The sequence below is a fragment of the Paralichthys olivaceus genome, chromosome 18 (assembly GCF_024713975.1).
Source record: "Paralichthys olivaceus isolate ysfri-2021 chromosome 18, ASM2471397v2, whole genome shotgun sequence".
Taxonomy (NCBI): Eukaryota; Metazoa; Chordata; class Actinopteri; order Pleuronectiformes; family Paralichthyidae; genus Paralichthys; species Paralichthys olivaceus.
In genome coordinates, this window is record NC_091110.1 from 15,237,350 (window position 1) to 15,352,565 (window position 115,216).

Genomic DNA, 115,216 nt, shown 5'->3' on the forward strand with positions numbered 1-115,216 from the left:
AAAATTTCATTATTATTAAGTATTATATGTTATCTCGGTGCTATATAAATACAAATATTAACAATAAACCTTATTCTAAACATTCACAAAGTGCTTCACAAAGGGAACGATAGAATAACATCTAAGTATTATTAGGTATGTTATCTATGTGCTCAACAAAGATATTAATAATCATCCTCATAAAACTTTTACAAGTTTTTGTTTTAAACTAAATGTAAAGTTTCACCAAAGTGTAACAACGTCAATAACATGATCCTGGTTACTAATTGAACTGAACTGGAGATAAATAATTTTCAATAAAAACATCAATCACAACAGATCACAGGAACACGTTTTTAAATATCAGTCTTTTCTCTGTGATCTTTGGACGAATGCTTTTATGAATGAACAGTTGTGAAAAGCTCCAATGAAGAGTTCATACATGAAGAGTTCAAACATGCAGAGTTCATACATGAAGAGTTCATACATGAAGAGTTCAGACATGAAGAGTTCATACATGAAGAGTTCAGACATGAAGAGTTCAAACATGAAGAGTTCATACATGAAGAGTTCAGACATGAAGAGTTCAAACATGAAGAGTTCATACATGAAGAGTTCAAACATGCAGAGTTCATACATGTGTCATGTACTCAGATGATTGACAGGAACAGCATGAAAGGGACGTGGGTGACGTCAGATATCAGCAGCTGATCGCTGCTCGTTCACACAACAAACTGGACACTTGACTTCCAAAGAAAAGAAGAAAGAGCTGAGGGGGAACTTCAGAGCTTGGATCCCTGTGTGAAGAACGTGATGTGTGAACAGAGTAACACGACATGAAGAGGATGAGCCATTAGTATTAAAATCATTCTGCTCTTTGAAACGTCTTTGTGTTCACATCATCAAACAAACTTTAGTTTCTAACTAGAACCTGCAGCTTCTGGGTGATGGGAACGAAAGGAACAAATGGAATCTTAAAAACATTAGGCTGTAATGTAAATGTAATGGGACTTTATAGTGAATCATTTTAAGTGTGATTCAGAATGTTTAAGTGCAATAGAAACAAAAGTCAAAGCCACATTTCAGAAAATTATTTAAAACAATTAGAATTAGGAGAAGGCACACTTATAAAATATGTCTCTTGAAATCATACAACTTCAAATGACAGAACGAAATAAAATAAAATATTGTTCACCAGATACTCTGGGAATGAGTTTACAAACCATGAACTGTACAGAGTCTGCTTTTGAATATATGATTCATTAAGTAAACAGGGAATCGAACAACGTCGCTTTGCGCGTAAAAGTGCAAAAGCTATCCAATTACGCACAACTGAACTAAACATATAATGTGCCAACACCTCACTGATACACTGAAGGTTGAATTAATGGCATCAATAACATCAATCAAATATCAATACAATCAAAAGAACGTGTTCATACACACACAAGTCAATGAAATAATAAAATAACACAGTGAAGAAGGATTCAAAATGTATTTTATGAATGAATGTTGCTGTTTTGTTGACATGTGCGTGGTGTCACGCGCACCTGCGGGGCTGATTTAAACGTGTCCTCTCAGGTGTCACTGTTTGTCCCGACGAGCCTCGGGCAGACATGGACCCTCAGCTCCTCCTCGGCCTGATGTTTCTGGCCCCTCTGAGACTCTCAGCAGGTAACAAACCTCCTAAACAGCGTTTTAACTCGTTTGTGTCACTTCTCATCCAAAGTCTGCGCGTGTGTTCGTGCGCTAAAGTGTTAATTTCCACAAATAAAAACGCAGCAACGAGGTAAACATGGAGCAGGCAACATGGCGTCGCTCCTGATCCCACCGGGTTCAGTGTTCTGGTCCAGTTGAGCTTCGTTGGAGCTAAAACTCGAGTCAGGCAGTTTACTTTGAAGTGAATGAAACGTAAAGTTACATAAAGGTGACGTGAGACACTTTGAGGACATTTAACCTGAAGGACCACCTGAGAACGTGTCCATGTGTTTGTGCCAGATTTAAATAAAGGTCGTTTGAAGTGGATAAGAGAATGGAGCTGGGTCTGAATGAGGTGGAACAATGAGGAGTTCACGTCCAGGTCAATTTATTCATACGTTTAAAGCTGGATTTCAATCTGCCTGTTAATTATTTCTTACCTTTGATACTTGGATTTACAGTTATCTCACACTGACACGTTGAATCTGGTTGGTTTATCAGTGCTGCAGTAATATAAATCACAATAATAAAGTCAATATACCTTTCAAAGACATTTACAAACTGCCTGACAGGAGGATAACAGCAGTAAAATCAGATTTTGTAGTGGTCTCCTGTTAATCCAGATGGAATTATGCTCATTTTAGAAGTTTTCTTTTTAAAACTTAGTTCAACAGAATTTGTCTTAGCTTAGTCTTGTTGTCAAGAAACAAATGAATCACAGGCACAGAGGTGAAGCAGCACTCTTTTACCTCTTTTAATCTTCTTACCTCTTCTCTTTATGTGCTTGACAGTTTTTGAAACTCTGCTTCTGATTTTAAATTCATTTCTTTTAATTCTTAAATCTGTTGTTGTTTCATCTCCCTGTACAGCAACTTGAATCTACCTCTGTGTAATAAAACTCCTTAATTTAATGTTTCAGTCAGTAACTTGCATCAGTGACATATTTTCTAATCTTCTATTTCATTATTTGTACTTTGTGTCTGTGTAGGCCAGTTATTGGGATGCCAGCGGGGCCAGTGGCTGTGTGATGATGGAACCTGCGTCCCTGATGTGTGGAGATGTGATGGAGAAGGAGACTGTCTGGATGGATCTGATGAAATGGATTGTGCTGGTGGGTAAACTTGTTTTTAAAGAGTCTTAATATTAACTTGATGAAAGCAGCAGCAGTAGTTATAGCAGAAGAAATGGGTTGAAACTATTGTCTTCCCTCCAGCGCCCCCAGGCTCCCCTCAGTGTCCCCCAGGTCAGTTTCCTTGCTTGGACTCTGTCGACTGCGTGGATGCTTCGGCCCGCTGCGACGGACAAAGCCAGTGTCCCACCGGCTCTGACGAGGAGAGCTGTACAGCCCCTGACGGTTGTTTGGACTCAGATTGGACCTGTCGGAACCGCTTGTGTGTCCCCAAAGAGCAGCGCTGCAACAGGCTGAACGACTGCATGGACGACTCTGACGAAAAGGACTGCGGTGAGGACGACGAGCAGGTCGAACGCAGGAGGCAGAATCTGTGTGAATGCATCAGACTTCAGAGTGAAGTTTGATTTTATTTTTTTAAGGATCTCTCGTGGAATCTACTGCAGCAAAGCAGATATCTTATTAATGATATTCTTCCTCTGGATATAAACATTGGGAAGTTTAACAATCAACAACAAGGAATGGTTTTATTTTAAATGTTCAGTGTGGAATTTAGAGGGATCGAGAGTTAAATATCATCATAATTCTGTTTTCATTCATGTAAAATCACCTGAAACTAAGAGTTGTTAGTTAATATTTACAGCAGCAGTGGATCCTCCTCCACAGATCCCACCATGTTGCACTGCCATTTTACTACAGAAGGCCAGAGTGGACAATTGGTCCTCGAGAAAAGATTTCGCTCCAAGCTGCTTTCAGACTTTCACTGCACTCTGGAGAACTTCCTGACATGTCCCACAGGGGCTGTATGTGAGAATGCAAATGTATAAGAACCTGGAGAACCTCCGGATGTGAAGAGTCCTCACGAGCAGGACGTAGAATCCAACAAAACTTGTGGTTGCGTTTGAAGCCAAAGTCTCAGGATGTGTAAGACACAACCAGCTGACGCACTAAAACACGTTTGTCCTTTTTCCCAGGTGTGTGTGTTGAGGGCAGCGTGCGGTGTCCTGACGGGACGTGTCTATCTCCTGAGGAGAGGTGTGACGGACATGTTCACTGCTCAGATGGAAGCGATGAGCCCATAACCTGCGGTAACAGACACAGATTTACATGAGTTACAATAATGAGGAGGAAGAAAAAACCTGGTTCTTTGCTGCTGATTCTGTTTATTGATCTGAAGTAATGTGATGTAATGAAACAGATTTCCGTGAAGCTGAACTGTGTCATGATTCTCCACAGGTCGTATTTGCTCGATGAACAATGGCGGCTGTAGCCATGTGTGTGTCGACGAGCCCTGGGGCGCTCTGTGTGCCTGTCGAGTTGGATATAAGCTCTCAGCTAACGGAGCGGTCTGTGAAGGTGTGTGGAATGACTGTGTCCTTTGCGTCCTGGAGCCCGTCGCCATCAGTTACAAGAGCAAAATGAAAAAAATGAAACAGCCGGTTTGGGTTTTCAGGAGATGTTTTCCTCCAGTGTCTCTTCTAAAGCTGAATCTTTTTGAAGTCTCCTTCTTTTGAGGCTTTAACCCTCTCTCCCTCCCCAGATTTGGATGAATGTGCGTCACCTTTTTCTCCCTGCATGCATCACTGCACGAACACCATCGGATCCTACTACTGCCACTGCAGAGACGGCTTCAGCCTGAATGGAAACTCCATATGTGTAGCAAAAGGTAATGAGGCTTGAGTTTCCCCAAACGACTCCCCCCCAAAACTGAATCCAGCTGCAAATATCTCACGCACATTTTGACCGTTTTGTTTTTAACAACTAATGTCGTCATTGAACCAGAGAAGAAACACTGAATCCAACAAGTCTGGATGTTTAACACTGAACAACATGTCAGGACAAATCAAACTCTGGTCAGTCATGAGCTTAATGTGAATCTTCTCAGGATCTAGTTTCGCTCTGCGGAAAAGATCAAACCTGAGACACTTGGAAACAAGATCAGTGAAATGTTAATAAGCTGTAGATGTGACTGAGCTCGTGACAAAAGCAAGAAAAACTGAGATCAAACATGGAACTTCTTTTTAAGGAGGTGATGTATTTCAATGGCAGCACTCGTATAGAGGCGAGATAAGGAAATGTCACGTTGAGATATTGGACATGGGTCGAGGAAAATAAAGTTCCAGTAGGACAAGCGGCAACAGAAATGGAAAATGTTTTGTATATCTTGCAAATGTTAAATGTTGAAGAAGGAAAACAATAGTCATCCAGTTTATTTTGAGTCTGAATCTGTTTTTAAGATATAAACATCTTCATAACTTATCTTACAGTGATGTGTTTCCTCGTGTTCTGACTGTGTCCAGGTAACGCCACCCGACTGCTGACCGTGCAGGGGAGATCCATCGGACTGTTGAACGTGAAGTCTCAACAGTTTGAGGTCGTCATGACTGCGGTGATCGACCCAGTGGCCGTGACGTTTGACGTGGCCAGAGGATGGTACTTCTGGGCCAACGGGCGCGGCAGCATCTTTAAAAGTGATGGACGTCGCAGCTGGACCACCTACACTGGTCAGTCATGTTGTGAGATCTTTAATATCGTTGATTAACTTGTGTTTACCGTGTGTTATTGAAATGTTATGGATATATATTATATATAAATCACAATGTGAAGGTTTAAAAATGCTCTAATTGTCGGAGGAATATGAATTAAAATGTCTATATCCAATATTTCTGGTAATAATTTATAATATAAAAACGTTTTTTAGTTGTTGCTCACAGTTGAATAATTTCAAATCTTAACTGTGGGAGAAAAAGCAAAACTCTCCCTAATTTTCAAACAGGAGAGCCTGGAATTAAGAGCCTGGCTTGTGATTGGCTGAATGGAAACCTTTACTGGACCAATCAGAAGATGAAGGCGCTCTACATGCAGGCAGCTGATGGAGACAGTTACACGACTCTGCTGAGAAAAAACATCAGTCCGTCAGATCTGGTGCTTTTACCTGTGGAAAGGTAACATTTCAATTTAAAGTTATCCAAGTTATATAACAACAATAATAACTTATTTCAATGGAAAATGAGTAACTTTCACAATTGTCTGGAAATGTTTGATTTTACAGACTCAGATTTAATTTCTCTCTCTCTCTCCCAGCTCGATGTTCTGGATCAATGGCGGTCCAGGTGAGCGGGTGACGATAGAGAAGACGTGGATGGACGGATCAGAAAGAAACACTCTGACGGTCCTCACTGCTCAGTCTGCTCACGGCCTCACTGCCGACGTGGAGGCCAGGAGACTGTACTGGATCAGCGACTTCAAGAAGGCGAGTTACTGAAAGAAGCAGTTTCCTTCCTGTCCTCAAATATTCCACCAACAAGATCAAGATTCATCGTCTACCTATGAACTTGTGTCATTCAGTCCATAGAGACGGTGAAGGTGGACGGGACGGGTCGTTACTCCTTCACCGGACTGTTCTCCAGGCGTGCTCCTCTCAGCCTGGCGGTTTTTGAGGGTTTGTTCTACTGGGTCGACAACAAAGGCCTGTGGCAGGTTCCACAGAACCAACGGAACCAGAAGAAGTTTCTCTGGAAAGCTGATCTGCCTCTGTTCACTGTTTTCCAGGAGCTCCAGCAGCCTCAAGGTATTTTTTTTTTTTTACAACAGTATTTGACTTTTTGTATTATATAATGTTTATCACATTTTAAAATATATCATGTTATCATCCATCAGGTTCCACTGCCTGTGTGAAGACTCCGTGTCACCTCTGCCAGTTAACTAAAGCCAACCCTGCCGGATTCAGCTGCACCTGTCCCGACTTCAAAATGCTGCTTGTTGATGGATCCTGTGAATGTAGGTTCATTAATATAATTTTATGAGGTGATGATGAAACTGATTGTTATAATCTGCAGTCCCATGATAAGTTGGAAAGGATGTGGGAGTCATTAAAGTCTCTTTTTGTTCCGCAGATCCACGATTTATTTACGCCACCAGTTCCAACATCAACCTGCTGGAGTTTAGAGAAAAAGCGTCCTCTGATAAGCTGCTGTTCCGCACCGATGACGGGATCCTGTCGTTTGATGTGGACTGGTACAGAGACTGGTTGTACTGGGCCAACAACACCGGCCACATCCAACGCACCAGTCTGACGCAGGTCCAGACCGAGGTGCTGCCAGCTCCTCTGCCCGGTGTGTGATTTGATTTTCCCTCGACTGGAACAGACATGAATGTTAAAAAGGATATTGAGGGGAAATAATGCTTTACATGCTTTAAACAGTTTATTGATCAACATTCCCGTTTTATTCTTTTCAGTTTGTCATATAAAAGTAGACCAGAGGAAGGGGAGCCTCTACTGGGTGTCCTGTGACCAGAAAAGCATTGGCACCACCACGGCGGGCGGAGGTCTCCCGCAGCAGCTGTACCGCACAGCGAGGAACATCCAGGAGTTTTTTCTGGACTGGCTGAGAGGTGGCATCATCTGGCTGGAGGACGACCGCATCTTCAGCATGAGCGAGATGGGAGGCAAAGCCAAAGAGCTGCTGCAGTTAGCGGGAGGAGTCACAGGGAACATGGCCTTCGACCTCAGGGCCAGTAGTCTGCTCTGGAACTCAGGAAGCTCAGGTCACTGAAATGACACTGAACAATAGTCACATAGTTTACTACATTGAATTAAACAAGCAAGAGGCACAGATATAAAATGCATGAACAGCATCTAAAAACAACCAGATCTTCATCTTCTATGGTTCTCTACTGATGAGTTTTATTTCTCGCACCTTTTTTTTTCCAGGCCTCACGGTCATGAGTTTACTGCAGGTGAGAAGCCACCAAGCTGGAAGAAGATGGAACATCTCCGGCTCAGTTGTTGGCGCCTTCGAACCCTTCCTGTTGTCGCTCTCCGACGACGTCATGACTCTGTGGAATCGGCGTGAAGGGACGCCCGTCCAAAACATAGCAGTGAGGGGTCACGTGGTCCAAGTCGTCTCTGCGCTCAGGGACATTCGAACAGGTCAGACCCGGTTAATCTGTCACAGAAGAAGAAATGAGATTTAAAAACATTTGGTTTTATCCTGAATCATCTTGAATTAGATTTGTGGAACTTTTTTATTACTTTCGATTTTCTGTCAAAGTTTAGAATATAGAAGGGTTCAGTTAAATGTGGATCCTCGTTGGTTTGGAGGGTTAGGAACAGATAGTTTTCTTTAAACTTTGTTACACTTCTTAATTTGAATCTTTATTATTTTCATTATAATAATTTCCCACAGTGCCCAGTTCCTCAGTCTGCAGTGACCCGTCCGTGCTGTGCAGACACTCATCCGTCTGCCTCTCACGAGCTCGGCTGTGTGACGGTAAACAGGACTGTCCTGAAGGAGACGACGAGGAATTCTGTGTCACCACATGTCCATCTAAAGGTAAATGTACAAATCTAAAACTTACACTTATTCATACTATCCCTGTGTAATTTTCTTTCTACTGTTTTTTTAAGAGGATTTCAAGTGCAAGGACAACAGCAATTGCATCGCCAGGAAACTCGTTTGCGATGGTCACTCAAATTGTCGCGACGGCTCAGACGAAGTCGACTGTCCGACCGTGGCACCTCCTGCCGCTCAGCCAAGAGTCCTGAAGTGTCGTATGGGCTGGAAGCTGTGCAAAGACGGCACAGAGTGTGTTTCATACGGCCACGTGTGTGACGGAGAGGACGACTGTAAGGACGGATCAGATGAGATGGAATGTGGTAGGTGTCCCTGAGACAAAATGTCTCTGGGCATTTGCAGTCAAGGCTTTCAACAATTTTTTTTAGTTGATAAAAACTTAACTGTGTGATTCTTTATCTCCAAGATGCATCTCCAACAAGACCTGCTATCACCTCATCCTCCACATCTCCTGCTCCGACTGTGCCCTCCTGCAGCAGCCCGTCCGTGCTCTGTCCTTCTGTTCAACTCTGCGTTTCTCCCAGCCAGTTCTGCGACGGCCGTAAAGACTGTCCCGACGGTTTTGATGAAAATACCTGTGTAAAAAGATGCCCTTCGAAAAGTACGCTGGAGTCTGTTACAACTTAATGTTTTGTGTTTTCATGGTTTCAAAAGTCCTGAAACTTTATTTACTTTATTTATTCCTGACTGTTTTCTTGCAGATGATTTTCGCTGCAAAGACCGTCGGAGCTGCGTCTCAAAGAGTCAGGTCTGTGACGGTCGCTCTCATTGTCACGACGGCTCGGACGAGGTCGACTGTCCGGCCGTAGCTGCTCCTGCACCTCGTGCTGACATCCTGAAGTGTCGCAAGGGCTCCAGCCTTTGTAGAGACGGGACAGAATGTGTTGTCTATACTCACGTTTGTGATGGAGAGAGAGACTGCAGAGATGGATCAGATGAAGAAGAATGTGGTGAGTGTATTTATGAAAAGGTTGCAGCTAACTCAATTTGCTGATGTTTGCATTAAACTTACAAGTGACTCTTACACTTGTTTATAATATTTCTAGATGCTACACACAATAACGCTGTTGCAGAAAATCCTGCAACCGTTGAACCATCTACTGAGCCTCCAACCAAACCACCCTGCACCAGTCCCTCAGTTCTGTGTCCAGGTTCTTCTTTGTGCATCAAACCAATGCAGATGTGTGATGGAAAGAGGGACTGTCCTGATGCATCTGATGAGAACTGTGTGAAACGATGTCCCTACATGAGTAAGTGCACAGGTTGAAGATGATGGAGAGAGCACCGTTCATCCTAAACCTCAACCACACTGGAGAATTGGACATCCTCATTTTGATTTTGTCAAAGTTAATTTTGTGAAGTAGTGGTGTGAAAAAACACAACATCTGATATGTTTCCATCATCTTTTTTTGAAAATTATTTTTCCCTTCACAGCCGACTTCCGCTGCAAGGACCGTCGGAGCTGCGTCTCAAAGAGTCAGGTCTGTGACGGTCGCTCTCATTGTCACGACGGCTCGGACGAGGTCGACTGTCCGGCCGTGGCTGCTCCTGCACCTCGTGCTGACATCCTGAAGTGTCGCAAGGGCTCCAGACTTTGCAGAGACGGGACGGAATGTGTTGTCTATATTCATGTTTGTGATGGAGAGAGAGACTGCAGAGACGGATCAGACGAAGAAGAATGTGGTGAGTTATTGGGGAAAATGCTGCTTTTGAAAAGTGGAGTAAAGTTTGTTTTGTTTCTGCTTCCAATGAAGCAGGCAAGTCTCCTGTCAGATTTTTCTGCTTTACTTACTTTATTCATTTGTACAAAAATGTCATAGCGATTGTTATTTTGTTGTCATCCACATGCATAATTTAAGTTTCATAGAATTCCATTTAGTAGTTTTATTTAGTCCTGCAGACAAACGGGCAGGGTTGAAACATGACAACCGTGGTGGAGGGAATGATATATTGTCATTTGATTGACTGGTGTTTTAAATGCCGCAGAGATCGCAACTAATCCAGAAAATCCACATTTAAATGAATCCCCTGCAATCGCCCAACCCTCAACTCAACCTCCCCACAAGCCGACCTGCACCAGTCCTTCAGTTCTGTGTCCCGGTTCCTATTTATGCATTGAACCAACACAGCTCTGTGATGGAAAGAGAGACTGTGCTGATGGATCTGATGAGAACTGTTTGACAAGATGTCCTTACACGAGTGAGTTGACACAAATCCTACTGGAAAACTGGACAGGTTTTTTTTTGTTAGACTGATTCTTCTCCATAATGTTTGTGTTAAATTCTTACATTCGCAGCTCAGATTCTCTGCACGGACCGCAGGAGCTGCATCTTAAAAAATCTGGTTTGTGACGGTCGAGCTCACTGTCACGACGGCTCAGATGAGCTCAACTGTCAGAGCGAGTCTCCTCCTGCGTCTCAGGCTGATGTCCTGAAGTGTCGTAAAGGCTCGAGGCCTTGCAACGACGGCACAGAGTGTGTTTTATACAGCCATGTGTGTGACGGAGAGAAGGACTGTGTGGACGGATCTGACGAATGGGGATGTCCGGAAACCTGTAAACAAGGTGGTTTCACTAAAACACTCAATATTGACCCATGGGAATCAAACGTCAAGGTCAATACACATGTTCTAAAGAATGTCTAAAGAGAATCCTTTAGGTTAACATGAAGCCCAGCTGTTCTAAACACACTGTGCTTTCAAATGAGGATTAGCTGTAATGCTGTTTCATTCAATTCGTACTCCGTCCCAGATGAGTTCCAGTGCTCCCACGGGAGGATGTGCATCCCTACGGCTCAGGTGTGTGATGGGAAGTTTCAGTGTCTGGATAAGTCGGATGAGGTTGACTGCCGAGAACAAACCAGGAGCTGCGAGTATCGCTGTCCCGACGGCAGGCGCTGCATCCCGAAGAAGTTCCTGTGCGATGGCGAGAGAGACTGTGTGGATGGCACGGATGAGGAAGGCTGCAGTAAGAAATGGAAACTAACTTTGACATTTGCTAAAAGACAGTCCTACCTGTAAATGCTGAAACCTGTAAAATATTTTCATCAGTTTAACATTTTGTTCTCACCTCTCCAGACTCTGGTACCACCACTGCTGCTGCAACAACAGCTAAGTCCCCTCTCCACACTTCCAAGTCGGCTTGCATCACACCTTCAGTCCTCTGCCCCGGTTCATCGATGTGCATCTCTCAGAATCAGCTGTGCGATGCACGACGTGACTGCCCCGATGGGTTTGATGAGCAGGACTGTGTGTTCCGGTGTAAAAACAGAGGTAAGCCTGAGTCTGCAAAGCAAAAGTAGCTGCACTCTACTCCACCCAGCAAACCAATGATGGCATGTGGACTGATTGTTTTCACCGTGCTCATCAGATGACTTCCTGTGCAGCGACCGGAGAAAGTGCATCTCCAAAGTGGAAGTGTGCGACGGACGTTCCCACTGTCCCGACGGCTCTGATGAGATGAAGTGTCGGTCAGAAGGTCCCGTTGATCCCTGTGAGAAAACAAGAAAAATACACTTCAACAATAACGCGTACAAGCTGTTGACAAATTGCAAGAACATTTTATTTATCTGTAGTTTTCACTGGGCCATTCACACTATCTGCTTGCACCCTTTGACTTAGAGTCCCTGTTACAACCAAATTATACCCCATAGCTACATCCTAACGTCCTAGCAACAAAGGCCGAACTGAATGAGACTTGTCTGTTCAATGGAGAATTTCTGTAATTTTTATCACCAGCTTGTCTCGCCCTTTACCACTGTTGCTTAGCAACAGAGCTGCAGCAGGACAGGAGGACGTTTTAATGCCCCTCGTGACACACTCATTTAAACGTGTCAGCATCATACGTTTTGGACTCGTCTCCCTTGTACCCGGAACCCATGGGCAAAACGCCACCGGCCATTCAGCCACATTACATCTCAAGTCTAAATTTGCATCGTTTGATTATCACAGGATGATTATCTCACCTGTGTTTATAATCTAATATCATTGTCTTCATAATGTGTTAAATTCATAACTGTCTCTCTTCCAAGACTCCAATGTGCCCAAAGGCAAATCAGCACCTGTGAAGTGTCCCAATGGTTTCAGGCCATGTAAAGACGGCCTGGACTGTGTTATGTTCAACCACGTGTGTGACGGAGAGACTGACTGCAAGGACGGGTCCGACGAAGAAGGATGTGCTGTCAAATGCAAAGCAGGTTCGTTTTTGTCGGTGAGTGATGTTGACATTTTTAGATCGACATTTGAGATGTTTATTGGCTCGTCCTCCAGGTGAGTTCCAGTGTTCTCACGGGAGGAGATGCATTCCACCAGCGCAGGTGTGCGACGGGCAGTACAACTGTCAGGACCGGTCCGATGAAATTGACTGTTCCAAGATGAGTGAGGGCTGCCATCAGCGCTGTGACAACAACACTCGCTGTATACCCAAGACCTTCCTGTGTGACGGCGAGAGAGACTGTGTTGATGGGTCGGATGAGGAAAAGTGTGGTATGAGATTTTCAACATTAAACATCGGATCCAGACTCAAAGCAATCACGTCTGCCTTGATCAGATGATTTCTATATTTCTTTCCCTTTTTCTAGGTCTGGTGGCTTGTGCGATTAACCAGTATCGCTGCACCAGCGGTCAGTGTGTGTCTGAGGCCCTGAGGTGTGACGGATATGCCGACTGCAGCGATCACTCCGACGAGATGGAATGCACCAGACCCCCGCGCTGCCCGGCACAGCTCCGATGCCCGCACAGCCACGAGTGCCTGCAGAAAGAGTGGCTCTGTGACGGCGAGAACGACTGCTCAGACGGCTCAGACGAGAAGGTAAAGACGGACGGATAATGTCATATTACTTATTTAATCATTGCTTTTAACCTTGTCTCCTCATTTGTGTCAAGAACTGTGTGACACCACCAGCAAAGTGCAGGGAACACCAATGGCAGTGTGGAGACAGCAGTCAGTGCATCCCTCTGTCCTGGAAGTGTGATGGGAAAAATGACTGTCACAATGGAGCGGACGAAGACAAATGTGAGCGTGTTTATTTATCACGTTCTTTCCTTCTGTTTCCTTTTCTGTTGCAAACAGGAAGAAATACTCTCCAATACAGTTCGACATGTTTCATTCACTGTAGGTGACCTCTGCTTCCACAGGCCTTCAGAGAAAATGCCCGTCCCCCCTTTACCAGTGTGGCAGTGGAGAGTGTGTGGACCCTGGCCTGGTGTGTAACGGCTTCACTAACTGTGCCGACAGCTCAGACGAGGGCGCGGGATGTGCTCAACGCAACTGCTCCAGCCCGTCAGCTCCTCAGTGTGAACACGGCTGCGTCAGCACCCCTAATGGAGCGGTCGGTTTACAACAGTGTATCTGGTTGTTGCCATCACTTTGAAATGAATTTGACGTCAGTACAACAACCTTATTCCTGCTTGGCATGAAAAATGCATTTCCCTCACTTTTGCAGAGCTGTTACTGCGCTGCAGGTTTCACGCTACTGTCCGGCACCGTGTCCTGTGTGGACATCAATGAGTGCAGCGCAGAGCCCCACGCTGTATGCAAACACTACTGCCACAACACCCGTGGATCCTACGTCTGTCAGTGCCACCCTGGATTCTACCTGGAGCCTGACAACAAAAGCTGCAAGACGAAAGGTAAAGAAGGCTCCATGAACCAAGATCTCAATACTTGTGCTTTTGTATTCTTCAGTGTCCTAAACCTTATGCTATTTGCAGACTAAAAGCTTTGATATTGAAATATTTGAAATTGGATCCTATCATGCACCAACACTTTTAAATCTTCTAAAAAAAGAAAATGAACATATAGAAATATGATGGATTACTCAAGCAAAGTTCACGTCAATGTAGGCTGGTTTTTACGGCATAGAAAAATAATCTATGATTTGACTCAACAATGAAAGTTGCAGGATGTTTTTTAATCATCTCCACAACAGGATGTGATTTAAAATCAAATGTTCATTCAGTTTATTTAAGTGCAAAGTAGCAGTGGGATGATCCTGCTCTTGGTTTAGGTGCTGTCATCATTCTCTGGTCATATCTCAATCTCTAGACGAACCGTTGCTCCTGGCATCTGTGCAGTCAGAGCTGCTACTCCTGGGAGTCCACAGCAGCACCCTGCGTCTTCTCTCCTCCGCCAGTCGGCCGGTCTTCTCGCTGGATTACCACTGGGCGCAGCAGAGAGTTTACTGGCTGAGCCCCGACTATCAGAGCATCCGCTGGACTGACGTGAATGGCTCCAATAACAAAGGAACACTCATCAAAGGTACGACTGACACAGGGACACTACATTTGATATAAGTCAGTTCCATACAGAACGAAAATATCTGTAAACATCTGGAAAGAAAGCGTCCCACCATGTTGTTCTGTTGCAGGAGTGAAGTTGGACTTTATCGCTGTGGACTGGGTCGGTAAGAACCTGTACTGGGTGGACGGACTCGTCGGCCAGATTCTGGCTGTGAAGCTCAGCGACGTGACAGTGAGATCTCAGGACTACACTGTTGTTCTGGGAGAAGATCTGGAGCAGCCCAGCTCACTGCTCTTGCTGCCACACAAAGGGTAGATACAGTCAGGTTGTAGATGAAATCATAAAAGATCTGTATATTTTTAATAACCCTAGATCTTTCATAATTCCAGGCTGATGCTGTGGTCGGAGATCGGCAGAACCCCTCAGATCGAGCAGTCTGGTATGGATGGTTCACAGAGGAAGGTGGTGGTGAGTCAAGGGCTGAGCTGGCCCGTCAGTTTGGCCTATGACCTCCTGGACAACAGGGTGTACTGGGCCGATGAGAAGCTGCGCTGCATTGGCTCGGCCTCCCTGGATGGAGATCAGGTCAAGGTAAAGACCTACTTTAATGATAAACCCCAAATCCTTCAAGTGCGAACATTTAAAATGACAGATATTATATTTGCAGCTCATCCCCCAGTATCATTATTAAATGATTTTGCCCTTCTCTCACTAGATTCTTCAGTTAGCTGAAACTCCGAGCCCTTTCTCTGTGGCGGTCTTCAATGACAGATTGTTCTGGTCCGACACGAAGAGGAGAACGATCCGCTCGGCTGATAAGAACACTGGGAAAGATCAGAAGGTTCTCCTGAAGAGACCTGGACAACCATTTGGACTGAAAGTCAGTATTTAGCTTCTAATGATGTCGGCATAACTGTGAAATCCTGAGAGGTTCCTAGAAAGAAATCTGTATTGGTTTTTTTTTCATATATGTTTCCTTTCTTTCCAGCTGATGCATGCCCTCTCCCAGCCGGTCACACCCAGCCCCTGCAATCATCTCCGTTGTTCCCATCTCTGCCTGCTGGCTCCTGCGGAAAGAGGCCAGTCAGGAGCTCCGGTGGTGAGGGGGCTCACAGCGGTTTGTCGATGCCCAAAGGGGCTGCTGCTCTCCAAGGACAAGATCACCTGCTCTCTGCCGATGGATTCAACTTTCATGCTGCTTTTGTCTAGCACCACAGTCTATCAGGTGAATCATCTCAGAGATCTCTCCTTTCTGGTTGTCCACGTCTTTAACTTTGTTCGTTTACCCCTTTTTTTTCTTTCGTCTTACTACTCGACTAGATTTACCTCCACACGCTGCAAAAAGAAGGCGTTGCTCTTAAAAAAATGCCAACCAGTCGAGTTATGGCTCTTCCTGGAATAACCGATGCTGTGGGCCTGGACGTGTCCATCCACGGGCTTTCTATGTACGTGGCCGATGCAGGACAAGGAACACTGGATGTGCTGAAACTGAGCGGCTCCAGGTCCAGACAGGGGCTGACACCTGCTGGACGAATCCTGAAGCTGAAGGTAGCTTTTAAAGGATAGTTCGAGTTTTTAAATCCCTAAAAAACATAATTGAAGTGAATTGTTAGTTTTGATTAATGTAAAAATATGTCACCCACCTAGAGAAATTCAAATTCCTAAAACTAAACTTCTCTTCCAGAAGGAGGATTCAGTCATGGCTCTGGCAGTCGACTGGGTGACCTCTAACCTCTACTGGAGCAGCACCAACAGGCCCGACCTCCATGTTACCTCTCGGCACGGCGGCTACACCACCTCTCTGCTGCAGGGATCCCTGAGGGTGAGGCAGTCGTAGTTTGACTTTCTCAGGAGCCTATAAACAGTTTTCTCTGCTAAATATAATATAAATCATGTATTCCCTTCAGGGGACAACATCCATCGCTCTGCACCCCCCCTCGGGACGGCTTTGCTACACAGCGATAGTTGCGTCCGATGAGAAGAGCCAGACAGAGGTGAACTGCGCCTGGATGGACGGCCGTAACAAAGCGGTGCTGTGGAGGGAGTCGCTCATCCCCACCTCGCTGGTCTTCTCTCATCAAGGATCCGTGATCTACTGGGCTGACACGGGTAAGCAGATTAGAACAGACTATGGAGGGTTTCTGCAGGGTCTTAAAAAGTAATAAATACATTAACATATTATGTTAGCATTCGTTTGAGCATTTTTTTGGTGTGATGTGCAGTATAAGAGTACAAAAACCTTGTCCATACACTCAGTACTATCTACTGTCTCTGCCTGTAGTTTGAGATTTAACAAATTAAGGGTTATTCTCTACTTTGCTACTTCACCTAATTCTTGGACACTTCATTCATTTTGTCCTAAAAATGTTTTAACTTAACCCTGTAGTGAGAGTTAAGGTTTTTAACTTGCTTGTTTGAGTCTAATTTCTCTTTTGTCAGGTGAGGGGGTGATCAGCTCTGTCGGAGTGGACGGATCAGGTTATAAACAGTATAAGACGGGGCCAGGTCTGCTCATCTCCTTCACACATACCGAGAACTTCCTCCTCTGGGTCACTCTGGACAAAGGTCAGGCCACTTTTTGTTTATTTAATTTATTTTTCCACTTCCACTGTCAGATGTGCTGCCGCTGCTCGGCGTGTTCTCTCTCCTCTGCTGATCACTCTGTCTTGTGGAATAAAATTTCTCACCTTCACTTCATTTGTCTTTTTCTCCCTTCAGGCAGCAGATGTCTTCAGACTAATGTGGCACTGAATTATTCAGCCAAGTAATTATGAGCAATCTGCTCTGTTAGACGTCTTTAAATGCTTCCACTTTGAATCTCTGGTACTTTGTCTTCTCTCCATCGGACCTGTCCTGTCAAATCCTGATATTCAGTGACTAATGAACACACATTAAATATTTCCTCGCTGTCGCTCTGTGCAGTAGCTTCTGAATTCTTGCCTGATTAACAGCTCTAATTTTTTCAACCATTTACAGATGTGACCAAACTGTGGTTCAGTGACGGACTTCAGCCTAAACAGCTGTGGTTTGAGACCAAGACGAGTCTGGTGGAGGTGAAAGCCTACAGCAACAACACCCAGTCTGGTAGGTTTCTGCAAAGTGTGTCTCCTTTATCGAAATATAAGAAAATAAGATTTGATATAATTTGCAAGTTAAGCTACAATTAATCAGGTGAAACATTTAAAATTAGCAGCATGAGATGGGTAGAAAGGATAATTTAAGATAACATAAGGCATAATCTGAATGTGCAAAGGACAAAAACCTTCAGACAAAATGAAAAAAGTCTCCATCCGTAGATCCAGACACTGACAGAGATGAGTGGAACAGCTCTGGGCTGAATCCAGCTGAACTCTAACACTTGTTAATAAAAGTTCAGAGTTAATTTTAAAAGCTGAAGTTTAATCGGAACAGAGACCAAAGGAGCAGAGTGATAGGATCTCGTTTCTTTTGTTCTGCCAGTGAAACGCTCGCAGCTGCAGTTTGTGAGTGACATCAGAACATTCGCTGAAAAAAGGACGAGAAGCCGAAACGAGATGAGAAACATTTCATGGATATAAATTCATTTTCTGTGACTTCTGTATAAAGAAGCATGGCTGCACAAATATACATGCTTTTATGTCAAAGTCGAAATTGTAAGGATGACAATGTCATAATGTTGATGAGGAAAGATCTCAGGCAAGAATGAGTTATGAAATATTTAATTTTTAGATGTTAACAAAATCCATTTTTTATGTCTTGCATGTATCACATTGTGGTTACATTTGATTTTGTGTACAGTAACACAAAACAGAGTATGGTTCTTTCCTCACTGGCAGATGACAAACACTCATGTTTAAATCTTCCAGTGTTGGTGACTCATTATTCGCAACAGGAAGCATGAGTCACACCATGTATGTATCATGTGCAGCTTTAACACGGTCTGTTGTAATGTTGCGATCAGCCATAGAGTTGATTTAACAGGAGATGGTTGAATAGTTTCCTAACCACACACCAACATGCAATCATAGACGGTATATAAAGATGGATGACAACAGTTCCCTGAAAGTGCAGCCAAAGGTCATAAACTCTACCTCGTCCATGTTAGTGGATGGGACATGGACCAAATAGGTCAATTTTTCTTTTGCTCAGACTCTGACTCCAAATGATGTCAAAAGCATGAAGCTGGTGGCACCTGCATCCGAGATATTTTCATCTTTACATAACTGGATGAAGTGGAGATGCATTGTCCATCTGTATTTGCAGTTTATATATGCAGCCGTGATTTGCAGAATAAGAAAACAGACATTTTTAACGTGGCTTTTCAACACTGAATTCCTCTGTGCAGGTTTGTAATGCTCAGCTACAGCACTTTGATTTCTGAAGCACAAACCTGCCAAACCACTTTGTTAGTCATCATTATTAGGAAGCATTTCACCTCAGATTTGCTTTCTGGAGAAATCAGATAAAGTGTTATCGGACACCCCGGGGCAGAATGAAAAGACTCTCTAAGACTCAGCTTGAGTTGAATAGAAACCAGAGTGATGTGATATCTGTAGGGAGACAGGAGATCAGACGCCTGTTACAGTGCGCTGCAGTGGGAAAGACTGAGAATGAATAGAGCTTGAACATACACTCACTGTTCCCTCCTGATTCTTCTCTTGACCTGGGACAGACACTTAGAGTATAAATATATTCAAAGCAAAGCTGCTCTCTTACGTTAACTAACCTCCTGCTGCTGTAACTGGGGAGCAGTTTGTGTCTGTTTTAGTTTACGTGTCTTCCAAAACCCATCCTCCCTTCCCCTCCACACCTTCCCCAAACGAGGGTCAGGGGATCTGCATTTACATATGGTCTTTGTCATGTTTTCGTTTAGTTAAAGCCATTTCACCTCTTACCTCCAAACCTTTATTTTGAAATCCAATCTTTTACTTTGAAAATAATATAATATACACACACAGGCACATATGTGGTGTCTTGAGACATCTGCAATCAATTAAGAATACTAATAATTAACAGTATAATTTCCTTATTATACAGTATTATTTCTAATTAAAATGTATTAATAAAAAGCCTCATTACCATTGAAATCACAAATTAGAGTCTCTTAAATTATTTAACGGCCAAAAAAATTTCAGCTGAAACAGAAATGAAGAGCAGCTGAACAAATACTGGGAATCTGATTGTATACTAAAACTCAGACGTCTTCATTTTCTCACACGCTGAAGTCTGTTGCTCTTTCACAATCGATTACTATCCATTGTTAAGTTGACACACCTCTTTCCTCTTAATCTGGGCGCCGCCACAGTCTGAGAACTGGCGGTGTCGATCCAGTGCCAAAGCAGAGCATCTTTATACGCAGCCAGAAGGCCCGGATTTGTGTATATAGCAATAAAGGAATTAGACTTAGTGGATGACCTGGTGTGTAATGTTGTTTTAATCATATGTAGTTACTAAGGGAACCCATCAACCTGCTATAGAACGTTGTGTAAACTAAACAATGAATAAAAGTAGGTAACTGAAGGCTCTCCATGTCCTCCAGGAACAAATGGCTGCTCCAACAACAACGGTGGATGTGCCCATCTGTGTCTGGCCTTTCCTGGAGGTGGCACGTGTAAATGCGGCGAGGACTTCTACAGTGTCGGCGCCACTTCCTGTGCCCGCCTCCACGACTGCCCCGACGGAGAACGGTCCTGCTCTGATGGAACCAAGTGCATCAGCAGCGGCAGGTTCTGTGACGGACGCGTAGACTGTCGGGACCAGTCTGACGAACAGGACTGTGAGTGGTTTTTAGTCTAATGGAGAAGAAACTGTGGTGATTTCAAAATCCGAAAACCAGTCGGTGTTAATCCTCAACACTGACTTTCCCCTCAGGTCCACACAGAAACAATTTCGGGACCACAGCCAGTGATGGCCGTCCTCCTGAGTCTTCCTCTCCTCACCCACACAACAAATACGCTCTTAAAAAAGACTCCACGTCCTGCGATCACCAACACTGCCACGGTCAAGGTCACTGCGTCAAAGAGGGTGAAGTCACTCGCTGTCAGTGTACGGCCGGGTACAACGGAGAGTTTTGCCAGGAGACGGAAGGTGGACACAATCACGGGGTGATCGTCCTAGGCGTCTTCTGCCTCGTGGCCTTGTTGATGGCTGCTGCTTTTATCTTTGCAAAAAGGTAAAGATAACACAGGTGGTGGCCAGAAGACTCTACTCTTCTACTGCAGTCACTAACTCACTGATTTACACTGAAGTCATTTGCTGAGGTGTTGGAATTAAAACCCGAAGAGTCTCTTGGATTTATTTTGTGCTACAAAACTCGATGTTCTGTGTATAAACTAAATATTTGACCTGTGTACCTCGGACTCATCAGGAGAGCGTGGGCGTCCATCAGGAGCAGATCCACGGAGAAAGAAACTCTGATGGCCAACATGGGTCTGCCGTGTGAAAACTACGATTCTGACTCTGAGGTAAAAACTTTAACATACATGAGCAGAAATGTCCCTGAAGGTATTTAGGAATATAAACCATGAGTGTGGTTGATTTACTTTATCCACTAAAGCAGCTGGTCAATAGTCTAGAAACATTGTTCATCTGTCATGAGTTCGAACACAAATCACAGTAAATAGATTTTACAGGTGTAGATGAAACATTTACACTCTTGATTTGAGTGAAAAAGTTTCTTGCTCCTCGAAACAAATGACAAAATATTAACACTGACTTTCTCCTTCGTTGAGAAACTTTTAGTCCTTTTCTTTATAAAAGTAATTGTAACTCAGGTTTACAAGTTCATCTTTATTAGTGTGTAACATTTTATTATTTCCTCCCTTTTTATATTAAGTGGAAAAATGTCTGTTCTGTTCTTCCTCCTCAGGAGCTCGAGTCCCCAGTCGACGCCAAGAATCCAGCGTTTATGTTAAAGACACTCAAACCTAAATAATCATCTTTCACAATATTAGATTTCATATCAGATCCTGGATTTCAAGACTGTATTGTAATAAATCAAACGTATAATGAACCAGTAACTAGAGTCAGTTTTAACTTCTCATTCACACTCACACATCTCACTATTGAACTTGTTCACCTTTTGTCTCTCTCAGTTCTCTTGCATTGACTAATTGTTGTCACAGTTCTTCATGTGACTCTGTTGCCCTTTTTATAAACTGATAACAGTTTCAACCAAAAACTTCCTTTTGTTGTTTTGGTTCCTCTTTCCCTCAAATTAGTTGTATAGAAACATATCTAGCATTAAAGGCTTCTCTGTTCATTTACTTCCACCTGTTTTTCAGCCAGACCTGATCTGGTATCACATGACGAGCAGAACGAGGCCGACAAAGTGAAACTGAGTTAAAAATGACTTCATCTTAAATGAGATGATCAAGTGTTCTGGATACAGCGACGAGTTGTATCTAGTTTCACTGAACATGTGTGGCAGATTTTCGTGTTGAAGTAAAGATAAAAAAAATTAGACAAGGCATTTGACTCATTGGACAAACAAAATAAATGCAAATCAAACATTCACATGATCATCCTGCTGCTACAACAATCACAGAAGCCCTGTAAACAGACACGGGGGAGTTGGAACCATAGGTGAAGTGAGCAATTGCCTGGGGCCTCCGAGAACAGCTGATCCACACAATGGCAATTTTGTGAGAACCACCTTCTGCAATGACTACCGAGGCCCCACGCCTCTAACCTTCTGCTGAAGGATATCTAGTTGAAGACCAGACCATCTATCATGTGTTTTGTTTTCTGGACATGGGTTGCTTGGTTCAACGTAGGGCCCCATGGCTCTTTTACCCAGCCCCCAACTCAAGATTGTAACACAACTACCCACTGTTGGGACCTGCACGAATGAATCCATGAGCAAACATATGAGGATTATGTAACAGCTGTGTGACCTGCTGCACGTTGCACCGGCATGTACCTCCTGTGAGCGGCGTCCTGTTCCAACTTGCCTTCTCTTCTCTATCCCCCTGTTGTCTCGCCCACACACCCTTTGCTTTTCACCATTGTTGTCCTCAGGTCAGGGTGTGTGTGCATATGTGTGACAGAGAGAGATTAATGCACGTTACTTATCCTCCAGTTGCAGCTTAGAGAGAAGAGGTGTTTATTATGGTCAAACCAATGTCACATTAAAAGTTCTACACATTAAATGTTTTCTGTATTTTAGTTGAGGTCAATCCTGGTGTTACATGAGCCTGAGAGGAATCACACACAAAGTTTATTTTCCCATGCAGGGCTGCCAGAGTGTTCAACGTGAGTCAGAGATTAACCTGAAGCAGACGATTGGTCATGAGCGCTTGCCTTATGAAATGTGAGGTTGCTTCATGAAGGTGAGCAGCAGTGGTGTGTATTTGACTTAAGCCCAATGAAAGATGAAGCAGGAGGAGGATATTTGTGTGTTCCTGGGAGGAGCAGGCAGGTATTCAAAGGTCTCATCTTTCTTCCTCATCCCGCCTACCTTTTGTGACTTATACTCTTAGAGGAAGAGGAACTTTAAATTATTTTAGGACCCAGGAGAGGCAGAGACACACACCTGGACAACCCTGCAACAAAAACCTAAAACTACATTTCAGGACGTCCGTGCTGCATTCTTTGCTCTTGTGAGTAGAAGGTTTTCATTGTGTCACTATTTTCCCACCCTGTATCTGTGCTGGTGGGGAACCTGATGAACGAGATGCTTTGAGAGGCAACAGCACCACTTAAAAGCTACAGTATTTATCCTGCCTTGTTCAAGTGCTTCAGAAAGTTGTTCCTTACATTTTTATATTAACTTTTACACACTAGTGTATTTGGCTTCTGTGATGTAACTCTGTTTGAGACCAAGTCCTGAGGCTCACACTGACGTTGGAACATGTTTTACTGAGGGAAAGAAAAGCTTTGTCGATTTTTATTTTAATCTTTCCACATTAGTCAATGTGCTTCTCTGTTAAACACACAACTTGACTCAGTGTTTCAGGTACAGGTGAATCATCTGTGAACTTTCTCTATTTACTTTATCAGTCAACAAGTCGGATGTTTGTTTAGTAGGAGTAAAACTTTCTGAGTCAATCCGTGTGTTGCAGCTGTAAATGAAATGTGCACATCTGGAGACGATGGGACGAATAATGATCTGCGTTTCTCATGTGGGAAGAAAGACTGCAAATAAATACATGGATTAATCCTATTTTGTCTTGAGCATAATAGGGAATAGTTGATTAAGTACTGTGTGTCTGCAGGCAGGTTTTGTTATGGGTCATTTGTACATCATGATTTAAAAGTAAAATATGTCTGGAGGGCAAGTCACTACAGGACAAGCAGCTTACAGCTCTGTGAGAAGCGAAATATCTGTGTGATCTACTTCATCTTTGTCTGAGTTCCACATAGTATCTGTTTGCATTTTAACGAGAAAACTACGACGGTAAATGTGTCTTTTTTGAGCATTCACTTCTTTAGACTCTGTGGTGGGAAACATCAGTTCTCATCAGGCTTTGAATCATAAACTGTTCCAGTAACATTATGTTTACCACATTCCTAACTGCACACAGTACTGTAATTATGACTGAAGTTTTAAATGTTAGTTTAAAAGTAATCACATGCTGCAGCTTAGAGAAAGAGAGAGAGAGAGAGAGAAAGTATTATCAGCCAATGGGAAATTGGGAAAGTAGCAATAGAAACACAGCAGGTAAAGATACTGTCGGCCTATATTTACAGTATGTGAAGCTTTACATACAAAACAATTCGATAAAACAACAAGAATGAATGATAAAATGAAGATTTAGGATATTAAAAAATCTACTTTGTAATACACCAAATTAAAGTTTCAGAGTTCCACCATTAAAATCAGATTAAACAAGCTCAGTCGGAGCAGGCCTGAGAGTCGTCCATCAGTCCAGAGAGTAACACAGTCAGAGCTGAGAGGTGTCCTGTGTCCTGCGTCATGTTTACCTATTGTGTTTCAGGGTGTGTCTCGTCTCAACCATTCATCTTCTCTCTTGTTCTCATTCCATCCCCCCACATAGTTTCCCCTCTTTCCTGCCATGACCACCCCTGCATCCCTCTTCCCTGCCCCCCGTGGCATCGACCTCAGCCTGCCCACCTGCGGAGAGACGCAGTGCAACAGCCACGGTGCCTGTGTGCTACCTCCGGGTGGAGGGGCCAACCTCTTGTGTGACTGTGACCTGGGCTACCAGGGCGAGTTCTGCGAGGACACGGTGAACGGGGCGTTGAGTGTCCCTCTGACCCTGAGTGTGCTGGGCGTCATCATTGGCGTCGTGATCCTGGCTTTCATCATCGCCAAGTTCAGGCAATTTCAGAAGAAGAAACGCAGGTGACTTTACGAACAGGATATATTTATGCATTTACACAACTTTTATAATCTGATTTAGAGAAATATTTGTGCTTTAAGATTTCATCACTAAACTGAACATAACAAAAACCATGTGACGTGTCGGGAGACGCCTCTCAGAGTATTTCTAAACTGTATAGTGGGCAGTGCCTGTTTTTACAGTTCTGTTGGTTGCAATGTGTTCCCACATGAACAAGTATGTTTGTGGTTAACACAATACCATGTAAATGGTAACATCAGATCAGAAAATATTTCGAAATTAATTTTTGTTTTTATCAACAGGAGAAATGCTGCAAAGAAATTTGGGTTAGACGTTGTTGTGTAATGAGAAGAATCTCCTTCTATCTGAGGTAAGGCAATGATTTATTTATTGGTTAATTAATATTTTGTGACATCTGAAAATCAAATTTAGTCAAGTGTGCTAAATTGCCACAATTAGATTTCTTTTCCTGGAAAAAACACAACTTACTTTTTTACTGTGTGAATCTAGTTTCTCATAAAACAATATTTTTTTGTCATTTGCACAATTCTACCTTTGTGCTGTGTTTCCACCACCAACTATATTTGCTATGGCAGGATGTGAATTGGCTGCACGCACGTGTGAGGATTCATATTTAACGCTCACATGTACAGTGCACAATCTCAGACAGGAAACAGAGGATCCAGTGTTTGTGTCCCAGCATTGCTCAACAGCGCCACTAGTGGTCAAACATTCCACAGGCTCTGCCTTTAAGTCACAAATTACTTCTACCTTAAAATCTGAGCGTCTTTGAGTCTAAATGTGGATTTGATTTAAGTAACTTTATTGTCACAGATGAAAGTAATTATTCTCTTCGTCTCATGCAGGTCAACCATGTTGGATTGCAGTCCAGTTTGTTCAAGTATGAATCTTACAGAAATGGAATCAGGTACACACTTGTCTTGGCACAATGTCTGACTTCAACTGTTTGACTTGTGCTGCAGCATCAACTAAAACTCTAATACTGAACTGATCAACCGAACTTTTACTGCCTAGAAAGCCACTGACTTGTGATTCACTGATGTTTCACAGTTTTTTTGGTCATCGTTATAGTGTAAATGTGTTATTTGACTGAAAGTTGCAATGTGTCTAAAGTCTTTTTAAAAGAAGTTCCTGATTTTATTAACATATGCGGGTGTCTCAGAATCACAGCTGATCGTCTTGTCAGATTTCACTGATTCATCAAGGAGAGACTTGATTGTTATTTTTGTTATATTATTTTGTACACCACTGACTGAATTAATGTTTTTGTGACTTTTTGTCATTATTGTTAACCACAAGTTTCTTTCTCTGAAGTGATGAGTCAGACTGACAAAAGAGACAATAATGAGTTTTGATATGCGCCTCAGTTTATGTGCAACAACTTTGAGAATTACAATCACTGGTGATTTCTGTTTTTACTACTGCACACAACACCTGGCGTCTGATACTGTAGGTAGATACATAACTGTACCAGCAGATCACTGATCCTGGCAGAAACATATGTTTATGACGTGAAGTGACCAAGAGAAAAGATTGTGCTTTTTATTTCTACCACGGAAAACGTGTTATTGACCGACCGAAACCACAACGTGTGCACACACCTTCTCAGATCCTGTTCTGCTTCATTTTAAAATTCCTCTTCTGCCATAAATGTTCCACAGGTAAACATAGGGCTGGTTTTTTGTCTCATTTATTTGTTATAAATATGTTGTTTGATATTCTTAGTTGCATTGTATGCCTAGTGATGCTGTATATTTATCTTTGTATGACATTTTTGAATCCGTCTGTATAGAACTAACTTAAAGTGGAGCGAGCAACAATAAGTCTTTTATAAAACTTATTTCTTTGACCCTGCTGTTGTCAAGGATACCTTTTCTTTTGCTTTCCTTCATTGACATGTATACTTTATTATTTAGGCTGAAGACAATACTGGACTTTAAGTTAGTTTGGGCAGCTGTGTTTTATTTTCAATATACAACTAATACACATGTATGGTCTATGGTCATTTAAAACTCATTATTCAGTTGTTCCAGGGGAAGGGTTCACAGTTTGTGTGTGTTGTGTTTACACTGAAAACTGTTAAAACTTTCTCTGGAATCCAGTTACACAATCTTCAGTGTTTAATTAACTCAACAAAAACCAGGTGATGAAATTAAATTATGAAAGTTGACCACAGTGGTGTTTTTATACAAGACGGCATCGGCATCTGTTTCATCAAGGAAGAGAAGGGATCTGCCCCGAGGGTGAAACCATGTCGCCGCCTGTCTTATTATCAATGAGCCATCTTTGCATGTTTGTTTTGCAGGAGGACCGCAGTGAAATATGATGGAAAGTTAGTGGTATGTTGACGCTGTAAATGTCGACCAATCGCGAGTCATTCTCATCTTTCCTCACATTTTTATAGCATTGAATAACTCATTAAAGCCAAGAATTCAAATGAGGAATGACCTCAAACAATAAAATGATCTTTGAGAAAACTTTATTTGACGTGTTCTTTGATTTTGGTCTGCTAACATTGAGGAGGTGGGATTTATGATCGATACTGCAGCCAGCCACTAGAGGGCGATCAATGCGCTTTAAATGTATCATCAATATGCTGGTAGTTGCATAATAGGAAAATGTAGCATCCGGTATTTTGTGATCTTGATCAAAAACTATATCCAACACTCATATTTATGTTGGAAAACTCAAAGTAACTTTGCTGTTTTGTCCTTTCGTCCAGTGACAGTTTGGACACGATGAGTTGTACATGTCTGAGGGTGGAGGAATGTGAGAATGAATACACATAGTAAAAATGTGTTACAGAGTTGATGTGGGTAGGAAGAGACTTCAGATAATAAAAAGTTATTTATAGTTTGTCACACCCTAAACGCCACATCTTTTCTAACCCCACCTGTAGTATGAGCAGCCATCGTGTTATGAGACTGTGCGTTTTGTTGTGTGTCGCAGTTTGAGTTAAAGTGAGAGTTTTCAACTTATTGCATACTTTGCTTTTAGAACATTACATAGCCTGTAACATGTTTTGCCTGTGACAATATTCAATGATTGCATTGCTTTGTCAACAAATACACAGCAGCCTGTATCAGTATACTTTGCCCCAATCAGCAGGATGTTTCATTTGAATTTACTTTGAAACCTTAAATAAGGAAAATTAAAAAAGAAAATGTGTTTTGAAGCGTCATTAAAATAATTGTCACTGTGGTCAAAGTGGCTTATCTATATTGAAACAGCTATAGTAGGACGGCACATCGGCTCTGTGGCTGTGACCAACAGAAGTTAAACCACCATTACTCAGAGTATTTGTCAAAAGTACCGGTTTGGAAACTTTTAATCAAATTGTACCAACCCACACATCTTTCCTCTACTTGTTTAATATTCAAGGCAAATATCAGCATGTCTACCTTAGCTTACACTTGATTTCCATCTGTTTGTGCTGATACCTTCACATGACAGAATCTGTGTTTGCTCCAGAGTCTGAGCCTCAGAAAGAATGAAAAACCAACATTAGCTTTAAAAGAGCCTTAATCTTCATGCACATCAACTGTCATTGGTTGTAGCTTCTTCTGCATCGTGCAGGGAGAACTGCTTCGTGATTCCCTCGGGTCCACTTTAACTACAAAAGACTCACAGTCATGCGAGGATTGTTCACTACAGTGAGGCCTTGTTTTGAGATGTTAAGCCAGTTTAAACACTAGAAGCAATGCTGCCGGGCGAGTTGCTCTTAAACCGGTCGGGCTGCATTATCTGTATACTTATGAGGTTAAGACCGTGCCGACTGGATGGCAAAGAAAGAACAACATAGCTGAAGTGTCATCTGGCTGTACGTGCATTTGAAAATAACTCATGATGACTTTTCTTTCAAGCACGAATCTTTGCAGGTGTGGCGTCGTCACATTGTGACATTGTATAAATATGTTTTCCTGCATCTTTGCATCAGTCTGTATCATCATCAACACTTTATTCACATTAAAACGGACCTTCCCTGCAGTACAAGAGGCCTAAATCCATTTGTATTTCAATTAAAAGTTAGAGAACGTTTGGTGTATAATTTCTAAAAAATATCTATTTTTTCCAGGTATTTCTGCTGTGAAAACTTTCATAAGTTTGCTTTGCATCCGTCCCTCCACTCAAACATACAAATACAATTACGTTTAAAAAACAAAAGAGACCAAGTCGTGTATTATTCAAAGTGAACATTTAATAAACAGCACTTGTGTCACAGAGCCATGCATGGGGACAATATTGATCAGCTCAGGATGTTTCTCAACACGTGGCCCATCCTTCTATGAGCTCGGCCATAGTTGTAAAGTGCATTAAGAATACAGTATTTACATAAAAAAGAAGTTGCATTAGCCAGTGAACACGGGGGAATAAAATGCTCCTCAGAGAAATATTTACAAATGGAGTACAGCATCATTTGCAGAATGTAAAAAGACAGACGAGGCAAAATAGATCTTCTTTTCACGATTCACTAAAAGAAGTTAATCATAGAGAATCCTTCACTTTCCAGACTTAATCTGTTTCCGCTGTAATATCCTTAAATTCTTCACTACAACATTCTACTGCACAGCTAGAGGCACATGAGTGTAATGATGTAAAAGCTCATAATGACTCTAATCTGTAGCCTTGACCTCTTATTAAAGATTGAACACATTATTCTTATAATACCTTCAAACACTTCAATGCCTTCAAACACTTCAATACTCTGGTCTAGTTTAATTCATTCTTCTTCATTCATGTAAAAGTGAGTTTACATCTATTCGAACTATATCTAAGGTGTTTGATCTGTGGATAAAATATTCCTTTCACATCTGGTTTCACACCAGACACAACAATGGTGACTTAAAGGTCAAACTCCTGAACATGAATAGGCTTTTTTTTTAATAATATAGATGTTAAGTCATTTTGTTAGTACCATGACTTCTTCCTGGAATCATGTGCACTCTCCGTTCCTCTTTGTTGAGCCCATCTTCAAGTTGATTTTCCCCTTTTGTCCAGATGTGTGCGTCCAGATGTTCTCACAAGTCAGCATCGTAGGGTCTGCCGCTGTACGAGCTGTTGGCTGACGGGGCTGCGGGGCTCTTGGCTCGGGGGAAGGACACATCATCGTCCTGGGAGTAAGGCACGCTGCTGACGTTGCTCCTGGCCCGGTTCAGGCTCGGCACGATGACGGGTCTCGGCGGCGGCTTCTGGGTGAACTGCGGGCCCATGACGTCCTCGACCCGCCTCTCGCCTCGGTTCTTCCCGCCGCAGCAGCGACAGATGCCGATGAACATGACGAAGCCCCCCAGCACTTCGAAAATCCCGCCGATGTAACCCAGGATGATGCAGTAGCCGACGCGCACGTCGATCACCGGGGACACCGTGGCGACGTCGTCTATGATGTGGGTGTACCAGGCGATGGGGATGATGGTCATGACGCCCGCGAGGAAGAAGAGCAGTCCGCCCAGGCCGGCCACCGTCCAGTTGGGTTCGGATTTCCAGCAGCGGACCCCCGGGATGGCCACGGCCAGGCCGATCAGGGTCACGATCAGGGAGGCGACCATCAACCCCTGCGCCACCTCGATGATCTGGTTGTTGAAGTACGTGGTGTCCTGCAGGTTGCACTCCGGCCTCTGGGAGATCGTGGTGGTCCTGCAGATGTCCCAGATGCCCTGCTCGATGAACTCGACCGACGGGGTGTTGGGGATGTCGTGGAGGGTCCTCCAGTTGGGGGCCACGGTGGCGGTGAGGTTCAGCACCCAGCCGCAGGGAACCAAGACCATCCCGAAGATCAGGATGCCCGGTGTGCGCAGGGACAAGCGGATCCAGTCCTGCGCGGATCGACTCGGCATGATTGCCTCTTGTTGTTTGCTCCCAATTCAAATGAGAGAGTAGTAACTTTTAGAGAAGTGACGGAGTTGTGACAACTTCAACAGCTGCTCTTATAAACGAGTCCGACTGAAACCTGGCGGGGGGCGGGGCTCCGGCTTCACCTGTGGAGCTTTTTCATCCTCACGTGCAAAGATGAACAGAGAGAGAGGGGGGGGGGGGGGGGGGGGGGGGGGGGGGAGTTTCGACTCGACGTTTATTATGGAAATGTCCGATGCGTGATGAAGAACAAGAAAAACATCCGTCAGTTAAAGGCTGGTGGCCATCATCAGCCTGCTCAAGTTGCAAAATGTCAAATTCAATATTTATTTCCATTTATGTAACTCACACAAACTTTTCAGTCCTGTGAGTAGTCTGATTTCGTTTGAATAACTTAAATCACTGAAGTTTTCTGCATGCAGGCGAACGCATAAACTGAACTCGACACAACAAGGCCCAACACTCCCCCTGTGAAACCGCATTAAATCAAGGGTTTTATTTGGATCTGCCTCAAATTGCACACCCTCATAAGTCCCCTACACATGCTTCATGGATTCATCCAAATCCATGACTTAAACAAACAAACAAAGTTTTTGCAAAGTTGATAAACCAAATACATATTTTACAGCAGTTTCTCAGCTTTTTATTAACTTGGAGAGTGAATGAAAGTTTAGTTTTATAGCTCGCTAAGAAAACAGTATGTATCATCAAAGATGGTGAGGGTTGGGGTGGTTAATCTTTTACAACAGGTTTGTGATTAACACAATAAAACCAGAATGAGACCGAAGCACATACTGATGCGTCTTTATCTAAACCTCAACAGATTCTAACTGGTGCCTCAGCTCAGGAAAACTCTTGGATAAATATGTTGTTAGTTTGGAGAACTTCTGTTAGAATCAGGATTTAGTTTAGTAGAACAAGCCGGACTGAGAGATTTCAAACTGTGATTGTGTGGGAACTGTTTTCGTTAAGAATGTAGTTCTGCAGGAATCCATTGACAACCTGCCTCTTCCTCTCTCTCTGTTCTCTTCCTCTGTTTCATCTATCTGTTGCTATGTTTCTATTTGTTTTTGTTTCCCATATAAACTATTCACACACGTTTAATTCAGTTGAAAACCCTAAAAGTGAACAACTCTCATGACATCATCGAGACTTGCACATTACCATCGTCTTCATCAACCTCACGGGGCAAGTGGTTAACTTTTCTAAGTCTATGAGAGTCCAGAGAGGTTTTTATTTTTAAACTTGCCACCTCTCAGCTTCGAGTCGTCGCCTCACGACATCCTACCTGATTTAACACCACGTGGCATTTTGTGATTGATGGTTGGGAGTCACCGAACAAGGCACACCTGTCCTAGGTGTTCATTTGCTTCATTTAAAAAACTGACAAACAACAAACTGCTTTTTGTAATGGGAAAAGATGAGATGATTTATGTGATTTATGTTGTGTGACTCTTGCATCTATAGCCAGAGCCCTCAGTAGTTAAAGACATAGAATCATTTCTCATTTTTAAAATGTTTTGTTGTGATGACATGGTTTTAATTACAAGTTTAAACTCTGTAACGCAAAGAGCGGTTGGAAGAGGAATGTAAGGCATGTCGACCAACCGACCAGGCAGAACTCTGCTTATTCATCCTGACACCACAGTCTTTTTTAAATCACTTCCAAACATGTGATCAGCTGATCTGCTAGTGGCTGATTTAAACAGACGTATATACAACAGAGGGTCATGGTCGTATATTAATTGTATATTTTTACATTTAATTGCCATTTTGGCGCAGATGTCACAGCCACGGCACAACTAGTCCTATTGTTTTTAAGCTTTATGTTAATACTTTATTAATATTAATTTTGTATTCTTGTTTTTTAAAATGTCATATTAATCTTATTTGCCTCAGTCCTGAAAGGTTTTGAATCATGTTTCAAAAATGCACTTTGTTTTAAATAGTGCTGTATGATCATCTGGATGCATTTAAGGGTTAAATGAAAGACATTAGTGTCTCAAATCCTTGAATGAATATGTTGTCACTGTGGTAGATTGTGGGACATATGACGATTTCAATTGACCAATGACTTCGGCCTTCAAGCAGAGATTTTGACTTTAAAAGCACCAGTTGGAAATCGAAGCAAAACCTCCCAGACCCTGAGAAAAAACAGTTTTCCAAAGTCTTCCTCAATTTTTAAGTTGTTCTTCATCTTTAAACTTATATTCAACAAATAAATAGAAAAATGATACAATCGACAGTGTGTTTGCTTTTAAATGTATTGTTATTTACATTATTTCAGACCGTTTGGGAAGATCTATACTTGCTAATCTTAAGAAGGTATTGTCTGTTATCTTTAAATGCATCTTAATGAGATATAATGAGACAACTGAGATATTGTATGTGTTTTATTCTGCCTTCTTTCAAGAACAATGTTTCAGTAGATTTTTATTCATCTCTGTTCTGGGTTTTGTTTCTGAGCATCACAACATTGATGTATGTATACGTGACTAAATTTTTCTTGACATTTGTGTGACAGCTCGCGTCACAATTCAGTGAAGAATGCGTTTACAAGGTGCTGTAATTTGTGGTTACAGTTCATGGATAGAAACACTTTAAAAAACACTGATAGCAGTGACTGATCCCTCAAGCGATACTTGTTCTTTAGTTCTGATTGTCAACCAGTGTATGAGAATAGATTCTGTGCAGCATGTGATCAGCAAAGTATGAAATTGAACCTTTATAAAGAAACTGGGAATGTAATCAAACACATGCTTATGCATAGCAACAGAGGCTGTGAGTGTTGCAAGTGTAAAGTCACCAAGTGGAGTAAAGGCTGCAGGAAATAGCATCCAACACGCACGCACACACCCACACACACACCCACACCAAAAAGAGGCAGCTCAGACAAATTCTGTCACATGTATGTAGAGATGAAATCTACAGCCCTTTGATTTCTGAATCGATATTTGTAGCTTGGATTCCTACTGAGGGCAGGAAACGCAGGAAACAGGATGCAACTTCAGTGGAGCGAAGGAGGAACAATAAAGTGAGTCCAAACCTGTGTGGTAACTAACATACCTCCACTGAGTCATCTGTCAGTCACACAAACACACCTTTCTCATAAATCTTACCCAGTGATTTGATTGAATACATTTTAAATATATTTTTGGCTCATCACACTGTGTTCATATGATAACATGTGGATAAGAATAATTGAATTGTATTTTATTTTGAAAATATGATCACCTCATATACCAGTTCGGTGCCACATATTGTCTATACTATTGTATAGTGTGTATGTCTATAATGTTGGATAAAAACCTCTTTGAAAAAGCCCATTGTCATGTTACATTTGCCAAAAACACAATTATAGTGTAAAGTACAACCTGTTATTGTATATTTTTACAATGTAAACTATGTTATTTGTCATATGTGTTGGTTTTATCAGTTGAGGGACAGTCAGGCTTTTCGCGCTCAGTGTGAATAAGGCCTAGGTACTTTCTTCATTACCAATAATCTCCTCAAGATGGCGCTATCGTTTAAAGCCAGTCCAGTTGACACCAATCAGCTCACCAATTACATCATTATCGATTTTAATTTGATCGATCCATCATTTATTATCAGTCTCTGTCTTATACATTTATACACATTTTATTGTATTGTTCAACCACAGGTGACATAAAAGCTAAGGTTTAAGAAAATATAGATACAATTGAATTCCTAAATGCACAACATTTTCTTTATGTCTATCAAGTATTTGTTTAGCTTTTTACTTTATTATAGAGTTAAAAAAATAACATGAAATATATATACGACGAATACATTAATAAAAATGAGTAAAAATATAAAATTTTCATGAAGGTGAATCACAACCTAGTATTTTCATAAAGGTTTTACAGTCTAAAATAAAAAATCTCATTTGTATTTGTCCTAAATCCCAAATAATCTTCCTAAAATGTGAAAAATATATAAATTCATATAAAAAAAACCCACAAACTTTACACAGACAAAATCATCCATCCACATAATACATTAGAATAAATAACGAAAGAGCACATTTAAGAAGTGTATCATTAATCCTGTTTTTAATTAGTAAAGTTGTTGAATGATGAAGTTTGATAAACCGTGAACCTGTAAAGCCGGAAGTTGTGTTTCCTCCACAGGAAGTTGTCACCAGTGTTTTGTTGCTAGTGGGGACTGTTGTGTTGTGAAAATGGCGACGCCTCGTCGCTCCTCTCAGCAGCAGCAACAGCCGACCTCGCTGCTGTCCTCCCCGCCCCGCGGCTCCTCTGTCCCGGGCACCCCACCTGGCTCTCCGCCGGCACTCGTCGACGATGCCGCCCCGCTTCCTCCGCGGGACAGCTTGATGGAGAGCCCGCCTGACGGTGAGGCAGCCCCGGCCTCTCCCACCACCACCACCACCACCACCAACAACAACAGCGCCTCTCCATCTCTGGCCCTCGCCGCCAGCAGCAGCTCCGCCAGCGGCAGCAGCAGCAGCAGCGCTAGCTCCCCGACCTCCACCGAGGGTAGCGGGAGCAGCCCGGGCTCTACGCCCGAGTCGGGCAGCGGTAACCCGGGCAGCAGCAGCAGCAGCAGCAGCGGTAGCAGCGGTAGTGGTGGGGCTAACGGTGCCTTCAGGGAGCTGTTTGAAGCCTGTCGGAACGGGGATGTCTCCCGGGTGAAGAAACTCGTGGATGTGTTGAATGTGAACGCTAAAGACATGGCGGGACGGAAATCCACTCCTCTGCATTTCGCAGCAGGTAATGATGACACACACAAAAAAATCAAACTTTCAAATAAATAAAATGTCAATTTGCAGCTGGGTGATGCGTTCAGGGGCATGAGTGAACAGAAAGAAGCTAACAAACACCGCAGCCACTCACTAGTGTTATTAGTTATGATATGAGTTTGTCAGGATGACACTGAATCATTACATTAGTGAAGCAGGGCACAAATAAAATAACTTGTTCTGCCTGTCGTTAAGGGAACCTCTCAATAATAAAGTTCTGAAGAACACACACATGCACAACACAAGTTGAGTCACTGGTGCTCTGGACAATGTGATGGAAAGAAGATTTGCATTTCTTTTGTGTTTGGAAATTAGATTACAATTTGTGCAACTTAAAATGCCAACACATTTAAAACAGACAGGGGCAGTTTAAGTTTGTTTTCATCCTCACTATCTCTTGTGCAAACAGCATGGTAAAAGATGTGCGTTTCAAAATAAGATAGGGCCCAATGACTTTTCTAAATGCACCTTTATTCTGACAAGGTCTAAAATCAGACACATGTAATGAATTTATGAAATCTTGGATATCTTTGCAAAAAAGGTCGGTATTATGAGTTTGTATCAAGTCATGCCTGCAAAAAAACAACTCAGACGTATTTGTGAATGTGACGGATCAAATGTCATATTTAAACATTGGCTTTGGTGTAACACGAGCCGGCACACCTATTAAAATGGAGGGCATTTAATTTTTGCCGCATGCAAAATCCAAAGCAGATTTGAATCAAGGAAGGAAAACAGCCATGGATATGAAAAGAGCAGTTGACCTCATCTTTTCCAGACTGTTTTTTATTCTGTCAACAGCGAAGACAAAAAGATGAAAAACAGTCTCAGCTGCTTCGATCCTCAGCAGCTTGAACAGAACAGATTTTTCCATAACAATGCAGTAAATAAAAACTTATTTTGAATGTTATTTTATCTCCTGCTCTCTTCCTTGTGTGTCAGGTTTTGGGCGGAAGGACGTGGTGGACCACTTACTTCAAACAGGCGCTAACGTGCACACTCGGGATGACGGCGGTCTGATTCCGCTTCACAACGCCTGCTCCTTTGGTCACTCTGAGGTGAGACTAAACACGGGAACATTTCAGGCAGACTTTTTCTTTTTTGTGTTGTTTCTATCATTTGTATTAGTTTCCGGATGGATTATATTGTGCCACAGCTTTTCCACTGTGCGGTTGTGATTATGTCAAAGCCAGAGGGAAAGCAATATATTATACAGCCTGTGTAAACATACAAATGTGCTGGTGTCAACTCTCTGCCCACCCCAAACAACAAAGAGCACATTTATCCTCAGAGATCACAATGACAAAACCTGAAAATTCATTTTCTGGTCATCTCCTCGTTACTGATGATGTTCTGGATTATCCGTGACAGATGTGCTGAAGCTTTTTTTCGTTTTTCATCCTCCTGACCATTAACCACAGCGATCGGTTGAGTGTTTACCGTTTCAGTTGCGTTAAAGGCTTTTAGAGGCTTTGTGGGAGAGCACTTTGCAACGTCGTCACAGAAGTGCTGTGCTAATGCTGCTGTACGAGCACAGGGATGATTAGCATTGTGATGAGAGTAAAAGCACTGCGTCCTAATTGAAACTGTTCAAAGTAGTTGTTTGGGTGGCAGGCAGGGTAAAGTCAGGCTTCGAGCTTCGGCCTGTGGAAAGTTCCTGCTGACAAAGCAACGCTTAAGATCTAAAAAGTTAGGAATCATTTGTTGCCTGGAGTAAATCTTGTTCATGAGTTAGGGTGAGATGTTGTCAAGCGCTTTGGTTTGGTATCGGTTCAGTGCTCCTCTGTCGTGCTGCTTTGAATTGAATTTGAATTTATTTTAATCATTTATTTCCCCCATTTTCTTCTTGGCTAGTAAAATTGCTATACAGGTGAAAATAAAAATAATAGTTTGTGCAGAATAAAAAGTAAGTGTGACTGTTCTGTGTTTGTTCTTTTCAGGTGGTGTCCTTGTTGCTGTGTCAGGGCGCTGATCCCAACTCTCGAGACAACTGGAACTACACGCCGCTACATGAAGCCGCCATCAAAGGCAAGATAGACGTCTGTATAGGTAAGCATTCAAAAACACGCATGACAAATATTGTGGACCAAGTAAACGTGTGTATTGTATGTTTTAAATATCTTTTCCTTGCACATGGTTTGTTTGTAAATGTTTGTTAGTCTTTTGTCCTGGTAAGAATGAATCAAGAAGAGAGCACAAACAGAAGTCCTGTTGGTGCAATAATTGGTTATTGGTTCCTCCTTGAAATCGCTAAATATGTATTTATTTTCTGCAGCTTTAATACGCTGGCAGATTTTTAGATATTAAATTCGAGTTTGTATTTGTGCCTTTGTTTTAATTGCCTCTACCCCCACCACTCCTCCAAAGTCGCATCCCAGAGATCTGTATAATCACAAAGTAATTTTAGAAACAATAATAAACCACCAACTATGCTATTATTTACCATTAAGCATGATGCAGCAAATAACGTATACTTTGCAATCACTGTGTTAGTGCTTATTCTTCGGCTCACACAGGGGACAGAAGAGCATTGATTTGTTTGTCCCACAATATATGAGCAGCCACCAACGTAGTTTTAATTTAAAAAGTAAAACAAACACCACAGGCTCGGTTCAGAAAGAGCAGCAGCAGTTAATCTTAAAAACATGAACTGAGGAACGTGGGGAAACAGTGTCACTGATCCCTGAAGTAGACAAGATGCACCTCAGCATGAAAACCTGAAAGTCTGAGTGTTGTAATCTTTATGATCATAATGAAAAAGCTTTGCTCAGTATGAGTTACAATAAAAATAGTAACGATAGGCTGCGATGATAGTGTCACTGTGTTCTAAGAGCTCACAGCCAAAGAGGGAGGGAAAGTTACAACAGTGATTTTATCTCTGATAATCAATTTGCACAAATGTTATCTTGCTGTCAAAGCTGAGAGCAGTGATTGATTTGTCAATATATACAAATATATATATATATGAATTCAGTATAAATGATGATCCTTATTTATGTCACAGCTGCATTCATATTGTTTGATTGTTTCATGCCACCACAGACACTAAACTAATTTGATCATGTTTTCATGAAGCACCTCTTTTTTGAGGTTATTTTCATGAATGTTACTTGCACACAAATGTAATGAAGCCAACAGCCGTAAGACTCGTTCATTTAAGAGCCGTTCATCAGCCTGTGATAAGCTTTGGTGAATCTGACTTTGAACCCCCGTACGTACGAACCTCCCAGAAAAAGGTGACATAGGATAAGAAAGATTGGTCCAGAGCAGTGAGCACGACTGAGCGCTGTCATCCCACTTCCACTTTCACAAAAAATAATGTTTAATAACATTTTGTGATGCATGAAGATGATAAATACGTTTTATTCTTGCGGTTCAAAAGGTAAATATTTTCAGGTCACATTTCCAATTTGTGTGATAATTTGAAAAGCTGACACCTTCACTGCTCCCTTCTTTCGCTGCCCCCTGGCACAAAGAGAAACTGCAATACACATTTCCACTTATCATTCTCCACTTATCTTTTGTCTGCAGCAATAAGGGTACTGCAATTCTCTGCATTATTATAAGAATACTGAAGAATCATAATACAGATTATCAAGTTTTATGTGTGTGCAAGTTTAATTTTCATAGTATCCTGAGATGATCTGAAACCAGCAGCTGCTTGGGATGTAGGGAAAGTCTGAAAACATACGGTAAACTGTGGGGATTGATCCACGATTATGTTGCTTCAATATGTTCTGCATGCGTAATGAAATATGACTTAAAAATACTGTTCTTAGTTTAGGGTTCATGTTTTTTAATATCTATTTTGATCAATTCTGCATGAATCAAAAGCACAGTTCATTTAGATTTAACAAGGGAATTGACATAATGATTTCCTTTGAGTACTCAGCTGTGCAAACCCAGTTTTTAAAGAGCTGCCAGACGAGTCCAGTGCCTGAACAGTTTGTTTAAGGTGAAATCACTCAGACACCATCAAAGCAGACTATGATGCTTTTTCAGTTTCTCTTTCCTCCGTGTGTTAAGTAAGTTTTCTATATGTAAAAGTTCTGCAAAGTTAAAAAGCTCAAAATCTTTGGTTAAGGGAGAAAACTCTAAACGTAGCCAAGATGTCATGTGACATCACGATACCAAACAATTGGATAAAGCACACTTAGAGACTATCTGGCTCGCTAGGTAAAGCGCGAGCGGAGGGTGACCCTTCCTACAGACCCTGTGAGCGGTTGACCAATCAACAGACTCACATCAGAACCGACTGGGCTTTGTTTTTAGATTCAGACAGGCTGAAAAGAGGAGCTGCCTGCAGCAATGGACAGTATGAGGAAAGTTGTGATTCTTTCTGAACAGAGCCTTTAAAACTTTTCAATAAAAACCCAAGTTAAATTATGAATATTGCATAAAAACCTAAACGTTTAATCACAGGCTATGTTTGTTTTGTTTGGCATGAACCAGAACAGAAAAACTGACCTAAATTCCTGTAGTCTCAAGCAAACCAATGCGTGTCAACAAAAATCACATGACCCCCCCAATGGCTTGTTTATTGGATGGAGGTTTGGGGGGTTGTCGTCCTGCCAGGTTTTGAGATTTGTCGGCTAAATCAGCTCTGATTTGTCTGTAACTGCAGCTCAGTGTGATGGACGCTCTTGAGTGAAAATTACTTGACCTGCATCTCTCCAAGCTCAAGGTCCAAAGAAAAACTAATCAACAAAGTTGGGAAAAGAAGATCATGGAAATCTTGTGGCAGCCATTTCTATCGGCCCTGAGTTTGACATTTTAACTGTGTCCTCAGTTCTCCCCAGTTTAATTTTGCTGGTCATCATTAAGACGACAACCCACTAAGACTTGACACTTTTCAGACATTTTTTAGTCACAGACATCGGAACCATTGATTAGGAGGAGCCAGGTTTTGTTCATTAGTCAACTGCTCTATGACCCTCAACGGATAACCAATATAGCTAATGAATAGATGGATCTGTTCTATGAAATGTCAGGAAGAATCGGAATCAAAGATTTCTACCATGTTTCCTAGCTTCTTGTGTTGAGAAGCAGAAAGCAGGATCTGTCCTGCAGGAAATGGCTTTTTTATGTTAGCACCGGTCATGAATAAATTATAGTTTGAGCACCGTAGAGAATATAAAAAAACCTGCTTTACATTGTTAGTTGTGGGTGTTTCATGCAAACAGGTTTTCCCCTATTTAGCTCGAACACACACAGATGAGACGGCTGAAATAAACCTGGTCATTTACTGTGATGTCATGGACAATGAAGATAGTTTAAAATATAACTGTTGCAAATCTGACATTGTCCTGGAAACTAATCCTCTCAAAAAGGGGATTTAGTTTAATCAGATGAGACGGGTATAAGGCGGGACGATGTGGCCAAAAAAGGGATGGTTTTTACATCAGTCTATATCAATGATTATTACGATAAATGTCAAATTATTATTTCCTCCCACTTTAAAGGTTAAGAAACCAGAAAGTTAAATAATAATTCAGAGAAGAACCCGTTTTGGTGCTGATCTAGGATTTCTTCTCATCATATTTCTTTAACATTGCAGGAAGGATGTTTTTTAGACTTATTCACAGATGTCCCAGCAAATAATTAATGGATCTTGATGAAATTATTATTAAGGGGACTGCTGTGCTGTAATGAGCTCTAGTGCCATTATTGCTTTTTAGTGAGCTTTTGTTAAATGGATTTTGCTGAAAATTACAACTACAATGGCTGCACTAAATTGCAGACATAGATATGAGTTCCCAAAACACGTCTGATGTTTATTATCAAGATCCATGAATTATCTTGCAAAGTTAAAGAAAGTGGAAAAAAAAACCTCGGCCAGAACAGGGCCAAAATGTAATGGTTCCTTTCTTGGTCCATTTCCCATCCTTCTATCAGGTTTCATGAAAATGTGTAGAATAGTTTTTGCATAATCCTGCTGAAAAAACAAACAAACAAATAAATGGATTATTGGAATTGTTACTGTCGTATCAACAAAACAATATAGACGAGTCTTTTCCTGAAATCACAAAATTATAAGTTATTATGGCAAATTAATCAGAAACAGCTCAGACTGGGCTGAAAGATATGTGAACTTTTTTGAGTTTGCTGCAGATTTTCTCTCTGTAGGCTTATCTCATATTCTCTCACCTCTGGGTATCATAACACGTAGATGTGTGTTGCTCGATTTATGTGTAAGGGATTGGTGCAGCGCTCAATCATATTTTTGTTGAGTGGGTGATGAACGTGTGCGTCAGTGTTGGCACAGGTGCTCACACGTGCTTGTATGCACATGCACGCCTGGTTATCGCCCCTGCTGTGTCTCAGCAGGGTGGGTTTGAAGCAGACAGGAGTCAAAGGGCATGCGCACCGGGACCGGCTCGGCTGTCACTATAGCGTGAAGTGAGGCAGAGAGGAAGGCAGGCGGAGCAGTGACATTAGTGCCCTGGAAAGAGCTAATTTACAGAAAAAACTGAGCACAGGCAGAGTTTGTAATTCAGCTCATACCTGTTTGGTAGTCACATGAGGCTCCTTTCCTCTCCTCTCCTCTCCTCCCGGCTCTCTCTCTGCCTCTCTCTTGTTTTGCTCTCCCTCCCCTCTTTTAGCCCTCCGCTTCTCCCATCCTCTCTGACTCTCACTCACCCAATCCCAACCCTCTCCCATCCTCTTTGACTCTCACCCACCCCTTCCCAACCTTCTCCTCTCCTCTCCTCACTCATCTTGCTCTCCGCTGCATCGCTCAGTCAGTCGGAGAGGCGAGAGTCTCTCCGCTCGCACTGCCTACCCGTCTCGTTGCCGCTACCACCACAGCTGCTTCCGCTGCTCCCTGGATTAGCTGTAGCCCCTCGTCTCTCCTTTCCTCACTCCCTTTTATTTATTTCCTCGACTTAACCACAGCCGTCCTTCCATCATCCATGGAAGTGGGTTGTGTTTTTTAGCCTGTCGCGTAGCCCTTTTGTTAGGTCCTCTTGTTTCTCTGGCGCTGTGGTTTGGCGTAGCGTTTTTGCTTCTCTTGTTGTGACATGTCTGTTTACATCAGCAGCATGGCTCGCAGGGCAGGGGCAGCCAGGGGCAGCCAAGGGAGCAGCGCTAGCAACAGAGGAGGAGCAGCTGGAGGAGGAGAGAAATGTGAAGCAGGACTTGCAGAGGGGCAGCCAGGAGAGCCAGGGGATAGAACAAGAGGAGGAGGAACAGGGGGGATAGCAGGAGACGAGCGAGGGGGACAAAAGGTTCCAGGAAGAGCAGTTTATGGAGCAGGATGTGGTTCAGTGGCGGCAGCAGCAGGAGCAGCAGGAGCAGCAGGAGGAGGAGGAGGTGCTGGAGGTGGAGGAGGACTGGGAGGAGGTGTGTGTCGGGGAGTTTGTATGTCAGTTCAGGAGCTCAGCTACTGTCTGTGTCTGCCCTGTTGTTGTACAGTGTTACTGCAGCACGGAGCTGATCCCAACATCCGCAACACCGACGGCAAGTCCGCCCTGGACCTGTCTGAACCTTCTGCCAAGGCCGTGCTCACAGGTCAGTTTCCTGCCTCCGTATCTGTCCGTCTCAGGCTGCACGCACGCTTCACATGTCAGTGTGTCTTTGTGTTTTACTATCTGTGGACTGAATGCTTGTGTTTGTTTACGTCTCTGTTCTCAGTTTATAGTTTGCTCCTCTCTCCTTCTTCTTTTTACACTTCTGTCTGAAATGCTCACATTTCGTCCACAACTCTCAAGCCCCCATTGGTTCCTTCACTGTGTGAAAGGCTGCAGGCGCTATCACCTTGTTGCTGTCTGTCTATCACCCTGTTATGTTGCAGGGCAGCGCTGCTCACCACGCTCGTTATTCTCCTCCTGTCCTGAACACACTCTGGTCACTACATCACATTTTCTTTGTTCTGATTTCTTTTCTGCTTTTTCCCGTTGCCTCCTTTTCTGGCTGAGGCTGAACTCATTGATCAGCTACTCAATAAACAACCTCCCTCTGTTGGATTTTTCCTTCCTTCCTTCCTTCCTTCCTTCCCTTTTTACCTCCTTCCTTCACTCAAGTAATAACCCTAAACAATGAAACATAAGACATTTGCTGAGCAGTGTTTATTGTACTTCAGCACAATCTAATAATTCCAGAAGTCTGCTTGTCTGTGGCTTGCATACCTCCAGAACCGTGTATTGTTTTAAGGCTCAAAGAAATGCAGTATTGAATGTGGTGCAATATTAATAATATTTGAATAAACAGGCGACCAGCGCTCAGTAGCAGCTGGGATCCTCAGCGTAAGTGACGTTGTCAATCAGGACAACATCGTGTTCACGACAACTGCTTCTCCCGTTGGGGTAGAGCTTCATCGAGCTTAAAGCTGCACCCAGCATTACCACAGGACAAGCAAACCTTTTCAAACAGGCAGGTTTAGAGTAAGACTGTGGCCTCATCTATCATTGTCGACGTCGTCCCTCTTGGGTTATCGGATGTAGGATTTTAAAGGCCAGAACGTGTCCTTGTTGACTTTAGTCACTGAACTCTAAATTCATTAGAAGCTTCAATCAATTTATTTCTCAGTATTTTCACTGAAATACTCGGCTTCCATTTTCAAGAGTTTCCTCTCTAACAAACAGAAGGACACAAGCTGTGTCAGAGCTCTAGTGGTCAATATAGGATGCTCAAAGTGTGTAGTCAAACTTTCATTAATTTACTGATTCTTTTAATGTTACAGGCTGTTACAGGCAGCATGGATTCATTACACCTGCTCGTTGGCAGAGGAACAATTTGGTCTGCTTGTGTTTGCCTTTAAATGAGGAGCTAATTAAAAGGATTTCCTTTAACATTCTTTTTTTTTACTTAGAAACCCTTTTTTTCGGTGTGATTGTGATATATGTTGTACATATGTCAGCACTCTTGTAAACTTCACACCATTGATAAACGTCTCTCACTGTCTCTCTCCCTCAGTATCGATGTTGGCTCTAAATCAGATTTGCCAGCACCACTTCTGTGTTTACACTGCATTACATCATCACTTCTTTTTGTTTGGCCTCCGTAGTGAACGAGATGAACCTCGAGATACCACAGCGAGGAGCTGTGTCAAAACACCAGGGGGGAATTTTATTGCAGCCGCCCCATGAAAAATGATTGTCATCGGCAGCAGGAATTGAAATGAGGGCTGTTCGGGGCCAGGATTATGGAACACTGCCGCATGTGTTGCAGTTAGCCCCTTCACCTCCGTCCCTGTATCAGACACGTCGCATGTTTTACAGTGTAGTTGTCATGGTAGTGCGGCTTACGAGCAGTAAAAACTAAAAGATTTAGTAGAGGAGCACTTTAATTGCCCTCGGTTTATATGTGGTAGAAAATCAAACACGGCACACTTAATCAAACGTGTGTGTATAGTATGTAATGACTCAGTGCGGCTAATAGTTTAACTGATGAGATGACTCATTAAATCATATCAGTACCAGGACACCTAAATGAAATGTACAAAAAGCCCATTAGAAGGTTAAAAGAAAAAAGAAAAATACAAAGTGTGCATGTGAGGCAACACTTGGTTCCAGTGGGAGCAGATGAGTATGTTTTAACATTTTAATGAAAAGGACAACACTGATTAATTTCCAGCTAAATGTTCTCTCCCTGTTTTCAGCATCAGCTCTTTCACACATGCACCCACTGATGCATCCAGGTGAAAATCAGCGGTTATCGGGGAAACTAGTTCTACCATAACACCGACTCCCTGACTCCCCCTCCATCGCTGGTCTCTTTCTCCTGCAGTGGTCGTTCGGCGCTCTTTGGTTGAGAAATTCATCTAGCTAGACACATGAATTATGCCTTTAACTGCCAGCACTAATTACCTAAACTATCATCCTGTCACATTGTCACTCACCCAGTGCCTCTCTGGAGTGATTATACTGGTGTAAAGACAGTTGCAGGTGATGCAGTTCATGCAGTGATCACTTTTATTACTGCGTATATGAGGCTTTTGTATAGCAGTAACAGAATTTGAGCGATTTTCATTGCAGGATAAACCCCTCCAGATGTAATTACACGTGTGCGTTTCTGTACATGTGCCTTTATCTCACATGAGTTAATCCTTTTCCTCCCTGCTCAATATGTTCTGTGTCTACGATTTAGAGGTTCTGCTCTTTTCCTCATTTCTGCCGCATGCCAGCACAGCTTTCAGCTTCAGTCTGTGGTGATGGAAGTTTATATTGACCCATAAATTAGCTCTACTGCTCTGCCACATCCAGAAAACTGCTCCCAGAAACGACTCTGTTCCCCTGTTAGCCGGGGATGTGACAGGGAAAGGCAGAGGATTTCTTTCTTTCTTTTTTTTTTTTTTTAAAACCCTTTAAACTCCTGTCACACTGATTTAATGTATAATTATAGGTTTGTTTTAGCGTTTTGTTAAGCTATTCATCGTGTAGTTTGTTGTCCTGATTATAATGAACATAAACGTAAGAACACGGCAGAGTGGAGTTGATTGTCTTTAATGGTCTTTGTTCAGTTTCTCCCTAGATATGCCTCTTTACAAACACAACCATGAAATCCTGTAGATTGTTGCTGTACTCTGTTGCAAACGCAATACACAACTAATCAAACCACACCAGGGGGCAGACTCACATGCACAAATTCATTACCTGCATTGTGGATTGCAAGGAAAAAAGCCCTTGCAGAATGTTTTATCAAGTTAATTTGCAGAAGTGCAGTGAGTAAGGATAGATGCTGTACGTTTATAAATAGTGTCATTGGCTGGGTGTGTTATCAGACACATTATGCTTTTGCATTGGACGAGATAAATCTATTACAGCCCATCCAAATTAGCATAGCGCTATCAGTCACACAACAAATAAGCAATTAAGTGTGATAAAAATATAAATTCTTCAAAGCTAAAAGTACAAGAAGCCACTTTCTCTATTGGGCCTTGGAAGTTAATTGTATTGTTCCTTATCAAGTTACAGAGGAGGGCATGAGCAGATTAGCTGTGAGATTATCCTATCTCTACATGGTCAGTGGCTCCAGGGGCTGAATTTGAACGTCCTGCATTGCACAGCCGGTATGTTTTGACCTGATTTATATTCCTGCGTCAACTGTTGAGGAATGCTAAACAAATTTGCATTTGCGATCAAGCACTTTCAGCACAACCTCGAGGTACTGCTCTCCATCACCAACTGAATGAGAATATAAATTTAGCTTTGCCTATAAAATAAGTTATGCACTGTGCGCTCATTTACAGGTAGTGTTTTGACGGACACAGAAGTCACAGTGCACAGTGGCCTTAAAGTGCGACAATATAGTTCCTGCTGCAATAATGACATTAATTGCGGGAAATGACACTTTCCTTAGTTTGGACTTTTACATTTGAAAAAGGAAGTAGGAGCTTGTCAGGATCTGAAAATGTTCAGATTATTCAGAAGCTGATGCTATGATGTAGCATGTCGATAGAAAATGCTGTTTTAATTCTTGTGGGTTTGAAACTTTGTCATCGCTATGGATTTTGTGGACATTTTCCTGGGGCTGGCAGGAGTTTTGGAGGTTTGGTAAAATGTTTGGAGCAACTTACTTCGACATTTTTGTTGTCAGCTACAGACCCTCCTGAAAATATAGGAAACTTTCTGGACTTTTGTTCACAAATATCCAAGAAACAGATATTCTCACTGAACTTGTTTAAGGTCCAAATCCCCAGTCATGAATGCAGTTAGCCAAGTCAAGGTTTTTTTTCCAAAGCTCCTGTGCCAACGTGTGAAGGTTATCATAAACCTAAAGTATCCCTTTAGCGGACTGCATATAGGTAATTGAGAGAATCATGCAGTAAAGAGCTAACGTAAAAAAACGATTTTCTGTACATCTGTCTTTGCCGTCATCGCTGAGTGATCTCTCTCTGTCTGGAAACCAGTGATTAGGACTCTTTCATCAAGTTGTGTAAGTCCTTGACGACAATTTCTCTTTTTCCCTCATCTCTCCATTGCCCACCCCTTTTCACTCATCAATTACGCCGTTGTTTAATGAGCTTGCAAGTACATCACATACTCGATTCACTCCTCATCCTTACCTCAGCCTCGGTGTCACTTTCTTTTCCTTTGACTCGTCATCTGTACTCTTTTGTCCTCTTGCCCCCTGCTGTCTCTCATCCATTTCAAGCTCTAACAATCAGACTTGGCATCTTTCACCCTATGACATTTGTCATCTATTCTCTTTCTCCTCACTTGAAATGTCTCACTCTGCCTCAGCCTCTTTAAATCTCGGTCCGCAGCATAATTCTATTCGTACATTGGTCTCTGGTGCATCGCAGACCTCATATAATCCTGAAAAATTGTACTTAACCCCCTTTTAGTTTAATCGGGTGAAGGTTGGCAGTCATCGCTGATGAAATATATCAACTAATCATCATTTCTGTCCAATAAGCTTCATTTAAATAGACTTTCTAATAAGCTTTTTTTAACGTCTCTGTTGGAGGTAATTTATGTGGATCTATTTAATTGTCTTTGGTTTTAAGCTGTAATTGGTGATATTTATTTGCATATTTGGTCTTAAACTTAAACAGTTTTGTTTGTTTTATGTCAAGTAATCTTTATTAATACATTTTTATATAAACAATTGAAAAATACCTGTAGAAGAAGGAACTGTTTTATACTCTGCACATTGTTACTTCAACCTCTGGCTCGACGACAGAGTGACTGACAGGTGTGTGGGTTTGGACTCGGAGCCATTGAGGGGGAGGAGGGCGTGACTAGCTAACAGTGCACTTACCCCGCAAAGGCGGAAGGAAGCATATTGTGTTGAGACTGAAAGTGCTGTACAAAGTATTGAGAACTTTTATTATAAGGGAGCATGACAAATGGAGGCTAATGAGCAGTAATGTTACGTTGTTTTGCTACAAAAGTGGATGAAAGCCAGGAGGGTCACGACACCAGCGCATCTGAGAAATGGTGCATGGCAGTGTTTTATGTTCTTCACTCCAGACGGCAAAGTTACAGACATAGATAAGGCTGTTTGTCGAGGTACCATGCAACAGCCATACCCTTCAAAGAGTTTGAATATCTTTGAAGGAATTGGATGTCATGTCAAAGTCATTCGAACTTGATTCTTGGGAAAAGTATACAAGCCTTAGTTCGACCAACGGTTGAAAATCCAAAGTTACTCAATTTACACTGAGACTAACTGAGAAGCAGCAGTGAGCAAATGTTTGGTGTTTTTGCTTGATATCTTGTCACAGCAAATAAATTGTTAATCCTGTCACAACAGATTTGAACCCTGAATGCACTAATGAAGCAGTGACTTGTGAACAGTTTTCCTGCAAATTTCATCCTAATTTTTGAAAACAAGCCGGCTGAATTTTCTCTGCTGCTTTGTTTGAAGTGAGGTAGGTGACAAAGGTTTGGAAAACCACTTCAGCAGAGTGCGGGCGTTGCATTATGCAGGTGGTATTATGCAGAATATAAGATGATAATTAAAGCCTTATACCAGTGGTAGATTGTTCTGACCATTATCTTACCCTGGATTTTTGTTGTTTGTCTTCAGTGCACATTGCATAAATTTACTTGCAGTAAACCTACTTGAGTTACGGAAGTCTGAAATGTCTCTCTGAGTGCCAATAGCTTGGGGACAGTAGTAAAGAGGGAAGGAAAATAATTATTATTCATTCCTGTATGTATTATTGCTGCATAATAAAAAAGAGAGTAACACTGGGGGGAATATATAGAGACAGAAGAGAAGCAGGAGCACAGAGAGTAAGGAGAGAGTCTATTAGCTGCTATTAATTACCTCTGATTGGTATTCACAGACTAGCTGCTTCTGAGCTTCAGAGAGATCAATTCTCTACTCTGGACTGTAGTCAACACACACATTCACTAGCTTATTACTTTGGCCTCTTGTTTAAACTCGTACTCACACAAATTCTGCCTCACTGGCCTACGAAGACCTACTTTTTCTAGGGAGTGTTCACTTTTCTTCCAGCATACTTAGTCTGTGTCATATTTGATACCAACATGACCCCACTGCAGCACTGAAGTGCCACAAGCAGAGTTAGATTAGGACGACATGTCTTGTTGTTTGTGAAAACGAATTGTCAGCTTGCTGTTTGCTTTAGGCTAAGTGTCCTCCAGACGGAGGTTTAGCCAATTTGGCTTCGAGTATGGGATTTCTCTGCAAGTTGCCCGTATCATTGAAAAGCATTGTCGCCCCTTTGCTATGAAGCTGTTGGATCACCTTTTGATTGTACTTCCCCTTTCTTCATCTTGGATAACTCAGCATTATGAAACAGCATATATATTTATTGTAGGAGTTTTCTTTTGTACGTATGTATACGAGTTGACACTGACTTGTTGTCATTCATGCTACTGCTGCTCTTTCAAATAACTTATTGTCACTCCAGTGTAGTCCCTTGTGCAGTAGATATCTCAAGATCTTTGCTCTAGATTGTTATTGACAAAACCAGACTTCACTTTTCTGTGACCGTAGGCATTATGTGTTTGGATTGCCTGTCCATCAGTCCATCCTGTTTTTGTTAAAAAGTGATGTCTCAGGAAGCTTTCACTTCAGGATGAACTGATTAGATTTCAGTGGTCAAAGATCAGGTCACTGTCAACTCATTCTTCACATTCAGATGTGAATGTGATATATCAGGGATGCCTGGGGGGAATAGCAATAGATCTACAATGAACTGATTGGAATATGCTAGTCAAAGGTAAATGTCAAGGTCACTGTGACCTTTTTGCCATAACCTAAGAATCTTTGTTCTAATTATGACAAAATTTAACACAAATTTTAGTAAGATAAAGTAATGAGATGGCAACATTTTATGTGCAAAACGTCGAAGGTCAACTTCATTCTGACATAATGTTCAGCAATAACACTTTTCTGGCTGTTGTTCAATACCGTAACTCAGGGACAGAAGGGGAGATTGTGACCATATTTCCTGCACTTGGACTGTCGGTGACGGCGGTAACTCGGGTCGCTGTATAAATTGATCTGATCTGAGGGGATAGAAATAAAATAAGGCCACCTCCACTGCCACTGTTATGATGGCTTTTGATCCTTCTTTCTCATTTTATTCTTTTTGATGGAAAGGCATCCACAGACTGGGGGTCCGACAGTCCAAGGCAATATATGTGTAACCTTTTTACCAGACTCTTGCTGATAGACAGATGAGTAAAGGTCCAGGTTTCCGATGACCACCCAAACAATAGACCATCGGATTTATGATACAGATTAGTGGACTGATTCTGCAGACATTTATTGAGTGTGCTCAAATCCATAGAAATAACATAGAATAGATGAATAACATTTCAATGTGGCAAAGGTATATCATTTGATAAATGTGTTTATACAAACTCATGTTTCCATTAGGTTTTCATGATGAATCCTATTACTTTTACTAAAGCAACAGCCCAGTTGCCCCTCAAAAATCAATTCTCTCATCTTATGAATTCCTCAAAGTACATCTGAACATTTATCTCAGCATTGGATGCTAATCAATTTCCTGAGTAAAGAAAGCATTCGTCTTAACATAATGACCTGAGCGGACAACCTTTGGCCACAAAGATGGATTAATAAAGATTCTAAAGACTGGAGTTTATTGTCGTGGATCGATTTTCAGATGGCAGGCCCCTGGGCACAGACAGGTAAAAGCCTCCCCACCCTTTCTACATGGAAACCAAACAGCCTGACTGAAAGAGACACAAAACAAACCTTGCCAAGTTGTTTGCAGCTGTTCTATGTCACTCTATGGTCATTTTGTGTCAAGAGGTGATTATAATTTTTCTGTCATTGCACAAACTTTTGGCTTTGTTTTGTTGCTTTGTGTCTCTTTGTAGCCATCTCTTCTATATTTGTTGTTGCTTTGTGTCTTTGTGTTGTCCTATTGCATCCATTTCTAGTCTTTTACATCATTCTGTTGTCATCTTGTGCCCCCCCCCCATGATCATTTTGAATTTTATTTTGTGTCACTCTTTACGGATATTTGGCAGTTTTTTCATTTGACTTTTGAACAAGAAAGCCCCCCAACTGTTTGACTGCTACACCAATGACAATATATTTTCCCTGTGTGGTGCAAGTCTTCAGCTGCACGTCCAGTTGTATATTTGATCTCCATCATCTACAGTCAAAGAAAACTTTAGTTAGAAGTGAAGATGTCTTTGTGAGAGCTGTCCCTTGTCAGCTTGTCACATCAGCTTTTCATCCTCAGGACTGAGTTAGTGACGGCAGTAATAGGCTGTCATCACTAAAGAAACTGTGGCAGCAAGGATATGCTGAAATAAGAGGGACAAGGAAAAAATAATTCATTAAGAATAAAATGGCTTTCCGTCATTTTCACATGGTATCCCTGTCATCTTGTCATAGCTGGAACTGGTACTAATCAGAATTCTTTGCTGCCACACAGGTTTTCATCCTTCACAATCAACAAGGGCTTGTGTCCATCCTCCGCTAAATTTTAGCAGTTTTTAACAGAAGGTTTTGGAGGCATTTTTCCCTATCCTTGCTTTTGCTGTTTCACTAGTAAAATAAACTGTTTGTACTTGAGGTATACTTTTTTACAGAAATTGCATGTGCATGAGTGTTTCCATTAAAAGAAGTGTTCCTGTCATGCTGGGTGTTGAAGACCTGCTCTCAGCAAACACTTCCTCTCTACTGTAAATAAAGAGAAAAAATAAATTGCTGCTTTGAAGAGAGGTCTGTGGCAGACGAGCAGCTTTACCACAGCAGAAAATTAGCCAGCGTGCTCTCGTCTCACATGGGCTTGTGGAAAATGATGGGAGATTTAAGAAAGCAAGGGAGGGTTGAGGGAGAGAGAGCAAAGGAATTGGACTGAGGTAGAAGGAGAGAACATGTAAAGAGAGAGAAAGGGAGGGTGAAAAGAAAGGCACTCTGACTGGCTTTGCTGGCAAATGGACAGAGAGATGAACTGATGCAACATCGAGTGAATGCAAAGAAACTGGAGGAGAGGGCAGCTCTGATCAGTGTGTACATTGACATCGTAATCATGATGACAAAGAGCTGCTGTAGCTGCTCTGAAGCCTCCGTCCTCATGCTGCAGGAACATATAGGCAATCTTGCACCTGTGTGTGAATTCCTGCGGCTGCATGGACAATTGTGTAACTTTCTTTCCTTATCAGTGACATGCTCATTGATTACCTTGACTGCTGTTCGATTGGTCCCCAGTGATGAATGAGCCAAAACCAAATTTTCCTCCAGACACACACGACGATGATTCTGTTTTGCTTTCTTAATATCTGAAAAAACATGACTTAGCAAGAGAAGTAAAGCAATTCTGTGTGTATTTGTGTGTGTGTTTCTGTTCTAGGCTACCTATGGGGACTAAAAAAATGTTATTTTGGGACAATTCGTCCAATTGGGGACAAAAGCCCTGGCCCTAAATTGTGAAAAAGGTTAATACTTGGTATGGTCGTGGTTAGGTTAAGTCTCCAGGAAATGAATGCAAGTATATGCGATGTTAACAGTGACCCATGACAGTGTGTGTGAGAGAGAGAGAGAGAGAGATATGCACCAAGGTTGCCTCACCCCCATTTCAGTCGTTTTCCTGCAGCAGAAATTGCCTAGTTTTCCACATGGCTGCACAGCTCCACAACACAGAGTAAGTTGGTGAAGGCAGTTGAACACTCGGTGAGAGTAGACTGACAGAATTTGACACATGAATCTGTTCCTCCTGGGTTTGTGAATCTGGACCCATAAAAACCAAACAAGTGCTGGAAATGTGTCATACATACTCCAAAATGTTGCTTCCATAAGAAAATCTTTGTTAATCACTGGAGATCACAAAATGAGTAAATGAAGCTGCTTATCTTCTGGAAATGGGCAGTTTCACTCTCGAGGAATTTGAAAGTATGATTAATGATATTTATTAACAAACACACTTGGAGAATAAACCGCGTGAAAAGGATTCTGATTAAAGTTGGAGCATATCTGTTGATCGCTGCAGTGATATGTTTTCGTTATCCGTCATGACTCATTGTGTAGAGCAGCCTGGGCCGGCCTGTGTGTTTGGTGGACTGATGTAGAGGAATGAGCTGACTGTGGTCTGTTTTGTTTCTCCTCTACTGTTGCGTGACTCCTCTGTTTGTGTGCCTCACTCAGGACGAACACGTCATGATCTAATCTTATCCATATTAATTTTATGCCGACGTTAACTTTGTTATTTTTTTGCTCCTGAGAGGAGAAGCGTGCATCTTTTGTATCTCTTTAACAAAGAAGTTTGTTTATGTGTTGGGGCTTTTCAGGCATGCTAAGCAGCTTCCTGATACAATCACACATTAGCATTTAAAAATATATATATATTATCGCTATCTGGAGCTGTTTTCAGACATGACCTGCGGGTAAAATCCAGGGAATTGGCTACTACAGAGTTTACCCTCAGTCTGTTTTTCATTCATGCACAACACAGCGGGGGTTCTCTGCACAGATGCATCCTTATCCTCTGCATTATTCAAGATTTTCTTTACAACACAGACTGGTGTCAACTCTTATCACCACATCTGTATCTGTACTATACGTGTATGATGTACATGATTTGTACAGACATTATACTTGGATGCCAGCGTTTCACTCTGACATTTGCGTTCGCACATGAACATCCTTCGCATGTCTGAAACCTCACACACACACACGCAAATATCCAATATTCTACCACCTCCTCTGTGACTCTGTATAGCAGCGACATCAACACTGCGTCCTGTGGTTGGTGCCACCCAAGTCGATGCTCTAACCAAGAAAGAAGCTTGTGGAAGGACACACTCCAGCATTGAATGATGTTAAATCACAAACAATTCGTCCTCTGGTTTAAAGAAGTATACGCTTACAAACACATCCGGATTCTGCTATTTGTCAAACGTAGGATCGAGGGAGGGGAGGGTGAGTGGCTTAAAACACAATTAATCCTTAGCAGTTCTCTTTAGTGCACAGTGTGAGGCAATTAATCACACAGTGTAAGCGGTTGGTGTGTGTGAAGCTGAGCCAGCCAGAAAAACGACCCAAACACCCTCTTTTATAATTTCTGTTTACCTCCCATTTATTATTTCCCCCCCCTCTCATTTTGATTGGTCTCAGTGCACACAGATACACTTACAACCTCAGCAATTGCGACATTGCTGAGGTTAGAAGTGGATCGCTCAAACTCCTGACTCACAGCCAGTTGTTGTATAACACGCAGATAAACTGCTTCCAAAATAAAAGATATTTGAATCAAACACACACCAACACACACAAACATGTGGACAGCTGGGCACTGAGGCGACTCGTGGTCCGGTCAGCATCGGTCAGCGTCATGTTTGCTTGTGAAACCACTTAAACAGCAAACACTGTACTCGAAATACTCAGTTGTCATTGCTGTTTGGTCAAGTCACAGTTTTGCATCTGTTTGACATTGACTCGTCCACATCTGTTCATGACCCCTGGAATCACATTAATGTACACACACACAGACACACTAATGTACATGCACACACACACACACACACACACACACACACACACACACACACACACACACACACACACGCATGCAAAGGCATTCATATTCATTTCAATACATGCTTTCAATTATACAACAATTTGAATTCAAACAGTGATCGGCGGTGTCCAGTGCGTTCTGCCAAGTCAGTGACACACACACACACACACACACACACACACACACACACACACACACACACACACACAAACTTGCACGTAATATCATCATTCAGGAGGCAGCTAGCCTGTCCCGAGCTTTAACCTGCCCTTGTCTCTTCTGTTCGGAGTCAGCAGGATTGTCTATGACGCACACACACACACACACACACACACACACACACTCACACACACACAAAGTTAGGCCCAACATTCTTTGTGTAGTTTGTTTTATCCCTGTCTGTTATCATCCCCAACATTCATTCTCTTTAATGAGCCAGTCACAGCCAGGTAGGGGTTGTGTTAACACATTATTATATGCTGGCGGCAGCTTTAATGATATGGACTGACTGCATTCATAGGGAAAGAAGAAATTATTTTTTAGGCCTGGTATGTTTTCCATATATTAAAGAAACACTGTGACTGCAGGAGGTGTCATCAAAAACAGACACACACTGTCTCCCATGTTGAGATTAAATGAAGCAGTTTCATAAGCCGGTCATTTTTTTAGTTTCACTGTTTTCTGCATTTCATCGTCATTTCATAGAAAAGACTGAATGTCTGTGATACATGGAGTTTTTTAGTACACCAGTGATATGTGAATGTGCAGTTGTGGCTCTCCTCCAATTAATTTAGACACAAATCTGCTCTTGTTACGGACTTTGGTAATTTCTTTTGCCTATTTCTCAGATTGAATTTTTCTATTTCATTTATTCTTATATTAATAACAAAATACAACAATTGTGCTAACTTCAAACCTCAGTGGATCGTGTTTCTTTTGCTGGGTTTAATAGCATTTCTGACTTTACTGATGTCGTTACAAGGTTGTTCCGTTTGGTTCCGAGGTAATTTCCAGGTATTGTTAACTTCTGCGAGTCTGTTGGTTTTTGCTTTTTTTTTTTTGTTTAAAAAAGCCTTTTGAGACTTCAAGGAGGCAGAGGTGACATTCGGTTTTAAAAACCATCTTCTGCACAGAGAGTTAATACCACTGATGACAAACAAACAGCTGTCAAAGGTTTAAGATATCAAACTAGTAAAATTCAAAGTGTTATGACCTGTTTAAAGTATGTGTGAAGCTGCAAGAGTGACCGATTTGTAAGGCTCATTTATGCTCGTTAGATACTTACAAGGAAACCGACCGAGCCTTCTTTGCGTGTTCTGCGTTCTTTTTATAGTCGAAACAGACTTCGTACGATTGTTGTTGTTTTACCCGGGCACAGGGACAAACTGCTGCTTTTGCCTCTTTCTCAAGAGCGCTGCCCTCTAGTGGATGTATTGATTAATAGCTACGCCAATGTAAGGAAAACATATGGGCAGTGACATTGTTTGAAATGGGTTTATCTCTTCTCTACATAAAGGCAGCACAAATGAGCCTTAAGTAGAAGTAGGTTTGAGTTTTTCCTCCCAACTTTTTCCCATTTTCTCTGCCGGGGAAAACAATTTCACTTCAGAATTAATTGTGTAAAAATGAGATTGAGGATCAATCCCAAAAGTCACATCAGAACTGGTTGTATTTTATGCTGCTGTGGGAGATGTAGTCCAGTGAAAATTGCCGGCATGAAGACATATTAATTTTGAAAAATCTCATGATGCCTTGCAAGCAATTTAATGTTGATGATGATAATGATTTTAATCGTATTTATGATAATGTAATACAGCCAGCCTGTAATGACTCTGACTTTCAGGTGATTAATGGAAAAAGGATTCTGTCTCAGCACATCACTGGATTCAGAACTACAGCATCTAATTCTTTTTTTCTATTCCTGTATGATTTTCTCCTTCCCCATTGTATTCATATTTTTCCTTGTTTCACTCTACCCCTCTCCGTCACTGCCTTCCTTCTTCCTCTGACTGTTCCGCCTTAGCCTCCCTAACACCAATTATACTGTGTCAAATCCATGCATGTCAGTTTCCAGATCCCTAATCATCCCTCCTCTCTTTCATCTGCAAATCCTTTGTTCCTCCCTCCTCCCCCTTTTCCCTTCACTGTAACCTTTCTACTTCGCTCCTCACCCTACCCCACCCCTCCGTCTGCTACGTGCACACGCAGCCCATCCTCCTCGTCCTCTTTCCATTTATCTGTATCACATTTACCTTTTTCGCCTTCCTTTGATTTTTCTTTTTTCTTTTAATTTTCCTATTTCAATTTTATACCTGCCTTTCTCTCGTGCACCCTTTCAGAGACCAACTTCATTGCATAAATGCGCCGGCAATTTTTTCCACATTCTTTTTCATGTTTGAATTTGCCCTCAAGTCAATTGTCAGTAGAAGTCGTGAAAGGTAATCCTCCGAGGTCAGACCCTGTCATGGCTGTTTTTCTGCACGCTGCAGTAAGAGCCTTTCACCTGCAGCTCAACGTCTTAACATCTCGTGCCTATTCTCCCAAATATGACAGAATGCATCAGTATTATGCTGCCACATTTTTATTGAAGAATCACTTTGCCAACTAACTCAATATAGCAATTATAGCTGCTTCACAATAAAAGCCTTCACCCTGAAAGTTTTAGTGTGAAGCAGCAGCTTGTGCAAGGACTGTCGGGTGGCTTTAATCGCAGAGTAACACTGCAACATTAACCTCTATTTATAGTAAATGTTTTATAAAATAATATCAATATGCAATTTAAATTATATTTTACAACAAGATTTGACCATTTCCATTCTAAATGTCCCTCACAGCACAGAACACCCCACTAGGCCTGGAGAAGGAGTAGCCTCGGTCAGCTTGTTTTTGTTTGTGTAAGGCTCACACAAGACGTACTTCGAAGCTAAAATTAACTAGCTGTGTCCTGGTTCTATGTTAATGATATAAGGGAATCTCCAGTGATTTCACACATGAAGCTCATCACGAGGATTAATGCTTATAGCTCATGACGCGCCTCCTCTTTTGTCCTCCGTGTTTATAAAGGGAGAGTTTTAGAAAAGTCTTTTGATATTATAAAATCTAGTAAGTGAAATCTTCCTATTTGAGTTTTCGAAAAAGCAGAGAGTGGAACGCTATAGGCTGTTTTTTTTTTTCATCACAGATCCACAAATTTCCCCTGGGAAATTGATGAAAAAGTCAAAAAATAGTGTTGCAGTGTTAAAAATCATAGAAGAATCTGTTTCCACAGACAGGGGTGAAAGACGTAGATACTGAAAAATACAGGAACTTGAACATAACCTTCTTGATACAGGATCAAAATGACTATTTCAATCATAGATCAACCCACTGTGCTGCTTGAAAACAAAGGAGCGACCAACAAATCCAGCAAAGTTACAGATCTGATGTCTGAAAAGCGGCTTGTGTTTCCTCCACCCATGTCGGATTAGAAATGTGTAAAGGTGTTTGTGTGTTTGTGTGTTATGACCAGAGTAACAGGGGGGCAGGGCCAAGAGAGGGGGAGAGAGATGGAGAGGGACTGGGAGGTAGGGGGAGGGGTTTGTTTATTTCTGTTGTGGGCTCTTTTTTTTTTTTTTTTGTGGTAACTGCGCCTTCTGAGTCCACAGGGAAAAAAGGAAGGGGGGGAGAGAGAAAGGGAGAGAGAGAGGGACACAGATGATGATGGAGGATGAGGGAAGATGGTTAGCAATATGAGCGGCTGCCAGGAGACGGGAGGCGAGCGAGAGAAGAGAGGGATGCGTGGACACACCAACGGGTAGAGGCAGAGAGCGCGTGTCGGTCCGCCGCTCGTCGCCCCAAACAATGAACATGCTGTGGTCGCTGCCGGCAACACATCGTCACGGCAACCGGAGCCAGAGGGGTGCGCACTGAGTGAGAATGGCAGAGAGGGGGAGGAAAGAGAGGAAGGATCTGTCTATATTTGAGGGAGGTGGGGGGGGGGTGAAAACACAATCTCTCTTTCCGTGTTTGTGTACGTTTGTGTGATTGTTGTCTCCGCTCGATCATGTGTGTCTGTATTTGGTCGTTGTGCGTTAGCGGCCAGCTGTCTGACACTATGATCTTCTGTAACCATCTAGGTGAATACAAGAAGGATGAGCTGCTGGAGGCGGCGAGGTGAGTACCACACTCTTTGTTTTCCTTTTTTTTTGCCCGATGCTTTCTCTGCTTTGTGTCATCCTTTCATGTTTTGTTCCCTCTGTTCTTTCTCCTCTTCCATGTTCACCTGTTCTTCTCTCTCATCTCTCGCTTCCTTGCTTACTTGTTTTCCTTTCCTTTCCCCTCCCCTCTTTTCTCCGTGTCTCCTTTCCTCTCATGTTTCATCTCATTTCCTCTCTTTTCCCTTGTTTCCTCATATATCCCTGTTTCCCATCTGTACCCCTTCCCTCTTGTTTTCCTATCCTCCCCTTCCTCTCTTCGCTGATCCACTTATGTTTTCTGTTTCCGGTCCTTGTTTCCTAATCCTGCTCTCTTGTTTTTCTGCTTCCTCTCTTCCCTCTCAGCTCCTCTGATGTTCTTTGTTTCCTGTCTTTTCCTTCCTTATATTTTCACCCTCTTCTTGAGTCTTCCTCTCCTCTCTTGTTGTCTGTATTTTTTTCTTTAATTTCTCTCATTATCTCCTATCCTGCCTCCTCCATTCCTTCTCTACTTATTTGCATTATTTCCCTCTTTTTTCTTTCTCGCTTGAATTCCATCCTCCAACATTTCTCCCAACTTTTATTCACTCTGTCCTTTTTCCACTTTCTCCCACTGTGGAAGACTGTTTTTCACTTGTTCTTTCTTTCTCTCCATCACACAAATACACACTCACAAACACAGGTTCGCTCTCAGCTCCCACACTAGACAGGTGTTTCAGATCCAGAGAGCTCAGTACATGTGGGCCAGGGACGCACATTTTTGAGGGATTTAATGGTTGCAGGCAGTGCATGTAGGCACTGTGTGTGTGTGTGTGTGTGTTTGTTTTGCCTCTTGCATGTGGAAACACCTAGCTTTCATTTGGGATATGTGTGGGTGGCTGAGCGCTCAATGCCTTAACAGCCCCCTCTTCTCTCCCTCTCTTATATACAAGGAAGCAGCTGGCCTAGCATCGCAGTACCCCAGTGCATTATGGGGTTGGCCGGCTGTTTAAGTGTGAACTGTGAACCCAGTGTGCCGTTCTCACAGCTGAGCCACGCTCAGGATCATCACCAGTGTCATTCTTATCTTACTATAATTTTCATACTTTTATACTGTTGTGTTTGGTCAGATAACGCCAACACATGGCTTATGGGATTTTGTTGTTTCTCTGCCTTTTTTTATTTGTGGCCTAGATCACGTCCTTGCAATATGGTAAAATAGAAAAATAAGCTGTTGTTTTGGTTATCCCTAGTCTGAGAGTGGTGACTTTTTAATGTACACCCTCTACAGTTAATAGTTACTTACACATCTCACTGGCATGCAGCTATGATAGCATTACTGGCTGTTGAGCTGCTAAATGCACTATTTTATAGCTAGTCCCTTATTTAGTTTGTCTTGCCAGTTGGCGATGGGCAGGTAGTGTACAGTGGGTTTGTCAGAGCATTTGTAAGTGTGTTTTAATTGTAAGCAGCAGCCTCCTTTGTCTGGAAAAAAAAAGCATGATTTAGTGAGAGTGAATCAAAACAGTTGCAGTGGTTCATCAAACCAAAACAATGAGCTGAGAGATGCTAAAACACTTTGGTGATATTTAATATTCAAACAGAAGTCCCGTTGCTGTAAGAAAACTTCTAAAAAGCTTTTTAATGACCTCTAAGTCTTTTTAACTGATGGGTATTAGTGGTACTGCTGTTGAACTTAATTGCTGGGTTGGATTCAGGCAGTTTAAGCCGCTGACTATCATTCAGTCAGGCACCTCTCGTGGAAGATCGTACCCACTCGCCAAAGTTAAATAGTGCATGAACAGGGCGGGGGAGTGCGAACGAAAGATGCACAGCTCTCCTGATTACAAGTCAGTGTACCATCAAAAAGATTTTTGAAGGGTTAGGGTTGTTTCAAGGTAAAATAGTTGCATAATATTGATTTAACATGCAGCTTAAGTGATTTGGAAGGCTTTGGGATAAGATGTAAGAAGCAGGACTCACAGAGATGCTTTTTTGTTTCCTGTTCACGTATTTAAAATGATGTTTGTGCGAGTTGTCCTTTCCCAGCCACCGCAGATTCTTTATTTGAGATCCTACCTGCAGAGCATTTACAGTGAAAATAATGTTAAACTCTTCATGTCGTGTCTTTCAAATGCAAACAAGACATTATAAACATTCTCTCCCATTTGAAGCCACCATGCTTAGTGAAGCTCTTAATGTTTTCTATCCGTCTTTTGACCTGATTCTTTGTCAGTACGGCTGTGACAGTTTCAGTGGAGTTGAATTGTTTGCTAGCGTCCTTCATATTTCGTAGCAAAACAACTGAACAAGCCCCACTTTACTGGTAGAGAGCTGATGCTGGATCATGAGGCAAACTACTTCAGAGGGTCTGATGTTCTTCTAGTCTGTATATTCATAATAACAACAGGTCAAATAACTCCCACCCCTCAAATATAAATTGATATACACATTTTAAATACAAAAGTCACAACCTTAAAATACATACATCTTGAAACTGACATGAATTCCTTCTCCCCTGTTAAATCCTCAGAATGTTGTTCGCCTCAGAATGAAGGCTCTCGTGTTTCTGGTACAAGCAGTGGGAGTTGAATAGCAGAGCACAAGACAAGGAATAGAACAAGCGAACTGAAAGAAAGATGCTGAGCAGGGAATGTAAAGGTGGAGACAAGGGGAAAGATGGACAGTCTGGCGAACGATAGACAGCAAATAACGGTGGCTGGATAGAAAAACACAAGAGCATGAGAGAGAGGAAGAGGATGTGAATGCATGTTTCTACAGAAAGAGAGTGAAAGATTTAGATACAAACAGAAGGAAGGACACAGGAAAACACAAAAGTAAAAAAGGAGAGAGAGGAGGGGAACATGGAAGACGAGAAGAATAATCCCTTTCTCTCCATTCGAAAGCTTCTTCCTTTACGGCTGTCACAGGGATGATGGTTGGTTTGGCCACTGCCCTAGCAACACTTCCCACTGTTCATCCAATGCCAGGGCAGCAAGCCTGAGAAGCAGGAAACACAGATCAACACCATAAACAAAATCTAAACTCCTCTGTAGCTACACTTAACGCTCTCCTCCATCAGATCCTCTGTAGTTTGTTGCCGTCAGGTTTACAGGAAAAAACACATTCTTTCATTCGTTTGCCAAACATTTCTTTATGTCAGCCTGTTTGCGCAGATGAAATTTCTCAGCCTTTCCCCTTCAGTCTCAAGCTTCTTATCTCATTCTCCCTCATTTTCTCCCCCTCACTCTCTCCTGCTGAGCAACAGCGTTAATCCTCTTCGGCGGTGGACGTTTCCTGTGTGTGATGTGTGTGTTTTTCTCTGTGTGCGTGTGTACTTTTGCAGGAGTGGGAATGAAGAGAAGCTAATGGCTTTGCTCACGCCGCTGAACGTCAACTGCCATGCGAGCGACGGCCGCAAGGTAAGGGCAGACGCACATGCACACACACACACACACCTAGATTGTCTCTAGAGCCGAATTCATAGGTTATGTCCTTCGTTCTGCATGCTCTACCTAATAAAATAATACAATCTTAATAAAAATCCTGATAATTTCACCTCAAGAAAGTCATTGGAGTTACAAAACTAACCAAAAGGTGCTTTAAGATTGTATTTATTTACTTTTGAAGCTGAAACTAATTATTGGCAGCTGTCGCATTCATTGTCTCCAATAGCCTGAGCTCTCTCCGGCAGGCAGCAGCAGCCTGTCTTGGATTTTGCTCATTAAAACGAAGAGACAGAGACACACACTCTTCAGTAAATATATTAGCACTCAAGCTGAACAATAGCTGTGCATAGCATCACGCAAAACAATGTCAGACTCGGGGACGGCTGTTTCTACAGTCCCCGAGAACAAATAAAGAGGGATACAGCAAATAATGAGCCTGTTGTTATTATTTCTGCTTTTGTCAGTTCATAGAGGAATACAGAAAATGTGTAGATGCTCTTATTCAGCAGACTTCAGATGAATTTGTTAAGAGTAAGAAGCAGATGACAGTTATAAAAAAGCAGATGCGGTCAGTGATTGTTCACAAAATACACCGTTCTTCACACTTTACAAGCCAAAGAATCGATGATGATTTTCAAGAGCCTCAAACTGAGAAGTTCTGAGAAGTTGCTGGCCCCATTTTCATTGAAAAACTCTGGAGCTGTGTTGTAATATGGACGTGCAAAAACACAGATGTTTGGAAATGAAAAAGTTTATTGTCAGCTACACCTCATCTTGAACACCTCCAATGTAAACTCGAGTTGTGGTCTTGGTTGCACGCTTAGTTGTTATTTCAGTCAAAAACCTTTCAAATAAGTAAAAAGAACACAGACAAAAACAGAATAACTCTTTGTGTAAAAATATCCAAAACAAAACTGCTGTGTTCGTGCACTTAGGATATCACTTAATTTGGAAAAAACGTTTTCAGGCCCTGTGCAATGAAGTTCCACACAGAGAGAAATGTGTGGGTTTTTTTGGCAGTGGATTCTTTTTCACACAAGTGGAGTATTTTTGCCAAAGAGCTCATTGAAGTGATAACCAAAAACCGCACAACACATAATGAAGAAAACTAACATTCGATTCCGCACCCTACAGAAGCAGCACTGGGCTGTGAGGCCTGGTGGGCGTTGTGGCCTCATGATGAATTGCAGGTCACGTGATTCACGCTGGGGACAAAAACACTTCCCCCCCACCCCTCATGTATAATCATGACAAAATACGTCTTCATACATTTTTCCGGGCGTCGTTACTCACCGTTGCAGTTTGATGCAGTGAGTCAAATAAAGAACTCATTGGTGATTGGAATGAATGATTGGAACATGGTTGAGAGGAAGGAAAACCTGATTAATTAAGAGCCACTCAAGTGTGGGTTCATTTCCGGCGGTGTGATACACAAAGCTGAACATAATGAAAGAGGCTCAGTGAACTAGAATGAGCACAATTAACAGCTTTTTTTCCCTCCTGTGCTGGTCACGTCTGTATTATGTGAAGTGTGTAACCTGATGGTAATTACTTGTATGCCATAGTCGCTCAAATAATGTTGTCTCAGAGTGTATCGGCCAGATTATGTTGCATGTGCAAGTTAATCCTGGATTTATTAGATTGCAGAATGCAGAGGGAGACTTCAGAAATTGCTATGCGTGCTAAATGAAATATTAGGTAGAACCTAAAGTACATTGGCCAACAGAGAAAAGTGCTGCATTACATCCTATTCACTTAATTGAAATTATTTTGTGGCGGCAGCATCCTTTCATGCATCATGGGGGAGTCTTGAGCCTCAGGTTGAGTCGCAGCAGTATTTGTCTGGATTGTGACTGATTAGTGCTTTGGATGAAAAACACACTCTTCTCTAGTTTAATATATTCTATCGTCATTCTCCCTTAGGTATGGAAAAAGATACATCGGTAAAGGTGGAGGAGGCTGTGATAATGACTCTTGTAAGAAAGAGGCAAAAGCTGCAGCGTTGTAAACGACGGTGGTCCAATTGACCAACTTGCAAAAGTTCTGCCACTGCTAAACTTTCTCTCCGATGATTCTCTCCCTTGAACTATTGGCTAAATTTCCGGTGGTTACGTCCGTATTTGTAAGATTTCAGAGAACTTTAACAAATGAGGATGAAATGAGTGCAGGGTTCGGACTGAAGGCTCTGTTTGTTTTCCTTAACATATCTTAGCTTAAATGAGCCTTTGCCTGACCCTGTTTTTCCCCTGAGATCCAACTGAGAGCACCCCACTGTGCACGGACAATTTTCCAAATCGGTTTGGGGGGGTCTCTTTTGAGCCCTCGTCTGTGCCACTTGGGGGTTTATTCCAAACTCTCGTCAGAAAAGAAAAGCTTCTGCAGGAGCATTGAGCTTGTCACTTAAACTGTAGACTCTTTATTTAAAGTCCCATCTATCTAGAAGGGGAGGACATCTCTATAAGATATCATGAACAGCTATTTTAATTTAGGCAATTGTTAACTTATTGGTCATTCAAGCAGACCCTGCTATATTTTATTGGTTTCTATGACAACTGCTGGGAAAACCAAGGAGCCTTTAATTCCGTACTTTTGGTAACTGTCATACAAATGCAGTTAACAGTCTTGAAGAGGCTCCTTCCTATAATTATGGGCACTTCATGTTACTGACGATGCTTAGCTGCTGCTTGTATCCATCACCACCGTACCCGTAATTGTGAAGGAACATCCTCCGGCTATTATCCGCACAGGTGGCCTGCCGGGGATGTGGTACCCCGAGGGAAAACCTTGTAATTTGAAATTCTTTGGAGATGCAGGAGACAAATGCGGGCGATCATCGAGTACTGCTGGAATTTAATGGTTCATAATTAAATGAATGCAACCACGGCCAGAATATAAATATTGTGCTCAAGACATTTTCTGAGATGACCTCTCCTGCACACGTCTGTATTTATAATGCTCTACAGTCACTCAGACTGAGAGCAGTCATGCACAGTAGATGGAATATATTTTCACACCAGTGCAGTTTTATCCTCGTTATGCTCTTTGAATAATTTAATGGGGTGATGGGGATTTACTTTCCCACTGCTAACAGAAATTATCGAGCGACTTCTGCCTAATAAATACAGATGTATTTAGGGAAATTGAGGGACAGTGAAAACTTTCCCTCTTGACATCATTGTTTTCAAAGCTTCTAAACCGAATTAGTGCATTGGAAAGTTTAAGAATACATTCAGGGCAGACAATAGGTACGTGCTTATTACATATATTATCTTTAATAATTCAACAATAACAATTGTGTACTCACTCAAAACCTCAAATAAATGAGTGCAACACATTAAAGTTAGCCACAGACCTGATAGGGGATCATTCTTTAAACATTTTTATTAGATTAGCGATTAAATTACTTTTATTATTTGGCATATTTTTAATCCTTCAGTTACTGATATTATCATAAAAAAACAAGCTGCTGTGTGTTTTGGTTGATTAAAGGTGTTCGCCTCATGTTTTGTTAGTTAAAATGTTAGTCGACACATTGAGCATCTCTCAGCTGATTCTCAGAGAAATCGTTGTGAGACGCAGATAATAATTACAGACAAAACAGAGAGCAGCAGAATCTTAATGTTTGATGATAATGATGATGCTTCACTTAAACTTAAACAAGAGCCACTTCCTTCTCTCTCGCTGTCTCTCTCTCCACCCCTCCTCCTTTTTCTTGTCTCTTTGATTTTAATTAGAAGTGACACAAGCTCTCCGTCTCACTCTCTCTCTCTCTCTCTCTCTCTCTCTCTCTCTCTCTCTCTCTCACACACACACAACCACACACACGCACACTTGTACAAATGGATCTGGAGCATAAGCGCTGATTGCAGACGCCTCTTGGTGAATTAAAACGCTCAGCTTGTACACAGCTCACACTCAGGAGAACAGAGGGGGAGCAAACAAGATGGAGAGAGAGAGAGAGTGATCGACAAGTTGGTCAAAACTATGTGAACCCCCCCTGACCAGCATATAGATGTGGTGTCCACATACATTTGGCAATGTAGTGTATCGAGCAATTTTTTCAGTGTGTGTGTGTGTGTGTGTGTGTGTGTGTGTGTGTGTGTGTGTGTGTGTGTGTGTGTGTGTGTGTGTGTGTGTGTGTGTGTGTGTGTGTGTGTGGAGATCAAATGATTGAGGGCTTATCAGAGTGGGATATTGTTAGCACATCTGAGTGGAGAGTGTTTTCTAGCTGCCTCTATTGAAACCTACCGCATACTCCCACACACACACATTTAGACACATGCACAAACAAGCACACCACACACAGTAGTCGTGGGGATACTAATGGATACATATGCTGCATTTTGCAGCCTTAACTATAGCAATAAATTTAAACAAATTTTAACCATATCCTCAAAACAGCGGTAAACCCTTTGACACGTCCTCATTTAAACTGTCTAAAAAGCAAACTGGTCTTCAAACATCATGCACATCACGGACTGACTCGCACATACACACTCCTGCAGGCATTACATCCTCTCACATACACACACGCTTGAAGTGCATTCGTTTTTTCCCCTTTTTTAATTTCCACCATTCCCTTTTTTCAAAGCTTCAGCAGCACTAAGTGTCAGTAGCTGAGCTGGAAACTCGGTTTTGTGTTCGTTTTCATGTTTTGGACTTTGTTGAGCTCCATCTGTTGTGAATGTGTGTTTGTGTTTGTTTGTGTATGTGGGTATTTATGAATATTGTGAATTTTTAGATCTATATTTCACCAGTGAGAATCGTTGCACACACTCGTGTCCTAGCTGGCGCCAGCATCAAAGAAACAGTGGAGTGGAGAGCAAGAGCAAGATTCAGATTCACAGAGGGAGCGGAACGAGAAAGGGAAAGTCTTTCATTGAAGCCTTGTTTAAATGTTGATTATGCGATCTCATCGTGCTGAGAGCCCCACGCCAACTGGCAGTGTTCGTCGTTCTTATCTCCTGAAAAAAAAACCATGTATCTCTGAAAGGGAACTTTTCAGGAATAGACTATTGTAGATATTTGTCGTTGAGAAACTGGCTTGGGACTGGTTTGTTTTTCCTCTGACTCAGACAGAAAATAACGACCCAAACCGCACTTTACTGTGAAACCCAGAAACTGACAACGTAGTCAAAAAATATAAATAAACACTTAAAAAAAAATTGTTTTGCATGGTCAATAATTCATGTGTTAAAAGAAGAAATGTATGAAACTTACTCACATGAGGACAAAAGATAATCGCAGATGAAAGCAGAAATGGCTCCGGATGAAAAGACACATTGATGATGCTTTTTCTTGGGTTGTTTTTTTTTCTTCTTGAAATTCCTTTAAAGATTTGAAAGAGAGCCAACATTTATCCTCAAACACTTCCTCAAACATGCAAAGTCACATATATAAAGTTGAATATTTGTTAAATGGAAAGTTGGAAAATGGATTTGAAATGGAAAATAAAAACAGAAGACAATGGAAAAATAAGAAGCTTTATTTTTCCATGGTAAATTTCCAGCAATTTCTGCGAAAATTCAAGGACGGCTATTCCCTGAGCTTTGACTCTACTACTGAAAGAGATTTTTTTTTTTAATTCTAGTGCTGTTGTCTCGATCTGTATCGAAAATATGTCCGATTGCCTTGAAACTCTCCTCCCCTGTAGGTGTCCTCTGTGATCCGGGTGTGTTGGCGGATTAGAATTGAGGCCATTACGGCTCTTGTCTTGGCAAAAGTTTGCTAAAGTTTACAAATCCAGCCGAACGTACACGATGCATAAAGAGTGACTGAGGATTGTGCAGGATCGGGGTTTTTTTCCAGAGCAGAGTTTTTGTTGTTTTGTTTGTAAATATAACCCGACGCCCCGTCTGAGAGATAATACACTTCTGCTCCTGTGAAACACAGAGGAAAAATACCCAGAGGCTTTTGTTAACTGTTCAGATGGCAGATGACAAATAGGGTGTGGAAAAGTTCTAATAAAGTTTTGGCAGTGACAAACTTAATCTCTTACTTGCATGTAAGCCCATGGCGTGTTGTTGTCTGAGGAAGCTGTTTGCAGTCGCAGCTTGCGGGTTCATCGGTACTTCATCATTAAGAATCAGGTGTCACAATCTGAGGTTCCCAATTTCAACACTTAAAAAGTAAGTGCTGATTTTGCTATTAATTTAAATGAATATACCAAAGAAGAAAGAGTCTAGTTTAGTTATTAAATCAGTCTGGATTATCTTTTAATGAGCTCAGTATCATTATACAATCACCTACAGCTTTGTCAATAATGCACTATAGTACATTTCTACCCGATGGATTCTGTGTTTCTGTCGACCAGCTGATTGATTGTGCAGAATCTCCACAGCGTTTCTCAAAGGTGAAGATATTTATGACCTCAGAGGTGCGTTCATTTACTGATTGATGCTCAAACCCATGCTGCAGATCGCATCTACACCACAGTGTGTGAAAGGTTTATATATTTAGTTTCAGTGCAGGTACAGCCAGCTATTTATTACACTGGCTGTGCATTTGACCATGATTTTCCCTGGAAGAAAAAAAAAATAGTCATGTTTTTCTTGGTACAAGCGCAGAAATCTGTGATGTAATAAGAAATATAAATGTAACCTAATTAAGCGCTGGTCTTTGATTTGAGTTGAATCATATCACACAGCAAAGGAATGACACACACACACACACACACACACACAAACACACACAATACTACACGATACTACACAAAATGGTCCAAATGTTTCCATTCACCCTCCCAGATAGATCATGTCTCATTGCTATGGCAACTGCTGACAGCTAGCAGTCACCGTTGTCATGGGAACAACTTGACAGGGTCGTAAGGAGAATACAGGGAGAGAGAGAGACAGAGAGAGAGAGAAAGGATGCAAGAGAGGTTAAAGAAAAATGGAAACATAGACGGTGACATCACAGAGGCAGATTACACACCCCGTGTGTTTTCAAACGGTCTGTTCATTCAGAGATGTTTTTATATTGACGATTGTCTTTGTTGTTTGATTATCAAATAAGCAAAATCTAGTCAACTCTTTGAAATTGCTGCGACCATGAGATGGTAATTATTTCCACTGAGAGGGAAGGGATAAAAAAAAAAGATAAATGCTGCCAAGGGAAAACAAGATTAGTATTTTTTCCATCCAGGCTTGAACGTTTCCTCTGCATTGCTCCTCGCTTCCTGCTTCATTCGTTTTCCTCCCATATTCCCCTCTTTCATCTTCCTCCTCCCCTCTTCCCCTCCTCACTCTCCTCCAGTCCACAAAGAAAGCTTTTAGATGATTAAAACACAACAGAGTATTTTTTTTCTTTATTGCCATTGTTCAATCTCAGTCTGCCTGTGCAAGTGCCGATTTCAGCCGTTTGAAATATAGTCCACCAGGTTTCACTCCAGGGTGACGTATTTTATCAAGTCTTAGAGGACATTAGGGACAGAGGAAACAAATACAGGTGAGGGTCAGGTACCAAACATGAACTACATCAAGCTAAAAACTGGGTTTAATGAACAGGCACTCAAGAAAATACCTACAAGTGAGAGAAACAAACCAACAAATGGACATGTGTAGTTTAACTCGCATGCAAACAGTGTTATTTCGATTAGCCTGGCTTATCCTGAATATAGCAATATATAGGATAGATAAGTATAACATGCAGTGACAGTGTCATAAATGAAAAATAAAGAAACTCAGATTCAGAGAGTTTTTGTCATCCTCACATTTCTCTGTACAATAAATACAAACTTCATTTGTGTAAACTGGAATACACTGGGCGTTTGTCGTTTCAGGCACTTGTGTAAACGCACTCATGGTTTTGTCACCAGCAGAATTACTGTGCTTGTGTAAAGACGAGCACATGTGAAAACCTTCATCTCCCTTCCCCGTTCTGCTGCTGCTGCACGGTTGTTCTTATTTAAAGAGCATTAATTAAAAAGGAACTCATTATAAGGCCGAGGGTGTAGTAAAAACTAATGAGAAAACCTGCAGCTGTGCTTCATAAAATGGCAGTTCAGAGCTTCAGAGAAACAGACGGCTGCAGTGGTGAAGAGTAGGAGGATGCATGACGCGGGTCAGATAGTAGATGAATGGGTGATGCTTGTGATTATTACTGTGACTGGCCTGTGGCTGCTGAGGTCAGAGGATCCTAATATAAGTTGCGGTTGGATCTGTTTGTTTATGACTTTACTCCAAATAAGCTTCTTTGTGAAGAATTCAATACATGACCTATTGAAGCAGTGGTAACACACACACACACGTATGTACACACAAGCCTGCACGCACATCAGTATACATATTGACAGATTGAGGAGGTGGATCTTAAACTAGTCTGACCCTGGCAACAACGTGGTGATGCAGCAGCAGGTGTCAGTGTGTTTGCGTGCATTCATGTGTCTGTGTGTGAGAAGATGACTCACTGCCAGCAAACGCTAGGACCTGATTAACGCCTTTTTTAACCTGTTTATTTATATTTGCAACAATTTGCAGTAACAAGAACACAGAACGGCGCTGCATAATATAAATCGAGGGTTATGACGAACTTGTGAGCCGTGTTCTGCTCCCTGCAACACTATTGTCACATCCTGTACGAGTGAACCATCTGTGGAACCATCCGCCTCTCCGCTTGAGTTGAGCTGAGGGAGCAGATCACTTTATATTACATGTCATTCAGCTGAAGCTCTTATCCAAAGCGACTTACAAGTAGTTGCATTCAATGAGTGGCCATTTTTTTTGGGGTGGGGGGGGGTTCAGTATCTTACCCAACGATGCTTCGACATGGGCTGACCTTTTGGTTGGAGGACAACTGCTCTACCCCCGCAGCCACAGTGGCCCCCTCACAAAAGATGAAATATTTTTCAAAATCTCAGCTGAACACATAGATTCTCAGAAAACACATAGTTTCAGCCACTTTCGTTATTTTTCTGACATTGGTTAAACAATTGTATCAAATAGGTCCAATATTTGTGACATTTGTCAAACTTGCTGCATCATTTTCTAGATAGGTGTCGAACAGTGCTTATATTTTTGACGTTTCCAAGGTTTTGTATCGTAGGATACAAATTTATGTTATAGTCTGGCTTTCAAAGATATTTCTGGATGATTAAGCCTTTTCTGACAGCACAGAAAGAGGGAGACAGTGGGGAAGACATGCGTCAAAGGGCTGATTAACAAAGGAACTTGCGGCCAGTGCAGGTGACCTCTGTGGTCAAACCTCTGGTTGCTACTGTAACATGCTTCACGATTACTCATATTTATGTTTATGCTTACACTGACAGACGTTGACATCCCCAAAACATGCTAGTTAGCAGATATCTTGAGGCTGTTTCAGATTGGCACACTGTTTTGGGGGTTTTGACTTGGTTTGTTCAGTGGAAATCATTCTGAAGTCTTGCTTCATCAAAAGTGTGCCGCCCCGCAGCCGTCACACAACCTGATCATCTGAATCCTGCTGAAAGGAGTCACAAGACCTTGAGCCATGAATCTCTTTTTTATAGTCACACTGCAAAGTTGAACTAAATCGATGGCTACTGCATTAAAGTGCCAATTCTCAACTTTAATTTGTGTGGGTTTACATAGATATACAAAGAACTGTGTGGGAGATATGGTCTTTTTAACAGATGCCCAAATTGTAAATGTTCTGAAGTAAATTCCGCTCTTGGCTTGGACCAGTTGTCTCTTGCAATGTCAACTCTAAACCTTTGGGTTAACTATGTGTTAAAAGGACCACATCTCCCACACATTTGTGTCTATACCCGATCAAATTAAAGCTGAGACTTGGCATTTTTATGTACATGCATTTTTTTTTTTTCAAACTGAATGTGTTGAAGCTCAGAGCCTTGAGAACACAAGTGTGTAACTGCTCAAATAACTTTGTCTGGACTGTAGTGAACTGCAATAAATATAGCAAAATTGTTCTTTGCTCATTGTGTAAAGTTTCATATCTCTCTGCTTCATGTGCATGACTTAATCCACAGTCCTCATCATGCTTTTAATCTCTGTTGATCAATTTGAATGTGAATGAATGATGGGAACATTCTCGCCCACTCCTCCTGTCTGGGTGTCACTCCAGCTCGGAGGAAGTCTTTACTTGAGAGCGTATAGAGGAAACACTGCATCTCATCTCAGTCACATCATAAAACATCCACAACTGCAGCTTTTCATCACTTTTATAGAGGAAATATAGTCAGGCTTCATCACTGCAGCCTGATTCAGGAGTGGAACATCCCATTCCTCTGTGGAAAAGTCCAGCCTTAAGAAATGTGCTCAGTGAAAACCTGTGTTTTCTCAACACATTCTTGACTGATGATAACGAAATCATGGCGATGGCTTGTCACGCCGCAGAAAGAACATATGGGCCGATATTTAATTTATTTTTTCTCTTTCTGTTTCCCTCCTGTCTCTGCAGTCCACCCCACTCCACCTGGCAGCAGGATACAACAGGGTGAGGATAGTTCAGCTGTTACTACAGCACGGAGCAGATGTCCACGCCAAGGACAAGGGGTATGTACACAAAAGTAAAATATAGGAACGCAAGAATTTTGAGGAAAAGGAGTGCAATGTTTTACGTTATTATTATATATATCATTAAACTACATAGAAATGTATGATCTTAATTGCCTCTTTATTTAGACAACTTGCATTTATCACATTGTTTGATATTATATGTGATATTGTCTTTTTACAAACGTCTTTATCGGACCACAGAAGACATAAACATTTAGTGGAGGAGTAAAGAATGTGGTTTAAATGAATAATGGATGTGTAGATCATAAAAACCTTCTTTTGTGTTGGACTCTTCCAGTGGTTTGGTGCCTCTACATAATGCCTGCTCCTATGGACACTATGAAGTTACAGAACTTCTGCTAAAGGTACAAACAAACAACACAGCTGATCCGTAATTAATGCAATCATTTTTTTTCTAAGTAAACCCCACCTGTCCACATTTGCAACCTGTGCTTTGTTTCCTTCCTGTCACTTCCTTCTCCCTCCTCCACTGATCCTGTTTTTTTGCTTCCAGCACGGAGCGTGTGTAAATGCCATGGATCTGTGGCAGTTCACCCCGCTCCACGAGGCGGCATCTAAAAACCGAGTGGAAGTCTGCTCCCTGCTGCTGAGCCACGGGGCCGACCCGACCCTGCTCAACTGCCACAGCAAGAGCTCCGTGGACATGGCGCCCACTCCCGAGCTGAAGGAGAGACTCACATGTGAGTGTGACACTTACATAAACTGCAGCTGCACCGTGGAGCTCTGCTAAATGTAACTTGGCAGCAATTTAATGAATAGGTTGTTTTGGGAAGGGGGTATTTGCAGCAGTCATGTTTGGAGCAGTTGATTTCAGTTTATTTGAGCATTAAGACAGTTAAATATGGAAATCTCTGCTCTTTTGAAAAGAAAGTTGTTGTTTTCTGAAGCAGAAAACAAGGAATCATTGGTGTGAAGAGAGACAGATGTCAGCATCTGATAACCAGCAGGTTCAAAATGATCAATATATTGAGCAGATTGAAAGGAAATCTTGACTGATGCTGATACTCAGTTGTTTGTATTATATATTATGTAATATTTGGAAGCTGTAGTTGTTTGTACTTTTAAAGAAAGCCATCTTGGTTGTAAACAAAATGCTTCAGTGGTGCTCCTCCGACTGATTTCTCTTTTTAAGAGATTTTTTTTTAGATACAAAAGCTGTCCATCCCCATGCATGTAATATTTAAATTGAGCATTTGGAGCTTTGTGATGTATTCATTAAATATATTTCAGTTAAACAGAGCAGTGTACTTAAAACATTTTCACAGAACATCAGTATTTTTCTTCACGTCTGCAGCCAGAGTCAAAGCCAACATGATAAATCCTTGTTTCTGCCAGGACCCTTCTCCAGGTAGAAGCTGAGCTACAGACTGAAAAAAAACTCTTTCCTTGACATTAATCCTGTGATTCAAGTTTAATACTGAGGTGGAAAACATGTTTTTCCTTTTTTTGTCGATGGTAGGAATTTATTTAATTCAGACCACAAAATTGAAAGACGTTAACCGGTGTGACATTCGAGTGAGCCAAGTATAATGGTGGCTTTTTAAAGGGAAAGTGTGACATTTTAGGCAATGTGATGTTATATTTTCTTGCTGTGTGGTTGCCTGGCAACCAGATCCAAGGTTAAGATGTGCCTACTTAGAAATACTCATCCAGCATCTAACTCTTCACTTTGTTTTTTTTATGAACGATGGAACAAATGAGATGTGTGATAACGAAGCAGCTGTAGATGTGGTGGTATAAGCTGGTTCTCCAGTGTCATACTGGTTGTTTCCCGTGTTTATGCCAAACCAGCTGACAGATCATTTTGACTCTTGGCCTCAGAAATCCTTCAAATGAAACAATCCATTCAGGGAAGAATAAGTCTGTGCAATGTGCTGCACAAAATATCTGTTGATACCAAGGTTTTAACCTGTAAAATGGGATCACCAGTAGACACTGCAACATTTACAGGGGTCACAAACCCAAACGTTCTGGTGCCACTGTGTGCTTCACTAACCGGGATGAAAAATGACTTCAACTTTCTCATATGGAATAAACTGCAGAGGCTGCGTCAGTTTCCAATTTACCAGCTATTTTTTATGTTGTTGATTCTCTTCCTCTCTCGACCACATTTCCCAGATGATGTGACATCTGCGCTGCTCTTACCATTCGTCTAAATGTCTGATTAGAAATGCATGAATGCTGTTGCTCCGACTTGAACAGACTCCTCTTTTATGCTGCCTCAAAAGCTTCTGAAGCAAAGTAGTTTGTTGTTTGTAATTTTTCAGTCCTCCGGGCGATAATCACTTGTTTCCGCTCCAACTCCAGCGCACACAGTGTTGCATGTGTTGCTGGAAAAAAAAACCCAACCCTTTTAAGTAATCTAGGAAGGAAAACTCACTGAGTGTGTGTGTGTGTGTGTGTTCAGATGAGTTCAAGGGCCACTCGCTTCTTCAAGCTGCACGAGAAGCTGACATGGCCAAGGCCAAGAAGACGCTGGCGCTGGAGATCATCAACTTTAAACACCCTCACACACACGAGACCGCACTAGTAAGAAAACACACAAACACACAGATACACACACCTGCAGAGATGCAAACACTTAATGTTCTCTCTCTCTCCCTCTCTGTCTCTGTCTGTGTGTTAGCATTGTGCAGTGGCATCACCTCACCCCAAAAGGAAACAGGTGACGGAGCTGCTGCTGAGGAAAGGTGCCAACGTTAATGAGAAGAATAAAGAGTGAGTGCCGTTGTCGCACAACCTGAGATCATAATTATTTACACATGGATACAAAGAAAACACCGTCAATCAGAATATTATAACGTTCCGGCTGATCCCATTATTGTTAGACTGAAGCTGCCAGAACTCTGGAAATGTAAAGCTTCACCAGAAGTTTAAATTCTGTCTGTAACAAAGATGAAAACATTTATAATAATTGTTTGCTGCTTATAAATCTCCTTCCCGCTGCAGTTTCATGACTCCTCTCCATGTGGCTGCGGAGCGGGCTCATAATGATATCATGGAGGTGCTACAGAAACACGGCGCGAAGGTAAATTATAGTTATTTTCACCTGTGGCACTGACTCATCTGTGTATCCATCAGGCGTGTGGAACAAATGTGAAGAAATGTTCCGTCTCGCTCTCACCCTGTGTGAACCAAACACATTCTAACACGTCTGACCTAATACCAGAACCAAAGTTCACTATATCTGTTCCCAGGTCTGGTTTGAACTATCAGGCCGTGTTGTGGGTAATGTTGTAAATCCATGATCAGGACTTCTTTATGACAATAATGAATGTAAATAATGTTTTTGCATCAATATGTTGAAGCATGATTTATGAGGTAATTTGTTGGATTAGATGAAAACAAATATTCCATTTTCTGAATTGATTTTTCCTCAAGATTTAATGCATCATGATATACAGAACATCAATATCTCAATATTACTTTTCATATAATGCGAGTGAAGGTTAATTATAATCATGAAACTTAACCATGTGTGATTTAATTACTAAACACGACAGTTTCTACAATATTATCAGTAAACAACATCTATCAGGACAAATTTTGTTAAATATTCGATACTGAGGCTGTCACAAGGCATTCTGGGAAGTAAAAGTGTTGACCTGATAATATGCATCTTTGTTTTTAAATAAAGTTTGTACACATGTAGACATATTTATTTTTAAATGTATAAAGAATATGTTTTTTTGTTTGCTTGTTTGTTTGTTAGCAGGATTATTCAAAAACTGGAGGGGTGGGGCATGACCCAAGGAAGAAGGAATAACATTTTTGATAAACAGACAGATGAAGAGTTTTTATTTAAACTCTCTTTAACATGGTGGAATAGGACATTTTCATATATTTCTTAAGAAATGATTTTTTTTAAAAGATGAGAAAGAATCAGGCATATGTAGAGTTCTAATATCTATGTAAAGGTTATGTGCTTTCAGAGTGACCATCTAGATTTTTAACGTGAAAGTGTGGATTTGATTTTTGAAAGAAATCAAAGCTTAAAACATTGTGAATGGTTCCCTGGACAGACTGTGGTAGAATCTTACTGTAGATAAGGCTGGTGAGAAGTGAAGCAGTTCAGGGGACAAACGTAGGAACTGAAGATCCTTTCAAGAGTCATCACACAGAGGTATTTGTGTTTGCAGGTGAATGCCTTGGACACGCTGGGTCAGACGGCGTTGCACCGCGCAGCGCTGGCAGGCCATCTCCAGACCTGCAGGCTGTTGCTAGGATACGGGGCAGACGCCTCGCTGGTGTCGCTGCAGGGTTTCACTGCTGCTCAAATGGGAAATGAAGCCGTTCAGCAAATACTCAACGGTACACCAGCCTTTTGTGTGTGTGTGTTAGTGTGTGTGTTAGTGTGTGTGTGTGTGTGTGTGGGTGGGCGGCTGGTGTGCAGATGTGTAGGTGCTGGGTTTCGGTTGCTATGCACTTGCTGGCAACAGTGAGATTAACTGGGATTGTTCTGTAAAGGTCAATATTGATATTTTCTGACTTCAGATAAATGCTGATTGTTTTTTAAGACAGACAGAATTCCACAGAATATTGGGATATTCTTTTCATTTAGCGTTTGTCACCGAACCCTTTGTGTGTATCTTTGATTTTCTTCCAAATCTGTTGAATTTTCTCCTTCTTAAAACATTTGCTTAACACGTCTCTTGTGTTGTTTACATCATCTTTACAAATCTGCAGTTTTTGAAGATGATGATAACAATGGCAGATTAAGCATGTGACATTTACGTGTAGCAGCCGTGAAGGAAAATCCAACAAATCTGCAGGAATTCACTTGACTGGCTTAAGTGAATTAGGTTTAATGTCGTCTTTTCCTTTCGTCATTGTAGAGGACAAATTTACTTTCACAGTTATTTCTAGCTGTTACTAATGTTCGTGAAAAGTATTTCTAATCCACATTTCTCCTCGTTCTGCCGTGCAGAGAATGTCCCGGTGAGAAACTCAGATGTGGACTACAGACTTCTGGAAGCTGCTAAAGCCGGAGACCTGGACACTGTCAAGGTGATTAGCTTGTTTCACATTTAGTGATTGGGTGATGTTGGGGAGAAAAAGTTCATATATCAACTGATATATATTTTAAAAATGGCAATAAATCCAATAAAAATGGGAACATATGTTTTACAGGTTTAACAGAATCCTGTAAAGATAAAGATTAGATAAATGTTTAAATAAGTTTTCGTCAAACCTTTAAAAACAGTTAAGGAGGTTTGGGAAGTCGTTATACACACGTGTCTCTGGTAAAGTTACCTCACAAAAGTTGAACATCCGCCAACGTTCTGTATTTTGAAATTAAAATGGAACAAAATGAATGTCGTGACCTTCTGACTGCTCCTGCTGCTCTTGTGGACTCCTGGTCATATTGACGTTTATGAAATGCCAGTTAGATATTGTTCTCTGTAAAGCAAATATTTTCTGTCTTTGTATTTTTAGTCACATGGATTTTTGATAAAGGAAAATTGCAAATCGTTTTTTTTTTAAATTAAAGGCCACATTTCCCATCTCAACAGGTTTCCAACCATAACATTCTAATCACAGCCGTCTCGTCCCGGCTCGTTGCACCGCCACAGTTTAGTTTGATTGTAGTTTGATTTCCGGCCCACTCATGTTAAACGGGTAGGTGTTGGTGATGCACTGTAACATACTTAAGATAAAAAGCTCCCACTAATTGTCAGGACCTGGTAACATTCGGTGAAGTATTTGACAGAGCATTCTGTGTGAAGTGGAAGCTGTGTGTGTGTCTCCTGCCCGTGGAGACAGACAGGTATGGTTATCCACATGAAGAGGATCTGTCAGCTTATGAAGTGTGAGGCTTTGGCAGTTGGGTGAGGAATCTGAGCAGATCAGACAATCATGTCTGGTCGGGCTTTCTCTCTTTTTTAAATTTTTTTTTTATACCTGAGGCGCAGACATGTACGTGCACTGATTGACGTTTTTAAATAAACACAGCTTTTTGCACATTTTCTGGGAGGATTCCTGTCAACTGCTCAAACATTGAGCAGGTTCACACTGTGACTGTGGGAACAATGGTCTCTCCTGACGGGTCAAAGATAGAAACCAGTTCTGTCTTTCCGAAACATTTTCTGCATCATCCAGAGACGTATGTTTCATTATAGAGAAGACTGGCACGCAATACCTCTGATGGTCCCCAGACAAGTGGCACCAAATTACATACTCATAGATATCGGTCCTGTTTTTTTTCTCCCAATGAAATCCAAATTATTTTTCCTCATGAAAAACCTTTTGAATGAAGCTAATCATTAAATCAAACCTTTCTTCAGAGGAGATTACTCTTCTTACAGATAAATACAATAGAGAACATTTCTCGTATCTGTATGAAATGTTTCTCTGCTGTAAATTGTAGATTTATTTCTTTGTGCCTCTTTTATCAATCAGCAGTTAGAGTTATTCTCCTTCTTTATCTCGTACTCTCTCTCTTCAGTCACTGTGTACGGCTCAGAATGTGAACTGCAGAGATCTGGAGGGACGACACTCTACTCCCCTTCACTTTGCTGCTGGATACAACAGAGTGTCAGTGGTGGAGTACCTCCTGCACCATGGAGCCGACGTGCACGCCAAGGACAAAGGGTGCGATGCTTTAAGTTGTGGTTAAATTTGAGAAGACGTAACGATAAAGATTAGAAACACAAGTGTAATAACGATTGATGTGAGTCTGCGTGTGTTTAACTGTTCTTGTCTCTTTGCAGTGGCCTGGTTCCCCTCCATAACGCCTGTTCGTACGGCCACTACGAGGTGGCCGAGCTGCTGGTCAGACACGGAGCCTCGGTCAACGTGGCCGACCTTTGGAAGTTCACGCCGCTTCATGAAGCTGCCGCCAAGGGCAAATACGAGATCTGCAAACTGCTGCTCAAGGTCAGACCTGCACGTTTCTTTTTTAAAAGTAACTCATTCTCAAGTGTTGTTTAATCAACTTGGTCAGTTTTTCAGATAAATAGATTTTCAATATATTTTTTTATGCTCATGTGATTTGCTGCATTTCATGTGCTGATAAACTGAATATTCTTGAGTTAGTTGCACAAAGTTTGAAGATTTTTTAGGAGGAGTAAATAATTGGCGGATCAATGAATAATTAAATTTCAGCCCGTGTGGTTTAGAATGAATCTACTGATGCACAAATGCAGTTTATAAATTTTATTTTGCACAAGTTTAAAGGCATTCAGTGTCTGCAGCCACCTCTTTATGACGTCTTGATATGACTGGTGTCTGTGAGTTTTCATTGACAATAAGAGCGAAAGGATCTGTTGTGCAGTAAACCTGATCATCTCTTCTCTCTCGTCTAAATGAATGGTGTGAAATGTTTCAGTTTCACAGCTGAATGTATTTTTTTCTAAACACCTCCAGACAAGGTTACATCACCACTGTGTTGCTGACATATGGGGCTGAATAAATTAATGTTAGATTGGCACTGCTGAATTCACAAAGGACAAACACACACAGCGTTTGTGCTTCTATCTTTGTAAGGACATAAATTGGCATAATGCATCCCCCAATTTAATGCAGAGTCCCCAAGCCTTCTCCTCACCTTGATCTAATCCTAGTTCTACCCATTAGCCTTTAACCTGGTTTTAAACCTTAAGCAACCCTGTGTGAGAATGCAAGGACGAGACAAAATGTCCTCACTCCCACTTAGTCTCAAACCAAAACCCTTCACACAGCAACAGTAGGTCTGCTGCTTCATGTGAAGGTTTAGATTAAATCTCATTGCACCATATGGAGTACTGTATGGGGCCTCGTTAGGTGGTTGCAGACCTTGGTTTCGTTGCAGTCTCCTGAACGAAGCCTATCATAGAATTTTAAGAGGGTTCTTACAGAATTGTTGTTGCAATGGATCGGGGGGGGGGGGGGGGCCCTCTCATCTCGGGAACCCTGTTGCTCCGCTCCTGAATGTTTTGCGGTAAACAGTCTTGACTGAAATGTCTTATGCTGCATATAAAACAATAAAAAAGCCAGAGAACTTATTGTGGGATTAACAAGGTCAGGCTGACAAGGTGGCGCTGGTGATAACAGAGTAAACAGTGATGATGCAGGGGGTCTGGACGCTGCAGCAGAGTTGCTCGGATCGCGGTCACGGTCGAAGGGAGTGGGCAGTGTTGAGGAAAGTGTCTCCGGGGGAAAAGGCTGACTGGGCTCTGTGTCACAGAGCCGAGGAGCAAACCTGCTCTGGCTGCTGTGGTGTGAGGAATTTCCCAGAGGCGCACTCTGGAAGCATCAGTGCTGTCGTGCTAAATAAACTCTGATAACTTTATTAAGACGCTTTACGTTTTCTGTCGTCACTCTTCTGCAGTCGCTACCATGAGTCAGTCAGGGCCACTGTGGTTGGTCAGGGCTTTAGTTCAGTCCATATCCAGGGACGCCATCTGCCTCGGCAGCTTTTGTTTGTGTTCATCCGACATAAGGTTAGCGTGGCATCGTGGGAATTGTTCATCCTCTGCAATGGAGTCGTTTGTTTTCCCCTTTTACAGGCCTCGGAGCTGTTGTTCTCTGTTAGAAGGGCTGTTAATGGCTGTTTCCATCCGCCTCAGCGTATCCATATCCAGTGGCTGATGAATAAAACAGATGAAAACTCTGTGTCTTTGTGTTTTCAGATGAATCTGTGCTGTGAAAACAGTCCTGTCGTTTAGGGTCACAGCAGCTTCCTCAGGCCTCACGTTCACTGATCCGACGATTGTTTCCGACTCTCAGAGGTTTACAAATGCAGACAGACGATCGATTTGTGCAAGTGGACACATTTTTTCACTGCAATGGATTTAGAGTTGGATGATGTGTAGACATGGCACCGTCCTCATTTCCCCTTTAACACATATACGCAGACACACACATGCACAAGAGTAACAGAGTGTTCCTGCACTTGGTGTTAATCTGCCATGGCCTCGGGATGTAACTGTTCTCTCTCTTTCTGAATAAACTATTCCAGAGTCCAGCAGTAGGTTTCCTGTTGTCTCTGTCTGTCTGTTTTCATTCCTCTGTTGTCTCTTTACTTGCACTGAGAAAAAAAACTCTGCTGCTCTCGCTCCCAGGGCTCTGTGAGGATCGTGTCAGAAATACAAAAAGTATATTAGTGTTAACTTACCAAGGAGGTGATATACGTCCGTTGGGTTTTTTTGTACATTTGTTGGTTTGTCAGCTGGGCTCCGCAAAAACTGCTTATTGTATTTCTATGAAACTTGAGCTGTTTTGAAACGTACGGAAAATTGCGCTCAAGACAACAGGAAAATGTCCATAACATTCAGATAAGCGTGGCGTTGACTGTTAACGCCAAAAGCTCTATAATTTCTCTCTTTCCAGCCTCACATCTTCGACTGCAGCTTCTATGTGTATCACCGTGGAGATCCGTATGTTTTTTTCATTATTGCTGCCCTCGCATGTTAGAAACATCATCGAAACACCCACTCGCTCGCTGTGAATTTCCTGGACATTTTCTTGCTGTAGTCACATTAATTCACTGAAATGTTCTGCACATTCTACGGGAGGGTAGGCTGCAAATGGAAAAATCAGCCACCACATTAAAGCAGCTAACTGGTTTTAACGTGGTGGCTAATTGTTTTTCTCTTGACTCAGTCCAGCCGCGAAGCCGCGAAAAAAATGGTTAAAACTACAAAATGAGTTTTAAATCACATTACTGTTGGTTTGGAACTGATCATTAAGAACAGGTACCTGTATTAATGTCGCGGGGAATCAGTGCGAAATAAATTCAATCGAGGTGTAAGAAAGCTTTTCTTTACATGTATATGTAAACATTTATTCATATGGAAATGTCCCCGGTTATTTATATTCGCATTTTCCTGCAAAGTGAATATATTACAGGGAAAACATCAGTAAGGAGATAAGAAAAGAAATTGAGAAGTAGGACTGAAAAACCTGAACGTGGATATGTTCAAAGAAACTATCCATACAGTGATGTGAGATGTATCGCAGACTTTTCCAGGCCAGCAGTGGATACCCAGGAGCCCCACCAGTCCCACGACATCCAATTTTAATGAGCGGATTTCAAAACGACAAGTTAAACCGTAACCTAGGAGACAGTTGAGTGATAGAAATGTCTGCTTCCCGCTCCGCTCTCCAGGGTGTGGGGTGTTTTCCACTTCACTGGATGTCCCGTCCTCACCTCTCCACCTCCCTATGTCTCTCCCTCTCTTCTCCTCTCTGGTGATTTACCTTCATCCTCTTCTCGCTCGTTGCTTGTCATCGTTTTGAAAATCCCTCACTGGGGTTTGGAGGATGAGGGATTTTGAGGACTGATTTTTTTAGGTTTCATTTAAGGGGAGCATATGTTTTGTCCTGACATTTGTGGTTTGTCAAATCTTTTGCTTTTTGACATTTCACTGTAAAGAACTAAGCTGGACTGACCTCTGTGAACACTGACTCAATTATAGAAGTGCGCTGACGCACAGCCTTTTTTTGTTTACTCTCTCCAGCACGGAGCGGACCCCACCAAGAAGAACCGAGACGGGAACACTCCTCTGGACCTGGTGAAGGACGGAGACACCGACATCCAGGACCTGCTCAGAGGAGATGCTGCTCTGCTGGACGCCGCTAAGAAAGGCTGCTTGGCCAGGGTGCAGAAGTTGTGCAGCCCAGACAATATCAACTGTCGGGATACGCAGGGACGCAACTCCACCCCGCTGCACCTGGCAGGTAGTGTACACAGTGAAATACAAAAACACACAAAGCTGCACACACAGCCACATATTAACAGCTCATTTTAGAAGGCACAAAAACCAGTAGAGACCTTTGACCCTGAAGTTGATATTCCTATTCTTGTATTCCGTTGCGTGTTTGAAATGTCATCAACAGGCCAACTCTTGCTCCGAAAAGTTTTAGAAAATGTTCAGATTTGAGTTCAGCTTAAGAGTCACATTAACATTCACACCGCAGTTTCTCTATCACACATGATTCACAAGCTGTCAGCACAGCCGTCAGGAAAGATTTGGGGTTCAGTGTCCTGCCCGAGGCCACTTCGACATAGCGAGTGGTCAAGCCGCTCTGTCCCCCGAGCCACAGCCACCAACACCTCTCTGATTATGCAAAGCTCACTTAGCAGACACATTAAAATGAAGGATAAAGCCAGAGGCTTTCAGATACAGGTTGGCTGAAGTCTGCAGGATTTGAGCGACAGTGGAGATGGCATATTTGCCGGTGCCAATCACTCTGGCCTCGGAGTTTTCATAGAGGCCGACCTCTTGGGATTTTAGCTCGGTTACGGTGCCAAGAACCAGGCAATGAACACTTACAGACTGGGAGTGAGTCAAGAGGGCAGAATCAGTTTCATCGTAGACAGGCAGGTTCGGACAACTAAGACATTTATTGATAATGTTTGATGAAAACATTTTTGACAATGGTTTAGAACACAGATCACTTATCTGAACTTCAGGTCTTAACACAGCGGGGGCGTTTCTATCGTGTGATTGATGTGCAGGTCTGAAGGGAATTTTATTTTTCTGAACTTTTGCACTACAAATAAAGTCAGTAGCCGATCACTGTGCATAACAACTTACCCCAGACACACACTGCTCTGGGTCAATAACATCGTAGTGTGGTCTTCTGCCTCCTAAGATGTAGCTTTAACATCCTCAGCAGGACTTCAGCTGTCCCACTGATATCCTAAAATATGTCTGGACCCGCTGCCGCAGTCGAGCTTCAGCTCCTGTCTGAGGCTGTGAATCTCTCCTTCTCTTTTTCTATCCTGACAAATCTCTTCTTCTGGTGAGTGAGGAGCAGGAGGAGGACAAGATCCCGATACTGAACTCGTCATCATTTCTGAAGATTGATCTGGCTCAAATCTGTTATTGAAAAAGTGTAGCAACAAATTGCATTGCTGCAGGTATTAATATCGTCTGCTGAGTATTTCACATTTTCATGTTTTGAGACTTTTCGGTCGCTGATTATAAAATAATGATAATTGGTTTATGGGTGATGACGTCTTGAAAATTTTCCCCTTTAGTAACACATTTTTCGGATTGTTTGGACACCATGTGAATGCATCACGTGTCGTGCATCACAGTAAGAACAACAGAGAAAAACAGGAAATTTGCTAAAAGGATGATTTAACAAGTAAGACAAATAATCAATTAAAACAAGGAGTCAATTCAAATCAAACCACCCGGTGTTTAACATGGTCGACACAGTGATATAGTGTTAAAGTACGAGTTGAACCCAGACTGAAGAGTCCGTTCATAAACATCGACTACTTCCTGTTTTTCCTGCGTCCTCTTCTTCATCCTTCTCTGGACAGAAAATCGATTTTGCCCTCGTCTCCTCGTGTCCATTTTCAGACTCTATTTATAGACTTTTTGTATCATGATAACATATATATCTTAATTAGAGGATGACAAGGCCGCCACTTTTACAGCTGAGGAACTGCTGAAAAACACTTTGAAGGTCTTTGTGATTTTTATTTCATGGATCTGACCACTTAGAATCACACCCACACACCCTCCGCCTTGTCGCACTCGGTTGTAAAAGGAAAAGATGATTACACGCTGCAGCAGATGTAGGCTGACATGTGTCTCTTTCTCTCCCTTGTTCCTTCCCTGTCACTGCCTGACTACATTTTTTTTGTTTCTCCTCTTTTCCTCTATGTGTCGGCCTCTGCCTCTGCCTCTCCTCCGTTGTGTTCCTTTATGACCTGCTGTGTATTCCACACAACCTGCACTGCTCGGCAGCCGGGTACAACAACCTTGAGGTTGCAGAGTATCTGTTGGAACATGGAGCCGATGTGAACGCACAGGACAAAGGAGGGCTGATACCGTTACACAACGCTGCTTCATACGGGGTAAGACACACACAAACACACACATCTTTTTGATGACTACATACAACTATCAAATAGAAAGTATGAAATCAGTATCTCTTTCACTTATTGTAATCTTGAAATAATCTAATTAACTCAGCATTAATCACTGATCAATTAAGGTCCAGCTTCCAACTTCTCAAATATGAGGATTTGTTGCTTTCTCTGACTTTATTCATTGAATTATATTATTGTAATTTTATTGAATCCACATCATGTGATTCATGTGACAGAATTGAATTTAGTTACAGCTTTTTGCTTTTCACAGCCCAGGAAACGCCTGCAGATTTAGACTTTAGATAAATTACTTATTTACACTCTTTTCCCCCATTTAAATGATTAAATGACTGTTATTATTTACTACTACACATCCAAAGAAGTGTCTGTGATTTTTCCTTCATCTGGAGTCTTTTGTCATCTCAGAGTCACATACTGCTTCTACTAGACAGCAAGCTGCTCCTGAAAGAGTAAAACACATGTTTGAATGAAAACTTAATGAGCTCTGCATATTGGGGACAGACAGACACACACACACACACACACACACACACACACACACACACACACACACACACACATGCACTGTTACCCAGAAACCAGCTACGTTGTGTTTGGCACTGAGTTGAGAGCTGGAGACGATGAGGGACACGAACAGGAAAAGAAAGAACACAAAGACCGGCGGGAAGACATGAATCCTATCAGTGTTAATAATTCACAAAATTTTTGTTCCACAGGATTCAGCATTTTTTCTGATCACAATTTTTCCAGGACTTATTAACCACACTTCCACAGTTTAAGTGCTTGTTGTCTTTTATCCTTCCCCTCATCTGACACCTCCACCCTCCTCCTCCTCCTCCTCTCGTCTAGCACGTGGACATCGCCGCCCTGCTGATCAAGTACAACACATGCGTCAATGCCACAGACAAGTGGGCGTTCACCCCCCTTCACGAAGCGGCCCAGAAAGGACGGACTCAGCTCTGCGCTCTGCTATTGGCACATGGAGCGGATCCTACTATGAAGAACCAGGAGGGACAGACACCGCTGGACTTGGCGACAGTATGAAAGAATTTTCTCACAGTGTTGGCCCACGTTTCCTCATATTGCATGTGTCCTACATCAGCATATGTGAGATCATTAGCTTGGCCAATGTTTTGTTGGTTATGGTTAACTTTTCAGACAGTGGATGAGGAATGTGGGTGCTCAGGAAGTGAAGAGCAGTTGTGAAAGGTTATTTCCAGCTAACTTCTTTTGCTAAACTCAAACCTTTCCTCTCTTTTAATAATCTAAAGATTTTCTCAAATCAAATGTCTTAATTTTCTCACTGCTGGATTATTGCTGTGCTCTTTATTCGAGCATCAGCCACTCGTCCCTGTCCCATTTGAGGCTGGTGCAGAAAGCTACTGTTAACTGGTAACACTTTCTCTTTATAGATATTTACACTCTGAGCCTCCTTCTAGTTAGCAAATGTAGCACATGACTAATCAGAGTTATCGACAATTTAAATCTGCTTTTATGTGTGAATAAATATTCAAATAAAAAGTGCAATCAAACATTGAATTGCTAGTTTTACATTACATTACATCTTTTTGTCTGTTTCTTCTTCTGTTGCAGGCGGATGATATAAGAGCATTGCTGATTGATGCCATGCCACCAGATGCTCTGCCGAGCTGTTTAAAACCACAGGCCACCGTGGTGAGTGTCCTCACACTTTTATAATAGTGCATAGACAGAGAGCGTCGAGCTGAAACCTGCTCTGTTCTGGGCAAATTAGGTTTCTTTTAGAAAAAACAACATATGAACTGTCAGAGGAGAAAGGAGCTGAAAAGCCAATTGACTTGTAAACACATCAAGTTGCAGCAGTTCTAGTGTCATTTAAAGATTTGGAGATAAACAAAATAGCTGTTGGGACAGTGTGTGCTCTGGTAGAACAATTAAGTAAGTAAGCAGTGTTTGTAAAAACTTTTAATTATCAAATGAAACTTCAAACATATGGTCATATTGTCTCTCTCAGGTGAGTGCGACTGTGGTGAGCACTGGTGCTGCAGGGGGCGTGGTCATCTCTCCCTCGCCGTCCCCATCCTGCCTGTCAGCAGCCAGCAGCATAGACAACCTGTCCACACCCCTCGGGGACATCACGGTGGGCGGGGCCACTGGTCCCGCAGACGGAGCGTGTGGGTCGGACAGAAAGGAAGGAGAAAGTACGTTCACACAGATGTCGTATCCAAAGTCTGGGGTTTCCGGTTCTTTTGAATTTAATAAACTCCTCCTGAGATGTTGTGGATGTTGTAAACAAGTAAACATGTGTAAACAGCTCTGGGCTCCTCTGACAAACCTGCTGACATGTCTGTGTCTGTGCAGGTCTGCTCGACATGACCATCAACCAATTCTTAAAGAGCCTGGGGCTGGAACACCTCCGAGACATCTTCCAACGGGAACAGGTACACACACTTTGTCTTTCTATAGTTGAGTGAGGACGCTGCATTCCCTAGCTGCTAACCTTAACCTAGCTGCTAACCTTAACCTAGCTGCTAACCTTAACCCTAAATTGAAAATCTTCCGGTCAGTTATTGTCCCATTCACAAAATACAAAGACATGTACACACACATACACACAATTTTTATGTGTCTAGGAAAAGTGTGAAGAAATGCAGGGCTAGAGAGAAAGTGACAGAGAGCATCAGATTACATGGAAGTAAAACCATTGTTTTTAATTTTGTCTCTTCATGTAACGTTTTTGAGCCTGAAATTATTCATTATTATCTCCTGCTTTTTTTCTTTTGCTGCATTTTTTTTCCATTTCTCCTTTCAGATATTAATTTGTGTTTTATCGTTTATTTTAGAAAAGCCAAACAAAAGCAGAGATATAGAATCAGTTAGTGCGGCACAGAAAGAGATGGTGACCTGATGCAGTCAGTGAGAGGTCAAAAAGAGAGAGAGGGGGGATTGAGGGGAAAGACGGAGAAAATAGAACGACGGAGAGAGTCGAGAAAAACAGATGGGGCGACAGAAAGAGGAGAAAACAGAGAGACAGAAAAGGATAAGCATAGATGGCAATAAGGAGAACGTGTGTGTGTGTGTGTGTTACAGCTATTATCGTTTCCCCTGAAGGGAAACAAGTCTTCATTAATATTCTGATGAAGTGCCGTGGAGGTGAGAGTCAGCTGAGTGTTAATAATAAAGAACATTTTTATTTCAGAATAACATTAACAAGAAAACTTTTTTATTTCACTGATATTACATTATAATTATTATTATAAAACCCAACTTTTACTCATCATGTGTAAAAAGTAAAACTGAATTAAAAAAAATTACAAAATACTGTTTAATCTAAATACAAGAAACTCTAGAGCTGATTTTATAATTAAAAACTTCTCTTCTCTCTGCTGATATTCGTGGTTCATTCAACATTTAATTGCAAACTCAGTCCCGAGATCTTGAAGGAACTGGTTATACAGATGGATGTTGAAGTCCACGGCTTATTAAACAGTCACCTTTACCTTGTTGGTGCCAGGTTACTGTTTGAAAAGTTGTCACCGTTAAACTGATGTATTGTGTTGTATGAGTTGTGCAGTTAAATTCAGCAGAACATTTGATTACATTCACAGATGTGTAATTCAACTAATTAATATTAATAATTAAAATGGCTGGAGTGTTTATTCAAACTCACGCTTGTTTTTTCTGAGCAGATCTCTCTGGACGTGTTGGCAGACATGGGTCACGAGGAGCTGAAGGAGATCGGCATCAACGCCTACGGTCACAGACACAAACTCATCAAGGGCATCGAGAGGCTGCTGGGAGGTCAACAAGGTCAGACCTGTTCCTTACGAAAAATAATACCTGTTCACATTTTAATCCAACAAATCCACCGCACGTGTTTTTATTATGATTACAAACTGGAATAAATTGCCGGTGGACCAGAGAAATGAAAGGTCAGTGGCGTCAATTATTTTCTGTTGGACTCACCCTCACTGTGTGTGTGTTTGTGTGTTTGCAGGTGGAAATCCATACCTGACGTTCCACTGCTCCAGCCAGGGCACCGTGCTGATCGACCTGGCTCCTGACGACAAGGAGTTCCAGTCTGTGGAGGAGGAGGTACGCAAACATCAGTTACACAGAAACACTGTACATAGATACTATTAACATTTAGTCTGTGGTGGTTGTTGCTTCTCCTCAGCATCTGAATGAAATTTAAAGAATCTGATTATAATTTGAAATATGTGCCTCGGTGTCTCTGTGAAAAGCAGCTTCATATTAGTGCCACCGCTCTGCTCCTGTAAATCAAAGTAACGGAAGGCGACAGCAGATTAGAGTGTGAATGAGTTTGAAATTAATGAGGAACATCAGAAATTGAACAGGTAATTTAAACTGTAAGTTTTAGTCGAGATATTGAAAAATGACACATGACGTCTTTCCAGGAAACACAGGTTAACTGCACTGACCTGTGCACGCCAGTAATTTCAGTTGTTAAGGAAGATAAAGTCGTTTTGTAAAACACACTCATCCAAATTTCCTCAGACGGCTCCTGTCATTTCATGAATCCAGCTGCTGCACTTTCTTTATCACTGCCGAAACTTCACTTCTGCAGTCTCATCGTTCCAAATTTCCCTCAGGCGTCGCCGAAGTAACTTGTCTGATCGAACGAGTCGCTGCTTCGCTTTATCACTGACAACACGGCTCCAGTAATCCATTTTTCTGAAAAAAAACCATTCCTAAATCTACTCTGGTAGATTCCCGGGAGATACTCAAGTTGGACTTGTTCATGGAGGCGGTCTCTGGACATCACTGGGGGGTTTTCTGAGTAGCTGAGATGAAAAAAAGGAAATTGTTTTAATGCTTGATTGTCTTCTGTGTTTTCCCCTCTCAGCTACAGAGCACGATCAGAGAACACCGCGATGGAGGCAACGCAGGCGGAGTCTTCAGCCGGTACAACATCATTAAGGTTTGTAAAGACGCTCGGAGAGGAGTTTGCATTCCAGCAGTCTTGTGCAGAACAAAGATGCACCAAAGAAAACATGAAGATACTGGTATTTTCATAAGTATCATGTTCATAGTATAGTACAATATACACAAGTAGTACAATATGTGGTGTGCAGAACATTATTCATGAGTGACCACCTGTGACTTCTCACCTGAGCCTAAAAGTCACATTTCTGACCTTTACTGGAATAAAGACTTCTCTCATGCAATCAGCAAGTTCACTGTGCACTTCTGAAATGATCAAACATGAGTTCATATTCATACAAACATATCAGCATACAAGTATCTGTAGGTTATTACATTATTCCACTACTTGTTTGACTTTTGCAACTTGATTTTTTGATTCTTAATTCATAGCAAATGTGACACTCCTCATTCTCTGCCTGCAGATTCAGAAGGTGGTGAACAAGAAGCTACGGGAGAGATACGCACACAGACAAAAGGAAATCGCAGACGAGAATCACAACCACCACAACGAGCGCATGCTCTTTCACGGTGAATAAAAACGGGACAAAACTAGAAGGATTCTGCCGAACATTGTTCCATAAAACTTGGTGGGGGTGGGACACTGGTCAAGAAAGAAACTATTGATTTGAAAAGGGGAAAATCCAGAATTTAATATATTCATCACTGATCTTTTTTATTTTTTCCTAGAAATGTTTTAATCAGGCATTTGAGTGGACTGACATCTATGAGTTTATGCAATTGAGTGCAGCTTGATTGAATTGAACTGTGGGGCCTTCGTGGAGGTTTGTGGTCTGCTGACTGACAGTGAGGCTGTAGAAGTAGCACCAGGTTCTTCACTTTGTTTATATCATTGCTGGAAATGTGATGTGGGGGAAGAAGCAAAGATAACGAGGCAAACATTGGAATCTCTTATCTGTATTTCAGAAAAGCAGCTGTGCAGAGTCACATGAGACTTGATTTGGTTTTCTGATCCGTAAAAACTGCAGCAAAATCAGATTATTTCCAGGTTGGAGATTCTTGTTGAAGGTCAAAGTGGTGTTTGTCCAATCCAGTGACAGTTTTCCTCCTCGTTACGTTTTGATCACGTCTCCCCTGCAGCATCAGTCACTTCCTCTTAGTCGACACAAGTAAATACACAGCTCAGTCTTCTTCCTCCAGATTCAACCGTTAATATGTTCTGAGACGAACTCGGCTTTGCCCTGCGATGTTTTCACCTCTGGCAGCCCGACCGTAGGTTTGAATGAATCGCATTAATCTTCCATGTCTCCTTTCAGCCACAAGGCTCATTCAGGACACGAACCTCTGCAGCCAACTTCTTTTTTTTTCAAACACTGTCGAGCCAAAAGTCTCTGAAAAGAAAATTTGTTTAGAACCCAGAGGGAAAAAAAATGTGTTTTCAGACTTCTCATTTTGTTTTCATCCTGTCAGGTTCTCCCTTCATCAACGCCATCATCCACAAGGGCTTTGACGAGCGCCACGCCTACATTGGCGGCATGTTTGGCGCCGGCATCTATTTTGCAGAGAACTCCTCCAAAAGCAATCAGTACGTGTATGGGATTGGTGGCGGCACGGGATGTCCCACCCACAAAGACCGCTCCTGCTACGTGTGTCACAGGTGAGACTTTGACTCCTGTTCCATCCGTCTGTTCAGGAGAGGAGGACGTCATTTTATCATGGAAACTGATTTCATATAAATGTGTTCAATGTGGTTACTAGTTTTACTGTTGTCACATTTTTATAAGAAAAACAACTTTTTGACGTCTGATCTCCATTTATGTGACTTTACCATTGATCTGTGTTTGCAGGCAGATGTTGTTCTGCAGAGTGACACTGGGGAAGTCGTTCCTTCAGTTCAGTGCCATGAAAATGGCCCACGCTCCCCCGGGACACCACTCTGTGATTGGTCGACCCAGCGTCAACGGACTGGCGTATGCAGAGTACGTCATCTACAGAGGGGAACAGGTCGGTAACACACACACACACACGCTTTTTCATGACTGCAAACTGTCTCTCAATGTCTGTAAAACACTCTGTTGAACTAAACAGAAATTAAATAGAAACATTTATAATTTCTTTCCTAAAACATATGATCCACTTTCTTTAAAAAATGTGACTTAAACAATTAATCAATTATAAAATAAAATTGTAGAGACTGGCTGATATGGATTTATGTAATTTTTTTAATTTGCAATGATTTCTAAAATGTTATCAAACCTTTCAACCATAAACTTTATTATTAATTACAGTAAATAAAAAGAAAACAAATTTTTATGTAAAATATAAAGATAAATGCACGTCACTCCAGTTTTCTAATTTGGTATCCATGAACCCTGATACCAAAATGTCTGTGAAAGTCTCATATCAGCCGATTATCACCCGATCGGTCGGGCTCTACCAAACTGTTCAAGTTATGATTTCAATGCTTGAAATAATCCCAACGTTTTTGTTTTGCAGGCGTACCCGGAGTACTTGATCACCTACCAGATCGTGAAGCCAGAGAGTTCGGCCACGCCTGCTGCCACAGCTGAGCAGAAGTCCTAAAACACAGTGGCAGCTGGATCCAGAGACGCCGGAGTGCAGTGGACCAAACGCTCGTTCTCACGGGACTAGAACTGAACTAGCAGGCGTTTCAAAGTCTCCAGAGCTGAAGTTGAAGTTGACGTGTGAGAATGTCGGACCGGGTGGACGACTCGGAAAAACAGACGTGCACTTGTCGAAGCAGAGGGAGGAAAAAGAGGATGAGGAGGCAGTCTTTGAATTCAGGGGATATGATACATGCACAGTCAAGCTGACGGCATAAATCCATCACCTTCTGTAATTAATTGGATCTAATTTTGCAGGAGAAAATGCAAATGTTTTGATCAATGACTCTGGAAATGTACCAGTGAGCTAATTTTTAAATTTGTCGCCCTGTGGCTCGATCCTATAAACAATTAAAGAGAGCAATTACAACAGGACACAGTCCGAAGCAAAATCAACATCTCTGATTTTGCACCTTTGCAACACTCCATGTATTCTACCCCCAGTTTCTAAATGTGTTGTGTTGTTACCGTGTCCTCGTTCGGCTCTGTGCATCATACTCCGCAACAAAACAACACCTCCAGGCCACTTCCAGAAACAGAGATTGTTGTGCTGAGAGAAGAGAAGCTCTGCGCCGTCTCCGATCTGCCACCTCACATTTTAGTTTATTGTTTTTACCCACGAGGCTCATGTGCACAAGAAGCACTTCTTCTGTGTCCGCTCACATCGTTCCAGCTCTAAACACAGAGGAAACGATGCAATGAGCGTGAGCGCGGAGAAGTAAAAGAGATTAACTGTGGACAAATGCCCAGAAGTCAATAAGCAGAAGACAAACAGGAGACCTCTCAGTGTTTGTCTGTAGAGTCTCCACTGCACTACACTACCAGGACCATCTCCTGCAGTCACACACACACACACACACACGTGAAAGAGAAGCACGGGCATTACTTCCACACGAGCGAGCAGCAACCAGTGTGATGGGCTGAGACTCCTGTCAATCTGCCTTAATTTCTCCTTATTGGAACAGATTTTTTAATTTGCGTGAAAATACAGAGACTTTCAAAGTTTATTTCTTAACTCAGTTTAATATTAACATGTTGGTTGCTGCTTGTTTTAGCTCAGTTTTAAAAAAAGACCAACCTTCTTTAACCAGGGGCCTGTACTACGAAGCAAGTTCAACATAGCTAGGAAATGTTTTCGTTATCGGGCTTCACTGAACCTAAAATCAAGGATTACAACATGAACCTGATATCACTGTGATTTAGCTCATGTAATATAAATGTGTAATATGTCATATCGGCCACTCGGGGTCTCTCAATCAAAACTATAAGAAAAGATTTAGTTCGGTGAAGCAGCGTGGGATCATTGGAGCTGTTGTCTTCACCACTGATTCAAATCTACTTGACGTGACTCAGGCGCTAATCTAACACTAATCATGTTCAGAGATGAGGTCACGTATTAAAGTTTCATTCATGTTACACAGCAAACAGCAAAGAATAATCATGATCTGTAAAACAAACAGTCCTTATAATATCTTCTCCGGCTGCGTACGACTGAAAACCAGAGTGAAACCTGAAGTTACCTCGACAACCACAAACCCTGCTTCGTAGTACAAACCCTAGGACGAACACAAGGGACCAGATTGTGACACTGTTATAGAGATAAACATGCACATCTCCACTTCGTAAGTTTTCCAACACAAGCCCAAAAAGAAAAGAACCAACACTCCTCTGGACGGAGCGATTGGTTTTATAGTTATGACTGAACATTATTTTCAAAGTTTGGCTCCTCAGAGATCAGATCATGCAGCTTCAACATTCTCTCCTGCTTCATGTGTGTTAATGTCTCATGTTTCCTTGTTGTTGTTGTTTACATGAACCTGCTGCCCTCTGGCCCCTCGCCTCTCTACCTGGATCTGTTAGCGCCGCCCAGTGGTGGCACAGGAGTACTGTGGGCTTGCAGTATTTAGTACATCCAGTGTAGTTTTTAAGGAAGGCATTTATGTTGAGGTCAATTTCCACGCAGTACTATTTATTTGTGTTTTTTTCTTTTTTCTGTTGTACGTCTGTATTCTGTTACACTCCTCGAACATTAAGAAAAATGTGAAGTGAGATTTGTCACAAATATTTTTACATGACGTTGAAAATAATGGATCCAATGGATAGAACGAGATGAACTAACTCCTCACACTAAATGTACTGTACGTTTGACCTGCTTTTACCGACTCTGACCATGTTTTTCTGTTGATGTTTTATTATTTATCTGTATTATGTTTAACTAACGACACTGTACGCTACACGGGACCATGCACGAGTTTCAATTCTTTTATGACGATCACGTCAGAGCAAGTCAAAGGTCTTGAATTTCCTGAAGCGACAGGGAATGGAAAATGAAAGTGGCCTTAAATGTCTTTGAACTTTGCCTTGAATTCATTGGGAAACTCATGACGGAGTTTACTCAAATCAAACAGTAGCAGGAAGAAAGTTTTATTTTATATCTGCTTGTCAGACGACCAGCTAGAGAATCTGGGTTATAATTTGAACACAAAACAAATGTCAGACTCTCAACCGACACAAGCTGCTCTGACGTTTAATTTGTTTTTAATCCTGCTTTTACAGTTTCTGCCACTCGGACTTAGATTCCAGCTGATTTGCACTTTCAAGCGGAAGGTGAAGATGACGTTGGTCTGAGCCTGAACAAACTAAAATGAAACCCTTGTTAGAACTTAGAGCCTTCACTCTTTGTTTCCGCTAAAGCTCAGAACAGCCGCTAATGCTCAGACAGATGAACTAAAGCTTTTTAATTAATCTACTTTTTAAACTGACGTTTTAACATCGGCTTTTTTCCCCCCAGCCCCCACGTTAGATATCAATACTTAATACCAACAGCAATGAATGATAAGAGAAATTATTTCTGCAGCTTCACATGTCAACAAATTATAATGTGATTCATCGAGGGGGAGGAAGTGAAAAGGAAATTAATTTAAACTGAATGAAATGAATAAAGTGCGGGAACAAGTGATGACTACAGCAGGAATGAGGAAAAACTAATAAGCTTGAAATGATATTGTAACGGCGAGAAGTTTTTCAAAGGGAAAATGAAAGAGCTGCAGCACTGGGACACAACACAGTGTACATATATTAATCCCTGTGTAAAGGAGGTTTTATCTGACATTTCACACACTGATTAATCTCAATTTACAAAAGTGATCAGAGTTTAAAAACTTTCTTTGTATCTCAAATGGAGAATTTAACATTTCCCTGCTTCATCTCTGATCTGTAAGAGGTTTCAGATGAAGTGGAAGTTTCACAGGTGGTGTTTATGCTGTCGACCCTTTCAAAGGTCGATGGCACCATTTGATTTATGTTGTTTTAAATGAGACTGTATATAAACTAACTCCAGATGGGCCCATTAACAGGTCTTTTATGGACAATTTCCAGTTTATGTTTATTTTTTTTCTGCTTTGAAAGACTTTTCAAAGACTTTTTTTATGTGATGATTAATATTTGAATTGTGTTTTCGCCGGCCGCTCCGTCTCTGCCCATCTATCCAGAGCCAGGCAGCCATTTTTGTAAATAGGGATTGTAAGAGTCTGTGCGAGTGCGTGTTCGATCGATCCATCGCTCATGTTCAGACCTGCCTTCTACCAAAAGCCACAAGTTTGATGACCACATTTTCTCATGGGTTTGTTTGACCTGCTGTTGTACAGACGGTTGCACAGAGCTGCTGACCAGCGAACTCGTAAAACAGAAACTCTTGTACAGACGAAAATCCTTAATAAAAGAACTTGAAGTGTTCCCTTTGTTTTGTTTTTTTTCAACTGAACGTCTCACCTCATTGATAGCATGTGGATCAACAGGATTTACTTCACTCATCTTTGGAGGTAACTTTTGTCAAAGCGCAGAGCGTCTTTCAGCTGAAATAATTATACTTACACTAAATTCTATGAATTTATTGTAATAAGTTTCGAGGATAATGTCACAATATTAAAGAGAATAAAGTCTTGATTGAGAAGAAAATCATGATTTAAAGTAATTTGAAAAAATTACGAGAAAATTTTTATATGAAAAAAGGTTTTAATATGACACATTTTCGATTAAATTTTAAAAATGAAAATATTGAAGGAATTAAGTTTTAATGTTACAATATAGTGATAATATGAGAGAAAGTTTCAATTTAATAAAAGGGTTACAAGTTGTAATAAGAGAATGAAGTTATAAGGTTAAGAGACAAAATTTGTGATTAATAATTAAATAATTTTTAAAAAGTCATATTATGAAAGTAAAATTTTTTATTCATTTTGAAAAGTGGATGATCAAATCTAATTTAATTAGAAAAAGTTGTAATTTAATTAGAAAATGTTGTAATATGAGAATAAATAAATCCTAGGGTTAGGGTTGCAGTTAGGGTTAGGGTTGGGTTTGCAATTAGGGTTAGGGTTAGGGTTGTGATTAGGGTTAGGTTTGTAATTAGGGTTAGGGTTAGGGTTGTGGTTAGGGTTAGGGTTCCTATTAGGGTTAGGGTTGCAATTAGTGTTAGGGTTAGGGTTGTGATTAGGGTTAGGGTTAGGGTTAGGGTTAGGGTTGCAATTAGGGTTAGGGTTGTGATTAGGGTTAGGGTTAGGTTTGCAATTAGGGTTGCGATTAGGGTTAGGGTTAGGGTTGTGATTAGGGTTAGGGTTAGGGTTGCAATTAGGGTTAGGGTTAGGGTTGTGATAAGGGTTAGGGTTAGGGTTGTGATTAGGGTTAGGGTTAGGGTTGCAATTAGGGTTAGGGTTAGGGTTGTGATTAGGGTTAGGGTTAGGGTTAGGGTTGCTATTAGGTTGAGAGTTAGGGTTGCATTTGGGGTTGCAATTAGGATTGCAACTAGGGGTTCGGGTTTGGGATTAAGGTTGATCACCACACTGAGGTGAGCCCTGCTTGAATAACGTTTGTTCTGAAGGTCGTAGCGATCTGAAAGTGGGCTCCGTCTCTACTAATTTGTGTATTCCCGATTGATTGGTACCACTCACGAGTCTCTACGTGCTTTATGCACTTGCCTGAGACACAAATAACCCTGTTACTCTAGAGTTTATATTTTAGGATGACACAGTAAACAGCACTTTTCTATTGTTTTTAGTCATGTAGATTCTTCACATTTCTGTTACAGTCCAGGACAAAAGAATTGAAATTAAAATATTTGTCTGTGTTTTTAATCCTTCATAAATTTACATGACCGACCTCTTGAGAACAAGTACACATTCTTACCACTGGGTGGTGCTGCAAGCCTACTCTAGCTTATTGTCACAAAAGATGATTTTAAATTACAGTTTCCTGACAAATGTTTTAATCACATTTTAAAGGACTTTAGTTTGAAAGGATTTGTTTTTAACTTTTTTCATTAACACATGAAATGCTCACAGACTTTTTATTTAACTACATATATACTATCATGCTTCATATGCTGTTATCTTTATTAAACCTAAAATCTGTTTTCCAATCCATGAGGAAACACAAGTTTTTGCAACTGCAGTGATTATCCTTCTGATATTATATTGAATTACATTAGACTGGACACGAGCGTCCACACACTTGACTTCAGTTAAAAAAACCTCTAATACTATTATTTCATCAATCTGTGATTAGATGAGTAAAAAATAATTAAGTAGTTTTAGGAACAGATTGTGATTTAAGTTTACAAAAGAGAACGTTAACGTGTGAAGTAAAAAGTGAAGGTAAATCTTTCCTTTTGTTTTCCTAAATTCCTACATTCCCCAGAATGCCATCTGCAAGGTTGCTTTGGTGAGGTGATTCATTACTGACCGTCTTAAAGTTCATATGAATATAGCTCCTTTATAATATAAACTGTGTAATATTATTTATGTATATTTACTCATTTCCACACAGAGAAAACACATATGACTTAATTAAGAACATTGTTTATTCAACAGTGGATCTTCAGTAATAAATAAATGCACAGATCATTCATTCCACAATAAAATTGAGGGAAATTTCTTTTTTATATATAAATGTCCAAGCGGAGGATTGATATTGCCATGATGGGTCAACAGACAGAGAGACTAACACAGAGAGGCAGACAGACGGACGTGTACAGACCACACGCATGTGTACAAAGTATTGCGTTTTTCACTGCTCTCTTCTCTTTCTTTCTCTCTTCGAGGACAAAATGTCTTTATGCAAAGTCTAGTCAGTCTAACATCACCATGATGTGTAGATCAATCATAAATTATAAATACAGTATTGCATCACATCAAAGTGCTACAGAGATAGGTGCCGACAATCTTCAAAAACAGAAAGGAAAGGTTTGTTTTCTTTGAAACCCTGTTTTTGTGTGTTTGTGTGTGTGTGTGTGCGTGTGTGTGTTTTGTGCATACATCAGGACTCGGGTATAAAAGTAACCCTGGACTTTGTGCCTTTGGATGTCTAGTACAGAGTGTAGAGCTTAGCCTGGTTCGAAAAAGCAGAAGAAGTACAAACATTGTCTCAATCTGTGGCATCGTGAAGATTTGACCTGATGTTGAAGAACGACGTCGTGGAACGTCACCGCTGTCAGAGTGCTATGGAGAGAACAGACTGTTTTATAAAGATGGACGACGTGACAGCTCCGGAAAAGTGAAGCCGAAATATCTACATCGCCCCCTGTTGGCTGGTTGCAGTATAAACCCTGCCTCCTTCATGTTAGGGTTATTTAGAGGACGACACGTGGACCAAAATAAAAAGTATTTGAGGTCGTCCTCATCAAGCTGATGAATATTTTGGCTTCATTTCTGAATAGTGGGAGGAAGTGGAAACACGTGTTCTTCTTTGTTCACAGTCTATTTGTTTTACAGATACACAATTAATAAGCTTATTGTTTCCTGTTATGGGGTTAGAGCCTCAAAGGTCAAAGCTTAAAATCATTGTTGAACTTGTTTCATATGAAAAAAGCACTAAAGCATTAAAAGAGAAACTGTATTGAAGTATTGCAATCCCATTTTCTCAAGTTAAAAATGTCAGTGTATCTGCTTTTAATGATCAGGAACCCAAAATGGTTGCAGGACTGTTTTTGTAACGTGTTTAAAGTAACCTGAGTTCTTCACAAATGCCGTTTCCGTTGAATCCTCGTGATTTTCATTTAGCATCTACAGTATATTCTGTGTGTGTGAAGATGAAGAGGGAAGCTTTTGCTCTGTAGTGGAATAAGAGTCTGAACTGCGCTGCTGAAATGCTTGAGATTATTTTTGTGACTAACATTCAGCAATCTAAAAAATAAATGTCCCGGGGAAATCGAGGGACGCCTAAATCCACAGAATACCTTTATGTACAAGGCACAAACATCTTAAGGGAGCAGTTGCTGGTTGTGCACATTTTAGCCCATTATCCAAAACCATTTTCCAAAGCATCCAAGAAATAAAGTTGCTGAAGGAACTGAAATCTTTTAAAGTTCAGTATGTTTTGGAAAATGATGACCAGTAATAAATAGGTGATTTATAATGAGTTAAAAGATACAAAGCCACCAGCATTGTCCTTTAAGTGACGTCCAGGATCAATGTGCTCGGAAAGTCGCCCTCTGATCTAAAAAAAGGAAAATCAATGAGAACGTCTCAGTAACGTCACGTCTTCTCACAACCTCTTTCTTTCAGCCCTTTCATTCAAAACTATTTTTTATGTGATGTAGAAAAAGGGAGTTTCCTAGAGGGGCCTGCGGAGGGGTTTCCCAGTCCATTTACAAGGGCCCTCTGCCTTTATTTGGCGTCTTGTTTTATTTATTTAGCCTCTTCAGTGAAGACGATGAAGAGCGGGGGAGAGGCCGCGAGGATGAGAGGGAGAGGTGGAGGAAAGGAGGCAGGAATATAAAAGGATGAAAGGGAGATGACGGGCGGGGGGGAGAGGAAGAGGACATATGAAAGACAGGAAGCTCCGGTCGGATTGCCGGCAGAGCACCTGTCACTGAAGAGCCTCCTGCTTTCTATCACCGTCTCCTTCCCTGTTTTTTCCATCCATCTCTTTTTGTCCGGCGACAGGAGGGACACCCTCAGGAGGGGAAGGAGCGGGTGCTTAAAATTCCTCCTTCCTTCCTGTGTCCATCTCCTCTCCTAAAGACCTGTCGTCTCCATAGCAACACACCCTGCTTTCATACTGAGCTTATTCACTTGGTAGTCATGAATGTGTGTGTGTGTGTGTGTGTGTGTGTGTGTGTGTGTGTGTGTGTGTGTGTGTGTCAGAAAGAGAGAGAGAGAGAGAAAGAGTGTTTGCTGCCCCTCTGTGTCAGTGTGTGTGCGTCAGTGTGTCTCTGTGCGTGTCGTTGTGTCGTTGTGGAGGAAGAGGACGTCTCAGTCCAACACTCCGTCTGAACTCCTTCACTGAAACGAGCGTTAAAAGCCAAGTTCATTTTTGGTCAGTGTGAAGAAATCTCGTGTTGAGGTGGAAGAAGCGTTGGCTGGTTTCTGAACGTTAAAAAGTTTTGTCTTTCAGTCTTTTGAGTTTTGACTCAGGCACCGTGACGCTTCTCGCCCCCCCCGCCCCTGGAAGCATGTACGTACTGCAGCGGCCAGTGAGACTGACAGCTCTCTCAGCCAATACCAGCCCAGTCTGTGCTCAGATAGTCTGTCGGAGGGAGGGCGGGGCGGCGGCTGCGATCGGCTGTCCATCAGCAGCCGGGCGAGGTCGTGAGCGGGCTGTGGTGCAGGTAGGCGGGGTTCACCACAGAGACTGGGAAGTTAAAAATGAACGGCGAGGTGGGCGTAGCCACCGTTGAGTTGGCGGCCGTCGACGACTTGGGTCCAAGGAGCGGGCTCGCCGTGGCGGCCGCCTCTGCGGCGCAGGAGGTGGCGAGGAGCTGGGACTCGAACTGCAGCAGCTGACCCATGAAGCTGAAGTTTGGGGAGATGATGCTGCGGCGGCGGCGCACAAACTCGAAGGCTTCGTCCAGACGCACGCGCTTCCTCTTCATCAGGTAGGCCAGGCAGATGGTGGCGGAGCGGGAGATGCCCGCCTGACAGTGGACCAGCACTCGCCCACTGGAGTCCCGTACTGAATCTGAGGAGAGAAGGAGGTCAAAGGTCAGATGTTTCCATGAACATTACAATTCATAAAAATAAAAATCTTTTTTCACTCCAAAAATAAAAATGTGGAGACAGTAATTTCAAATCTTTAAAGTTTCATCAGAGGACTGTTGGGCCGTGGTAACGTGTGTTTCCTTGTTGTCATTGTGTTTTCGTAATGGATTTTTACAAGAATCACTTTTCCATCATGAACAATGAAAATAATCGTAATAATTTCAAGCCCCTAGTTCTTCGAAACACAACAGATGTACAGTGACGCTTTGCCTCCGACTCATTTCCTGTCCTCCTCACTCTCCTTCCTTCCTTCCTCTCTCTCTCTCTCTCTCTGCGCAGCCAGATCGCTAAACTAACCTCAAAGTGAGAACACAGCAAATCACATTAAACTGAGACATGTGCAAAAGAAAAAAAGATGGAGTCTGCAGCAGGCCCGTCTTTCTCACTTCCTCCTTATGTCCTATTTACGTCTCTGCCTCTGTCAGACACACACACTGTTACTTTGTTAGTGTGAGTAACCAGATTTAGTTAATAGCTTGATGAAAGCGTTTACAGTAACTAAATGTTCTGAACATCCTCGGTTTGGATAATGAGTTGGACACTGCTGCTGATGTCCTGGAGCATGTGTGGCCCACTGCAGGAAATTAGAATCCGCGGGTATGAAGGAGATAATGGAGAAACTTCATTGATTGCTTTTTATTTCCATGTTAATGGCTTTAATCTAATTTTCCACGACTCCCGCTCTGTTGAATATTAAACTACAGCTTTGAATACAGTTCACTACACGAACATCTCTTGCACACGAGCAGAATTTTACAAGACTGAAGAATGTTTGCTGCCGGAGAAATCTCTGAAAGCACAGATGCTTGATGGGCAACAGACACCCCCCCCCCATCGCTCACTCTTTGTATCTCGCTGTTTTTCAGATGCCTCTCACTCATCTCTCTCTCTCTCACACACACACACACACACACACACACACACACTAATCTCAGGTGACTCCACCACCACAGCGTCTGTTCACCCGGTAACAGCGGATGAGTCAGACTCTGGTCCCACAGCAGCTAACTATGACGCATACCAGTACCCACACACACACACACACACTCATGAACATACACTCAGCACGGAAACCACACACACGTCTACACAGCATGGAAATACAAAGCAAAAGCAAAGCTCACACTTTCTTAAATTTCACACACAAAGATTTCTGAAATCCTTCTGCAGAGAAATGATTGACTGGAATATTTTATTTTTAATTTCATTAGATTCCGGTAGATTACTTGTTGTCTCTGTAAAATCTGCTGAGATGTGTTTTGCTTCTTGGAAAAAAATATTTGTCTGATTTGTCATTATCGGCCTGGGAGCTTTTCCGCCGCGGCTCTCTGAAAGCTCCTTTACGGGAATAATTGTCGGGCTCCAGAGGAGAAGAAAAGCGCTTTACATTTCTGGTCGGTTTGAGATTAAGTAGAGGAAGAGGAACGTTAAGATGAACATGAGCCACTGTGGCTGAAACTCAGACGCCATCGACAGAGAATCCAGAGGAAAGAGAGAGATGACATCACAGTACAGCCCACTCTGTCTGATTGACAGGTGATTAGATTTAACTAAATATATTGAACGTTTAAATCTGTGATTTGTCAATTTGTCGCATTAAAGGAAATTAATGTGCAACTTTTCATTTCATGCAAAAAATATTTGATGCATCTTTCTCAAAAGGTCAGAATTTGCTGCTTTTCCTCTTTTTACATTAAAATAAATTTAATATATTTTATGAGATACATGTTTTATTTATTTTATTGTAATTCATTACTAAGAGTAGATTTTTAATGAAATTCAAACTCATTAACATCAGTCCTCTAAACATGTTTGATTTGGTTCATCAAGATTAATGAATCATTCTCTGAGAAATCAAGGAAAAGGTTGAAAAACGCAATGTTAGCGATCCTGGATCAATCAAACATAAATATAAAAAATATATATATTTCCCACATGTGCTGCTCTACTGCTGCAAAAGCTTGTACAAAAAAAAAAAGTCACAAAACCAAAAAAAAACACGTGACTAAAAAAAAAACCCAGTAAACTCACTGACCTATGAACTCGATGGCCTCCAGGAACCAGCAGCTGATGTCCTCTTTATGGTTGTCCTGCACGGGGATACACTTGTACTGGTACACCCCCTCAAAGTGGTTGGGACAGTCGGCAGACACGTTCAGCAGGGCGGAGATTCCTATGGTGTCCAGGACCTCCTTCTTTGAGGCGTGGAGGGCACTGCCAAGGTAGAGGAACGGGAGGATCTCGACCGGGCCGCCCTGGATAGAGGACAGATGGGAGGGTGATGATTAATTAATGAATTATGTCTTTATTACTTAATTGAGTCAGTCGTTAAGAGAGCCAGCGGAAATGAAAAAGCGGCTCACACGATAAGACAAAGAATTCAGTGTGTCAGCGAGCAGCAGCCGAGGCCGGATGACACCAGCGCGAGCATGACCTCGCTTAAATACTTTGTTAATCACATTACCCGCACTCCTCATCAGACAGGGGTGGCTTATTATCTGTGTAATTAATGCAGAGTCATTTGATACAGACCATTTACTTTGTTAGTATCTGTCTCGGGCAGAGTTATTTCCACTTACGGAAGCATGACCCAGTGTAGCTGATCAAGTGACCGGCGTGAACGTGTTCCAGTCACACAGCTCAGCGGGAATATCAGCATTCTGTGTTCTTGCTTTTTTTATTTAACTCTGTGATTTGCTTTCACTCCATCAACTCTTTCATCAGTGAGAAAAATGGTTCTGAGAAAAAGTATGCCCCATTGCATCATGTTCTGAGTAAGTCACTCAGGGCTAGTACTATGACCTAGTACATGAAGTACATGACGGTACGGACCGTTACACACTCTAATAATAGAAAAAGGAAGCGTCTGGACAAGTGTGAATATGTGTTTAACCTTCCGCGTTTTGCAGTTTATTGGTTAAAAATAGAAATTGTTGATAATAATATTTAAATTTCCATCAGTTCATCATCAACACTGTAATCACCTTTCACAATCCACACATTCAGACTTTGATGGTAAGAGATGAGATGAGACGTTTGTGAGCTGCCGTTTCAAAGCCTTCAGTTTTTTGGCATTTTTCCTCCACCGCCATTTTGTTCTTTTAAAAAAAACAAGTGACCATATTTGGAAGAGTGGAGCCTGATTACGAGGTCGAGGACGCCGCTCGCTGCCCTCCACAGTACTAGCTGTCAATCACACTGTATCCATGCCCCAGTGCATACTGGGCTTTATCGGCTTTTTAAAAGGATCATTTATGTCGGTTTCAGGCTTTTGTGCACTGGCTTCCCTTTCTTGAACCAGAGTCTTTGTCCATGTTTATACAGTCTAGTCTCCACTGACGTGCTATGCTAGATTAATTAAATGAAATATTTTCATTGCACACATTATAAAACATCTGATCAAACACATCCCATGAACCGATGCAACTTTTGTGCCATTCATTTTGTTTATTTTGAACCAGACCCCTGATCATATTCTGAGTATTGTTTTTCCTCTCACTGGCTCGGAGAGGTCAGGCTGTTGGCGGTCTATACCGGTAGTGAGGCCTATTGACGAGGGCTGTTTCTGTTTATGTCACTGCCGCTGACGACCTCGCTACTGACACAGCGGCAGGAAATGATCGATACTGCTAAAAGATGTAATGTGAAGAGGGGGGGGGGTGGATACAAGGGAAACTCAACTACTAGCCCACTCCATCGTGTCAATACTCCAGCAGGAACTAATTCCTTGAATTAAAACTCCACCTGACATTCTGGCCGAGACCAACAAGACTTGTTTTTCTTCAAAGAACAACAGACAAAGGCCGACTTGTCCTCATCTCGCTCCTCGTGCATTCCGGTGGGAATTAAACCCCAAACCGCATGTGACTTTGAGCATTGCGTAAAAATCTTCCGACTGGAGCAGCAGATCACTCGGCGGCAGAGCGAGGCCACCGAGGTCGCAGGAAGTGACAAGAGAGGTGAAGCAGAGGTGAAACGCCGTCAGACAAAATGATGAATTTAATAATTTGGCAGAGAGACTGATGAGACGTGTTGAGGTTGTATGAAGGAGACAAAGTGAAAGGTTGAGTTCTGTTGCATGAAGCAAACAGCCTCCAGTGTTTGTTCTCTAAAGTGTCAGTGTGAGAAGCTGAAAGCGAGTTTTACAGGATAAAAAGACCAAATAGTCGATGAATCAGTTAGTTAGATGAGATCAAATTAAAATTATTCAATACTTACGAGGGTTTTTATGACTTTTAATCATTTATTTATCAGATATAAAATAAAAAATCCTTTTTTTTTCTTGCGTTTCTGTTAAATATTATTAAAACTTGATTATTTTAGTACAATTAAGTAAATTCAAGACAGTGATTATTTCCTGAATGCTCTTTGTTTCAACAACTGGCTGCATTCTCTCCAAAGCTGACCTACATTAGTTTGACACTAGAACTGTAAACATGTGTAAAGTGTGAGTTCAGGTGTTTCTGCACATTGTGTCCTTTTACCTGGTCGTGATGAGGCGTCCCACAGGACGAGCAGGAGGAGTCGATGCTGGACTGGCTGCTGAGGGACGGTAAGGGTTTGGTCTTTAAACAAAACTCAGGGTATTCTGTGAAAAACCGGTCGTATCCGCCTGGAAAAAAGAGACATAACGATATTTAGGATAAGATGAATCAGGGCTGTGGTGTGATGCAGCATTAGAAAACATGTTGTAAAGCATAAGAGATTAAATAGACGACTAAAGACCACAGACAGAAGCTCCGGGGACATTATAGAGAGAGATAGTTCATATTTGTGGCGTATAAAATATAAAACAAGACTAAAACACACTCAAGGACAAAAGAGTCTTTGACCCACATTAACGTTCCCACATCTGCACCAAAGTATTCTCCTCTGCGTCCGACTTAAAGTCCATTAAACCAACCTCTGACCTGCTTTGTCCTGTGAAAACAATTTCATCATCCCTTTGCTTTTTTTTTTTTTTTTTTTAAACACATATACATCTGCAGGCTGACCACTTGCTCCCTGCACCTCAGGGATCAAACCAGATTAACTGTGGATATGTCATCTTCCTAAGCTACACACACATGTACTCCTGTGCTTCAAGGCGCCTGCGTCATTAGGATGCACAAAAAACGAATGCGCCACAGCTCGCAGCAGCTTTGCTTTTCAGATTCCCTGCAGTCTAAATATAGTCTGGTGGTGAGAAAAAAAAACATCCAGTACTTATTTCAGATTTTACTGCTTCACATCATATTAACTGGAGGCGGACGCTTTCTAGAATGACCATGTGTGTGTCCTGTGAGTCCCTCTGGTTAGAAGTGGCTTCCATGCATCAGCATTACCTCATTCACTCAGCACACAGCCATTGGTCTGTGTGTGTGTGTGAGTGACTGAGTGAGTGAGTGAGTGTGGGATTTGTAAAAGAAAAAAATGCATCAAAATAGAGCAGGCACTGTCAGCAGGATCTTATCTGAAACATATATCTGCTTTATAAAAACAAAAATCAGTATTTATGGAGCCAATAAAACTATATTGTGGTTTATAGTAACAAGGTTGTTGGTACAATTTGGAGACAGTATTAAAAATTTTATCATTTTTATTGTCTCTGATTGTTCTTTAAAGCCTCAAATTAATAATAAATCAATAACAAAGACATAAAGATGTACTGCTGCGAATATTATTTTCATTATAAATGTTTTTTTTGCTTATTCAAAAACAATATTAGAGACAAAGAACCCATGTATACTATATTTAAATGATTTGTATTGTAGATTGGTGTTTCCCAGTATTAAGACCAAACCCATGAATAAAATCAATAATTTGTGAATCATTATAACTTGTTTTTTGTCTCATTATAATGATTTTTTACACATTTTCTTGGAGAAATATCCAAAATAAAACCACTTCACCATGATAACATTAGAACAAAATCGTTGAATGGACATTTAGAGGTTGAATCTTGATATGTAACCACCGTATTGTTCTGTATACGTGATGCAGGTTAATAAATGTACCTTTCAGCAGGTACGTGTCTGTGGCGGAGGAGTCCCCGCACAGCGCGGTGAGCACCAGCGTCACGGTGCTGTCCTCCTTCACCGTGTCCGCGTCCGGCGTCCTCTCGTCGTACAGCACCACGGCGGAGTACATCCCGGAGCGCAGGCGGCCGCGCACCTCCTCGTCCCCGGCCAGGATCTGGTCCAGGCTGAGCGCGGAGCCCTTCGCCCGGCGGCGCACGATGGTGTTGCAGCGCGCGTTGACGGCGCCGCGGATGTGTCCCGCGCTGAAGGCGAGGAAGGAGCGGCAGTCCAGCAGCAGGCACTTGGCGCTGTCGTCCTTCAGGAGCCGCTTGAGCACCGTGCAGTCCATCTCACACAGATCCTCCATGTTGTCAGGAAGCGGCCGTGTGTCTGGGAGCTCTCTGTGTCTCTGTGTGTGTGTGAGTGTGTATCTGCGCCACCGCCGTCCTTCCTAAACCCCGCAGAAGGCGCACGGATCCCGCGGTAAATCCTCTTTATCCGCGCATCGCTGAAACTGCACCGCTCATCACGCACAGTCCCGCACACCTCTGCTCGCTCTCTCTCTCTCGTGTGTGTCGCTGCTCGGGACTGCTTCTCTTTATTTTTCTTTTTTTTTTTTAAATGAATGGCTGCATCGCGTCACAGCGGAGGTGACGTCAGCTGATGGCAGCCAATCACGAGGCGTCCAGTTTCCCGTCCCGTTTCCTCCCCTGATGTTCATTCATAAAAAAACAGACATCAATGAAAACGGGAGGTGATGAAGATGAGACCCCGTGAAGCGAAGACACCGTAAATCAATGGTAGAAATTATATTTATATATACAATATATTTAATATATAGATGTTAGAATAAGAAAATAGAGATATACAAGCAGGAAAAACAGCAATGTTGGCAGCAAACACATGAGGCATATTTACAAAAATAAAAATGAATAAAATAAACCTTCACACATGTTCACTTCCTGTGACTAAATGAAAAACTAGCTTTTTGAGGAAAGAAAACGAAAAGTTTCTTTTTACCACATTTATGTTTCCGAGTAGCTGGAGACAAAAAGATCTGAAAGAACATCGAAATTTGTCATTTTGCTGGAAGTGGATTTGAAAAATGTGATTCAAAAAAGTATGCACATGTTTAGCTATAGTAGTGAATAGTAGTGAATAGTCTCTTCGCCCTCTAGTGGCCAAAAATCAACCAATGCAACTTTAAGGTCGTATCACATCTTCAATACGATGCATTTTACTTGTCGTTTTAAAAAAAAGACCAAAAGTTATAATTGCTTTAATCCTTGATGGGAAAAATGCATAGTTTCTTTAAATATCACCATATGAAACAACTTAGAGATGACGGATGATTCTAGTCGGAAAGATATGTCCTGGACGCACACATCCATAAATCTGCGTACGTATACGTCTGAGTGTGCATGTGGGCGTGCAAACCTACAAGCAGAAATGTCATTTGCATCCTCTATCGCACGCAGCCTTAGCAAGCGTGCTCAGGTATTTGCATGTTGATCTCGTTTCCATGGTTACGAGAGGATAGATAGCAGATGAGAGAAGTAAAACACAAACAGACTGGCTGCAAAACAGGCAGAGCTGAGAGAGACCTGCAGATAAACAGGCTATAAAAACACATCAGTGTTAATATTGCATTTATTATGAATGGGTTTGAGTGGGAAAACTTGTGCACATGAGCACAGGGGGAAACAATGCATGTGCACACGGATCTGTGATTGTGAGGCTTTTGTTTGCTGCTCAACTCAGATGCTGTGCGCTTGATTTATTTTTAATGAGTCCTCCAAGATGTAACTCATGTAGAACAAGTGCGATCTGACAGCCATGTTGAAATGACATGATCGGGATGAGAAGCTGCTTGTTTTCCACCAGCCTGAACTCATGGGCACTTGAGTATTTATGTCATGTTTTCTGTCTGGCATACGCTAAAAAATGGAACTGTTTAGTCTGGATGCAAGTGTAAGCAAATTAACAAACCTATAGAGAGGAAATGTGGATGATATTTCATGGTTCTAAGGCACCAATTTAAAAAAGTGGTATTTTTTCATAGAATATTTATATAAACATGTTGCAACATGTTCTCTATATTACTTAATTTTCAAAGGGACACAAGACATAGAGAAATACATGATGCTCTGTTATCTATCTATCCATCCATCCACCCATCCATTTATTTAAATATATATACACATGAAAACACAGAGAGTGAGAGGCAGAATAAAACAGGAAAGGAAGAGGATGGAGTGATGAGGGTGGTTACAGGGGTGGGGTCTGATGATTGAGTGAGAAAAAGAAAGAAGAGATGATTTCTCGTGCTGGATCACAGCCTTCGACAACAGACACACACACACACACACACACACACACACACACACACACACACACACAACACTCTGCATTACTACCGACCCCAAACAATGCCTCGTACAGACGGGATGATGCTGCTGCCGTAGCAACAAGGGAGAGGTGTGGGGAGGCGGAGGCAGCAAGCAGGGGGGGTTGGGGGTCTGCAAGTGGATTGGCTGGGGAGAGACTCTGCACTGATGTCATCCCTTCCCTACCTCCGTCCCCCCCACCAGCTCTCCCCTGTCCATCCATTCATCCCCTCACATCCCTCGCCGCATGTCGTCATCCGTCAACACAGCGGTTGAGCGCGAAAGAGGGAGAGAGAGAGAAAGAAAGACGGGTAAATATCTCTCCCTCCTCGTTCCATTTTCCTCTCTCTTATCCCCGACTCTTTCTTTTATTGACCTCCCTCACCCTCATCATCCTCTCTCTCCATTTTTATTATTGGCATGAAATTAAAAGGAAATATCAATATTGCAGATATGGACTCTAAAAGGCACCAGGATCAAGTCGGACAAATTTGTACAATACATGAAAACATGCAATTAAAAGAAAAAGCAAAACAGCAAAACTGCAACGAGACGAGTCCACAGACACACAGACGTGAGGTCAACGACAGCAGGGTGTCTATCACAGGATCGGTGGTCATGGCTACCTGCTGAAGTGTCCTTGAGCAAGAGACTAAAAGCATTTGCTCCAAATGGCTTTGGTATAAAGTCACTTTATAAAAAGGCTAATAGTGTACTGCATCTCAAGTGTCAACTTGTGTAAATTAGGGTAATGTTCTCATAGCTCTAGCTTCATATTCAGACATGAGTATTTAATCCCTCAGGAAGAAAGCACACGTGTGCAGTTTCCAAAAATGTTGACCTACACTCCTTTAACACAGCAGTATGCGATGTAATTGTAGCACGGAAGCAGTAGCAGTCATCAAGGAAAAATGATGGAAACAGCAAAACATCATAAAATAACAACACACATGCAGATGAGCGTGTGGGACGAGTGCGTGCGAGTGTGCATGTGTTTGTGAAGCATGTGTATACACACTCTAATTCTGTCCCACTCTCTAATCCTATAATCCAGTGGTTAAACCCCAACTGAGTGCCGCTACATTTTCATGAATGAGCTTGTGTCATTTGTCCTGTGTTTATGTGTTGACGAGAGAGAGAGAGAGAGGGAGGGAGGGAGGGAGGGAGGGAGAGAGAGAACAAAAACAGAAGAATATAGCAGAGAAAGAAAGAGGACACAGAGATGCCGCAAAGGACACAGAGGAGAGAAAAACAAATTGGACAAAAAGGTAAAGAGATAAAGAGGGTGAGGGATGAGAGACAGGGGGAGTCGAGCAGTAGAAGAGAACGTGGTATCGTGTTGTCACAGATCTATCATTTCTCATGTTGTATATCTTACAATAAAGAAATGAGTCCTTATGGTCATAAAGTTGATTTTTTTACTCTTTGTAACTTTGTTTGGATTCCTGCTTTTTTATTTCCAAGGTAATCTTTTAATTATCTGTGTTGTTTTTATATGTTCTAGCTTTCAAATGTTTCTACTGTGTAGGCAGATGAAAGCTTTGTTTCCTGTTGGTTTAAAAAAAAAAGGGAGTTTGCTATTTTTTAGGTGATGCCATGTTTGCCCTGAGCTGTTTGCTGAGACTGCCTGGGTTAATAAGTAATAAAGCTAGAGGTCAATAGCTGCTTATCCATGTTTCAGTGGTTCAACTTTCAACACACTCACACAGAGGCAGGGTCATTGCACTGGATCTCTTCTTCTTGTCGAGCTCTCACATGCTCATCTACCGATCCTGACGCTGCCAGCACACACCCACGTGCCTTATTGCCTGTTTACTTCCACTCATCAGCGAGCTCTTTATTTGGTCGTTGTGCTGCTCCCTTCCTGCTCAGCTGAGTGTAAACACTTCACTGATAATCCTTCTGACAACACGCTATTATTATTACTACTTACAAAATATCAATAATAGAGAATGAGTGTTAAAAGTAGAGTTGAGGTTGAACTCATACTGAAGTTTTCTCTGTTAGTGAATGGGGTTTCTTGCAGTTGCAGGTGATAGTGATGGTCGCTGGCCACTTCAGCTACTGAACGTCAGCGACAACGTCTTGGTGAGAAGGTGAATTAATATCCAAAATGTTTCTCGTAGGCTAGTAGCTCCTAACACAAAGGTATCAATCACCTCTCCACAGAAACCAATGTGAACGAGCAAAAACACATAAAAAAGTTTTCAATGGGCACAAAAAACATATAATGAGCATAATATAAAAAAGCACGACTCTGCTTGTTGTGGAAAATTGCTTCTACATGATATCATGACAACTTTAACCCAAACCTGAAGCAGATTTTTACATCAGTCTGTCGCAGACTCAAAGAAAACACACTTCCTCCTCATTCAAATCTCACTGTGTGTTTTGAATAGTCAAAGCAGCACAGGATGAACCTGTGGGGTCATATTCAAAGTTATTCATATTTCATCCGTAACCCAGGGACATGGGTGCGTCCAAACACTTCTGTTAAGTCTACAACGTTCAAACTTTTCAAATTACACAGCTAATACAAATATTGTTTGACTTAATGAGAACATGAGAGAATTCATGATCATAGCCTGGAGGAAGCTGAAAGTACCTTCCTGCCATAAATACTGCCTCATAGCCTGGGAATGAGTCCAGAGTACTTTTTAATACATATATATATTGTTGGTAGTCTGGGTAACGTCCACAGGCTGGTGCTGGGGGCATCACTGAGAGCACAGTTGCCATAGAGAAAGGTGAAGGTAAGCACTCATCATATTTGGATGATGTGATGACATGAAACAGAGCTAAGCTGCAGGTCAGACAGTTTACTGTTAACATTCAGACACAACAGACACTGGGACACGTCTGCATATCTCTCATCTGGACAGGGATTGTTTTAGTTCTCAAACTACAACATATTAGCGTATTTGTAGCCTTAGCCAGCTGAGGGACATGCTAGCACCAGTCAGTCACAATAGCGATCTGATTTTCCATTTTTTTCCCGGGTCCTAAAGGCTTATTTACACATAAAAGGAGATGCGTCTGTTTCAAACGATGTAATGTGGTCGTCTCGCTTGAACTATTGGCTAAACTGCCCCCTCCTGATTCCCTGTGGTACTGCTCCACTTTGCGCTAGTGTCTTTCAGAAGCTTTCAGAGGATTTCAGATTTGGACAAAATGATCGCAGAGTACGGATAGAAGGCTCTGCCTGTTTTTGCAAATCCAATGTGAAATGAGGCTCTCCTGGCATTTTGTTGCTGATGAATCAAGTCATAAACAAAACAAAAACAAGCTCATGATTAATTTAAAATACATTTGTGCCATTGACTTCTGTCTGCAAAACTCCTCTTTTGTTTTAAGTGGGTGGTGCAACATCTGCCTTCATTTTGGACCCAAAGGTCAGCACTGTTGAGACAGGTTCAAGCAATATGGGTCAACAACATCCCTGTGAACGCAAAGTTGAACATTACTGTGAGAAATATTCACAGATTTACTCAATCCACTGGAATGAATGGATTTCTCTGCTAACTTTTACTGACCAGCTGCCTTTACTGTGAATGTGAGGATAAAAAGTTCCATTGTTCAGTCCCTGTATTAGTTCTGTGTGTAATGCAGGTCAACCCTCAACAACCATGTAGGAAATATGCTATTTTTATATATGTGATATGTGCAAACATTATGGCAATTACACTAATAATAAATGAAGACAGAGTTTTTCTACACAGTCAGATAAAACATAATATAGTGCTATTAGTTTTTATTGTGTTTATTGATTTTCATTAGTGGCTCAGCACCTCTCAGTGCTCACTGTGAATGAATGAGTATATGAATGACGACTGTCAGGAGGATTATCTGCAGGTCAAATGCAGGTAGGAATAAAGCACAATGTGTGTGTGTGTGTGTGTGTGTGTGTGTGTGTGTGTGTGTGGTATAAGCAGAACAGACAGAGGGATTAAAGACAGGAAACAGAATGAAACCCTCTCCATCTGTACACAAACACACGCAGACTGCAGTTTGTTAGTCATCTTTCCACTGAATCTTTGAATCTGGATGCAAAAATTGTACTGTTGCTGACACACACACAGACACACACAGACACACACAGACACACACAGACACACACAGACACACACAGACACACACAGACACACACAGACAGACAGACAGACAGACAGAGACACACACACACACACACACACACACACAGACACACAGACAGACAGACACAGACACTCCAGAGGTGTGTCCAACTTGACATGCGCGTTGACGTCACCCATCTGTCATGTTTTTTTTTGTTTGAGAAACTGTGACTGAGCCAGGAACTGTGGTTACTATGGCAACGAGCGGGCAAATATGACTGGTGAAGACAGGTGTAGACAGACCATGTGTACACACAGATATGCACTGCAGTACTTTCACAGCATGCAAGTGCAAAAGAGAAACCAGACTTAACTCGTGTTGCAGGACGACATGAGTTCACTCTATTTTCCTAGAAAATAACATGGAGGGCAGCTGAGCAGTGATTGGGGTTCTAAGGGGGGGGGGCTGGAGAAGAGTGGGGGGTGGAACAACAGGAAGTGGAGTGTCCTTGTTAA

The 115,216-nt window shown here is 41.8% G+C and overlaps 4 protein-coding genes across 5 annotated transcripts; 2 read left to right on the forward strand and 2 right to left on the reverse strand.

Moving 5' to 3' along the window:
• The first annotated feature begins 1,525 nt into the window (after positions 1-1,525).
• On the forward strand, positions 1,526-21,399 carry LOC109645702 (low-density lipoprotein receptor-related protein 2). Its single transcript, XM_069514046.1, has 45 exons — positions 1,526-1,653; positions 2,666-2,788; positions 2,891-3,139; positions 3,781-3,894; positions 4,043-4,162; positions 4,347-4,472; positions 5,107-5,310; positions 5,583-5,751; positions 5,891-6,059; positions 6,155-6,377; positions 6,467-6,586; positions 6,703-6,921; positions 7,046-7,354; positions 7,521-7,739; positions 7,996-8,142; positions 8,217-8,465; positions 8,570-8,764; positions 8,865-9,113; positions 9,210-9,413; positions 9,598-9,846; positions 10,150-10,362; positions 10,460-10,726; positions 10,913-11,128; positions 11,239-11,433; positions 11,531-11,653; positions 12,192-12,356; positions 12,430-12,645; positions 12,741-12,970; positions 13,045-13,174; positions 13,297-13,490; positions 13,605-13,791; positions 14,207-14,419; positions 14,529-14,712; positions 14,791-14,992; positions 15,117-15,281; positions 15,390-15,626; positions 15,722-15,949; positions 16,086-16,223; positions 16,309-16,510; positions 16,841-16,966; positions 17,378-17,485; positions 19,920-20,156; positions 20,252-20,552; positions 20,748-20,844; positions 21,249-21,399. Exons 1-45 carry the CDS (start codon positions 1,596-1,598, stop codon positions 21,312-21,314), a joined length of 8,355 nt encoding a protein of 2,784 aa, XP_069370147.1. The 5' UTR covers positions 1,526-1,595; the 3' UTR covers positions 21,315-21,399.
• A 7,484-nt stretch (positions 21,400-28,883) lies between these two features.
• LOC109625919 (claudin-23-like) lies at positions 28,884-30,623 on the reverse strand. The gene has a single exon (XM_020081517.2). It carries the CDS (start codon positions 30,537-30,539, stop codon positions 29,724-29,726), a length of 816 nt encoding a protein of 271 aa, XP_019937076.1. The 5' UTR covers positions 30,540-30,623; the 3' UTR covers positions 28,884-29,723.
• A 4,102-nt stretch (positions 30,624-34,725) lies between these two features.
• LOC109626342 (poly [ADP-ribose] polymerase tankyrase-1-like) lies at positions 34,726-96,941 on the forward strand. 2 transcript variants are annotated; one of them, XM_020082209.2, is made up of 29 exons: positions 34,726-35,306; positions 36,278-36,393; positions 37,276-37,384; positions 42,749-42,844; positions 58,868-58,904; positions 62,250-62,325; positions 72,748-72,842; positions 73,144-73,210; positions 73,360-73,546; positions 75,274-75,395; positions 75,493-75,584; positions 75,816-75,894; positions 77,006-77,177; positions 77,794-77,873; positions 79,312-79,457; positions 79,577-79,742; positions 83,306-83,525; positions 85,553-85,662; positions 86,548-86,736; positions 87,292-87,372; positions 87,692-87,878; positions 88,039-88,118; positions 89,367-89,487; positions 89,675-89,772; positions 90,545-90,619; positions 91,047-91,152; positions 92,053-92,239; positions 92,430-92,586; positions 93,079-96,941. In XM_020082209.2, the coding sequence occupies exons 1-29, from the start codon at positions 34,757-34,759 to the stop codon at positions 93,163-93,165; spliced, it is 3,888 nt and encodes a 1,295-aa protein (XP_019937768.2). In that variant the 5' UTR covers positions 34,726-34,756; the 3' UTR covers positions 93,166-96,941. The 2 variants fall into 2 exon arrangements, with proteins under 2 accessions (XP_019937768.2, XP_019937769.2); XM_020082210.2 differs by lacking the exon at positions 42,749-42,844.
• A 2,104-nt stretch (positions 96,942-99,045) lies between these two features.
• Positions 99,046-108,950, reverse strand: dusp4 (dual specificity phosphatase 4). Its single transcript, XM_020082450.2, has 4 exons — positions 108,238-108,950; positions 106,726-106,853; positions 104,277-104,496; positions 99,046-102,161 (listed from the first exon to the last, which is right to left on the reverse strand). Exons 1-4 carry the CDS (start codon positions 108,605-108,607, stop codon positions 101,773-101,775), a joined length of 1,107 nt encoding a protein of 368 aa, XP_019938009.2. The 5' UTR covers positions 108,608-108,950; the 3' UTR covers positions 99,046-101,772.
• Positions 108,951-115,216: the final 6,266 nt, after the last annotated feature.

What these genes read in the sequence shown, in the direction of transcription:
- dusp4 (XM_020082450.2), bottom strand. Translation starts at nt 108,607, where the DNA reads ATGGAGGATCTGTGTGAGATGGACTGCACGGTGCTCAAGCGGCTCCTG. An exon ending in GGACGCCTCATCACGACCAG is followed by an intron (nt 104,497 to 106,725) that starts GTAAAAGGACAC and finishes TCCTCTATCCAG; the next exon opens with GGCGGCCCGGTCGAGATCCT. An exon ending in GGAGGCCATCGAGTTCATAG is followed by an intron (nt 102,162 to 104,276) that starts GTCAGTGAGTTT and finishes TTCTCTCCTCAG; the next exon opens with ATTCAGTACGGGACTCCAGT.
- LOC109645702 (XM_069514046.1), top strand. Translation starts at nt 1,596, where the DNA reads ATGGACCCTCAGCTCCTCCTCGGCCTGATGTTTCTGGCCCCTCTGAGA. An exon ending in GGATCAGCGACTTCAAGAAG is followed by an intron (nt 6,060 to 6,154) that starts GCGAGTTACTGA and finishes TGTGTCATTCAG; the next exon opens with TCCATAGAGACGGTGAAGGT. An exon ending in CTCTTGCTGCCACACAAAGG is followed by an intron (nt 14,713 to 14,790) that starts GTAGATACAGTC and finishes TCATAATTCCAG; the next exon opens with GCTGATGCTGTGGTCGGAGA.
- LOC109625919 (XM_020081517.2), bottom strand. Translation starts at nt 30,539, where the DNA reads ATGCCGAGTCGATCCGCGCAGGACTGGATCCGCTTGTCCCTGCGCACA.
- LOC109626342 (XM_020082209.2), top strand. Translation starts at nt 34,757, where the DNA reads ATGGCGACGCCTCGTCGCTCCTCTCAGCAGCAGCAACAGCCGACCTCG. An exon ending in TCCTCTGCATTTCGCAGCAG is followed by an intron (nt 35,307 to 36,277) that starts GTAATGATGACA and finishes CTTGTGTGTCAG; the next exon opens with GTTTTGGGCGGAAGGACGTG. An exon ending in GCTCCTTTGGTCACTCTGAG is followed by an intron (nt 36,394 to 37,275) that starts GTGAGACTAAAC and finishes TGTTCTTTTCAG; the next exon opens with GTGGTGTCCTTGTTGCTGTG.